At 37.6% G+C, this 143009-nt stretch overlaps 7 protein-coding genes across 7 annotated transcripts; 4 read left to right on the top strand and 3 right to left on the bottom strand.

Moving 5' to 3' along the window:
• Positions 1-11730: 11730 nt before the first annotated feature.
• Positions 11731-12650, top strand: LOC110699787. Its single transcript, XM_021877303.1, has 3 exons — positions 11731-11736; positions 11827-12175; positions 12262-12650. The coding sequence occupies exons 1-3, from the start codon at positions 11731-11733 to the stop codon at positions 12648-12650; spliced, it is 744 nt and encodes a 247-aa protein (XP_021732995.1).
• Positions 12651-25338: 12688 nt separating this feature from the next.
• Positions 25339-26999, top strand: LOC110699810. Its single transcript, XM_021877326.1, has 2 exons — positions 25339-25987; positions 26217-26999. Exons 1-2 carry the CDS (start codon positions 25415-25417, stop codon positions 26859-26861), a joined length of 1218 nt encoding a protein of 405 aa, XP_021733018.1. The 5' UTR covers positions 25339-25414; the 3' UTR covers positions 26862-26999.
• A 21353-nt stretch (positions 27000-48352) lies between these two features.
• Positions 48353-48811, top strand: LOC110699786. The gene has a single exon (XM_021877302.1). The coding sequence runs from the start codon at positions 48353-48355 to the stop codon at positions 48809-48811; it is 459 nt and encodes a 152-aa protein (XP_021732994.1).
• Positions 48812-51983: 3172 nt separating this feature from the next.
• On the bottom strand, positions 51984-58047 carry LOC110699785. Its single transcript, XM_021877301.1, has 2 exons — positions 57133-58047; positions 51984-52247 (listed from the first exon to the last, which is right to left on the bottom strand). Exons 1-2 carry the CDS (start codon positions 58045-58047, stop codon positions 51984-51986), a joined length of 1179 nt encoding a protein of 392 aa, XP_021732993.1.
• A 24375-nt stretch (positions 58048-82422) lies between these two features.
• Positions 82423-85462, bottom strand: LOC110699606 (arogenate dehydratase/prephenate dehydratase 6, chloroplastic-like). The gene is made up of 2 exons (XM_021877112.1): positions 84418-85462; positions 82423-83267 (listed from the first exon to the last, which is right to left on the bottom strand). Exons 1-2 carry the CDS (start codon positions 85300-85302, stop codon positions 82830-82832), a joined length of 1323 nt encoding a protein of 440 aa, XP_021732804.1. The 5' UTR covers positions 85303-85462; the 3' UTR covers positions 82423-82829.
• Positions 85463-89468: 4006 nt separating this feature from the next.
• On the top strand, positions 89469-90743 carry LOC110699784. The gene is made up of 4 exons (XM_021877300.1): positions 89469-89762; positions 89917-89991; positions 90080-90286; positions 90378-90743. The coding sequence occupies exons 1-4, from the start codon at positions 89469-89471 to the stop codon at positions 90741-90743; spliced, it is 942 nt and encodes a 313-aa protein (XP_021732992.1).
• A 36812-nt stretch (positions 90744-127555) lies between these two features.
• Positions 127556-139272, bottom strand: LOC110699605 (nucleobase-ascorbate transporter 12-like). Its single transcript, XM_021877111.1, has 10 exons — positions 138365-139272; positions 138013-138110; positions 137732-137902; positions 136053-136153; positions 132169-132304; positions 131997-132047; positions 131388-131675; positions 129939-130173; positions 129313-129599; positions 127556-128233 (listed from the first exon to the last, which is right to left on the bottom strand). Exons 1-10 carry the CDS (start codon positions 138909-138911, stop codon positions 128012-128014), a joined length of 2136 nt encoding a protein of 711 aa, XP_021732803.1. The 5' UTR covers positions 138912-139272; the 3' UTR covers positions 127556-128011.
• Positions 139273-143009: the final 3737 nt, after the last annotated feature.

Genomic DNA, 143009 nt, shown 5'->3' with positions numbered 1-143009 from the left:
ATCTTTCACAGTTATTCCAATCATCATCATACAAAGCATTTTGTGGAAATTTTTGGTTGTAAAATAATGTTAACGGGCCCTTGTACTCAATTGCCTTTGTTAACATGTCATAGGTGGAATTCCACCTAGTTGGGCAATCGGTTCTAATTTTTATTACCCTTATCTTTTGTTGTTTTAGAAAACTCTTCCATTCTTGGTATCTCATGTTAGAGCTATTAATAGACATAATAGCATCTCTGATTTTGCTGTAGTATGGGCCAATTGCCCGAACTCCATCCTGTACACATAAGTTAAGTACATGGCAAACACATCTAGTATGAAGAGCTTCACCGTCTAATAGTACATCGGTTAAGTTTTGTTTGATAAGATTAGCTGTGTATGTCATAGAGGTTGCATTATCAAAAGTCATAGACATCATTTTATCTCGAAGGTTGTATTCGTCTATTGCTTGCATTAAATGGTGAGCAATGTTAATGCCGGTGTGTGGGTATTCCAGCATTTTGAAATGTATTATTCTTTTTTGTAACATCCATTGATCATCTACTCAATGGCAAGTCACACATAAATAGTGATATTTATAACCACTATCCCAAGAATCGGCTGTTAAAGATACTCTACAGTTAAGGTTACTCAATTCGGCTTGTAACCGGACTTTGTACTCTAGGAAATTTTTCATTGCTGCGGAACGAACGGTTTTCCTAGAGATTCTTTTATGTTGGGGTTGTAGTGCTTTGTTAATGTAGGTGTTGAATGCGTCACTTTCCGAGAAAAGAAAAGGTTGTTCAGCGTGTACTATCATTTTTCCTAGTTCATCCCTATCCCTCTCATAGTTGTATGTAAAGCCGTATGGATGGAATTGGGAAATTTTGGGCTGGGTTGGATCACTAGCTGGTTTTGCACAAGCTTTCATGTGTCTAGATAAGTGTCCCGTCCCGTTTTTGGTAACTGCCGTGAATACACTATTACATGTTTTACATTTTGCCCATTGTTCACCATCTTTACTTAGGACAAAATAACGCCATACCTCACTCCTTCGGTTTTTCAAAAGTAGCATCTCAGTTTCGGTTAACCATTCATGATGTGTGTATTGGTTAGTAGGGGGACTAGTGGGAGTGGCAGTAGAAGGGGTAGTAGAACCGGAGGGAATTCGGGTACTTTCTTGGCTACCTTGGCTAGAACAATAGTTTTGTTGATTACCGATATAATTAGGTGGAAATTGGTATGGTGGTTGTGGAAATTGGTTTAGTGGTGGTGCTGGAAATCCCGACGTATTATATGGCTCATAGCCCGGGGGGAAGTAAATGGGGTCATTGGTTTGACTCGTAATTTGGGGGCTCGTTGTATTTGGTGGTTCCCTAGAACTACTACTACGGATAAGTCGGCCTTTCCCCCTAGACCTAGATGATGGGTTGTTCGATGCCATAATTAACAATTAATTTTTTAATAAAAAGTGGTTAACTATAATAATAATAATTAATAACAACAATTTTAACAATAAAAATATCAATAATAATAATTAATAACAACAACTATAACAATAACAATAACAACAAAAATAAATAATAACAACAATTGTAACAATAATAATAATTAATAACAACAATTATAACAACAACAATAACAATTAACAACAATAATAATTAAACAAGATTATTCTAATAATAACAATAAAACAATAATAAATTTAAGATTAGTTTAGATCTTACAACCGTGCTTCAACGCTCCACTAATTACGATTACGAACTTTTTAATTTTTTCCGATATTAGGAAAATAATTAGAGAATTTAAGAGAATAATTAGAGAATTTAAGAAAATAAGGATTATTAGAGATTTAGAGAATATAAGAGATAAGAAGAAGAGATTGTGATTTTGTGATTTGGGAATGAAATGGAGGTGAGTATTTATAGAATTTTTGGCAAAAAACTAGCCGTTAATTAGCCGTTGAACTAGCCGTTGGCCCGCGGGCCGTGCTTGCGGGCCGTGCCTTCGGGCCGTGCCTGCGGGCCAGCACGGCGGGCCTTGCTCGTGCTCGTGCCGGGCCGTGCCTGGGAATTCTCCACCGTGTCCGTGGCACGGCCCGTGGCACGGAAGTCGACGTTCGTGCCGTGCCGTGCTTGACTTCGGGCCGTGCCGGGCTGCTCCGAACGGCGGGCCGTGCCGGGCAGCACGCGGGCCAACCCGGCCCGTGCCCAGGTTTAGCATAGAGGATGTAGGTTCAATTCCTACATAGGTTATCTTTATAAATAACTAAAAAAAATTCAAATGTTTTTTTTTTTTAAAAAAAAAAAATCCAATAAAACAAATTAAATTAGCACTAAGTTATATGAGCAGAAAATAAGTGAACTAAATTTAAAACATAGGAAAAAAAACTTTAGAACATAAGTAGACTAAATTTAGAACGTAGGAAAAAAAATTTAGAACATATGTAAAAAAATATTTAGAACGTAGGAAAAAAAAAAAAACTTTAGAACATAGGTAGTTAAAATTTAGAACATAGGAAAAAAAAAATCTTTAGAAAATAAATAGACTGAATTTAGAACATAGGCAAAAGAATTTAGAACATAGGTAAAAGAATATTTAGAACATAGGAAAAAAAAAACTTTAGAACATAGGTAGAAAAAATTTAGAACATAGGAAAAAAAAACTTTAGAACATAAGTAGACTAAATTTAGAACATAGGAAAAAAAAAATTAGAACATAAGTAGATCAAATTTAGAACATAGGAGTGGGCAAAAAAAAATTTGAACATAAAAGAAGAATTACAAAAATGCCATTACTAAATGATCATTTTAGATTGTTGGATCAAAACTAATAAACGGCTGAGATTGGTTCTTATATAAGATTGGGTTCTTATGTAGAGGAGGGTTCTTACATGACCCTTCCTCTCTCTCTCTCTATATATATATGCTGTGTAAGACTGTATGTGAACTAGTGGTGCTACTCAAAGTGGAGGAGGTGGGTGAGTAGGGTGTAGCAGAGGTGTGAGCGCTTTAATAAGCTGGCAAGGTTGGCAAGGTTCCTCAGAAGCAGCAGGCATATGTTGTTTGATAATCATAGAAGTTAAAATTTGTGTGTTTGCTAGAAAAGCACATCTCTGTCGTAGGGGTGGAATGCCAACAAGTTGAGAGGATCCACACAATGGTGCTGCAAAAGGCAAGTCTAGAAGACAAACCTTATGCACCAAACTCCACCACCACACACCATCTCGTTCTCATTCTCAAGTTGCCACACTTGCTAGGAGGAAAGTGTAATAAGGACTAGGGGCAGTATCCTTGTGATGAGTATGGCCTTGTGCTGCGTGACCATACTCATCACAAGGAGGTGTGCCTTGTTCGGTCCGAATCCCAACAAGGTCTTTCTAGGGGTAGTAGTGTCAAAGTTGACGCCAACACGAAGCAAATCCTTGTCATCAGGCAATATGTTCTGTGGGGTCTAAGCTGGAGAGCTTAATCGATGGAGAACAATCTGTCTTTGCACTATAACTTTATTAAACATCTTGTGTGGAACATTGCACAAGGAGATGGACCTAAATTCCCTAGCAGTTTGGGGAGCATCAACTTTAGGAATAAGAACTAGAAAGGTGTCATTGAGAAATTCAGGCAGCACCTCTTCATTAAAAACATCGAGAACCATAGAGCAAAAGCTCACTCAACTCATACTCCCCACGGAAACCCTCGGTCTCATCAGCATCCTCACCGAACTCAACAGAGTGAGAATGAGCACCACGACCCAAGTCAGATTGAGCCACATATAATACAGCTCGGAGTCTCTCCGCCTCTCTCGCCCTCCTAACGGATGCAGTCAACCCTCTAGTTTGGGTGTGACGAGAACCCAATCCCAACACAGTGTCAACGTCATCGTCATTAGCATAGTCAATATTATAGCGACTCAACAACGGTGGCTATTGATAACAATATAAATATTGAAGGGTGGTAGGTAGTATATGCTGGTGCCTAATGTCGTAGCCAGCTACATTATTTGTCCCAATAGATGTTATTTTGTCTTTTGTTCCCCACGATGATTCTAGTGGACAATTGTCTTGATATGTAAGGTCTGAGGACCAGTACATATGTTTTGGTAGGCTACTATCTTGTGTTCAAGAAGAATGAATGAAGGTTTGCCCTAGAAAAATGGGAACATTCCTCTATTCCTGCCGCTTTCATATTTTTAGTACATCATGGTAAACTCAGTTTTGCCTAAAACTTCAATCTTTCATCACTTTTTCTTTATTTTGTCTAAAGTTCTGCCAAACTCTGATAATTTTCTCATCTAAGGTTTTAATCTTTATCCAAAAAGTTTCATATGGCTACAACTATAGAGGTTACAAGTCCCTCTGATGGGAATAACTTTCAATCCATAGAGAAACTTCAAGGCTCTTCTAACTTCAGGTCATGGAAGAGATCCATGAAGATTGCTCTTGCTTCCAGGAGAACACTGGAATTTGTTACAGGAACTCAGAAGAAAGACACCTCAAATAGAAGCATGAGATACTAGTATTAAAATGATAATCTCATGGATTTTGGGGTTGGAAGTCCATTCTGTATGTAAACAATGCTGAACAAATCTGAATTCAGCTGGAGAAGAGATTCTCTCTCATAAACGGGTATAGGAATACAAGCTCAATAAGGAGTTGTATGAGACCAAACAACAAAACAAATCTATCAGTCAGTATTACACTCACATGAAGGCAATATGGAAGGAGTTGGATTTCTCAATACTCTTCCTTCTATTGGAGAGATAAGTAAGCAGATTAATGAACAGAAGCTATTCCAATTTTTTCATGGATTAGAAGAAGCATATGGGGCATAAAGAAGCCAAATTCTCATGATGAAATCTCTTCCATCTGTTGAGACTGCAAGCAGTTTTTCTTAGAAGAGTCACGAAGAATCATCCTTATTAACTCTTGCTATGTTCAGTAAAAGGATAGGGGGAGCTTGCACTGTATGTGGGAAAAAAAGGGCACCCAAGTGTTAACTGCTGGGAAGTGATTGGATATCCCGCTGGACATCCAAAAGCCAAGAATCAACTTCAGAAAGATAAAGGGAGGAGTACCACTGGAAACCCTAAGTGGAGCAAAAACAAGCAAGGAGGGAGCACATCTACTCCAAATGCACAAAGTAGCAATTTGAGTGAATCTGGGATGAGCAACACTAGCTCAAATAACCAGTTAATATGCAGCAATGATGCCAGCATCATCAAAAGCATCATCAAAAGCAACTGATGATGAATTTGACACTGGGTATGGTCTCATGTTACTTTATAGTTGGATTATTGATTCTGGTCATTTGACCATATGACTGGGTATAAATGAGATGACTAATTTGGTAAAGGGTTTTAAAGAACCTAAAATCAACTTACCAACTGGTCAAACTGCTAGTACTAGTCATATTGGGAATGTGAAACTTGAGAATGATTTACTGCTTAAGAATGTGCTTCATGTTCCTTCTTTCAAGCATAATTTGTTATTTGTAAATAAGCCCCTGCAAGATTCTGATTGCAAAGTCCTATTCTATGCTAAGTACTGTGCTATTGAGGAATTGCAGTCTAGTGGTGTGAGGGAATTGGAGTGATGTAGGAGTGATGAGAATTGGTCTCTAGTATCTTAAGAATTCTCCAATGGAGAGTGTGCTACAAGATATCAAGAAAGAGATTGTGAGTAATGCTACTTGCAGGGGGGGGGGGGTGAGAAAACTGTTATGAACACAAGTACCAGCTGTGGTACAAAAAGCTCTTGTTCTGAATCCCAGAACCCTATGGCATCATCATAGGTTGGGATGCTCCTATGGCAAGAATTGAGAAAATACGTGGTTTAAAGGGTATGAACTCTGAATGCACAACATAGAATGTTTGGGGGAAGGGCTTGTTAGACATAGTCTATTATAGTAACTTGGGGAATAAGCTAGAGGTTTGTTAGGAGGGATTTTCTACAAATAGGACTCGTTAGGAGGAATTAGGACATGAATATTGAGTGGTTTGTTATTGGGAGAGAGTGAGCCTCTCGAAAGCTCAGGAGACAATCCACCTCTCGAAAGTGGAATTATCATTCAATTTACAGTAATTTTCATCTCATCAATATAAGCCACATTCTCTTCTATTTTTTTCTGCCATTGAGTTCCTACCACATGGGGACTTAGATTAATCTTCTTATTTCAAAGTCACATGCATTCAAGGTGATAGAGAATTTTGTTAATATGGCAAGAACTCGGCATAGTAAGAAAGTGAAGATTAAGAAGTGAAAATGCTCCTGAGTTTAATGATCAATATAGTGTAGGCCTTCCTTTGATAAACTTGATATTATTCACCAAACTTTTTAGGTTGAGAGAAAGCACAAGAACATTCTTAAGATGGTAAGAGCCCTTTGATTTCAAACACATGAACATTTTTGAGGTGACTGTGCTCATGCTTGTGTATACATAACAAACAGACTGTGTACTGTCTACTGTGATGCTGATGAACATAACACCTTATAAAGTTACTTCCTCTGTTCTTTTTTACTTGGCCTGTTTCTTTTATCACGCTTGTCAATGCAAAACTTTAACGATCAATAACTTTAATTCTCCATAAGTAAAAATTATAAAAGTTATATATTCTGATAGTACTTATGAGACGAATTCAAAAAAAATCACACATGAATATATTTTTCCTTACATATTATTCACAAAAGACGGTCAAAGAAAGGGTGGTGAATGGTGTAAAAGTCAAAGCGGGTCAAGTAAAAAAGAACGGAGGAAGTATATATGAAAGGAAGCCTCACTGTAATCAAATGAGTGTTTTTCGACGTCTTGCTATGGCATCAAATCCTGTGAAAAAAAATGATAAATTTGAGGCAAGATGAGTGCCATGTCTAATCCTGAGTTATCCTCATAATCAGAAAGGATACAAGCTTATGAAATTGATGAATGAGAAGACGTTTGTCTCCAGGGATGTGAGATTCCATGAGAATGTTTATCCCTACCATCTTCTATACACTACTATTCGTAAAGAAAAAACATCTGAAAGTGAAGAGTCTCACCAGACACCATGGATTGATGATTATGATGTTCACACTCACACTACTAGAGAGAACCTTGAACCAAACACTAGCACCACACAAAATGAGCCAGAACTGAGCATGAGCCAAGAAGCCAAACACAGAACCTATACCTAAAGAGCAACCATAGAGCTCCTGTATGGCATAAAGATTACAAGATGAAGAATATGACTTATACAGAAGCATTGAAACAAGTTACTCTTACACCTATTACTTTAAAGTTTTTCTGTAATGACCCTGTGAATTTAAAGATGCAATTAAATACTCACACCGAAGCAAGCAATGAGTAGTTTGGATGCTTTGGAGGAAAATAACACTTGGGAGATAACTACTCTACTTAAGGGTAAGCATGCTATTGGTTGCAAGTGGTTATATAAAACCAAGTATAACACAAAATCTGAGAAAATAGAAAGACACAAGTTAAGACTTGTCGTCTTAGGAAACAATCCAAAACATGGTGTTGATTACAAAGAAACATTTGCACCAATTGCAAAAATGACCACTGTAAGGTCATTATTGGCCATTGCTGCTATTCAAGGGTGGCATGTTCATCAAATGGATGTGAAAAATGCCTTTCTCTATGGAGATTTGGCAAAAACTGTATATATGAAGATGCCACCTTGGTATTTTGGCAACGGGTTCAGATTTGGAGCTGATTATAATTGAAATTAATCATAGAGCTTGTAGACTTAACAAATCTCTCTATGGTCTGAAACAGGCCTCTAGACAGTGGCATGTAAAGCTTAGTGCTATACTGATAAGCAATGATGTTATGACATATAGTCAAAGACAAATTACACTCTCTTCACTCAATACAAAAAGGAAGGGTTTGTAGCAATCTTAGTGTATGTTGATGATATGATAATTACTGGAAGTAGTCTGTAATTAATCACTCAGACAATAGAGTATTTAAATACTCAATTTCATATGAAGGATATGGGAGAGTTAAAATACTTTATTAGAATAGAGGTCGATAGAACTGATTAGAGAATATTTTTGTGTTAAAAGTAATTATATCAAAGATATACTAACAATGCCAACAACTACAAGCCTCTCAGACTTCCAATGGACAGCCATGTAAAGCTCACTCACTCAACAAGAACTCTCTTAGAGCATCCACATGTGTATCAAAGGCTCATAGGGAAGCTTATCTACCTCACTATTAGTAGACCAGATATTGCATTCACTGTTCATACTCTTACGTCAGTTTATGCACTCTCCTACTTAAGCACATTTTCAGTATCTTCCAAGCTCTAGTGATAGTGACTTGCTAGCTGCCAATTACAAGATTATCAACAACTGGCTACTGTATTTTGTTGGGTGATTCAAAAGTTAAAATAAAATCTAGAATCGCACCTTCGTCGCCGTCGACACCGGGTATGGACGTTTTGGTGAGACATGGGAGTCTTCTCTCGCCGGAAACTTGCGCCGCCTCGTAGCCGCCGCCGTGAAGGAGTTCCCGCCGGAATTAATCTGGACAGCCTTGGCTCTCTTGTGGCCAGATTCGTCTCAGTGGGTGGCTGCCGCCGTCCCTTCGTCGATGCTGCCGGTGAAAGATATAAAGTTGAGTTTGGAAAATCCAAATTCCACTCAAATGAGACACACAGTACGTCGTATTTGGTGGATATACTTGAATTAGATCCAATTTATATGGGCGAGTTATTCAAGTCTTTGGGGCACTTTTGTTGAGGTTATAAATTAGTATAAATAAATAATGAAAAATTTCTATAACTAGTGCGAAAATTTAATTTTATCTGAGATATAAATCCGTAGATATATCTCCTCTCACAATATATTATTTTTCGGCTATTTTATCAAATGCCACTAAGTAATTGCAAAATTTACCAAATGCCATAAACGTTTTCAAAATTCACCAAATGCCACTGACAAATAGCACATTGACACCCCGTGCCATTAATGAGGTCTGGACGTTAGTTGAACGTTACTGCGAAAATACCAATTTGCCCTTTAATGTGTTTAATGGCGCCATAAAGCTCACTGACTCTCTGATTCCTCAATTTTCAAGTATTAATGTTCTTCATCAACCTTGTTCTTCCTTAACCTCTCCCCTGTTCTTCGAGGTTTCACCATCATTCAAACCTTCAAATATATGAACAAGGAAGAAGCGTACTGTAACCACTGAACGTCCCTCGCAACAAGATTCAAGCTTTAGCTGTTGTTGATTCTGGGGGAACCAAAAAGCGGTCACAAGTAGTGGAAGAAGTAGAAGGAAATTGCGAATGCTGAAATTTTTTTGGAGGCCTTGGAGATAGCACGCAAGGTAATAATCTCTCTATCGATCTTCATTTCGCGTATTGGTTCTGGTTTGTTTTTGCGAAAATTGAGTTAAGGTTAGGGTTTTCTCAAATGATCAGTGTAATGTGTTTATTTGAAGTGACCTTTGTGAATTATTGTTAAAAATCATGTTCAAAACCTCATTTGTGGGTATGAATCTGGCAATGTGTGTATTGGTATGTTAGGTTTGTGTTTTTCACAGTATTTGAGTCTTAGAAATGAAATTTTGCGAGTTGATTAGGATATTTGGCTTGGTATGTGTTTGTTGATATGAATGATGTGTGTTGATGTTCAGTAAAGTAATATGTCATTTGTTGTTCATAGGATGAGTACAGTGTGGCTTGATGTCCATTACAAAGATCAAGGCTTTGATGTGATGATTGAGGATACTGACAGAACTAGTCTAATGGACTTGTATGAGTTCATGTTTGAGGATTCTGTCAAGCAAAATTTGATCCTCCCTAAATACTTTAGTTTGTCTGTACTGCCACCTAGAACTAATAGAAAGTTTGAGTTATGTGGGGATAGTCAAATGCTGAAAATGTGGGAGTGGTATGAGGGTAGGGAAACAATAGAAGTGTTCTTAGAGGAAAAGGATAGTCCTAGTTTGGTGTTTAAGGATGCTGCAGCAAGTTGGGAAAAAAAGGTTAAGGTAATGGTTGAGAAGGAGAGAATGGATCAAGAAAAGGCCCAGAGGATGGCTGAAGAAGAGGATGCTGAGAAGGAGCTTATGGAACAACGACGTTTTGAAGTTGCAATTGAGGTTCCTATTGTTAATGCTGATGACTCAAATGTTGAGTATGTAAGAGTGTTTGACACTCCAGTAGCTGATGAGGTTTTCCCTGGGGCATCTCAGCCTGAGCCTGAATAAAGTACTCAGCCCTCAACCCACCTAAACACTCTCAACCAACTTCTCCTATTAACCAGCCCAAAACCACATGTTCTAGGAAGAAAATGACTCCTAGGAAAAGGAAAAGAACACCAAAAAAAAGGCCAACTCAAAGATCCCAACCTTCTCCTTAACCACAAACATCCCAACCTTCCCCTCAACCACAAACATCCCATACTAATCCCTGTCCACAAACATCCCAACCTTCCCCTCAACCACAAAAATCCAAACCTTCTGCTGAACCAACAACAGTCTCACCACCAGTTTCTCCTGAACCACAGACAACACCAGTTTTATCTCAACCCCAACCTCCATCATCTGCAGCAGCAAAAAAGGGAGGTAGATCAAGACCTGAGTGATTTAGGTCAAAAAAGAGTGCTTCAAAAAGGGTAATGCTGAGGGGGAAAGTGTTACTTTAAGGAGATAAAAAAGGAACATAGCAAAAAATGTTCATGTAAGTGAGGAGAGGTCTGATGAGTCTAGTAGTGATGGTGATAGTGAAGATGATGATTACATACAATCTGGTAGTGAAGAAGAAGATGATGAGGCAGATATTGGTGACTTCATAGAGGATGAGACAGAAATAGATTGCCTTCATGATGACATTCCTAACAAGCAATTTCATGGTTACCTTGATGGCAGTTCAACCATGGATAAAACCTATAAGAATGGTAAAATTTGGAGCTATTAAGAGTTTGGATCCATCACATTAGAGCCATGGTTGATATTTGGAGACAAACAATCATTTCTTGATGTGTTCAAGGACTATTGTGTACAGGAAGTGTTTGGTGTTTATGTTGAAAAGAGTAACAAAACAAGATTGATAGCAAGGTGTGCTGTAGAGAATTGCAACTGAAGGATTCATGCCTCCACAATGGTGGACAAGGTTAGCTGTGCAATCAAGATTATGACAGGGGAGCATAGAAGTTGTGGGAGGTTGGAAAGAAACCCAATAGTAAGTTCTGAGTGGCTGTGTAGACATCTGCAGTCAGACATTGAAGCCAATCCTGACATTCCAATTAAGTCTTTACAGAGAATCTGTATGGAAAGGTTTAGGCTTCAAGTTAAGAAAAGGTTGTTGTACAAGGTCAGGGCAATGTCCAAGGAGATCATCCATGGGCATTTTAGAGAGGCATACTCACTGTTGCCTAGGTATGCTAAAATGATGAAAGAGACTAACCCAGGTAGTTATGCTCTTGTGACATGGGGTGAACCTACTGCAACTGAGCCTCCAAGATTCAAGGCTTGTTTTTTTTCTTTTGCTGCCCAAGTTAGGGGATTCTTGAGAGGCTGTAGACCTTTCACTGGCATTAATGGAGCCCACCTAAGTGGACATTTCAAGGGAATATTGTTAACTACAGTTGGGATTGATGGGAACAATGAGATTTTTCTCATTGCCTAAGGAGTGGTTGGTTCTAAGAGTATTGACAGCTGGGGATATTTTCTGAGGAAGTTGAAATGCCTTTTTGAGAAGGAAGGGTGCAAGAAATATGATTGGACCTTCATCTATGACAGAATGAAGGTAAGCCACCTGGAAACTAGTTTATTACATGTGATTTACTGTTTTTTTTCTTATGTTCAACTCTCAGCCATTAAACTATTCTCTTTGCAGGGTGTTGACACATCAATTTATGAAGCATTCCCCAGACCAACTAGAAGAGTGTGTTGCCAACACTTGTACATGAACTGCAAGGCCAATAGATTCAGTGGTTCAGCCTTTCATAAGCTTTTCTGGATAGCAGCTGATGCATATAATGAGTATGTATTCAATAAAGCAATGCAAAAGTTTCAAGAGTACAATCCTAAGGTTGTTGAATACTTAGAGAGCTGCAGTGAGATCTGGTCAAGGCATAAGTTTGATCTTGCACTCTGTTGTGATCATAACACAACAAATTTCGCGGAGTCTTTCAACTCATGCACCAAGCTCTACAGAGATCTACCTGTTGTGAAAATACTTGAAGGTATTCACTTCCACTCTATAACAACTTGCATTAAGACAAGTCCCCTGTTTCTTGTTTTCATAATGTCTTTGCATACTGTTTTGAAGCTATAAGGCAATGGGGCATGAAGAGGATTGTCTCAAGGTTTGACAAAGCCCTAAGCATGGGGGATATGGAGCTGACTGAATATGCAGCCAAGATTCTGCAAACAAGATCAGATGAGTCTAGGTTTTGCTATGCAACTACATGTGGTGGTGATGAGTTTGAGGTGAGAGACCAACATGTGCATTTTCCCATCAAGCTGAACACTGGCAGTTGTGGTTGTGGGAAGTGGCAACATTCAGGACTCCCATGCAAACATGTACTAAGGGTGATTTACCACCAGAGGCTGCAACCTGCAGACTTTGTAGCCCCTTGTTTCAAAGGGAAGGCATACAAGCTAACTTATGCAGAGCATATGCACCCAATGCCTACCCAACTCAATGGCCATCACTGAACCTGCCTAACATACTACCACCATTGGTGAAAAGAGTTGCAGGGCGACCAAAAAAGCAAAGAAGAAGAGGGCCAAATGAAGCAAGGAAAGGGAAGAGGCATTTTACAGTTAAGTGCAGCTTATGCAATGAGTTGGGGCACAACATGTTGACTTGTGCATCAAGGAAAAAAAGCGCTGCAACTTAAGCAAGCACATCAACCACCTCCTCTCAACCCAAGAAGAAAACAAAGAGAGCAACATGAATGCACATCCACTCATGTTTTTAATGCACATCCAGTTTATCCATGTAATTTTTGAACATTAACAGTGTAGTGTACTAGTGTGTGCTGTGTTGTCTAGTTTCTTTTGACATAGCCTTGTAATTTAAACAGGAAGCAATCTTTTGGGCACATGATTTGAACAAGAAGCAATATTTTAGGCACATGATTTAATTTCTCTCTTTATTAAATTTCATTGCAATTACGATAGTTCACTTCATCATTACTATCACCAATATTACACACATCACTACCCCTAATTTCATAATACAATCGAGCACTTTTTGCTGTTGCTTGATTTTCTTCTTCAATTGTTTCAATTCTTCATGCACATTGCTTTGTCCCGAGCCATCCCTTGCATAACAGCTTCCCCTGCTCTGACTTCCTCTGCTCTGACCTTCTTCATGCATCTGAACCTTGCACCATTTGAAGCTATCACATGAATCACACTTATAATACAACCTTTGTGGATTAGATGTTGACTCCGAGCTTCTAATTGCATATTTTCTACCACAATTGCAAAATTTATTGACATATGCATACTCATGTTTTGAGGAGGATGTGTTTGATATGAAGCTCATGGTTATGCAAAAAGATCTGCTATGTGCATTTTAGTGTACTGTTTATATAACAAATTGGGTGCAATAGCTAGATTTGCCCAAAAAAAATTTAAAAAAGGTCAAACAAACTAGCCGTTACGCTGAGTATGTTTACATGTAAATAAGATTTGCAAAAGTAATGGTATTTGGTGAAATATATAAACTCCTCAATGGCATTTCATGAAATAAGATTTGCGGTAACGGCCAACTAATGTCCAGACCTCATTAATGGCACGGGGTGTCAATGTGCACATTGTTAGTGGCATTTGGTGAATTTTGAAAACGTTCATGGCATTTGGTGAATTTTGCAATTGTTCAGTGGCATTTGGTGAAATAGCCAATTATTTTTCTTTTATTTTTTAAATAATAAAAGTGAAATAATAAAATGACACAAAAATTAACGTATAAAGTTGTGAGAGGAGATAAAGTGAAATATTAATCTCAGAGATTAACTTGGGCTCCCTCGTCCTTTTTTCTTTAAGTTTCTTATCCACAGCTAGTGATAAGAATTCAGAATTCCTAATGTTATTTTGTACTGTACTCCATATTCCATAGTTGCTATGGTTTTTTTTCCAATTAATAATGGTGATAAGAGTATGGGTACGTGTTGTTTTATCATATAATATTATATTATCTTTGCCTTTGTTGAAACATAGCTGGTTAAAATTTTCTGTGCACTAGTGGCTAACGATAATTTGTCATGTTTGGAGAGGTATTTCGATTTAACCTTAAATCACAACTTTAAAAGTTAAGTATAAAATTGGGGTCTAAGTTTTTAAGTTTTTCACCTTTTGGGATCTATCTTTTTTATTGGGATGTTAAACATCGCCCGCAAATTTCCATATAAAGCCCACAAATTAGACTTGGTATGACAATTTTGCCATTTTCTAAAACTGAACAAATCTTGATTTAAAAAATGTGGAGCCGTACTGGCTCGCCGGGGGAGACCGGAGGGCAGGCCGGAGATGCGGGGGACGCCGGAGGTACGTCGTCGTCGACGGAAAATGAGGTAAAGCACCGTTAAAATTCACGGTGTACGTAACGGCGTCTGAAAGAGGTGGTCGTGCAGTGGCGCCGGCGCCTAGGTTGGACGCCAGTACCGTAGCATGGACGTCCAAGACAGACACCACAACCACCGCACCGGCGTCCAGCCCAGACGCCATAACCAGCAGACAGGCGTCCTGGCCAGGCGCCAGTCCAGTGGATGTAGCGGCCCTGCCAGGCGCCAAGTCCGTGGTTGTGGCGTTTCTGCCAGACGCTGCCCCTGCTGTTTATTATTATTATTATTATTATTATTATAATTATTATTATTATTATTATTATTTAATTTTGTTGTTGTTTTATTTTTATTTTTTTTTAAATTTGATAAATCGAAATTGTAATAAAAAAAAATTCGAAATTGTTTTAAATTTAAAAATTTAAAATGGTTTTTTTTTTAAAATTAAGTTTGAAAATTCGAAATGGCTTTTTTTAAAATTAAGTTTGAAAATTCGAAATGGTTTTTTTTAAAATTAAGTTTGAAAATTCGAAATGGTTTTTTTTATTTAAAAGTTAAGTTTGAAAATTCAAAATGGTTTTTTTTTTTTTAAATTAAGTTTAAAAATTCGAAATTGTATTAAAAAAAAATTGGAAATGGTTTTTTTTTTTTATTTAAAATTGAAAATTCAAAACGGTTTTTTTTAAATTAAGTTTAATAATTTAATGTTTTTTTTATGATGTGATTAGATTTGTGTTAATGTATATTATTATGCTTTAATTGTTTATGTGTATGAATACTTTTATAAATGATTGTATTTTAAATTTGTATGTGTATGAATAATATTATACATAATTATGTTTTTAATTTTGTGTTAATTCTGTGTAAATATAGAAATTAAATGTTTTATCCGTTAAATGTAGAAATGAAATTTACAAATTAAAAATGTAGATATTAATTATGTGTTAATGTTGTGTTAAATGTATTAATTTAAGCTTGAATTAATATTTATTATAATATATAATTGATGCAGGATTATGGTGGAGACGGAAATGATTACAGTGGGATATTTGGACATGATGGTCCATTCGAAGATGCTCAACAAGCGATTGATTGGGCAAAACAGGTTGCAATTACAGCTGAATTTTTCTTGGTAGTAGTAACTCATAAATCTCAACGGGATGGTAGAATGGATCGTATTTTGAGATGCGACCATTATCGCAAAATAGAAGAAAGAGATTTCCGTACAGCCACTCGGTTTGATACAAAGCGGAAAGTTTGTGGGTGTGAGTTCAGAGTAAAGGTTCGACAACTACGGAGTCGTGACGGTTGGGAAGTGATTGGTTACTCTAAATGGGGGTATCATAACCGTGAGATGATAGTATATGAAGAGGATCATCGACAGCTGAACGACTTAAGTCCTGCTGCGAAACTAGTTGTGAAAGAAATGAGTGATGCTCAAGTCAAGCCTGCTAAAATATTAGCATCTGTGTTAGAGAAATTTCCAGAAGACCATCCAAACCGAAGACACATCTACAACGTCAGACAGCAACTCAGGTTTGAACGGTCAGAGGGAAGGAACCCTATACAGCAACTGCTACACCAGGCACAATCACGTGGTTACCTGTTCTGGTATGATTCTGATGAAGATATAACGGAGGTGACTCATCTTTTCCTTTTGCATCCTGATTGTGCTGATATGATCTAGTCTTGGCCATTTGTGATTTTGATCGACTCAACGTACAAGACAAACAAGTACAAGTTCCCACTGGTTGAGATCATGGGGATGACTCCAACAAACCAGAACTTTCTGATTGGTCATGCAATCATCAAGGATGAGACGACTCCAAGTTATTATTAGGTCTTGGAGAAGTTGAGAAACTACATCGGGCCTAATGTTTATCCAGCAGCCATCATCAGTGACTGTGAGGGAGGTCTCTTTGCCCCCATTAGGGAGTTGTTTCTAGAGTCGAAGCACTTGTTGTGCACATGGCACATCAACAACTGCGTGAAAGTGAAAGCCTACAACCTTTTCAACAAGAATTTGGAAATGGCAGAGAGATTGGTGAATGGTAAGTGGCGGAAGATCCTACAAGCTACCACAGTCGCAGTGTACGAGCGAGAATTGGCTAACTTCAGGGATTCGTACCAGTGGTGTCCGGCACTGGTGGACTATGTGATGCAGCAATGGGTCCCGCACAAGGAAAAGTTTGTCAAATATTGGACAAACCAAGTACTTCATTTCGGGAACACTACAACATGTAGAGTTGAGAGCGCTCATAGAGCTACCAAGGACTAGATTGATTCTTCCACCGCTGCTTTGGATACACTGTTCGATAAACTAAACAAGTCAATTGAAACTCAAAAGAACGGCATCAGGAACTCTCTAGAGGACTCCACACGACGACAAGGTACGATGTATAGCCATTTCATATTTAAGATTCTCCATGGTCGTGTGTCACACTACTGCTTGGGGTTGATTCTGACTGAGCTCAACAGGATGAGGGACTTGGCTGATGAAGTGTATGCTCGGTGCGGGTGTGCTATTTCAGTAACTCATGGATTACCTTGCGCATGCACCATTCATCGCGTTATTACAGAAGAAAGGGCGTCGTTACATGTTGATCAGGTTCATTCATTCTGGCGGACGCTCGTTATTGGTGAGCATGCAGATACTCAAACGGTCGACCATGAACAGGAGGAGTTGGAGCAGTTTCGTTCGATGTATGACCGAGTGTCCTCCAGTCATCCTTCTATTATTCGTGACGCTACTCATGTACTTCATGACATGTTCAACACGTCTAGCTTAGATTATGAGGAACCCGAAGGAGTTGACCGTCCTCGAGGTCGCCAACGGCGGAACAAGAGTGCGTTTGAGTACATTCGTGGTCTTGGTCGTGGTCGTGGTCGGACATCGTCATCTAGTCGTAGTCATTCTTCATCGTCTGTGAATATGCCCTTGAGAACTGGTACGGTTGCTTACTTTAATTTACATTGCACATTGTTTTTTAGGTTACTTCTGCCTTGTTAATTGTGTTTAATTATGGTGAATAGGAAGAAACGATATTGATCAGTTTCCGTACAAGGACAGGATACCTAACATCATCATGCCGTACTTGGGAGGGTGGAATGATGTAGTCGGAGATGGTAACTACGAATTCCAGGTCGTGGCTGATGTTTTTCAAATGGGCGAAGACAACTACGGTTTGGTGCGTCAGTTGATGTACAACGAAATTGCCTCTAACCGAAATGTTTATCGTCATGTGTACCAGGATGACTTGGATAGCGCTCTGCGGCGTATCCGGTGGGGAGGTGGACCTTGCGGTCAAAATCATTATTTTGACACGCCCCTAGATCTGTTTGCCGTTGCAAACATTTACAAGTGTACAGTCATGCATTTTGGGCTGGGATTCCATAGTCGAGCTTATTATCCTTGTACCACGGTTCTCCCTTGGTGTTCGCGTGAGACTGTCACTACACCGGTCAGAGAGGTAGCTATTGCGTTTCTTGGGTCGTCATACAGACATTTCATCCGACTAGACATGTCATCCGATTTTCCTGTGCCACCGATTATACCTCGGTGGTACACCATTCGCACAGCGAGCGTAGAGGGTTGGGATGCGCTATATCATGACCGGATCCACGAATGGAACACCCTAGTTGCCTTTTAGTTTTTCATGTTTACATTGTTTCTATGTAACCTTATTTTTACGTTGCTATTTTAATGAGAACATTAATTTTTTATATTGTATTGCTTACTACATTTATATGTTGCATGGGTAAGTTGCGCGGATCCACGAAAGGTAATGTCAAAATTTAATATGTCAAAGTTGAAAGCTAAAACAATAATCTAAAATGTTACAAAATTAAAACATAATGTCCAATTTAAAAAACTAAAATGATAATATTTAAAGTGCTCTACAAATAAAATGCCAAAACCATCAGTTTTCCCTCTTGGACGCCGACTCCCAATGCGCAAGGGTCTGTTCCAAACTATCAACAGCAGCTCTCACTGTTGCACTCATGTCGTGCTTCTCCATAGAGAGTTTCTGTACGTCTTGCATTATCTTTCCCATCCACTACATACAACAAAAAATAAAACATGAAATACAATAACAATATATAAAACTTAATTAAAAAAACAACGATAAATGTTTTATGAGACATACCGCTTCCACGGCAGTAGGCGGTGGCATATAATCAGCATCGCTGTGGTCGAGGTCTGCAATCAACCTCGGGTGCGAATACCGGTTGAACCATTCCATGTAGTAGTGGTCACACATGGGAGGAACCCCAGATGGCGGCCTCTGCAACTCCGCAGTCCATAAGCGGGCAACCATCGGAAACTGGTCCCACGTCCCAGTCATGATATCCGGCCAATGCACGACGTAGTCATTCGACGATGCAGATCGGACCGCCTTCATCGGGCATGTCGGGGGAGGAGGGACAACTTGGACAAATCCAAGCTGGCGAAGACAACGCTGGGGCATGTACGCCTCCACGATCTCACGATACTGAATGAGTCCCGTGTACAGGGTCCTAGGTACCCTAATACTAGGGTTCGGGCCGAAAGGCATCCAGTTCACCTGCACATAATTTTAAAATTTAGTAACATGAATATAATAAATGCATATAATAAATTGTAGAAATAATTTAAAAACTTTACCTCTAAGGGGGACATCTTGTCAAGCAATAACCGTATCGATTGGAGGCGGTCAACGGACTTCTTCTCCGAGTGCGGACTCCACGCACAAGCACGCGGCATCCCCTCATCAATAGGAACCGGGTCACGATGTGGTCGCAATGCAGGAAAGTACTCGTATATCCAGGTCTGCAATAAAGTCAGACACCCAGTGATACCTGCTGCGTCAGCCCGACTCGCAAATCCTAGTTGGCGATACAAATACGCCAACGTAGCCGATCCCCAAGAAAACTGGCCTACATTGTCGGGGTCACACGCCTCAACTATGTCGCGTGGCCTGAGCTTGTTTCCGCCGCTCTTATCCGGAAACAAGGTACATCCGAGGAGTAGATAAACATAAGCAGCCAGCTGTGCGTCGTGCGTCCTACATGCACTGGGGTACAAACACCGCTGCAACACGGATGCGATCTTCACACTGCCGTGTTCCCAAACACCAAGCGCCTCGGTGTACAGTGCATCCCTGTCCACCGCCAACAACTCCGCCAACAAATCTGCCTGATCCGCATCAGTCACAGCACAAAGTCGTTTACCCTCAACACGAATCCCCAGAATGGCCTCGACGTCATGTAACATGATCGTCATCTCACCGAACGAAAGGTGGAAAGAGTTTGTATCCGGCTGCCATCGCTCAACGAAAGCCGTGATCAGCGCAGTGTTAATCTTATCGTGCATGGTGGCAGGAACGTGATTCACCCCAGTGCCCTCCAATCGCTCGAACATCTCGCTCTCCACCGGCCAAGCCTCAGCCCATGTACGCAAAAAGCTACAAGTCTTTTCCCGGGTATGACATTTCAACAAGCCCGTAACTGAAGGCCTCTCTTGGTCCTCCCAAATACGGGTAGCTATGTGTCCTAGAAAGCTAGGAATCACACTCCCGTCTACAGGCCCACCGGGCACCTCACTCCTAACAACCCAAGAATCATTAACGGCCCTTGACCATTTCCTGCTTGCCCCAGACACAGTGGACGCAGATGATGTGCCAGATCTACTAACAAACCTACCACCCCTACCCTTACGCACCTCTACCATATGTGTCTCGTACATGTCATCAACCCTCTGACTGAATGGACCGTAATCATCATACGGTCCACTCCCATCGTCCACATCCTCATCCTCATATGCGTCCTCTTCCTGCTCCTCCTCCTGCTCCTCCTGGTCACCCTCCTCAACATCATCATCGTCATCGTCATCCTCATCCCGACGGTGGATCCGTTCTTTACGAGCCGAGGTCAAAATACCACGGGATCTAACATGTCTATGCCCCGACCTCTCCACTGAATAGCTTCTACTAAGAAGCTCTAGATTCTTCCCCGCACCATGACGACCCAGTGAATACTACAAAAAATTAAAAAATATATAAACATACAAAAGTTTTTTAGAAAAATAAATAACTACTTACACATACAAAATACCAACACTTACAACATATCGTCATGTTTATAAACATAAAATTAATAAAGATTATAAAAAATCAAACACATAATAAATAAATAGGACACAAAACAAAAATTTCAAATTATTTCAAATAATTAAACATAAAAAAAAAAAATTAAACGGCATACACAAATACACACATAATACCCTAATGTATTACAAAATTTCTGATTTCCAAAAAAAAAATTTATTTCAAATAATTAAACATAAAAAAAAAATATATTACACATACACAAATACACACATAATACCCTAATGTATTACACATTTTTTTTTAAAAAAAAACAATTACATATTAACACAAACAATTTCCACATACTACATAAATTAAGACATAAAAAATGTTTACACATCAAATATAAGAAAATTAAACATTAACAAAAAAATAAATCTGATTTTATAAAAAATATATATACTGGATTTATAAAAAATAACATATAAAATTCATAAATATTTAAAAAAAAATTAGACATAAAACAAAATTTCTGATTTTCCAAAAACAAAATAAATTTAAAAAAAAAAAAAAAAAATTTAAACGGCAGGTGGGGCGCCTGACCAGGACGCCCACCCACTGGCGGTGGCGCCAGATCCTGCAGCCATAGCCAGTGGGCAGGCGCCTGAACTGGACGCCCACCCATAAGAAGAGGCGCCACCTCTGGCAGCCAGAGCCTATGGCCTGGCGTCTGGTTTGGACGCCTCTTTGGTGGCTGGGCTTCCAAGCCAGACGCCACGCCACCGGCTTTGGCTGCCGGAGCTGGCGCCCCACCTTCGCCCCTTATTTTTTTTTAAATAAAAAATTGTTAAAATAATTACCTTGCCACCAGGTCGCCGCCTTACCTCCGCCGCCGCCGCCGCCACCTCTTTCCCTTGCCGCCTCGACATTGTCGTAATTTTTTTTTTTTAGAGAGGTAGATTTTCTGATTTTTTTTAGAGAGATGTGGAGATTGTTTTTTTTAAAAAAGAAAAGGACAATAAAGTCACTTCAATACAAATTTGTGGGCTTTATGTGGAGATGTGCGGGCGATGTTTAGCGATTCACTTTTTAATTTCACCATTTGGAACCTCATGTGCAAATTTCGGGCAATATTAAATGAGGTTGGGTTAAAAACATAGTCCTTGGTTAAAAAAAATAATCCCCTAAAAGGTTGGTAAAAAAAAAAAAAAATAGTCCCCTACTTTAAAAAGAGAGACCCCTAAAAGTATATTAAATGAAGTGAGGTTGGGTTAAAAACATAATCCCTCTCTCTTTTTTTTTTTTTTTTTTTTGAGATTTTTAAAAATAAATTTGTACTCTGATTTGATCTGAAAAATCGTGAATTTTTAAGTGTATTTTTCCCTTATTTTTTTGTTTTTGTGGGAATTTTGGGATTTTGTTTTTTTATCTGAATTCTGTGAATTAAGTTTAGGCTGATTTTTTCTTCTATCTAATCAAAAGCATTGTAATTCCTTGATTTTTTTTTTACCAAATTTTCATATTTTTTTTTTTTACAAAAAAATCTAAAAAATTCAGTAGATTAGCTTAATTAGGCTCCAATTGGTCTGAATTAGGGAAACGGAATTATCTGGGTGGTTGTTGAAGATTGATCACCATTGCAGTTCAACTGTTTCGGGTAAAGTGTTTATTTTTTCCTCTGGTTATTAAATTAGTTCAATTATTTTATTGTTGAGAACTAGTTTATTCATGAAAATGCAGAAATGATTCAGATTTTACTGTGATACAATTGATGTTAGCTAGGATTTAATTACTATATACAATACAACTATGGAATTTTGATCAGAAAGTAGCATATATACTATGTCCACTTAAGTATGATTTATGAAATTAAGAATGATGAAAACTAATCTGCTTCATGACATTGTTATGATGAGGTATCATGACATTGTAATTTTGATATGTGATGAATCTTCTAAATGGATTTCTGCTTGTTCTTGATATCCTTCTAGCAGCCCTTTCGTTGCATCTGCGAGCAAAACTTACTGTTGCCATTATTTTGCTACCACAGGTTCAGCTTTTGGAGAAGATAATGAAGGATTCAACTTTGCTTCTGATTGTATTTATACTGTTAATTTCTCCAACGGCTAGTTTTTTTTTGGATATATATCCGTTTAAAAAAATTGTACCCAATTTCCTTCAATTATTTTTGGTTAGGATAAGATTCAAGGACCTGTGTTTTTTGGTTTGACAGAATTATTTATGAAGGGACTGTTTTTTTTTTTTTTTTTTTTTTTTTTGGCCAAAAATTAATATTAAGGGACTAAGTTTTCTTTAGGTGAGTTAACTTGTCGGATTGTTAACTTTAGGTACCAAAAGGTAAAAACAAACATTCAGGTCCCAAAAAGTGAAAAACTAAAAAATTTAGACCCCAACATTGTACTTAACTCCAAACTTAATGGTTGACAATATTAATGAGGGAAAATATGTAAATAAATATTTTTATGGGAGTAAATATCACACAATACTTTTAAAAGTTCAAAAAATATGGCAATTAATAGTAATAAGGACAAATAAGTAAATAAACTAGAGAATATAATTATCCAAACAAAATATTCATAAGAGTTATCACATGTAATTTTTAAAAGGGAGGGATTCAAAATTATAATGGAAATTATTACACATTACGCGATTATGGTTTTTTAATTCTATATTTTTATTTTGGATTTGTTGATATTTTGGAAAGATGATTTTTATTTATTGGGAAAAATGATAATTGTTGTCTTTTTATTTCAGCAACTTTTTGATGCAGTAGGCCACACCGTGTGGCAGGGGTTACCCGAGTTATTTTGTTAGGGGTTACCCGAGTTATTCAGTCAGGGGTTACTCGGTCAGGGGTAACTTGAGGGGTTCAAACAGGGGTTACTCAAGGGGTTCACTCAGTCAAGGGTTACCTGAAGGGTTACTTGGTCAAGGGTTACTCGGCTAGGGGTTACTCGGTCATCGGTTACTCGAGTTACTCGGTCAGGGGTTATTTAAGGAGTTCGGTCAAGGGTTACTCGAGTAATTCGGTTAGGGGTTACTGAGTTCGGTCAGGGGTTACTTGAGGATTCAGTAAGGGGTTACTTGAGGGGTTACTCAGTCAGGGGTTACTTGAGGAGTTACTCGGTCAGGGGTAGTTACTCGAGGGGTTCAGTCATGGATTACTCGAGGGGTTACTTGGTCAGGAGTAACTCTAGTAACCCTTGACCGAGTAACTTGAATAACCCCGATAACTAAAGTAATCCCTGATCGAATAACTCAAGTAACCCTGACAACTCGAGTAAACCCTGGCCGAGAAACTCGAGTAACCCTTGACCGAGTAACTCGAATAACCCTTGCCGCACAGTATAGCAGGCCGCATACAAAAAATTGTGTTCTTTTTTACCTAATCTTATAAGGCTTAATGCACTGTTAAATTTTTCTTTTTGTTGCTGGTAATTTATCTAGGTTTGGTTGTTGTAATTTTTGTTGTTCTCAATCATATTAATACGAGAAATTATATCATACATATATATTTTCCCTGATAAACTTCTTACATCATACGATTTCTATTTATTTGTAATTGATGCTGCCTCAATTCTCATATTCGGAATAAATCATTGGAAAGTGACTTATGGCACTACTTCGTCGTAGTATTGATAATTGATTAATTGTAAAGTGTTCCAAAAACTAGCACAAGTATTCCTAATTGTCAACTTTTTGTGAAAAGGTTATTACTCATATATAGAAGTGACAATATTCGAAATTTAAACATACGTTTAGCTAAAAGGTCGTATACGTATGTACCAAAGACTAGAATATAGTTGATAGAATATAAAACATATTTTTTTAATGCCTTAACCATCAATTTAAGTTTTTGGTTGAAGCCCATAATTAGTTAATATACTCTATCACGTCCCCTTACAAGAGAGCCCGTTGGACTGTAAATGCTACATGGGCCTCCATAAATGATAAAGTCAATAAATGGCTTCCTCTTCTAGGCTCTAGCTGAAGACTTTGACTACACTTGATCCTCCATTCCGCTCAACTTTCATATAACATGCATTTTACTCGGAAAAAGTCAACAAAAAATTGGCTCAAGATGCCCATGGACCTAACACACATACAATTGTCATTGTTATCTACTTTAATTCTTAAGTTTAATTACTCAAAAAAAAAAAAAAGTTTTAAGTTTTATTACGACCTATGCTAACATCGTAATAAATTAATAATAATTGGTTGAAAACTGAAAATGATAAGTGAATGTTATTATTTAATACTACCTATACTAACATCATTCATATTACAAGGATCAAACCCCATTGAAGATAGTCGGGATAGATATTATATTAATAATAATTGGTTGAAAACTTGAAATGATAAGTGAATGTTATTATTTAATGGTACCTATACTAACATCATTCATATTACAAAGATCAAACCCCATTGAAAATAATCAGGATAGATATTTTCATTAAGCTTTCTACTAATGACTAACAGTCTTACCCTTAATATATAATATTAGTTTAATGATATGTTGACTTGTTGTGATTATGTGGCTACTAACTGAAATAATGTTAGTAGGGAAGCTTGTTTTTACATAAAGTGTAGGTTGCTTAAGATCTGGTATACTTGAGACTCTTATTTGGCCTTTTCACGATTTAATGCATCAAAATTCTTATTTGACTTCTTTTACGGAGCAATCTATCCATGACTTTATTAACATGTTACATAAATGTTGATATTTCATCACAACAATATCTATCATTTCTCGTAATTACGTCCGTTTCGATTCATTCATTCATTCATATGGTTGTTTAGTTTAACTTGGGAAGTAATAAAAATGGGAAATCATCAACAACAGCATCAAAAAACAACAGCAAGTTCTGTGTCTAAATTTGTCTTCTTTGTAGTTGGTTTGTCTGTTGGAATTACATCCTGTTTTTACATCCTCAGTTTTTATTACGTTACAAATCAGACTCAGTTGTTAGCAATAGCATGCACAACATCAACATCCTCACAGCATAAAGCTCAGGCGTTAGCATCTACACCATTGCCGCCTTCATCACCGCCTCCACCACCACCATCACCGCCTCCCCCTCCCCCTCCATCCCCGCCTCCACTACGCGAAGAGGAGGAGGAGTTTGGGGAGAAACTGCTGCATTATATAGAGGATGATGCAGAGTTGTTATGGCGGGGGTCATTGGTGCCTCAGATACCGGAGTACCCTTTTCGACGTGTTCCAAAGCTTGCCTTCATGTTCTTGACAAGAGGTCCCCTGCCTTTAGCTCCTCTATGGGAGATGTTCTTTGAAGGAAATGAAGCTAAATTTTCTATTTACATTCATACTCATCCTAATTACACTGATCCTATGCCGAAGGATTCTGTCTTCCATGGTAGAAGGATTTCTAGCAAGGTACGTTAGTTCTTTTACACCAATCGATACATACGTTACACTAATTTAATTTGATCATATATCTATCAAATTTGATGTATGCAATGCATCTATCATCAAATATATTCTAAAATGGTACTTTATATATACTTCGTATTAGTTTAGGAAATTATTATCTTTATGATTGGTTATTGATTAATATTACTACGTAGTTTTCCTATATAGATCCTAATATTTTAAGTGCACGCAGAGTGTGGAGTGGGCAAATATATCAATGATCGACGCTGAAAGACGATTACTAGCCTCAGCACTCCTAGACTACTCAAACGAAAAGTTCATCCTCCTCTCGGAAGCCTGCATCCCCTTGTACAACTTCACAACAATCTACGACTACCTATTGATCAAGAACACTAATCTCAGCTTCGTAGGAGTGGAACCTGACTTCAAAAAGTCGAGCCCTTACAGATGGCGGGGCAAGATGGACCCACCGCTCAAGAGATGGCAGTGGCAGAAGGGTGCTCAATGGGTTGTCATGGACCGAGTTTTATCCATAGACATCCTTTCGGACACCAAATATTACCCTGTGTTTCGAGATCACTGTAGTTGGCCTTGTCAGAATCAAGATGAACATTATGTTCAGATTTTGGTTATGCTTAATCATCCAGAGCGCAACTCGAATTGGAGCTTGACTTGGACTGAATGGAAGGGCAACCGCCATCCTACCATGTTCGGAGCAAGGTCTAATATTTCAGCAAATATGATTCAAGAAATGAGGTTCAGGGATAATTGTACTATTGGTGGCCAAATTACTAACATGTGTTATCTTTTTGCTCGCAAATTTGCTCCTAATAGTATTAAGCAGTTGTTGGAGATTAGTTCTACATTGTTTGGGTGAATAATATTAATTAAGGTAAAGAGCAAGTCATCTATCTTTAATACTATTGTTTCCTACTTTGCAAAGTTGTATGTGGTACATCTAGTTCATTTGTTTCGCAAAAATAAAAATAAACTACATCGATCAGGTTCATTTGTTGACCAATTTGATATATACCATTTTTTCCGAATACAGATGTTACATTTTAATTGAATTAATACTACTGAAAAGTTTGAAAATCATGATTGTCAATACATATAACTGGTTGAAGACCTGAAGTGTAAAATAAATTAATAATCAATGACAAGTTTCAAACAAAAAAAAAAAAGGCAATGTACAGTCAAAACATGCACAGAAATCTAACACTAGTAATATAAGGCATGCATCAACTTATGCGTGTTATAGACTTAGGCATGCCTGGAATTCCAGAAATTAGGAAGGGGGTAATATCTAATGGGGTATATTCTACTTGAGCATTGATTTAGAGACTAATAATTCATTTTCTAAGGTTTGGCAACAATCCTTGGGTAAAGACCACCAATTCATGGCAATCGGCGGCAACCACCATGTCGTTGATAAATTTGAGACCACCACGAGCATCGCCTCACTTGAAGGATCAAGAGCCCTAACCTTTTGTTCAACTATCTCTTCAACCACTGGGTTCGATTCAAGATACTTGTTCGTAATTCGCCGGAATTGATGAGCTATGGTGGCGACTAGCAGCTTCCATCAGGCGGCTATAATGGCGGCAATTGCTTCAATTGGGCGGAGGGATATGAAGGTGAAGGAGATAATACATAGCAGGGGAGAAGGAAGATGCAGTATAGCAAAGGAGAGTGCTTTTTTTTTACGGGTGGAAATTGTTATGCTAGGGGGGAGGTGGGTAATTATTAACCCCCTTTTTAGGGGAATAGATCACCCAATGATTATTTACCCTAGATCCAAACTTAAAAAAAAATCCAGAATTATTACTCATGTATTTTTTCCCCTCCCATTACACCCATTCCAGGCAGCCCCTTAAAGTAACATTTAATATTTACAAGAGATATCATTAATAACTATCCACTTTAATACATTTACAAGCTTCACCTTGTTATGAAATAGGCAGTAGGAAATGTAATACTAATAGCAAATTAAGTTGCACATGTAATTAATAAGCTATGGAATCAGAATATATATATTGCAGAGCAATTGAGTCCTATTCAAAAGTGTTAAATAGTGAGATCACAAGAAAATAATAAAGAGAGCATATATAGATAACTAATATTATAAATTTTAGCATAGAACTAAACCTCTGAATATATGCTAGCTGTGTGAGACCGTGAACTAGTGGTGCTATTGATTTGGAGACGTCGAAGACTCGAAGTGGAGGAGGTGAGGTGAGTAGGGAACCAAGGGTGTAGCAGAGGCGTGAGCGCTTCAATAAGCTGGCAAGCTAAGGTTCCTCATAAGCAGCAGGCTTAAGTTTCTTGTTTGATAATCATAGAAGTTAAAATTTGTGTGTGCAAGAAAAAAAAAAAGCACATACATCTCCGTTGTAGGGGTGGAATTATGCCAAGAAGTTGAGAGGATGCTGGCTATGGTGCTGCAAAAGGCAAGTCTAAAAGGCGTACGTTATGCACCAAACTCCACCACCACGAACCATCTCAAATTGAATAGTGTCCTCGTTCGTTCTCATTCTTAAGTTGCCACACTTACTAGGAGGAAAGTGTAATAAGGACTAGGGCAGGAAGTGGAATGTGTTACGTCTAAAATAAATTTCTTGTATTACGTCTGAAATGGATGTGCAGCATGCTGTAGATTATTGCAGGAAAATTCTTATTAATGTCCCAGTAACATTGAAATTACGGAAATTGACAGGTCTTATTTCTTCCTCTTCATTTTTTCCCCAAAATCCAAGAGTTGCGCTTGGTTGTATAACTTGTATCTAATTTTTCTTTAGTATAATATTAGGAATTGGATAGGAAGAGGCATGTTTGCCTTTATTTCTGAAGGCAGTAAACAAACTGAATAAAACTGAAGGACAGTCAGTTCTGGTCTTTCTGTGATAGTTGAGACTTGTTGCAAATTGATTACACAGACAGAAATCTCTTATATATATTATCTGTTCTGTTCTCACAGGCTTGCTTCTCCGAGAAATCAAGGACTTTTGGCCGGCTGCATTGCTTTATCTGAAGGCCAAATTCTGAACAGTTTGACATAGTGGTAGTGCTTACAAAGCAGCTTTTAGGATTCATGGTCTATGCTTTTAGAGCTGCACCTGGAATTAGTCATCAGTTAATCATCCCCGAAAGTCCAAAGATCATGGTCGGAGTGGGTACATGCCATATTATATAATACGACAATGAAGTGACATACAGTACAAACTGCGATTCTCACCTTATAAAAAAAGATACTTAGCAGCTAATATTGGAATTAGTCACGTGTTTTCCTTCCAAACCTTCCAACACAGAGTGAGTAATTTATTGATGCTTGCTGAGTATTTGGTCATTGTAAACCTGCGTTTTGGTATCTGAAACTAGGCCTTTTCACTTCTTTGTTTTGATTGCCATGGTTATTTGCTGACAGCACTGAAAACATCGTGTGCAGGTGCAGATACTAATTTGCAGCTTAATGACCAGATTTTGAACTGCTATACCGGACCCTGATGGTGCTTCCTATGAAAGTCTAGAAGGGGAAGCAGTGGCTATCCTAGAAGAGTCACTGATTATTGATGGTGTGATACTGATTTATCTGGATCTGAAATACCTCAACTGTTATATCGTTTTGTATTTTCATATTGATTTTTGATATCTTATCATTTGGTTAATCCTCTGCACAATTTTTATCTGTGTTAAAATATTGTAGGTGATGAGACTCTGCAAGGTAGTGATTCTCCTTTGAACATGGATTGTTCAGTTGTTCTCCAAGACAAGACTTTTTACATTAACTCTCCAATATTAGCTGCTAAGAGTCCTATTTTTTTTTATAAGGTGAGAATCGCAGTTTGTATGTCACTTCTATGCCTTCCATTGTTGGAATGATTATCTCATCCCATTCTCCTTTCGAATTCTGTCACAAGTCATTTCTCTTAAATTTAGTTTTTCTTTTCATTATCCTCTTCCAAGTGTTCTGTGTTGCTGATTCATTTTTCTTAATGATAAACTAATGGAGTGTTGAGAAAGGGTAATTTGGAGGGAAATTATGAGAAGAGAAAGCGGGGGAAGGGATGCATTACACGCACTCACCTTTTAGCAAACCAAATCCTTCCAGTGTTGGAAAGTTTGGAATGAAAACACAAGGTCGCTTAAACACCCCCCCGACACACACACACAAACACAAACATCCAATTTATAAAACTTCTTCTTGACTGTGCTTGGAAGTATTATTAACTTGTGACATTCCCTTTGTTTTTGTGGAACAGAGGAAGATCCATATAATAGGTTTAGATATACCTAATTATATGTGCACCTAGGTTCATAGTAATAGGTTCTAATGTCTTTTAATTATATTAGCACAAAAATTACTCCTTGATCTCCTTCCCTTTGCATTTAACGATTTCATTTTGTGTTATGTTTCGGGTAAAAATACCCAGGCCACGTGGCCCAATCAAAGGGTGACACGTGTCACCTTATGAGAGTTTCAAACTGAATCAATCCCTAGCTGACACGTGGCACTCCCAATAACCAGGGAAAAAGACGGCCTAAAGGGCCCAATTCCCGAGAAAGCCGCAAAACGACGCGGCTTACCAAATCTAGGTCAGAATGACCTAGGTAGGGGCACATTCACCAACGACCCTATAAATAGGGAGATTTCCCCCATTTTGGGAACACGTTCAATTATTACACACAATCAATTCTCTCGAAAACGAAGAAATCACCTGATCTCGAAATCCGAGAAGATTTACTTTTACTTTCTGTACTTTTGCATCACTCTAAACACTTTCTAATTTGATCGTCGGAGGCGGAACTCCGAATACTCGGAGCTTCCGTTGTTTTGCAGGTACAACCGGCGGAAAATCAGTCTTGGTGACATAACTCTCCCGAGGGACAAAAAACCCAGAAACATTTGGGGCCGTCTGTGGGGAGAGTACCTCTAAGATGGTTTCTCAAGAGACTGTACCGCCTCCCGAGGATAAGCAGCCTACGGCTGAGGTCTATTCAAACCATGATACGGATCCAGAGGTCGAAACATATACGACCGCAGATGGATCCCTCATTATCAGGCGCATCCGTTCCAAAGACAACAAGGAACGGAGTGATGCTCAGGCGGGTCCGAGTAAGAACTTCGGCCAGCCCAGGCGGCAGGACAGTCTGCTCACATCACCTGAGACGAGTTCATGAAATTCATGACAAGTTTCAAGGGAAAGATAAAGGACCTGATCTCCAAGAAGACAGCTGGTCCCAACAGGGGTCAGTCGGCCAAGAAGCCCTCTCGCTTTGAGAAGGCTAAGTCGGTTAAGGACAGGGAGCCCACTCCGCACCCAAAAACAAAGGAGGGGACCCGGGCTTTGATTGATTGGACCAAGTTCCACCTCCCCGAGCAGGGGAAGAGGAAGGCCATCCGGCATACACAGTCGGATGGCAGTAAGAAGACTATCTCTGATGCTCCACTTAAAATTGAGCAAAGGAGGAACGAGCAACTGTCTGACTCGGCTTCAACGTCGACTTTCCCGGACAGCTTCAAGAATATCTCGCTGAGGTATTCTTAACCTGTACATGAGAGCCTGTCAGGCGGCCCGTCAGTCCATACAGGTCCTCAGATGATCGGCTCGGCCCTATATGTGCCCCAACAGCCTGCTCTCTTCGAAGGTCAGGCGACATATAATGTCCAGCCACTAGACTGGCAGCTCCGTCTGCTAAAACTTGGAGAACAACCTTCTGCTTTCTCTAAGGAGATAACCAAGGCGGCACAGCCGGCCAAGGTTAAGGATGTCATGGTGGGTACTTATGATGGTACCACTAACCCAGAAAACCACCTGTGGCATACACCCGCCTCATGTACCTACTAGGGTTGGATGACGTCGCATGTGATAACTTGTTATTTGGTATGATTTTAGGGTACTTTTGAACCTTGTTTTCGTTATTACTCGGCATCAAAATTCATTATTTATCCTATTTTTATGCAAATTTTGTACCATCCATGCTTCACAGGTTGTTTGTGTTTTTGATGTAATGTAGCTATTTTAGCACTATGGATGTGATCAAGCATGAGTGAGCAAGGATAAGGGAAATCATGGTTGATAGAGCCATGGAGGAAGAAGGAGGAGTGCCTTAAAGAGAAATGAAAAGCTTTTGGAGAGCCTTGAAGGGTAGTTTGCTTAAGCGTCCAATTCAACTGACCATAACTTTTGATCTACTCAACCTTTTAAAGTGATTCAAATTGGAGGCTAAATTCATCTCAAGAGCTTTCCAAAGACTAGTCACAAGTCCATTTCTGGAAAGAAACAAAGAAGTTACAGCCTCCCAAAGTTAAGCTGTCAAGGCAGGGAATTCTGCATGGACGTGCAACAAAATGGCACGTCCGTGCCAAAATCTGCACATTCGTGCAGATCTGCTCGCTTCTTGGCAGTAGGCACTCCCCAACTTTTCACCCTTCTGCACGTCCGTGCAGAGCCTTGCACGTCCGTGCCAAATTTGGCACGTCCGTGCAAGCCTGTTTCCGGGCTCTTTCCTCGTTTTCTCCGTCCTTTTTGTTTTGAGAGGGGTATATATACCCCCTTGAGCTCATTTTGTACGATTATTGAAGTTTTTAGAGCTTTCTCTTAGTTTTGCAATTTTAGAACATCAAAACTCTCAATCATTAGTTAGATTTTAATTATTAGCTTGGAAATATTCAACTTCAATCATTGTAGAAGACAAGTTCCACCATTGTTGCTCACTTTGAAGCTTCATAGTAACTATTTTCTTACTCTTCTCTTCCATTTCTCTCTACTTAGTTGTTCATTACTTGCTTAATTCTTGTATGCTTAGATTGTTAATTATTTTAATTCTTAGTTTAAACTTGTTCATGAATTGCTTGAAATCTTTAATTGCTTTAATTTCCATGGATTGTGAATAGTCTAATTTCTAGGGTTTGGGTAAAACCTTCAATGTAGTCACTAATAACTAGTTGCATGTGTTAATTTGGTTATTGTGGGATGTTAATTAGTTAAGCTTAAGTGGTTTATTTGTTTAGTTCTTGTATATGGCCATTGTTAGAACTATTTATCCAAGCTTCCTCGACGAAGGATCGAGAGATGAACTTAAGTTAGCTCCCTTATGCTTAATTGACTTGAAATGCCATGAGAATAGGAATCTCCAGTCAAGGGAATGTTTATGTCATCGTGATTATGCTTTAACACTTGTTTTATGATTTGTAACCACGAGAGTAGGTTGTATTCATGATTCAAGTAATCCCTCTAGCTTGATAGAGTAGTTAGGTGCCTTAGATGACTTCCCTTATTTATCCCCTATTTTACCTTGATTGTTGCATGCTAATTGTGATTTGTGATGAAGTTGAGTGGTATAACCCAAGCCCTAGATTCCTCTTAATATTGTTAATCTCCCCTTAGCTTTTAGTTGTTTTGAACTAGTAAAAGTTACTTAAAACCAAACCAACTTCGACTTCATTTAGCTTATTTGAATGGTAGTATCTCGATGGTTGATTCAACGCCTCTCTTGGGTTCAACCCTTTCTTACCCTTGCTATTAGTTAGAGAGACCAGGATAGGATTTATTTTGGTAGGCTTGACAACGGCCTATCAAAATTTTGGCGCTGTTGGCGAGGAGACAAAGTCACATTGAATGTATTATTGTTGAATGAGACTAAATGTGTGTATATGTATAATAGTTTTCTTACCTTAATTTTTGTTTATGTGTGTTTAGCTTGTGACAGTCATTACTAACGTTTTTCTTAGCTTTGTTTGAATTTGCATGACACGAAAGAGTAAGCAATCACCGCTTATACCCGTTGATCCAGAGCTAAATAGGACTTTGAGAAATGCGAGGAGACTTTTGCAAGGCACACCCGAGTTCTCCATTGTATATTCGGATTCCGATCCGGAAGAGGTTTTTGGAACCAACGAAGAAGATAACATGGGAGAGAATCCTCCTCCACCTTTGCTACGAGACTATGACCACCCCAACGCATTCCAACTTCGGAGTGGCATACGTCTCCCTACTGCAAATGCAAACAACTTTGAGCTTTCACCTCAACTCATTCGTATGATTCAAAGCGATCAATTCGGAGGTAGTCCTCATGAGTGTCCTTTTGCTCATTTGGAAAACTTTCTTGAGTTGTGTACAACCATGAAGCAGAACAACATTTCGGAAGAGTTCATCCGTATGCACATGTTTCAATTCTCCCTCCGTGATAAAGCAAAGCATTGGTTGAGAACGGTTGAAGAGGGATCATTGAGTACATGGGACGAAGTCACTAGAGCCTTTCTTGGAAAGTATTGTCCTCCAAAAAAGACCGCCAAATCAAGAAGAAAGATCGCCAATTTCAATCAAGACATTGATGAAACATTGAGTGAAGCTTGGGAGCGTTTCAAAGATTTCACAAGGAAATGCCCCCACTATGGTTTTACATCATGGATCATTGTACAAAGCTTCTATGACGGTCTTACTCCTATTTCAAGGGCCAACCTTGATTCCGGGGCCAGTGGTAGCCTCAAAAAGCTATCGATGGATGATGCATATAAGATGATTGAGGAAGTGGCCAAGCATTATGCATATGGAGGTGATCGAAGGCAACCTCAAACAAAGAAGGGTGGAATCCATGATCTTAGTGCAATAGACATTATTGCATCAAAGTTCGATATGCTAGCTCACAAGCTATATCAAGACACCCTCACACCCTCAAGCTCTTCCTCACAAGTCATGTCTTGTGAGACTTGTGGAGGAAATAATCACTTGTCCTCCTATTGCAACTCAACAAATCAAGAGCAAGCGGCGGCAATTGGGCAAAGAAATGAGCTATACTCCCAATCCTACAACCAAAGTTGGAAGCCCCAACAAAACACGGGATGCAAGCAATACAACCAAGGCCCCCCACAAAACAACTACAACCATAATCAAAACCAACCTCAAAACCACTACAACCAACCCCATTCTCAAAACCAACAAGCTCCATATCGCCATCCTAACCAAAGGGATCAAAACCAACAAAGACCACAATATAACCAAACCACTCCTCCTCCTCCACCTCCTCAAAAGACTAGCCTTGAATCCGTTCTTGAAACTTTCATGACACAACAAGTAAGGAACAATGTGGATATGCATGAAAACATCCAACAACTTCAAGCGCACAATAAGATAATTGAGAGCCAATTGGCTCAAATTGCACAACAAGTTGGAAGTTCATCCTCCAATCCTAGTGGTCACTTTCCAAGCTCAAAGATAGTGAACCCAAAGGAGCAAGCTAAGGCTATAACTTTGAGATCGGGTAGAGGTTATGAGGGTCCGGTTATGAGTGAAGAGGAGCCACAAAAGAGAAATGAGGGAGGTGTGGTGAGAAGTGAGGATGATATTGAAAATGAAGTAGTTGAAGTTGAGAGAAAAGAGCAACAAAAGAGTGATGAGGGAGCCTCAAAGAAAGATGAGGGAGATGAAAGAAGAATAGAAAATCCCCCCATGAGAGTATATAAGCCCCCCATTCCATTTCCTCATAGAATTGTGGAGAAAAAGATGAATGAAAAGTTCTCAAAATTTCTTGAAGTCATGAGTAGACTTCAAGTGAACATTCCTTTTCTTCATTCTATGTCACAAATGCCTACCTATGCTAAATTCTTGAAGGATCTTCTATCCAACAAGAGTAGGCTTGAAGAGAGTGCAACCATCTCCCTTCCTAAGGAGGTGAGTGCAATCATTCAAAACAAGCTTCCCCAAAGCTTGGTGACCCCGGTAGCTATGCAATACCGGTGAAAATTGGAGATTTAGAGGCTATGGATGCTTTGTGTGATCTTGGGGCAAGTGTGAGCTTTATGCCCTATTCTATTGCAAAGAGCTTGAAAGTTGGAGACTTAAAACAAACAAGAATGTCCTTACAATTAGTTGACTGCACGGTTAGGCTACCTTTGGGGATTCTTGAAGATGTGTCGGTTCAAGTTGGAAGAGTATTTGTGCCATGTGATTTTGTGGTAATGGAGATGGAAGAAGATACAAGAGTACCCCTCATTTTGGGGAGACCATTTTTTAACACCGCGGGAGTGGTGATTGATATGAAGGAAGGAAGATTGACTTTGAATGTGGGAGATGAGAAAATTTCATTTTCATTCTCACAAACTTTGAAAAAGCCATTGATTGATGAGGTTCATAGAATTGATACATTGAAGAGGGACTTAGAAGAGTTCCGAGAAAGATTGTATGAAAGAGATCCTTTACAAGCTACCCTAACGGGAGGCTTAGTCAAGGAGGGTGAAGAAGCAAAGGGGTATGATATCTTACTCAACCAACCTTTGGTCCACGACGTGATGAAATTTGAAGTGCTTAACGTGGAAGCAAAAGAGGAGAGGACTACGCCTCCTCCTAAGGTTGAACTTAAACCCCTTCCCCCTATACTTAAATATACTTTTCTTGATGATAGCGAGAGTTATCCCGTTATTGTCAATGCTAAGCTCGATGACACCTCTGTTGAGAAACTTGTAGTTGTTTTAAGGGAGTATAGAGATGTCATTGGGTACAAAATTGATGACATTAAGGGGATAAGCCCCACCATATGCATGCATAAAATTCTACTTGATGATGATTGTTTGGGGTAAAAATACCCCAGCCACATGCCCCTATGGCTAAGCGACACATGGCACCCAGCCATTGGTCAGCAGGGCTCCAATCCCCTGCTGACACGTGTCCCATGAACCCTAAATGGGGAACCAAGTCTCCCCACTATAAATAGTGGGGGGATCCTCATTAATGGGTATTCATAAATTCATTCATAAATACTTACACAAAACCCGAGCAATATTAATTGCGGAATTCTCCCATTACGCGAGAAGTAATTTCACTTTTTTACGCACTATCTTCCTCCTGTACGTAACTTACTTGATCGTCGGAGGCGGAGTTCCAACCAACCGGAGTCTTCGTGGTTTTGCAGGTACAGGCGGCGAAGGGCACTCTCGGAATTGTAACTCTCCCGCAGGACACATCAAAAAAACCCCGAAACATTTGGCGCCGTCTGTGGGGAGAGTACTTCTGAGATGACTTCCAATCCTGTACCACCGGATCAGGACAAGCGGCCATCGGCCGAGCCTGAGGTCCAGACGGACCATGAAAGTAGTGATGACTATGGAGTCGACACCTATGTGGCCCCAGACGGGTCCTTCAGAACAAAGCACACCCGTTCCAGGGATAAGAAGGAACGGGATAACATCCAAGCTGCTCCAGGCAACCCAGCCGGCAACCCGGATGGAGTTGCTCAGGCGGCAGAAGGCTCTGCTCCCGTCACTAGGAACGAACTCATGACCTTCATGAATAGTTTCAAAGGCGAGATCCAAAACCTTATTCGGTCAGCTACTCCCAAGAAGAGTCAGCCGGCCAAGAAGCCTTCTTCAGGGAAGAAGACGATAAAAGACCGGGTCCCTACCCCTCACCCAAAGCCGAAGGAGGGGGAGGGCCTCAGGTTTGATCAAAACTGACTCCGCTTCCCGCAAGCGGAACTCAGAAAACCCATCCGACACTTACAGCCGGATGGCACCAAGAAGACTTTCTCTGTTGCCCGGACGTTTCTCCAGGAAAAGAGAAGTCTCGCATCTGCGTCGGCTTTAACGTCGACCTTCCCGGACAGTTTCCGTGACACCTCTAACAGGCGCACGGGAACAAGCTTAGGGAGTCAGACGGGCGAACCATCCGCCCGGTCTGGACCCCAAGTGATCCAACCTGGTCTATTTGGTTCGCCAAATGGGCTGGGTGGATCCCCTTTTACTCAAACGGGCCCGTTTGGCAGGAATGTGCAGCAGCCGTACCAACTCATGGACTGGCAGCAGCGCCTGCTAAAGGACCGAGGCAAGGTCAGGCGGCCTCATGACGACCCCGTAGTCATTGAGTGTAAGGTTGCCAATCAGAGGGTTGGCCGGATCCTAATAGATACCGGGAGCTCGTCTGACCTAATTAGTTATCAGTGCTTGACTAAGCTCAAGTAAAAATCCAGTAACATGCACCAGGCGCCTCACCCACTAGTTGGTTTTTGGGGAGGAGTAGTGCATCCGGTAGGAAGCATAGATGTTCCCATCCGGCTGGGTGAGAAGGGGGAAGGACGCCACATGGTGGTAAAATTTTTAGTTGTAGAAGAGCTTGCCGCCTACAACATGATTTTTGGCCGTCCGACCCTCAACGAATCCAAGGCCGTCATCGTCCCCTCACTCATGCTCGTTAAATTTGAAAAGGATGACGGTACAGTCGGTTCCCTGAAAGGGGACCAGAGGACGGCTAGGGAGTGCTATCTCTCTGACGTCAAACCAACTATGGGGGCAGCCGGAAACGGCAAGCCCATAGATCTTGATAACTGCGATACAGCAGTCCCGGCTCTAAGGGCAGCCGGTATGAAAAGAAAGGCGGACCAAACGGGACAGTTACCCGCTTCCAAAGATCGACAGTCTTGGATACAGAGCATGTCCCAAGGACAGTTACCCGCTTCCAAAGATCGACAGTCTGGTCGACTCCACAGCCGGTCATGCTCTGATGAGTTTCATGGATGCCTATTCAGGTTTCCATCAAATACCCCTATGGAAAAAAGATTAAGAAAAGACGACCTTCTTCACTGATCAGGGGTTATTTTGTTACAAGGTGATGCCGTTTGGGTTAAAGAATGCACCGGATACATTCCAGTGCATGATAAACACAGTTTTCATCAACCAGATTGGTAGGAATGTAGAGGCATACATCGATGACATGATAGTCAAATCCAAGCTACAGACGGATCACCTACTGGACCTCCAAGAAACATTCACCACACTCAGGCGGCACCGGGTCATGCTTAACCCAAAGAAGTGTGTATTTGGTGTTGAGTCTGGGAAGTTCCTCGGATTTTTGATCGACCAAAGAGGCATAGAGGCTAATCCGGAAAAAGTACAGGCGGTCATTGACATGCGGTCTCCCCACACTGTAAAAGAAGTCCAGAAGCTGACCGGTTGCCTGGCGGCGTTGGGAAGATTTCTCAGCCGGTCAGGCGACAAGTGCCTCTACTTCTTCCAGGCCATCCGGAAGAAGTCCAGATTTGAGTGGGGTGAAGAGGCGGAAATGGCATTCCAGAAGCTATAGCAACACTTGCATTCCTTGCCAAGGCTAGTGAGCCCCCTACCCCGGGAGGTTCTCTATATGTATCTAGCTGTCTCTGATCATGCCCTTAGTGCCGTTCTCCTCGCTGAGAGAGACGGTAATCAGCTCCCGGTGTATTTCATCAGCCACGTGCTTAAAAATGCTGAACTCCGGTACCCTATGATCGAAAAATTTGGGTTGGCCCTGTTCGTCGCAGTCAAGCGGTTGAAGCCCTACTTTTTGGCTCACCCGGTGATTGTATATACAGACTAGCCACTCAAGCGCCTAATGACCACCATCGAGTCATCCGGCAAAATGATCAAGTGGGCTGTTGAAATACAGAGCCTCGAGATAACTTTTGAACCCAGGCGGGCAGTGAAAGGTCAGGCGTTTGCCAACTTCATTGTCGAGATGACTAGACCGGTGCAACCGAAAAATCATGTTCAGGTTTGGAAGTTATTTGTAGACGGTAGCTCTACAGTGAACGGCTGTGGTGCAGGCGTTATATGCCATTCTCCGGAAGGGGATAAGTTTGAATATGCACTAAGGTTCCAGTTCCAAGCCTCAAATAATGAGGCAGAGTATGAAGCCCTGCTAGCCGGTATACGCATGTGTAAGGCAGCAGGGGCAATAAAAGTCAGCGCCTGCTCAGACTCTCAGTTGATTGTTAGCCAGTACAATGGTGACTACGAGGCCACCCATCCGGCTATGATCAAATATCTGCAGGCGGTCAGAGAAGAGGTCGTGTCACTTGACGAATTTCATCTAAGTCAGGTGCCCTTTCCAAATTGGCATCCTCCGCCTCCTGTGATGCTCCTAGGACGGTCTTTTGGGAAGTCATTGAGAAAAGAAGCGTTGATCATGAACCCATTGGAATCCTAGACCGAAGTGCCACCTGGATGGACCCCATCCGGGCTTACTTGACAGACGGTACGCTACCGGTTGACCCTTCTGAAGCAGTAGCACTCAAGAAGCGTGCTCTGAGCTTTGTTATGCATCATGGAGAACTCCTCCGAAAGGGATACCTACAGCCGTTTCTAAAGTGTGTAACCCCTGAAAGGGGAAGAGAAGTCCTAGAGGATCTGCACGCGGGTTTTTGTGCCTTACACATAGGCGGCAGGTCCTAGGTTAGAAGAACCAGACGGCAGGGGTACTTTTGGCCCACTCTTGAGGCAGACGCCATGGATTTGGTGAAACAGTGTGACAAATGCCAAAATTTCGCCCGGTTGATACATCGACTGGCAAATGACCTGACAGCCATCCATAGTCCGGTTTCGTTCGCAAAGTGGGGCATGGACATTCTGGGTCCTTATGCGCCTGCATCAGGCAGTCGCCGCTATATTTTGGTGGCAGTGGATTACTTCACCAAATTGGTTGAAGCAGAGGCGGTCAAGGGCATAAAAACAAAGGACGTGATCTCCTTCATTTGGAGGAACGTCATCGCCCGGTTTGGGGTTCTAATGTCTATGGTTTTTGACAACGGACCACAATTTGAAACGCCTGTCCTCAAGAGCTGGTTGGGGGACCAAGGAATCTCCCATTATTTTGCATCCGTTGGCCGTCCTCAGGCAAACGGGCAAGTTGAGGCTTTCAATAAACTGATCTCAGACGGTATAAAGAAGAAGTTGGAAAGAGCCGGCGGACTATGGGCAGAGGAATTACCTCATGTCCTTTGGGCCATCAGGACCACTGAAAAAGGGGCAGCCGGTGAAACCCCATTTCTTATGACATATGGCACTGAGGCGGTGCTCCCCATTGAACATTATGAGCCAACACTTCGCATCATGCTATATGATGAGGCGGCCAACTGGGAAGCCATGCGGCTTGCACTGGATGCTCTCCCAGAGCGAAGGGGCAACGCAGCCTTGCATCATGAGATTTACCGCTTGAGAATGACAAGAGCCTACAACAAGCGGGTTCACAAACGACCCTTGAAAGTAGGAGATTTTGTGCTTCACAAAATGGAAGCAACCGGTAGGGCCAATGAACAAGGCAAATTAACCCCAAATTGGGAGGGACCCTACCGGATCTTTGAAGAAGTGCGAGATGGCACATATCGCCTGGAAACCCCAAACAGTAGAAATTTTCCTAGAACCTGAAATGTAGACAATCTTAAGAAGTACTACTTCTAGAAATTGTATAGCTTTTGTAAACTTCTGTATAATTAATGAAGATTTACTACATATTATGCTTACATGCGCCATGTCTTGTGCTTATCACAAGCGGCCCTTTTTACTGAATTTCCATGTGCCATGTCTTGTGTTCAACACAAGCGGCCCTGAAAACTAACGAATCATCCGGTGACACCCATTCGGGCGAACTCATCGAAGAGAACATCTCCTATTTGGGTGGAAAATTGTTCTAGTGATCAAATGTCAGGCGGCCCTAACCGCCTGAATGATCCCTTGTACCAGAGAAACGTGGGTTAGCAATCCCAAACATGCAGCCGGCCCACTCTTTGGGTAAAGTACCAATCAAAGGCTGATCTCAAAACAGACAGCCGGTACTTAAAGTGCCGCCTAATCGACTAAGAAAAGGCAGGCCTCCAGCATTTGGTTTATGCCATAATCTATGAAGGGGTGTTCTTGCAAAAGCCCAACCGGAAAATGGACACCCTAAATCTCACGAAAAGGCCTTTCCCAAAAGCCTCAGCCGGCAAATCAGTAAAAACCGGCTGCTTTTCGTTCTAGCAATTAGCACTTAGCACTTAGCTAAGTTGTTAACATTTGCGCTATGGCATATGGATAGCCTCCTGGCACCATCTCACCCATGCCAGCCTCCTATCCATGGGAAATTACCCTAACCCCTACCAGTCATGCGCGTCATGCGAAAACACATTCATTCAAAAAAGTAAGCAGTAAAAAGAAAAATTCAAATAAATCCAAATTCATTCAAAACCGGCTCAGCCGGTGGAAATGTAGCAGAATAAAACGGCACAGCCGGTGAAAATATGAACTATTTACAGAATAAACCGGCACAGCCGGCGAAAATGTATCAATATTCAAAATAAAAAATAACAGCAGAGTAAGCCGACCCTTCCGGCGCTATTACAAAATAATGCACGGCACGCAGGCCGGGAGATCGTTGCTACTCTATCTGCACTGTCACCCGGTCGCCCTCAGCCTGGTTCCCCTCCGGATGAGTTGGGTCGGTGGTGGGAACGGAGCCGGGAGCAACCTCATCCTCGACTACCGTCTCATTGCCCGCCGCCTCCGCCTGCATTCGCTGAAACTCGGCGTCAACCCATTGCTCATAGGTTCCAGGCCCCGGCTTGCCCTCCTCCTCAGCCATAATGGCAAGATCTGCGTATTTGTAGGCGAGCTCCCAGACGTTGTAGTCTGCATCCGGGTGGATGATGGAGAACGCCTTCTTCATTCGGTTTTCGCAGTCCTGCTCATTCTCCTCAATGAGCCGGCTCTGATCAGCTTCAAGAGTGGCCTGGAAGTTGCGCTGTGCATCAGCAGCCTCCTTGACCAGGCGGTCATTCTCCAATTGCAGCTGTTTGTTGTTCTTCTCCGCCTAGTTAAGCCGCTTGAGGGGATCCTCATGATTCTGGAGCTCATCCTCCGCATTGTCCAGGGCCGCCTGGAGGTTATCTATTTTGGTCTTGGACTCCTTGAGGGCATGTTGGAGGGACTTGACCTGATCCGCCTGTTGCATGATTATAGATTTAGTTTCTAAGTCATGCACAATCATTGAATAGTGGGCAACGCTATGTGCGTCATCCGCAGAACGTTTGGCTCTTCTTACCTCCTCCTGCTTGCGGATGTAGGCCTTCTTGAGCCCCTCCATGCGGAGCAGTGCCTGCAACAACACAGTCGGTATTAGTAGAAAAATCGGATGCCCACACTACAAATTAAATGCCGGGTGGGTACTCTTTAACTTACATCAGCCAGGTCGACCATTACACGGTCGGCATTGAAGGTATTGATTCCAGGAATCGCCTCCTTCTCGTCCCAGGGGACGGCTTTCAGCATGGCCCGGGCGTACTGAGCAGCGTCCGGCCAGCGTGGAGAATTATCTGCACCAGAAACAGACGGTGAGAAAGCTGCATACGCTCCGCCTACAGACAGCCGGCTGATCGGAGAATCGCCCGGCTGAGACTGAGAATATGACTTAACCCGCATGGGTAGGTCTAGCAGCGTGAGGTTGAAGGGGTTTGTACCTTGTTGGGAAGCCCTTTGGCCCCCAGCAGCAGATGGACCGGTTGCGGTCCTTATTGGGGTGACCTCTTTCGAGGCCGTTTCAGCGTTAGACCCGCCTGGGGTCTTTATTGTTTTACCGCCGGTAGTAGCCCGGGCGGTGAAGCGGTTTTCTGCACCTTATGTGCAGGTTCTTCAACAGACGGCCGTTGCCGGATCTGTTTTTGCAGAGAGCGGGGGATAACACCCCCATCCTGAGACAAGGTCACAAACGGTCAGGCGGAAATGGCCAAAATGGCATCAAGGCAAACAAATAATGAAGGTCAGACGGGCTAACCTTTTAAGCCGCCTGAGCGGCAAGTTTCTTCTCCAGATTCTCCTTTCGGATATCTGAAGCTTTCTTGGCGGGTGTCTTGGCGGTGGGCAGCATGTTTTTAGCTTCTTCTGCAAGACGCAAATACATCCAGTCAGAATCATGATAATTTCACATTGCAATCAAAAGAAAAAGGTTAGCCGGCATAAAATTAACCGGCTAAGGTTCGTAGCTTACGTCTTTCAAACATGCTGCTAAGCCCGCAGGCGGACAAGAAGCACTCATCCTTAAAGAATTCGTGTTTGGGCACCCAGTTTTTGGGCACCCTTATTATCTCTCCGGTTGAGAGAGTGGAAGAGGTTAGTTCAAAAAATCCGGAGTCCAATATGGCCTCCCTGTCATGATCCGGCACTGGGGGCAGCCGGCACTTCTGCCCCAAAAGCTCTGGTTTCCGGTTGTAGGTCCGGAACTCCCTGTTTTCCTCCTCAGTCGGATCTTTGACCAGGTAGAACCGGTTCTTCCAGTCCGACCATTTAGACGGCTTATCCAGTGTCATCATATATTGAGGATAAGTCGTCAAGGTGTACCAGGCTCTCCAGCCGCCTGGGCTCCTGCTCAAATAATGCATTTGGGCAAACGCCTCCTAGCCGGGGTTGAGATCCTGCATCTCGCAGGCGGCGATGTACCCTAGAATGTTCACCCAAGAATTAGGGGTGAGTTGCCAAACGCCTAGGCCATATCCCCTAAGTATGGCCTTTATCGTGTTGTGAAGGGGGAAGCGGACACCGGCTAGGAAAGCCGCCTCATAGCACCCAAACCAACTGTTAGCGTTGGGTTGGTCATCTTCCCATATAACCGTCCCGAACTCCCCCGGTACGGACAGCTTGTACCCTCCTCCAAGCGGTCGCTTGGTAATGAAGTCTGTTAGAGAAGACCGCATGAGGGCCCGGTCCTTGAGAGAGACGGCGATCATGAGAGGGTTGTTTCTACTTTGCCACGAAGGCCTCTCCGCCTCCTCGCTATCTTCTGACATGGTCAAGTAGCTAGTGCTACTGCTTTCGATGCGACCGTCATCAGAGCCGGATGGGGAGTTGGGACCCTCATTGACGGATCCTGGCAGCTCAGTCTCCTGAGCAGGAGAAGTCTCCTCGTTGTGGGAGCCTAAAATACTATCGCTTGGGGTGGCGGGAGTGCCGCCGGATGGTTCTCTAGCCGCCTCGTCCGGGGCTCGTCTCTTAGGCGACAACTCATTTGAGTCTCCGCCTCTGTAATTGGGGTCCATAGTCGTTCCCCTAATTCTAGCCATCGTGTCCTGCACAGACACGGAGTCGGTCGATACAGGCGTTGAAAAGGGGAAATTCCAAAGATCAGAGGCGGCAGATCCAGTTCTAGACTCAGCCGTACTAATTGACCGGCTAGGTTCACAACTATGTTCCGGGTATGGGTATAAAGGGTCCATCTACCTCTTCCTCCTCCGAATGAAATTCGATAGGATCCATAGAGACCATACCTTCATCCATAGGATTTCAAGTACCAGAGGGACTGATAAAAAAAATGCAAGCAAAAGACGCAAACGGAAATACATGGAAAAGCGAGAAGGAATAGAGACGGTACCTAGAGTAACGAAGAATTTGCTGAAACCTCAAGAAATTTCTTGGGGATGCTTGCAAAGACACAGACGGTTTGAAGACCGCCTGGGTTCTCTTGGGTACCCTCACGAAAAAACCTTTGCTTGCTTGCTAACTTACAGGCGGTCTGGTAACTGGCTGCTTTAAATTATCAGATTTTCGTCTGCTCTCAATTCTCAAGTACCGGATGCTCTCAAAATTCAAGAAAATTCACGAAGTTTGTAAATGAGCTCTCGTGGGAGTCTCCTCCTATTTATATGGGATGCCTCAGAAGGCGAAGGGACGCGACCTTTCCCCTTCTGCTTTTCCCTCTTCTTTTAGTTAGAATCTGAAGAGGTTCCAATTCAAATTCAAAAAAAAAAAAAATAATATATATATTTTTTGCATACGTCAGCGTTCTTCTCAGGTGCACGTGGCACCCTGCCACATCAGCACCTGAGAGGGACAAATGTTTGGGGTAAAAATACCCCAGCCACGTGGCCCTATGGCTAAGCGACACGTGGCACCCAGCCATTGGTCAGCAGGGCTCCAATCCCCTGCTGACACGTGTCCCATGAACCCTAAATTGGGAACCAAGTCTCCCCACTATAAATAGTGGGGGGATCCTCATTAATGGGTATTCATAAATTCATTCATAAATACTTACACAAAACCCGATCAATATTAATTGCGGAATTCCCCCATTACGCGAGAAGTAATTTCACTATTTTACGCACTATCTTCCTCCTGTACGTAACTAACTTGATCGTCGGAGGCGGAGCTCCAACCAACCGGATTCTTCGTGGTTTTACAGGTACAGGCGGCGAAGGGCACTCTCGGAATTGTAACTCTCCCGCAGGACACATCAAAAAACCCCGAAACAATGATCATGCTTCCTCGATTGAGCACCAAAAAAGGCTCAATCCAAACATGAAGGAAGTGGTGAAAAAAGAAGTTTTGAAACTTCTTGAAGCGGGCGTAATCTACCTTATCTCCGACAGTAAGTGGGTTATCCCGGTTCAAGTTGTGCCTAAAAAGGGAGGCATGACCATCATAAAAAATGATAAGGGTGAGACCATTTCTACGAGGTCGGTCACCGGGTGGAGGATGTGCATTGATTATCAAAAATTGAATAAATCCACCCAGAAAGACCACTTCCCACTCCCCTTCATTGATCAAATATTGGAAAGACTAGCATCACAAAGTCATTATTGCTTCTTGGATGGATACTTGAGATTCTGCCAAATCCCAATCCAACCCGAGGATCAAGGAAAGACTTGGCACTTTTGCTTATCGAAGGATGCCATTTGGACTTTGTAATGCACCTTCCACGTTTCAAAGGTGTATGATGTTTATCTTTTCCGACATGCTTGAATCATCAATCGAGGTATTCATGGATGACTTTTCTGTTTTTGGTTCATCTTTTGACACTTGTCTTTCGAATTTGATTAAAGTGTTAAAAAGATGTCAAGAGGTGAACTTAGTTTTGAATTGGGAAAAATGTCATTCATGGTAGAGGAGGGCATTGTTCTTGGTCATGTGATTTCTAGTAGGGGCATTGAAGTAGATCGTGCCAAGATCGAGGTAATTGAGCGCCTCCCACCCCCTACAAATGTGAAGGGGATAAGGAGGTTTCTTGGACATGCGGGTTTTTACTGCCGGTTCATAAAGGATTTTTCAAAAATCGCAAAGCTGCTCACTCAACTGTTTGTGAAAGATGCCCCTTTTGTGTTTACTAATGATTGTTTGCTAGCATTTGATAGGTTAAAGGAGGCCTTGATTTTGGCCCCTATCATTCAACCCCCTAATTGGGAGCTTCCTTTCGAGCTCATGTGTGATGCTTCGGATTTTATCGTTGGGTCTGTTCTTGGACAAAGGAAGGACAAGAAGCTCCATGCTATCTATTATACTAGCAAAACATTGGATGAGGCACAAAGAAATTACACAACCACGGAAAAGGAGTTTCTAGCCATTGTTCATGCAATTGAGAAGTTTAGGTCCTACTTGTTGGGCTCTAAGGTCATAGTCTTCACCGACCATTCGGCTTTGAAGTACCTTTTTTCCAAGAAGGAACCAAATCCAAGATTGATACGGTAGGTCTTGCTTTTGCAAGATTATGACATTGAGATTAGAGACTAAAAGGTCCTAGTTGTTGGGCTCTAAGGTCATAGTCTTCACCGACCATTCGGCCTTGAAGTACCTTTTGTCCAAGAAGGAACCAAATCCAAGATTGATACGGTAGGTCTTGCTTTTGCAATATTATGACATTGAGATTAGAGACTAAAAGGGTGCCGAAAATGTAGTGCCCGATCGCCTATCTTTGTAGGTGATCTTGATAACTTGCCAATTGATGATTCATTTCTAGATGATCAACTATTTGCTATCCTTCAAGCACCGGCACCATGGTTTGCGGACATTGCAAACTATTTGTCTTGCTCTATTCTTCCTCTCGACCTCACCTATCAACAAAAAAGGAACTTTCTTCATGATGTTCGCCAATACATTTGGGACGACCCCTTGCTCTTTAAACAAGGTGTTGATGGCCTTTTTAGAAGTTGTGTCCCGGATGATGAGATTGAAGATGTTATCACAATGTGTCACTCCTCACCTTTTGGAGGGCATATGAGTGCTAACAAAACCTTGGCGAAAGTATTGCAATGTGGTTTCTATTGGCCTATAATGTTCAAAGATGTGTGGGGTGTAGTGAAAGCTTGTGACTGGTGTCAAAGAATCGACAATATTTCAAGAAGAAATGAAATGCCTTTGAACAACATTCTTGAGTTGGAGATATTCAATGTATGGGGCATAGATTTTATCGGGGCCTTTTCCGACTTCTTTTGGGAATAAATTCATTCTTGTGGCCGTCGATTACGTGTCAAAGTGGGTAGAAACGGTTGCATCTCCTACTAATGATGCTAAGGTGGTGGTCAAGCTATTCAAAAAGATAATTTTCCCAAGGTTCAGGGTGCCACGTGCCGTCATTAGTGATGCAGATTTGCATGCAAAGTGGTCCTTCCAAGCTCTTCTTGAGAAGTATGGTGTGAGGCACAAGGTGTCATTGGCTTACCACCCACAAACAAGTGGTCAAGCCGAGATTTCAAACCGGGAGATAAAGATGATCTTAGAAAAGACGGTGGATAGGTCTAGAAAGGATTGGTCTACGAAACTAGATGATGCTCTATGGGCCTACCGCACCGCATTCAAGACTCCCATTGGCACCACACTTTACAAGCTTGTATATGGGAACATGTCACTTGCCGGTAGAACTTGAGCGTTGTTCTCATTGGGCTATTAAAACCTTGAACTTTGACCTTCGAGGTGCCGGTGAAAAGAGGTTGCTTGACCTCCATGCCTTGGAAGAGTTAAGATTGGATGCATATGAGAGTGCACTGATCTACAAGGAAAAAACCAAGGCTTGGCATGACAAGCATATCAACAAAAGAGAGTTCAAGGAAGGTGACAAAGTCTTGTTATTTAATTCCCAGTTGAAGTTGTTTTCGGGTAAGCTAAAATCAAGATGGAGTGGGCCTTTTACCATCAAAAGGGTTTTTCCATATGGTGCAATCGAAATCTCCAATGAAAATGGTGAACCATTCAAAGTGAATGGCCAAAGACTAAAGCCATACTTTGATGGTTTTGTGCATAAAGAAGCCAAAATTGTTCACCTTGATGAATTTGATGTTCCTCATTTACGTTGATCCTGCAATGTCGTCAAGCTAGTGACGTTAAAGAAGCGCTTCCGGGAGGCAACCCGAGTTCCTTACCTTAGACTATTATTTCACTTCCCTTATTTTAATTTTTTACTAACATTTGTCTTTTATTATCCTTATAGGTATAATTGATAAAAGGAGAAGTGAGAAAAGATTTTTGGGAGGATTTCCAATAATAATGATAATAATATGGGAAATATATAATATGTATATATATACTCATAAAAAATAAAAAATAAAAAAAAAAAGAAGTTCTAGTGTTCTGCACGGACGTGCAAAACGCCCGAAATCAAGGCAGTAGCTACTAACCCTCTCTACACGTCCGTGCCAAATTTGGCACGTCCGTGCCACCTTCCACACGTACGTGCGGAGTTGGTTTCCGCACACGCTTCTCATTAAAAAAATATGATAATAATAGTAAACAGCCCCCCACCGATGCTCACTCCTCTTTCTCAATCTACATCTCCTTCTCCTTCCTCCTCCATACTCCATACTACTACTATTATTTTCCAAACCTTATTTCCACCTTTAAAACTCCATTTTTCACTCAAATCCCTACTCTTAACTACAATCTCACACTCTCTTTCAACATTCTTAACAAGTTACTACCCCTTTTCACCATTAAAACCCCAAAATCTCAAAATTTCCTCAAACCCTAACTTTCAAAATTGATTTAGGGGTTTCTTGAATTTTAAATTTTTAAGCAAATTGGGTGAACAAGGATCTTCAATCAACAACAAGGGGTACTAGAAAGGTTCATTTGTGGGTTTTACACCCACGCCATTCTCGGTATAATCTTTCAAAATTGGGTGAGCGTTGGAATATTTGTTGGTAATAGGTTCTTCATAGTATAAGTAGTAAGTTTGGATGAGTTATTTTTGACACTAAGGTGGTTGTTTGTTTGAATTGTTGATAATATTGGTGTTGGATTGTTTGAATTGTTAATACTATTATTGTTAGTAAATTTTCGGAATTGTTCTTGTTGTGTATTGGTTAGGTGGAAGAATTAGAGTCTTGTGTGTTTCGATTCTATGTTTATTGGGTATTGTGCTTGTTTGAAGTGTTTTTTTTTTTATTTAAAAAAAAACATTGATCATGTCTAGGAGGAACCAACCAAGAAACACCTCCTCTGCTAGACTTAGGAACTCTCCACCTCCACCCACCGTCGAACCACCGCAAGTGAATACCTTAGGTATTGTCTTTAATAATTCCGATTTCATGAACAACTACCTAAGAATTAGTAGGAGACGAATCCAGACAACAAAATTTTACAACCAAGAGGTAGCCAAAGCCTTAGGTGTAGAGAATGATGTTAGACAACTATTCTTTCAAACCGGTGTTCCAAATTGGTTAGAAATGCATGCTAACACCTACAAACGACTTACCTTAGAATTTCTCTTCTCACTATTTGTCCACCGAGATAACCGCAACAACCCTCGATATATGACCTTCCAATTGATGAACACCCATCACAAGTAAACCAAGCATTTGAGTGGCCAACGGATGGCAAATTCGGACCTAAGGATAAGCCTTCCCGAAAGCATAACCCGGGATCTTTTTGGAGAAAAATCACCGGCCTATGTACTAGAGATCCTAGGATCAACAAGGCCATGGCCATAGTACACCCCGCCTTTAGACTATCCCAACGCCTAATAGCTAGCACTATTTTTGCTAGGGGAGATAGTTTAGGTGTAGTTTCTAACCGCGAGTTGCTTTTTCTTTGGCACTTGAGTGAGGGTGACGAAAGGTTGAATCTAGGGGCTTGGATTGTAGACCACCTAGATGACGTAACCACAGGGAGTGGAGTGATAACAATTGGGGGGACGATCACTATTATTGTTGCTTTTCTTAATCTTAATTTTGCAGATTTGGAGATCATTCTTGGACCAACGAGACTAGACATCCGCTCCCTCAAGTCTATGCATTGGTTGGAGGAAGAAGAGGGGGATAAGACCTACACATGGTTGGTAAGTAGGCGCCCCTATGCAACCTTGCCTAACCCGGTAGCCACGAATATTTACAACCCCGAGAATTGAATCTTTGAGCCGGATTTTGAGTGGATTCCGGGTGAAGAAGATGACCAAGCCCAAGGAGGTGAGGAACAAGAGCAACAACAACAACAATTTCAACAACAACAACAACCACCATTCCAGCACCCTTTTCAACAACAATCTCAACAACAAGAACACTACAACAAAACAGCTTAATTCCAACGGAAATAATCCGTCGGAAACATTGAAAAATCCGTCGGAATCGGCCTTTCCGACGGAATTTCGTCGGAAGTTGTCTGTCGTAACGACCCTTGTTGGAAAATGGACGTTTTCCGATGAAAATTCCGTCGGAATCGGCCTTTCCGACGGAATTTCGTCGGAAGTTGTCTGTCGTAACGACCCTTGTCGGAAAATGGACGTTTTCCGATGAAAATTCCGTCGGAAGACACCTTTCCGACGGAATTACGTCTGTCGGAGCTGATTTTGACTTAAATTGAAAGTCCGTCGCAACATTCCGAGGGAATTATTTCCGTCGTAAATGGAAGTCTTCCGACGGAATTTTCCCTCGGAATATCTTAGCTTCCGACAGATTTTGTTCATCGAAAAAGTGGGTCTTCCGACAGATCTTTTTGTCGGAAATGAATTCCTTCCGACAGATTAATTCGTCGGAACATAAACAATTCCGACGGGTATTTCCGTCGGAACCTCTTATGTTCCGACGAATAAATCCGTCGGAAGGTATTCATTTCTGACAAAAAGTTCCGCCGGAAGGTTCCTGTTTAATAAGCAATAATTTAATTATTTAATTCGATTTTGCTCACCTATATCCTGCACCTAATTTGTGTTAATTTTGAATTGATGATTTAAATATGAAAATATTTTCATATATATATTAACAATAATATTAATGTATATATTTTAATTTGTGCAACTAGACAACATAATTTAAAACTAAATACATGTCCAATTATGTACACAAATTCTAAGCTACAGTTGGAGTACCTATCCCTGCACCGCCGCTACCTGGGTCTTCGTTCGTGGGGTCTCGACGCTGATGTGGAATGTTGGAACATGAGTCGTTGCTGGAGAATCGACGCATCATCTCTTCATACCTCTCTTGGTTTCTCCTTTCTATTTCGGCCAATCGAGTCTCCATCTCGACTTCCATTTCACTCCGCATAGCTTGCACCCTCTCCTCCAACCTCTGCTCCACCCTCTGGTCCATCTAATCTTGCATCTGGGAGAAAGGAAGGTGTGTACTGTTGGGAAGACTTGGAACTCTTCCGGTTGCCATAATACAGCTCCGCACCTTGGCCAAGTCCCTTCACACGAACCTTCTTGTTTCGACCACCTACAGTTTCCCAGTACAACTCATTTGGACTCTTCTGAATCCCTTGGGTGCTTGCTTCTTCAACTTTCTTCTGGTAGGCCTCCTACAAGATAGACATATGAAAAGTTGCACAAATAAAGATGTAAGTTAAAATCAAAATTCTTTGCCTATTTTCTACATTTCTTAACAAATGAATCATTTCTTTGTCATACCATGTTTATTATAGATAGTTTTAGATGTATATGCCGTGAAATCGCAAAAAAAAACCAAGTCTCTAAGGTTTGGGAGCGAATTGGACCAAAACTAGAACCAATAGACCCCTATATGACCTATACTTTGCCTATTTTCTACATTTCTAACCAAATGAACCATTTCTTTGTCATAACATGTCTATTATAGGTAGTTTTAGATGTATATGCCTTTAAATCACAAAAAAAGCCAAGTTTCTAAGGTTTGGGAGCGAATACGACCAAAATTCAACCTATTGAGGCCTATATGACCTATCCTTTGCCTATTTTCTACATTTCTAACTACATGATCCATTTTTTTGTCATAACATGTCTATTATAGGTATTTGGGGTTGTATATGCCTTGAAATTGCAAAAATAACCAAGTCTCTAAGGTTTGGGAGCGAATTGGACCAAAACTAGAACCAATAGACCCCTATATGACCTATACTTTGCCTATTTTCTACATTTCTAACCAAATGAACCATTTCTTTGTCATAACATGTCTATTATAGGTAGTTTTAGACGTATATGCCTGGAAATCACAAAAAAAAAGCCAAGTCTCTAAGGTTTGGGAGCGAATACGACCAAAATTCAATTTATTGAGGCCTATATGACCTATCCTTTTCCTTTTTTATACATTTCTTAACAAATTAATCATTTCTTTGTCATACCATGTTTATTATAGATAGTTTTAGATGTATATTCCTTGAAATCGCAAAAAAAAAAAAACCAAGTCTCTAAGGTTTGGGAGCGAATTGGACCAAAACTAGTTTCAATAGACCCCTATATGACCTATACTTTGCCTATTTTCTACATTTCAAACCAAATGAACCATTTCTTTGTCATAACATGTCTATTATATGTAGTTTTAGATTTATATGCCTTTAAATCACAAAAAAAAAAAAAGCCAAGTCTCTAAGGTTTGGGAGCGAATACGACCAAAATTCAACCTATTGAGGCCTATATGACCTATCCTTTGCCTATTTTCTACATTACTTAACAAATGAGTCATTTCTTTGTCATACCATGTTTATTATAGATATTTTTAGATGTATATTCCTTGAAATCGCAAAAAAAAACCAAGTCTCTAAGGTTTGGGAGCGAATTGGACCAAAACTAGAACCAATAGACCCCTATATGACCTATACTTTGCCTATTTTCTACATTTCTAATCAATTGAACCATTTCTTTGTCATAACATGTCTATTAAAGGCAGTTTTAGACGTATATGTCTTAAAATCATAAAAAAAATCCAAGTCTCTAAGGTTTGGGAGCGAATACGAACAAAATTCAACCTATTGAGGCCTATATGACCTATCCTTTGCCTATTTTCTACATTTCTTAACAAATGAATCATTTCTTTGTCATACCATGTTTGTTATAGATAGTTTTAGATGTATATTCCTTGAAATCGCAAAAAAAAACCAAGTCTCTAAGGTTTGGGAGCGAATTGGACCAAAACTAGTTTCAATAGACCCCTATATGACCTATACTTTGCCTATTTTCTACATTTCAAACCAAATGAACCATTTCTTTGTCATAACATGTCTATTATATGTAGTTTTAGACTTATATGCCTTTAAATCACAAAAAAAAGCCAAGTCTCTAAGGTTTGGGAGCGAATACGACCAAAATTCAACCTATTGAGGCCTATATGACCTATCCTTTGCCTATTTTCTACATTACTTAACAAATGAGTCATTTCTTTGTCATACCATGTTTATTATAGATATTTTTAGATGTATATTCCTTGAAATCGCAAAAAAAAAACCAAGTCTCTAAGGTATGGGAGCGAATTGGACCAAAACTAGAACCAATAGACCCCTATATGACCTATACTTTGCCTATTTTCTACATTTCTAATCAATTGAACCATTTCTTTGTCATAACATGTCTATTAAAGGCGGTTTTAGACGTATATGTCTTAAAATCATAAAAAAAATCCAAGTCTCTAAGGTTTGGGAGCGAATACGAACAAAATTCAACCTATTGAGGCCTATATGACCTATCCTTTGCCTATTTTCTACATTTCTTAACAAATGAATCATTTCTTTGTCATACCATGTTTGTTATAGATAGTTTTAGATGTATATTCCTTGAAATCGCAAAAAAAAAACCAAGTCTCTAAGGTTTGGGAGCGAATTGGACCAAAACTAGTTTCAATAGACCCCTATATGACCTATACTTTGCCTATTTTCTACATTTCAAACCAAATGAACCATTTCTTTGTCATAACATGTCTATTATATGTAGTTTTAGACTTATATGCCTTTAAATCACAAAAAAAAAGCCAAGTCTCTAAGGTTTGGGAGCGAATACGACCAAAATTCAACCTATTGAGGCCTATATGACCTATCCTTTGCCTATTTTCTACATTACTTAACAAATGAGTCATTTCTTTGTCATACCATGTTTATTATAGATATTTTTAGATGTATATTCCTTGAAATCGCAAAAAAAAACCAAGTCTCTAAGGTTTGGGAGCGAATTGGACCAAAACTAGAACCAATAGACCCCTATATGACCTATACTTTGCCTATTTTCTACATTTCTAATCAATTGAACCATTTCTTTGTCATAACATGTCTATTAAAGGCAGTTTTAGACGTATATGTCTTAAAATCATAAAAAAAAATCCAAGTCTCTAAGGTTTGGGAGCGAATACGAACAAAATTCAACCTATTGAGGCCTATTTGACCTATCCTTTGCCTATTTTCTACATTTCTAACTACATGATCCATTTTTTTGTCATAACATGTCTATTATAGGTAATTGGGGTTTTATATGCCTTTAAATCTCAAAAAAAACCAAGTCTCTAAAGTTTGGGAGCGAATTGGACCAAAACTAGAACCAATAGACCCCTATATGACCTATACTTTGCCTATTTTCTACATTTCTAACAAAATGAACCATTTCTTTGTCATAACATGTCTATTATAGGTATTTTTAGACGTATATGCCTTGAAATCACAAAAAAAAGCCAAGTCTCTAAGGTTTGGGAGCGAATACGACCAAAATTCAACCTATTGAGGCCTATATGATCCATGCTTTGCCTATTTTCTACATTTCCTAACAAATGAATCATTTGTTTGTCATACCATGTTTATTATAGATATTTTTAGATGTATATTCCTTGAAATCGCAAAATAAACCAAGTCTCTAAGGTTTGGGAGCGAATTGGACCAAAACTAGAACCAATAGACCCCTATATGACCTATACTTTGCCTATTTTCTACATTTCAAACCAAATGAACCATTTCTTTGTCATAACATGTCTATCATAGGTAGTTTTAGACTTATATGCCTTGAAATCACAAAAAAAAGCCAAGTCTCTAAGGTTTGGGAGCGAATACGACCAAAATTCAACCTATTGAGGCCTATATGACCTATCCTTTGCCTATTTTCTACATTTCTTAACAAATGAATCATTTCTTTGTCATACCATGTTTGTTATAGATATTTTTAGATGTATATTCCTTGAAATCGCAAAAAAAAAACCAAGTCTCTAAGGTTTGGGAGCGAATTGGACCAAAACTAGAATCAACAGACCCCTATATGACCTATACTTTGCCTATTTTCTACATTTCTAACCAACTGAACCATTTATTTGTCATAACATGTCTATAAAAGGTAGTTTTAGACGTATATGCCTTGAAATCACAAAAAAAAAGCCAAGTCTCTAAGGTTTGGGAGCGAATACGACCAAAATTCAACCTATTGAGGCCTATATGACCTATCCTTTGCCTATTTTCTTCATTTCTAACTACATGATCCATTTTTTTGTCATAACATGTCTATTATTGGTAGTTGGGGTTGTATATGCCTTTAAATCACAAAAAAAAACCAAGTCTCTAAGGTTAGGGAGCGAATTGGACCAAAACTAGAACCAATAGACCCCTATATGACCTATACTTCGCCTATTTTCTATATTTCTAACCAAATGAACCATTTCTTTGTCATAACATGTCTATTATAGGTAGTTATAGACGTATATGCCTTGAAATCACAAAAAAAAGCCAAGTCTCTATGGTTTGGGAGCGAATACGACCAAAATTCAACCTATTGTGGCCTATATGACCTATCCTTTGCCTATTTTCTACATTTCTAACTACATGTTCCATTTTTTTTTCATAACATGTCTATTATAGGTAGTTTTAGACGTATCTGCCTTGAAATCACAAATACAAACCAAGTCTCTAAGGTTTGGGAGCGAATACGACCAAAATTCAACCAATTCACCCCTAAATGACCATTCCCTTGCCTATTTTCTAAAGTTCTCACCTAATGAACCATTTCTTTCTCATAACATGCATATTATAGGTAATTGGGGTTGTATATGCCTTGACATTGCAAAAAAAAACCAAGTCTCTAAGGTTTGGGAGCGAATTAGACCAAAATCCAACCAATAGACCCCTAAATCACATATCACTCGCCTATTTTCTATATTTCTCACCAAATGAACCATTTCTTTGTCATAACATGCATATTATATGTAGTTTTAGTGCACATTCCTAGAAATCACAAATACAACCAAGTCTCTAAGTTTTGGGACCCTAAAAGACCAAAATTCAACCAATTCACCCCTAAATGACCATTCCCTTGCCTATTTTCTAAAGTTCTCACCTAATGAACCATTTCTTTCTCATAACATGCATATTATAGGTAATTTTAGGTGCACATGCGTTCAAATCACAAAAACAACATATTTTCTAAGTTTTTTCTTATAACATGCATATTTTCTAAGTTTTTTCTTATAACATGCATAAAGTAGTTGTCCAGGTGTTTCCAAGCTTCACTATCACTAGGGTGTGCCATAGTGCCTTGCACTCGAGGATTTTTCGAATGCCATGTCATTTCCTCCGAAATAGTCTTGGTTGTAAACAGCCTTTGCAGCCTGGGAGTGATTGGGAAATAAAACAAAACGTTCAAAAGCACTAGGCTACCCTTGGAAGTCTGCTTGTAGCGATCGCTGCCACACGCCCTACATGTAGACAGCTGGGCATCATCCTTCCAAAATAACATACATCCTTTAGGACAAGCGTGAATCCTTTCATGAGGCATTTCCAAGCCCTTCACAATCTTTTTCACCTCATAGAATGTGTCGACCATTTGATTGTTGTTAGGAATTGCTTCACTGAGAAGTGAAACAAACCCATCGACACATCTGTGCGGAAGATTATACTCGCACTTTAGACTTGTGATTCTAGCGGCCATCTCCAACACAGACAACGAACTACCTTCGTATAATGGCCTTTCAGAAGCCTTCAATAAATCCAGAAAATGCTTAGCTTGGGCATTAGGCTCCTCTTCTGATGAAACACTAGCCTCTTCGGAATGCACATGATCCTGACTTTGACCAAACGCATCGAAAACCATTTCACGATATTCGTTGGACCCTCTTGCAGGAATCGTCGGAAACCCTTCCCCGTGACACATCCACTCATAGTAATTAGGTACAAAACCCGCGCGAAACAAATGAAGTTTAACCGTATCTGGGTCCCAAAGCCGTTTGTTCTTACATTTAGCACATGGACACCTAACTTCATTCGGGTTACTACTTTCGGGATTATCTTTGACGTATTGCATGAATTCATCAACCCCTTTCTCAAACTCTGGATTAACATATGGCCCGACCTTCCTTTCATACATCCAGCTACGTTCTGTTCGTTTCATGATTACAACTTCTACACAACTCACGCATATTAGTCACAAAGCGTACTTCCTAACCATTATCCATCAATCATTCATGAAAATGCAAATGAGATATAAACTTCTTCCAAAGGGTCCTTATCACTCCAACCTAACCCATCCTTGTACGTTTAATCCCACTAGTGAATGTAAGCCAGGTTTTCAATTCTACGGAAAATCCGTCAGCATTTCTCTACAGTTCTCCAAGTACACGATGTAGGCAATTAAACACACCTACATATGTACCCAGAGAACACTGTAGAGAAATGAAAAGACACGATTTTCTGTAGAATCAAAAACAAGGCTTACATTCACCACCTAAGTGAGAATAAGCGTACAAGGACAGTCCCAACCGGGGACTATTCAAGACATACTCCTATTGTGTATGCCTTGAACGAGTATCTAGGCAAATGATTATGAAAATGATTCATTTATTATATATATATATAAAGTGAAGGTCACATGCATTATACTAAATAGAGATTTATTATAATTAAACTAAACTAATATAAGCAAAATAAGAAGCACAATTATTAAATATTATAACAAACATTATATCAAACAAAAATATTAAACTAAATTAACTAACATACACAAAATTAAACTAAATATTTTAAAATAAACTAAACTAAAATAAAATAAACTAAACTAGCATACAATATTATAATAAACTAAACCAAACTATGTTAACATGTTATTATACAATAATTAAAAACTAAACTTAAATAAACTAAACTAAACTAACATATCATAACACATACACATTCTTTTCTAAAATTTCAACTTATTATAATATAAATACAATAAATTGTATACACTACACTTACAAAAAACAATAAATCAACATATATCTAAATACAGTTACCGACTAACATGCCAAGTATAAACTAAACTTATAATATTAGGTTTTACATAGTCTCTAACCTGTAGATCTGCACTTGTTATTGCCAAAGAACAAAGTGAATCTACAAAACCTAAAAAAATATCAAATTATCCCAATTAGTAACATAGAATGTGATTCCTATGTATATTAAAAAAATGATTAAATGGTAACAAATTATAATGAAAAAAAAGAAAAAAAAAAAAAAAAAGAGGGAAACACCACCTGCTAGCGGGGGTGGCTGGGCGTCCCCTTGGTTGCAGACCAGCGCCCGGCTAGTGTAATGGCTGTGGGGTTCCTCACTAGCAATTCCAAAACCAAAAAAAAAAGGGTTAAGTACAAAAAAACCCCAAAAAACCTCAAAAAAACCCCAAAAACCCTAAAAAATACTTACCACTACCCGGCGGCGACAATGCTGTTTTTCAATGAAGATTTCGCGGTTGTGGTGGCTAATAGTGAATTCCGTCACAACATAGGTGGGGGTGGTGGTTAGGGTATTCAATAACTTTATAAAAAAAAATTAAACCAAAAAAACGGCGACTTACCGGCGGCGACAACCCGACAGCAGGTGGTGGCGACCTCCTTCTCCTTTCTCCTTCTCCCTTTCTCCTTCTCTCATTCCCTTTCTCCCTTTCTCTCTCTTCCTCTTTCTCCCTGCCTAGTTTCTGTTTCGTGAAAGAATTCAAATCGCCTTTTTTTTTTAATTGCTGAAAGGTTCCGACGGAAAATAATCCCTCGGAAATACACCCTTCCGACGGAATTTTCCGTCAGAAAAATATTTTCCGATGGAAAATTCCGTCGGAAGGGTGTATTTCCTTGGGCATATGAATCCGTTGGACGCATTCCGACGGATTTTTTCGTCGGATGAACAAGTTTTCGAGGGAATAAGGTCCGTCGGAATGGTTCCGGCGGATTTTTTCGTCGGAAATAATGCTTTCCGACGGATTTTTCCTACAATTTAAAATTCCGCTGGAATTTCCTATTTTTGCGAGGGAATTAGAGTCCGTCGGAATAATTCCGTCGAAATTTAGCCTATTTCTAGTAGTGGAAGGCTACCAATACCAAATGTCGGAAGGATTTCTTAGTCATGAGCAACAAATGGCCAACCTACAACTCGGATTTGGGCAACTACAAACCCAATTTGAGAGCGTTTGAAAGTCCAACGAAGACATGACAAAAGCCTTTGACACCATGAGGACGAGTTTTGAAGGACTTCGAACGAAGTTGGGTGAGTTCCGAGGTATGTATCAACATTAGCATCCGGGAGGATCAAGCTCCCAAGGTGGCCCAAACGATTGAATAAGCTTTCTTCTCGCCCTTTATGTGCTTCAAGAGTCTAACATTGGGGACAATGTTCATAATAGCTTGGGGGAGAGTCATTTACATGCCTTCTTGACATGTTAGTTTATTTTTGTGTGTGCATGTGGTTTTCCTTAACATCCAAAACCCTTGAATCCAAATTTGCTCCCTTGAAATCCAATACCCTTAATCCAAATCCTTTATCATGTGAATACTTCTCCATTCTCTTTAGTTAGTTGTGTAGTTTTTTTTTTCCTCTTATTCTTAACTTAGCTTAGTTGTGTACTTATTCTTGTCAAAAAAAAAATTGAAAAAAATGCCCAAGGATGAGACTCAAATGACGATGCTTATATGTTTTGCTTGCTTGACTCTTGAGCGATGAGTACTAGTTCTTTAAGAAGGGTGTATGCAAGAGTTGGGGTCATTTAGAGGCTTATTAATCTTGATTGCATTAGTATATATGAAATGAAAGCCAATGAATGCTCAATGGCACGCCTAGTATAGGATATTGTCTAATTTGCTCAAGTAGGATATGTTTGAATTAATTTGCGGTCCCTTGTACCCTTAATGTGCGTGCCTCCTTTCCTCCCCGAAATGAAACTCTATTAGGGAATTGATTCTATTTGTGTTTTGTGTAATAAGTGGCATAATAAGTCACATGTTCTTAATAAAAGAAAGAGCCGCTCACAGTTAAAAGAGGCGAGAGAATTGAATGTTGAAAAATTAAAAACAAAAGAAAAAAAAAACCAAAAAAGAAGAAAAGAAGAGCATAGAAAAATGACTAAAAAGGGAGAACAAAAACTCTCCCGAAAATTCTCAAAATTTTCTTCTTTAGAGGTCAACTCGTGGATGCCTCCCACACCTTGTTTACATCATTGTCTCTTGTGAAATTCCCGAGTTAGAGTGTAGTTAAGGGGCCTTGGGTGTGCATTTTGGGAGGTGGACTAGCATTTTGAGATTTTATAACCGAAAGAGGGCTTGTTACAACTTTGGAATATCTAGGTGTGCCCTAATGAACTAGTAAAAGGCCTAAGGACTTATCCTACTGCAACCTTGCTTAGTTCTCCTCTCTACCCCCAACTCATGTGCACATTTGTATGATTGGTAAGTCTTGGAAGTTGTTCACTTGCCTTGCTTGTGTCACATATCCCGATGAGTTGACTTGGGCGAAGAATTGAAATTGTGTGATTTTTGACGATGTGTTGCGGATTGTGTGAGTTGTGGGGTAAGCTCTTTGGAAACCCTCACGAGATAAAAACTCGTCCTCTAGGGCGACTTAGAGGTTTAAATTACTTCTCACCTGCGCTAAAAGTGATTGTGGTTGCTACCATGCGGATTAGTGTGTATGTGAATTCTCCTTGTTGCCCCTCCTTGTTTTGATTCTAGCAAGTTATTTCCCTTCTTTGGTTTGACATTATTGTTTTTCTCGAGGACGAGCAAAAACTTAGCTTGGGGGGATTTGATAACTTGTTATTTGGTATAATTTTAGGGTACTTTTGAACCTTGTTTTCGTTATTACTCGGCATCAAAGTTCATTATTTATCCTATTTTTATGAAAATTTTGTACCATCCATGCTTCACGGGTTGTTTGTGTTTTTTATGTAATGTAGCTATTTTTAGCACTTTGGATGTGATCAAGCATGAGTGAGCAAGGATAAGGGCAATCTTGGTTTATAGATCCATGGAGGAAGAAGGAGGAGTACCTTAAAGAGAAATGAAAAACTTTTGGAGAGTCTTAAAGGGTTGTTTGCGTTAGCGTCAACTTCAACTGACCATAACTTTTGATCTACTCAACCCTTTAAAGTGATTCAAATTGGAGATTAAAGTTCGTCTCAAGTGCTTTCCAACGACTAGTCACAAGTCCATTTTCGGAAAGAAAAGAAGAAGTTACAGCCTCCCAAATTTAAGCTATCAAGGCAGGGAATTCTGCATGGACGTGCAACATGGCACATCCGTGAAAGGCTGCACGTCCGTGCCAAAATCTACACGTCCATGCAGACCTGCTCAATTCTTGGCAGTAGCTATTACCCACTTTTTCACCCTTCTGCATGTCCGTGCCAAACTCGACACGTCCGTGCAGAGCCTTGCACGTCCGTGCCAAATTTGGCACGTTCGTGCAAGCCTGTTTCCGGGCTCTTTCCTCGTTTTCTCCGTCCTTTTTGTTTTGAGGGGGGTATATATACCCCTTTAAGCTCATTTCGTACCATTATTTAAGTTTTTAGAGCTTTCTTTTAGTTTTGCAATTATAGAACATCAAAACTCATTAGTTAGATTTTAATTATTAGGTTGAAAATATTCAACTTCAATCATTGTAGAGGATGAGTTCCACCATTGTTGCTCACTTTGAAGCTTCATATTAACTATTTCTACTCTTCTCTTCCATTTCTCTCAACTTAGTTGTTAATTACTTGCTTAATTCTTGTATGCTTAGATTGTTAATTATTTTAATTCTTAGTTTAAACTTGTTCATGAATTGCTTGAAATCTTTAATTGCTTTAATTTCCATGGATTGTGAGTAGTCTAATTTCTAGGGTTTGGGTAAAACCCTCAATGTAGTCACTAATAACTAGTTGCATGTGTTAATTTGGTTATTTTGGGATGTTAATTAGTTGAGCTTAAGTGGTTTGATTGTTTAGTTGTTGTATATGGCCATTGCTAGAACTATTTATCCAAGCTTCCTCAATGAAGGATCGAGAGATGAACTTGAGTTAGCTCCCTTATGCTTAATTGACTTGAAATGCCATGAGAATAGAAATCTCCGGTCAAGGGAATGTTTATGTCATCGTCATTATGCTTTAACACTTGTTTTATGCTTTGTAACCACTAGAGTAGGTTGTATTCATGATTCAAGTAATCCATCTAACTTGAGAGAATAGTTGGGTGCCTTAGATAACTTCCCCTATTTTACCTTGATTGTTGCATGCTAATTGTGATTTGTGATGAAGTTGAGTGGTATAACCCAAGCCCTAAATTCCTCTTAATATTTTTAATCTCTCCTTAGCTTTTAGTTTTTTTGAACTAGTAGAAGTTACTTAAAACAAGACCAACTTCGACTTCATTTAGCTTATTTGTACAGCAGTATCTCGATAGTTGATTCAACGCCTCTCTTGGGTTCGACCCTTTCTTACCATTGCTATTAGTTAGTGAGACCAAGATAGGATTTGTTTTGGTAGGCTCGACGACGGCCTATCAGCATGGTGCAGTTGTTTCCCAGCCACGCTGAAGGGCATTGCCCAATAGTGGTTCGGCAATTTGCCGGCTGGGCGCGGTACAACAGGGAGACAGAGAGGGGCTCTGCTCATATGTCAGGCAGTTCAATCTAGTGAGAATCCAGATCCAAGGACTGTCTGAGGATGTTTCTTATGCAGACTTCTTCAAGGGTCTGAAAGACATGTCGGCCTTCAAGTTCGACCTCGTCCGAATGAATATCTCCACTCTTCAAGAAGCGCTGATGGAGGTGGAAGCCTATATACAGGCGACCGAGCTCTACTCTACCAGCAAGCAGTCGGACTCAAAGAAGTCCCACAAACAAAAAGGTAGTCGGCAAGAACAGCCGGCTCCCAAAGCTGAAGAAAGCAAGAAGAGAAAAGAAATCTGGAAGTTTGAGGATTCTGATCAGCCGTCCCAAAGAAAAAGAAAGAGTTTAAACCGTACATCCCAAAGTACAAGCTTAACAAAGAATGCTACTCCATCCTCATGGAGATTAAAGACTAGGTGACTATTGAGAAGCCCGTAGCAACAAAAGGTCCGGCCAAAAATCGGAATAAGGACAAGTACTGCCACTTCCATGAGGATATTGGCCATGACACCAACGACTACTATAGCCTCAAGCGACTGTTGGATAGATTGGCTGATAAGGGGGTGTTAAAATCTTACATCCTCAAGTCTAAGGTGACCCTGAAGACGGACCCTAGACAGCCGTCAAAAAATCCAGCAAAACCTACTAGTAATTCGGGCACCGATAAGGAGCTGATCTACACCATAGTAGGCGGCTTTGCCGGAGGGGGGGCGACAATCAGGGGCACCAAGGACCATGTTAGACGGCTGGATGTCAGCTCCGTCGATGAGGGCCAGGCGTCTACCGACACATTCCCTGAGGTCATCATCACTGAAAAGGACCGAGGTAAAGTCCGCCGACCACATGATGACCCCATTGTCACTGAATGCAAGGTGGCCAACCAGAAGGTTGGTCGGATCCTCATTGATACCGGTAGCTTGTTTGATATCATCAGCTATAAATGCCTGTCCAAGCTAAAGTACAAGCTCGGCAGCATGCACAAGGTCACTCACCCCTTGGTTGGTTTTGGGGATGGGTTGTGCACCCAATCAGACGGATTGATTTACCCATCTGGCTCGGAGAGAAAGGAGAAGGCCGCCACATGGTCGTCTGGTTCTTGGTCGTATAAGAGATGACCGCCTATAATATGATTTTGGGCCGTCCGACTCTGAACGAATCTAAGGCCGTCAACATCCCATCCCTCATGCTGCTGAAGTTTGAATATGATGACGGTTCTGTTGGCTCCCTGAATGTGGACCAGAAGACGGCCCGAGAGTGCTATCTCTCAAACGTTAAGCCCACGGCGACAGCAGTCGGCCAGGGTGAGGAGCCAATAGACCTTGACGATGTCAAGGAGCAAGAGCCTTCCCCACCAGCAACCGGTAAGAAAAGAAAGGTCGACGAGCTAGTGGCTGTCAAAAAAGAGAAGCAATAGCAATCACTGACCGGGGAACGGTCAGATGACCTCCGTCCCCAACCGGCTATAGAACATATGGATATCGTTCTGGATGACACATGTTTGGAGCATACTATAAAGTTTGGGACTGTTGCTTTTGCAAAACTGGGTGCAGACTTGCACCATCTGCTGAAAGAATTCAAAGACATTTTTGCCTTTGAAGTGGAAGAGATGCCAGGCATCAGCCCGGGTCTCGCTGTCCAAAAACTCGCCGTGGATGCAAAAAAGAAGTCGGTTAGGCAAAAGAAAAGAAATCACTGCAAAGAAAGATCTCAAGCGGCAGTCGCTAAGGTCAAGAAGTTGTTAGACGCCGGGTTCATTCGGCAAGATCAAGAGAAGACGACATTCTTCACTGATCAGGGGTTATTTTGCTATACTGTGGTGCCGTTTGCTTGAAGAATGCGCCTTCTACTTTCCAACGTATGATTAACTCGGTCTTCATTAATCAAATTGGAAGGAATGTAGAGGCGTACATTGATGACATGATAGTCAAATCTAAGCTACAGACGAATCATCTTACTGACCACCGAGAAACCTTCACCACACTCAGGCGGCACAAGGTCATGCTCAATCCCAAGAAGTGTGTCTTCGAAGTTTTTCTCGGAGTTTTTATTGATCAAAGGGGGATAGAGGCCAACCCAGAGAAGATACAAGCGGTCATTAACAGGGAGTCTCCCCGCATTGTAAGGGAAGTTCAAAAATTAACCGGTTGTCTGGTGGCATTGGGGAGATTCCTCAGCCGGTCAGGTGACAAGTGTCTCTATTTTTTCCATGTAATCAGAAAGAAGACCATATTCGAATAGGGGAATGATGCTGAGGCGGCCTTTCAAAAACTGAAAGAGCATTTACACTCTTTGCAAAGGTTGTTAGCCCTCTGCCCAAGGAGACGCTTTACATGTACTTAGTCGTCTCAAATCATTCTCTGAGTGCTGTTCTCCTTGCTGAGAGAGACGACAATCAGCTCCCGATCTATTTCATTAGCCATATGCTTAGAAATGCAGAACTCTGGTACTCTATGATTGAAAAATTCGGTCTAGCCTTGTTTATGGCAGTCAAGAAGTTGAAACCTTACTTCTTGGCACATCCGGTGGTAGTCTATACACACCAACCCCTCAAGCAGCCAATGACAACTTTAGAGTCATCCGGTTGAATGCTCAAATGGGCTATTGAGATGCAAAGTCTTGAGATCTCTTTCGAACCGAGGAAGGCAGTGAAGGGTCAAGCGTTCGCCGATTTCATTGTCGAAATGACAAGGCCGGTTGAGCCGGAAAATCCTGACCAGGTTTGGAAAGTGTATGTAGACGGGAGCTCTACCATGAACGGTTGTGGTGCAGGGATAATATGTTAGTCTCCCGAGGGGGACAAATATGAATATGCACTGAGATTCAAGTTCCAGGCCTCAAATAATGAGGCAGAATATGAAGCCCTGTTAGCCGGCATCCGCATGTGCAAGACGGTAGGAGCAAGAAAAATTGACGCCTGCTCTGATTCTCAATTGGTAGTTAGCCAATACCATGGTGACTATGAGGCCACCCATCCGGCTATGATCAAATACTTGCAGGCGGTGAGAGCAGAGTCTAGGACACTTGATGAATTTCATCTAAGTTAAGTGCCCTGGTCATAGAACAATTAGGCGGATGCTCTTTCTAAGTTGGCATCATCCGCCTCCGGTGATACGCCTCGGTCAGTGTTCTGGGAGGTAATGGGAAAACGAAGTATTGAGGAAGATCCCATTGGAATTCTTGACCAAAGTTCAACCTGGATGGACAGCATCCGGGCATATCTGCGAGACGATACTCTACCGAATACATATCCAGAAATGGCTGCAATATAAAAGCGCGCAGCAAACTTTGAAATCCATAAAGGAGAACTTTTCAAGAAGGGCTTTCTGCATCCCCTCCTGAAATGTATCACCCTAGAGAAGGGGCAAGAAATTCTAGAAGATCTACATTCGGGCTTCTGTACCTCACACATAGGCGGCGGAGCTTTAGCAGAAAGGGCCAGGTGCGGCAAGGCTACTTCTGGCCTACTCTTGAGGCAGACGCCATGGAAATGGTGAAGAAGTGTGACAAGTGTCAAAGATTTGGCAGACTCATACACCATCCGACCACTGATTTGACGGCCATTCATAGCCCAGTACCATTCGCCAAATGGGACATGGACATTCTGGGTCCGTATACGCCTGCGCCAGGCGAACGACGGTATATTCTAGTTGTCGTTGACTACTTCACCAAGTGGGTAGAGGCAGAGGCGGTCAAAGGCATTAAGACGAAGGATGTCATCTCCTTCATCTAGAAGAACATCATCACCCAGTTTGGGGTACCTATGTCTATGGTTTTTTTACAATGTCCCTCAGTTTGAGACGCCTACCCTTAAGATTTGGATGGGAGACTAAGGGATCTCCCACTGTTTTGCATCAGTCGGCCGTCCCCAAGCAAACGGCCAAATTGAAGCCTCCAACAAGCTAATCTCAGACGGCATAAAAAAGAAAATTGAAAGGGCTGGCGGTCTATAGGCAGAAGAGTTAACTCATGTCCTATGGGCCATCAGAACAACAACAAAAGGGGCAACCGGCGAAACCCCATTTTTCATGGTGTACGGTGCTGAAGCCATCTTACCTATTGAGCATTATGAGCCGACTCTTCGAGTCATGTTGTACGATGAAGAGGCAAACTAGGAGGTCATGCGGCTGGCATTGGACTCACTTCCAGAATGTAGGGGCAATGCCGCCTTGCGTCATGAGATATACTATCTGAGAATGACAAGAGCCTACAACAAGAGAGTGCACAGATGGCTCTTCAAATTAGGGGACTTTGTGTTACGAAAAGTGGAGGCAACCGGTAGGGCCAATGAACAAGCCAAATTGACGCCCAAATGGGAAGGTCTCTACTAGATCTATGAAGAAGTAAGAGGCAGCACCTACCGCCTGGAAACTCCAGACGGAAAAAATCTAGCCAGAACTTGGAATGTAGACAATCTAAAGATGTACTACTTCTAAAACTTGTAAATTTTTTGTAAATGAAAAGCCTATCATAGAAAAATTGCTTTTTGTTTTCAATTTTGATTATTTATGCTTTATTAGATATGTCTCCCAATGTGAACACCGCCTGTGCAATGTGCAGACGGCCAAATCTAAACCAACCTTCTGCTCCAACATGAGTACGACATCCGACGACGCCCATCCAGGTGATTTCGTCGCAGAGAGCATCTCCCATTTGGGTGGCACATTGCTCCATAAACTCAAACACAAGCGGCAAGGACTGATTAACCCAATAGGGGCTAGTTCATAGTCGTTTGACCTGAATAATCTATAATGGAACCTAGACGGCATAATAAAACCGTGTGTCCTATTGACACCACCTGATATCCGGCCGTTATTCCAACTTAGATTAAAAACTTATAATAATTTTATAACTCGATAAATCCCCCTTGGGGCAAAAGGACGCTTGAATATATTCATGGATAATAAAGTCCAATTTCATAGATGACCCAAACGGTGAACGTCTGGTGATCAAGATAGTATCACCTGAATCTTGGACGGCTGTGTACTTAGCTTGGGGCAATCAATCGATTTTGAAACCAACCACACAGCCGCCTAGGGGCAAGAGGCCATCCAACTTGCTAGTTGCCGCATGTAATTAATAAGTTGGAAAAAATCAAAGCATATATATAGCAAAGGTCAAAATGGAAAGAATTGAAAAATTTAACAAAACCGACTCAATCGGTCATTTCATAAATAAAACCCGACCCTAAGGCCGGGGGAAATACTATCAAACCGGATCTACGTCCGGGGAATTGAAAAAGATTGTCAAAAGATACAATAGAAACACTCGGCATGCAGGCCGGAAATGCAGACGGCCAAAGGCTGAATAGAAATAAAGAAAGCTAATTCTGCTGAGGCGGGGCCTTCGTTGCATCCATTTCAGGCGGAGGAAGAACTAAGTTCACCTGCGCATCCTCTGCCTGTTGTTCTTGCTCCTCTCCCTCCTCTACAACCTGAGCTGGCTCCTCACTGTCTGAGGCCTCCTTGTTTGCCCATTCCTCAAACAGTTCAGGCTCCGGCTTCCCTTCAGCCCTTGCAGTAAGAACAAGATCTGCGTACTAGTAGGCCAAAGCCCAAACGCCATAATCAGCACCCTGATGCACAAGGTCCCATGCCATCCTCATCCGGTCCTCGCAGTCTTGTTCATTCTCCTCAATAAGGCGGCTTTGCTCAGCCTCTGGAGTTACCCTGAAGTTGGCCTGGGAAGCAACCATCTAATCCTTCAGAAGGTTGACGTCATTCGCCCGTTTATTAGCCCTCCTTACCTCTCCTTCTTGCGAGCATACGACTTCTTCAACCCATCACCTCTCAGCATCACCTGTATAATACGAACGGTATGTTAGAAACACAACCGGCATTATACTAAAAGAATATGAATTAAGTTACTATACCTCATACAGCAGGGTAAGGATGCGTTCGACATTGAACGACTGAATCCCAGGGATGGCCTCCTTATCCTCCTTGGAGATAGACCTCAGCATGGTCTTGGAGAATTGTTGCACATCCGGCCACAAGGGGGATTGATCTACAACAAAAGGTAGATTTGGTGAGTAAGCTACATAGGCGCCACCAAAGACTGTCGGCTGCCTGAAGAACCCTCCAACTGTAGCTAAGAGTGTGACTTGACCCGCATGGGCCAACCAAGCTCAAAGGGGGAGTTGAAGGGTCGTCCGTACCTTGGGGATGTTGCTGAAGGCTTAGATTGCCCACAGCCACTGCAGAACCACTGGCATCTTTGGGTGGCTCGCCACCCTTTGACACCTCAGAGGCACCCGACTTGTTTGAAAGATCTATCCCAAGACCAAAGCTCTTTATGCTTTTTCCACCGATGGTCAGATGGCCCTTTTCTAGCGGAAGATCAGGAGCCGTCTGAGCAGACGAAACCTTCCTGGACTTAGTAGAGCTTGTGACCTTGTCATCCGGCTTCCGCTTGATTAGTTTGGTAAAGGATCTAGCAAGCCCCTTGTCTCTATCCTCGACAGGAAAATGCAAGCACTAAGTATATAGTCAGTCATAGCCGTCTCTATACATAAAGAGAAAGGGAAGACAGATTAGGGCAGGCGGTTCATACCTGACCCTTGGCCGCCAACTGGGCCTTCTTTTTCTTTGCATTGTCTTTCCTTATTTGAGGTGCAGAGCGGGCAGGCATCTTGCTTCAGGAAGCATGCTTCTGTCGGTTTCTGCAAAAAGAACCGTCTATCAAATCATCAAACAAACAAGAGTTGCAAGTTAGAAATAATAAAGACGGCATAAAACTGTCGGATGTCTATTCTACGTACGTCTATCGAACATGGTGCTCAGACCGCAGGCGGACAAGAACGCCTCTTCCCTCGGCCACTCATGCTTGGGTAGCCAGTTTTTGGGTATGCTTATTAACTCGCCGGTTGCTAGGGGCATGGTAGTCACCCCAAAGAAATTCGGCTCTATTATTGCCTCCCAGTCGGCGTCTAGAACCTTGGGCTTGGCGCACTTCTGGCCCAACAGATCTGACTTCTTATTTTAGCAGTGATACTCGAAGTTTTCTCGTCGTTTGGGGGCAGAAACAAGACAAAACCTATTCCTCCAATCAGACCACTTAGACGGTTTGTCTAAGGTTATGAGGTATTCCGGATGGGTTGTCAATGTATACCAAGCCCTCCATCCGCCTAAGTTACGGCTCAGGTAATGCATATGAGCAAAAGCCTCCCAGTCGGGATGGAGGTTCTGCATCTCACAGGCGGCAATGTAGCCCAGAATGTTGACCCAGGAGTTTGGGGACAACTGCCACATGCCAAGGCCGTATCCTCGAAGGATTGCCTTTATTGCATCATGGAGGGGGAAGCGGAGACTGGCTAGGAACGCTGCCTCATAACAGCCAAAGTACTCATTGGCGTTTGGTTGGTTATCTTTCCAAGCAAATGTGCCAAGCTCAGGCAGCACCCGTATGGCATAGCCCAATCCAAGAGGACGTTTCTTCTTGAAGTTCTCCAAACCTTGTTCCATGTTAGCCCTATCCCTAGCAGAAACATGGATCCGAAAGGGGTCCGTCACTTTATTCCCCTTCTTTCGCTCTTTTTCCTCACTATCCTCAAGCGGGGATAATGAGCCACTACTCTCCTCAGAGCCATACCAGAGGCGGTCTCTCCACCATCTCTCTCTGAGCCGGATACAGAGCCGGTCTCTTCACCGTCTCTCAGTTCGGACTCAACTTCTTCATCGAATTCCTCCAAGATCCTATCACTAGGAGTGCTAGGTGCTCCCGGAGGAGACTCTCCTTCCTCGTCAACCGGTTACACCTCATCAGAAACACCGTCTGTACCTTCCTCTCTACAGTCTGGATCAGGTGTTGTCCACATTAACCTAGGCATTGTGTCCTGCACAGACACAGAGATGGTCGGATTTAGGGAGTTACAAGGGTGGTCCAAACACCCAGAGGCGGCACCTCTAGTCCTAGACTCAGCCGTACTAGGAGACCGGCTGACTACTGACCTAGGCTGTGCCGTGTGTGCTGATGGTGAATCCATTTTATTCAATGCTATATACACAAACGGTAAAGAGCAAGGGGAAGAGAGACGGTACCTTAAATGTGTTTTCTAGAAAGTCAAGCGTTGACCGGCTATAACAGATGGACTAGATATAAGGCAATTGTCTGAGAAATACACAGGCGGTTGTCGGATTCTCTCTCTCTCTCTCTCTCTCTAGAACGTTTGACTTTCTCTCTCTAGACTTTTTTTTAAAATGTCAAAAATGAAGGGGGGAGGTAAAATTCTATTTATAGAGGGGTAAATTCAAGGGCATCCCTGTAATTTCCCAGTAGGTGAACAATTAAAAACTGTTCACCAATGCCTAAGTGACAAGTGTCACAGGCACCACGTGGCACGCCACGTCACTCCTGTGAAGGGCAAATGTTTCGCGTAAAAATACCCAGGCCACGTGGCCTAATCAGAGGGTGACACGTGTCACCTTATGAGAGGTTTAAAGTGAACCAATCCCCCCAACTGACACGTGGCACTCCCAATCAACAGGGAAAAAGACGACCTAAAGGGCCCAATTCCTGAGAAAGCCGCAAAACAGTGCGGCCTACCAAATCTAGGTCAGAATGACCTTGGTAGGGGCACATTCACCAACAACCCTATAAATAGGGAGATTTCCCTCATTTTGGGGACACGTTTAATTATTACACACAATCAATTCTCTCAAAAACAAAGAAATCACCTGATCTCGGAATCCGAGAAAATCTACTTTTACTTTCCGTTTTTTTACATCACTCTGAACACTTTCTAATTTGATCGTCGGAGGCGGAACTCCGAACACTCGGAACTTCCATTGTTTTGCAGGTACAACCGGCGAGAAATCAGTTTTGGTGACGTAACTCTCCCGAGGGACAAAAAACTGCGAAACATGTTATATTTTTGTTTTTTTTTTTTAATGCTATTGTTAGCATCCTTTGCATGTTAACTTCAACAATAAATATTGTACGCTTGTTATGGAAAAGCAACGATAATTCTTTATATGTGAATCATTGTCATTAAGACAGAGAGAGCTTATAGAGAATTCACTTGCCAAGAAAAAAATTTAAAGATCAAAAGAAAACCAAGAGTGGGGCCAAATTAGAGGTTTTTGGGGGCACCCTAAAAAACGTAACTTAGTTTAATTAGAAGGAAGATGCATGATCCTCCCTCTATCAAATTGTATGAATTTGAGTTTATTCCCTGTTCAAATTTGAATTGAGCCATCAATGGGCTAACTCTAATGGTATATATTAATCATATTGGGAGAGAAAAGGTAAGTGAAACCCGCAAACAAATACCAATAATACTCTTATTTTCCGATATTTGTTCCGTATTTTCTATCTTTCAAATATCTACATCTTTTAATATCTCCTTACGCATTGAAGGCTCCACCTTGAAGACACAACCTACTCGATAGCTTTTCTAGTAACCTAAATCCAAAACCCAACCTAGATTCGTCTCTGTATCTCAATAATTGGAGGTTGTAATTAGAAAATCTTCAAGGTGCACTATGCACCACCTAAATAATGATCTACTTATCATGGCTTAAGCAATTGTAGGGAAACTATGCCACCTAATGTCGAAAGAGACGCAAACAAATTAATTAAGCAGAAAACAAAGATTGAGGTATACGTAGTCGAATTAATTACTAGATGCATCTAAGAGTTAGGTAAGACTGTAATATAATTCCAACACAATTATTCAAAATCCGAATTGTAGGCCATATACTCTTTTATTGCAATTAGATGCATAAATGCATTGCACCCTCATGTTGTAATACAAGTTGGATGTTAGCTAAAATGGGGGTATACTACTTATAATTTCTAATTTCTTTACTTACCAACCCTATTTTTATTAGTAAAATAATGATTCGTAGATTTATATAGTTTAATAGTTTTACCTACCCAACCATGATTTCAATTTAGTCTTGGTAAGAAAGTAGCACGTGTATGATAAAGGTTGATTAGAAAAAAAGTGTTTTTTTTAATAAAAAACACTATATTTAATCTCTACTTCTTATAAAGAGATAAGTGGTGAATTTGGTTGATAAACTTTGCTTTGCAAATTACCCCTTCTCCATTTATTAAACGAAAAATCCCCCTGTTTCATGATGATCTTCCCATTTATTAAAAGTTTAGTTGCCTTTTTATACTAAACCAACTTTTCATTAAAAAAAAATACTTATTTTGAAAAAATAATCCAAATTATATTTCCCAAAAGCCTTTATGACAACGCCATATCATATGAACGAAAATAGCAATTTTAATTTTTCTCCATGTTCTATATCTTAATAATTTAATACACCAAATTGTAATATTTTTTTTACAGCACGTCTTCTGTGTGGCTAGTCACATTGTGTGACCGGCTGACATACACCAAAACACTGATTGGGTAATCTGTGACCGAGTGACCCCTGATCGACCGAGTAACCCCTGACCAATCGAGTAGCCCCTGACCGACCAAGTAACCCCTAGCCACATATAAGACTTTGGGAAATTTTAGAAAATAACACAACAAAAAAACCCAAATTTTGATTATAACAAAAAAAAAAAAAAAAAAAAAAAAAAAAAAAAAAAAAAATTATTGTTACACCACAAAAAAACTCAAAATTTTGATTTCACCACCTCGTAACGGATTTTTGGATGAAATCCGTTAGTAGGGCCATAGATGACACGTGTCAAATGCTTATTGGTTTAAAAATAATAATTAAAAAAAATTAAAAAAAAAAGAGAAAAACCCTAAACCCAAAACCCAGCAAGCTCCACCACGGCACCACCTTCCCCAGCCGCGCCGAGAACCGAACCCAAGTCGTCGGCACTCCCTGCCCCCACCAATACCGCCGAAATCAGCCCTTACTCTCTTCCCCCTCCCCGAAAGCCACCCCAACTCCGCCTAGCTTCACAGATCCAATCACGAATTCACACCGAGCAACTCTGCAACCACCTCCGCGGGCCACTGCAGACAACCAATCCCACCTCTTCGAACCACCGTAAATACCGATTTGCACCGATTCGGTGGATTGTGGTTTGTATTTGGGGTGATTCGAAGGTCCTGGGGTTCGAATTCGTTGTGCTTGTGGTTGGTATTTGCGGTGGTTCGAATTGGTTGGGGTTTGGGGTTCGAATTGGTTGGGGTTTTGGCGGTTCGGCGACAGTGATGTTGCTATGGTAGGTGGTGATTTGCTGTGGTAAGGCAGGGTTGGGGTGGTTTTCGGGGAGGGGGGGGAAGGGAGGGTTTCGCAGGTTTTGGTGGGGCAGGAGTGCCGGCGGCTTGGATTAGGCTGTCGGCGGTGGGGGACAGGTGGTGCAGGTGGTGGGGTGGGCTGGGTTAGGTTGTTTAGGGTTTTTTTCTTTTTTTTTTAAATTTTTCTTTTTTTATTATTATTAATTTTTTTAAACCAATAGATTAGTGACACGTGTCTGTTGTGAGCCCCACTAATAGATTCCATCCAAGACTCTGTTAAGTGGTGGTGAAATCAATTTTTTGGTTATTTTGTGGTGTTATAATAATTTTTTTTTTTTTGTGGTATTATAATCAAAATTTGGGTTTTTTTGTAGTGTTATTTTCTAAAATTTCCTAAAACCTTTGTGTTATTTTTATTGTATTGCATTTCTCATTATTGTATTATACAAAGTACAAAGATTCCTTAGATGAATTTAATAAATAAATTTTTAAAAAAGCAATTCAATACAAGACCAATTTATATTGAACATGTATTAATTTAAAATTTTAACCATGACTCGGGCATTGTTGAAGAATAGACCTCCCAATTATCACCACATGTAAGTGTCCAACATTGGTTGGAGAAGAAAGAGTTAATCACTTTATAAGGCTAAAGGGCTACTCCTCCTATCGCCATATGGTTTTAGGATGGAAACTCCTTTGGACTTGTGAAGTGGACTCTTTCTCTTGGTTTGCAGGTGCGACCTTGACCCGTATTTAACATGGTATCAGAGCCAAACCCACAATATGGGACCCTAAATGGCTAAAGTTTACTAGGCCAAGAGTAGGTCCATGTGAGGGGGAGTAAAGAATGACTCTAGCCTGAAAAATCACATGAGACAAAGTTAAAAAGGGACCTTATATGTGAGGGGAATTGTTGAACAATAAACCTCCCAAGTATCACCACATGTAAGTATCCCACATTGGTTGAAGAAGAGAAAATTAATCACTTTATAAGACTAAGGGGCTATTCCTTCTATTGACATATGGTTTTGGGATGGAATTTCCTTTGAACTTGTGAAGTTGACTCTTTCTCTTAGTTTGCGGGTGCGGCCCAGACTCGTATTTAACAAACATCAACTAGTTAAATGATTATTAGTGCGTACATTAGTAATTTCATTGTTGTTGTGGTTATAAAATATTCCCACCCTTTTTCTAAACCCTTTTTTTTTCTACTCATTTAGTATAGATACCTACAATAAGAAAATTTGGGAAAAAATGAGAGAGAGTGTAAAAATAGATAGATACAGTAAAAGAGATGTGGTAAAAAAAAGGTTTTCCTTTCACTTTTGATTAAATGCAACAAATTTATTTTTCATCTGTTTTTTATTAATTACAATATCATAATTTAGAAATCAACTCTGTAACATTATATCATTTCTTTCTTTTACTAATCATATCCTATTTGCACTACTTTTTTGCATTTTCACTAATCCCTCCCGCACTTATAGTAATGAGTATTTTATCTATCACATGATTTCAGCCTTCAATATTGATTTTTCATTGGAGTATGTTTCAAGTCTAATACTACGTATTAAATGCAATTTTGCAATAGACTGTTTATTTGTAAAGGTATAGACGTTGTAAAAAAAGTTTTGCCTAAATGATCAGTTTCAGTTTGTTGAGATGGCCGAGTTGGTCTAAGGCGCCAGGTTAAGGTTCTGGTCGGAAAGGGCGTGGGTTCAATCCCACTCTCAACAAGTATCATCTATTTTTCTGATTTTATCTCAGCTTCTGTATTGTTTTTTTTCTTTGGGATTTTTGACAGGAGCTTCTGTTTAACTTTGTAAATAATAAAGTATTATATAGCTTCAAAACTCAATATCTTTCTTTGACAATTATTACATAACGGCCTTCGTATCAAATACGTAAATCATAATATCGGATCCCTCATGTAAAACCTTTATAATTTACTTACTTTAATAGCTAAAATAGAGGGTGATAACTTGCAAATAATATTCATTGTCGGTAAAAAAATGTAGTTGCTAATAATGGTAAAAAAATGTAGTTGCTAACTTATAGTCATGTGAACCAAGAATCTAAACACGCAACAGATTATTTATATTGCATTCATAAGTCATATACTCATATGAGTTGAGATATATATACTACAATCCAAAAGCCAAGTAGTTGGATGTTTAAAATGGTGCTTCTCCATACGGCTTGTTTGACATGTCATTCACATTGAAATTGAACATACCATTTTCATATATTAAAAACCTAAAACAATAACCAAAAAAAAAAAGTAATACTTCATAGAAACTTGTGGAAGAAAGGTTAACAAATTGGTGAATATTTTAATACATTCAAAAATGAGTTATGAATAAATCATAAACTATGTAACAAGGAGACTTGCTTAAGCTTCTTGCCTACCATACTAAGTTATATAATAAAAATATAAATAACCAGTCCAAAAGATTACATTGCTGTTGAAAATTTGAACATGTGTATTAATTTACAAAATTAGTTGGGAAAGCGGTAAGTATTGTTAGGTCATTTCGTCAAAGTGAAGAATTTAATTGGCAAATCAAGTTACATACGGTGTGGGAATTATTGACAATATAGTCATCACAAGATATTTTGTTGGAGTAGTCTTGGCTCGACTCATTTACACCCTTAATTCGGCTGGATGTTTATTTCTTTTCCCTTTATCATTAAAAGAATAAGTTGCTGATTAATTCATTCAAAAACCACAGCTAATAACATTTTCTACAGAAGGTTTTCTCTGTGTGTTGCTATCAGAGAAATTGTATATCCCTAACTTTGGGTGAGTGTGAAAGTGTTGAGAATGATGTATGTGACCAGGTCTTTTAAGTAAAAGGTTTTTGACAAATTTGTTTGATGTTGAAGTAATGATTTGTGCTGGCTCAAAGTTTACTCCATACGATCCTCCCAAAACAAATTACATCACTTTACGAACCCTTACTTTCATTTATAATATGGGACGGCAAACTTAGGTGACATTATAAAAATATATACTTGTATAGTTGTATATTAAGTTGAGTGAGGCAATGAACACATACAAGCTTCGTAAGCCAGGCTCCGATCTAAACTAATTTGTGATAATTGATGTAAGCTATCGATTTTATATGTTAGTTGATCTCCTGATTTTTCAATGTTAGACAACATCCCAACTCATATGTAGGTAATTTCTAACAATATAGCTAAACCATATTCATTTTATCCTTGTAAATTTATCCACACTCGAATATAGTACAAGTATCTCCCCTAAAAATTAGGAGTCTAATATAAATCAACGATCGAATTAACGTTGTTAAAATAATGGACATAAGCATTGTTCGTTAAAACACATAAGTTGATGGAGACTTGGAGTAGCATGCATTAAATTGTGTCTAGTTATTAGCTGTGAAGAATAAGAATTAAAGTCTGAGTAGTGTTTGATGAAGTCTTTGACTATTAACGATAATGTATGTAATTTATATATTTTATTTCTAAAATTATAGAAAACTTGTAACATCTAAATTTATATTTCAAAAAGCTAATAATTTTTGCTTTTGCTAAAAACTATCTTCATTACTACAATGTCAAACACTCAAACTTTTGTGAATTAGTGGTTTCACTTGGTCAAACCATTAAAAATTACTTCAAAGCTATTAAAAAACATATCGAACATGCCAATAGAAACCTTATTACTACTTCCTTCGTCCCCTTTTGTTTTTGACGTGTGGAACTAGCTATTGGCCCTCGGGCGATACCCCAAATCATTATAAATTTGTAAATTTGATCAAAATTAAATTTAGAAGGTGTGTTCAACAATATTTATAAGTGAATAGAAATAAAATAATAAATTAAGATTAATGAATGCTAGTTTTATTCATTTTACTTTACATAATAATATAATAACTTATGTAAATATTACTCTTACTTTTTACTTGATTGGTATTAAATCTAGAAAATTAGCATCTAAGCAATCAACAACCATTAGTGTGTGATTAATATCTTCCAAATTAAATTGTAGCTAGATGATTGTGCAATTAGTTAGAAGTTAAATTCTATGGGAAAACTAAATACAAAGGCTACACATTTAAACATATGAAGAGTTTTAGGAAGATAAGTGATGACACATAAGGTGACACAGCCAATGTGGCGCCAAAATCATATGGAAGAAACGATTACACATGGCGGTAGCATGTTGTCCTTTTGAGTTTTAATAATATTATAGATTATGTGCGATTATTAAGAAATTGTATAAAGTTGAGGTATATTGACATTAAATCAAGGCGACAACTCAGTTGGGGAGGGGGCTGCTGCCAGAGGAGGGGGAAAGGGAGAGGGGGGCTGGCTGGTGGTGGGGTGGTAGTTTATTATTTTTTAAAATTTATAAAATTAATTTAATTATAAATAGTTAAGTGAGAGTTTGAGAGTAATTAGAAGAAATTAGAGATTAATTAAGTGAATTAGTGAGACTAGGTTGTTTGAAACAAAAAAAAATTAATTTCAGGTTTTCTTACGATATAACTTTTAAAAAGTTTTTTTTTTCAGAAAATGATGCATTTAAAAGGTTTTTTTTAACAAATTTTCCAATATTGTCTGCAAAATGAACAAAGATGTTTCCTTTGAAGTACGAGTACTCTGGTGGTACTCAGAAAATATGGCAAAGCTAAAAAAAAATTAAGTACTAATATTTTATTGTCCTCATTTATTAACATGGAGTACTTGTATTAGTTGTATCAAGTAAATTCAACCATATAGTACCATAATAGTAGTAGTATCTTTTGCAGTTCTGTCAAAAGATTTGCACTCATCCAAAACTTCATTTCTCTCTCCTTTAGATTAATATTCTAATATCTGACATTAATAATCTAATATTTAACATTAATAATCTAATACTCTAATATCATATATTAGATCATTAATATTGTCAGATATTAGATTATTATTAATGTCAGATATATTAGACTCACCGTAAATCCGACACACCCAATTTTTTTGATGATTGAAAGTCTAATTCTAGTTTGAAAAAAAAACAAGAAAAAAAAAAAAAAAAAAAAAAAAAAGAGAGAGAGAGAGAGAGACAGAGAGAGAGAATATTGTACATGTGGAGTAAAGAAAGTAGAGAGAGATGAGGGAGAAAGTAATAATGAGTGTTGAAATCTAATTAAAAAAAAAAGAATTTTATAAATGTTACAATTGCACATGAAAAGTTGATGATAATTGAGGATTTAAATTATAAAGCAACGGTTCTTTTGTCCAAAATTTATAACTTTAAAAGGAAATATCCTAGATGTAAAGAATAAAAGAGAACAGTACATTCTAAATGAAAACGTAAAAAACTAAAGGGAACAAATGGAGTACATCAATTGTAGTCCAAAAGATAAATCATACATTGATTGTGCTTTAAATTCGTAAATAATTAATCATCTACTCACTACGTACGTCAAATAGTCAATGTCAATATGTTTTTTTCAAAAATATAAATAATTTCAGTATATAGGCCTCAATATACCATCTCTGACAATGTCATGACAAGTCTTTAGACTCAAAGCTAATCTTACTCTTAGATTTTAAACGCAAACAAAACATCTAAAACAAAGAATATATTTTCATCTAATCTTTAATTTTCATTGTTGATTATACTTATGAAGTTATGAAAGTGCCAAATAGTCTCATAAATTATGGTGGTTCACTCAAGTAGTCAAGTGAATCCCAAAAACCAAGATAATTTGTTAAATTTTTGACACGTTTCCAGTACGGCAATACGGCATATACTTGCGTATATCCGCAAGCATTTTGATATTTTCCTCTTGAAATTAATAATTAAATAAATAATCAATGCACATATTTTTTGATAGGCTTTAGGCGTCTAGCTTCAAAAATGTTAAAAGGTCATCTCAAGTAGTAAAAATTTAAGTGTATGGTTGAGATCTAAAAATATGTTATCCAACAAGAAATATTTCACTAGAAAGAGAGGTGAACAAGATTTACACCCGTAATCTTTGTGTCACGTTAGCTCTAATACCATATTAAAGGGTCATTTTAACCAAAAGGTTAAGCTGATGGTTGCACTCCGGAAATATATTTTTTACTTTATCAAGAAATAATAAGTTGTAATTTAGTGATTAGAAAAATATGAAAAAATTTCATAGTATAAAATTACCCATTAATACAAATATAATGAAAAGCTTATTTTGATAATTTTTTGATTAATGTACAAATAAGATTAAAGTTTAATAAAATCACAAAACTAAATGAGATTATTATTAAACTAGAACCGAAAAATTCATATTATATTAGAAAAATTCGTTTCAGATTAGATTAACTAAACATGATTTTAGATAGTTGGCTCTACACAGTTCACAATATCAAGTTATTATTAATATAGTCGTCTATCATTTCTTAGACAAACGTATTAAGGAATATGTCTTAACTTACATAGTTATTAGGGAAGATTTTCTTACACTAATTTGATAAAACATTTAAATTAAAGTTGGCAAAATAATGTGTGCATTTCGTGTGTGGTTCATTATTTATAATGGGATGACATTTTACTAATCGAGGGTCTACTTCTAATTGGTTAACCATAAGTTATGCTATGTTCACTCACCTTAAAAAAATAATATTCAGTAAAAATAATTTCAGTTTAGCAAAAATAAGTTCAGTTTAGTAAAAATAATTTCAGTTCAATAAAAATCAGTAACTGTAAAGAGGAAATATAACATGAAATCAATAAAAATAATTTCAGTTCAGAAAAAATAATTTCAGTTCAGTAAAATTAATTTGAGTTCAGTAAAAATAATTTAAGTTCAGCAAAAATAATTCCAGTTCAGTAAAAATAATTTCAGTTCAGTAAAAATGTTGGAGTTGGAGTGAGATGACCGCCAATCAAGATCCTATCTATACTATATACTAAAGTAATCACCATACTTATCCCTAAAGTACGCATGTCGCATTCATCACAAAAAAGTTCCCGCCAAATTTTTTTTATTTTTTATTCTTTTCCTTAAAAAATAACATGATAAAAAAGTTAATGAATAAATACTTACAATAATGAATAAAAAATGTTTGAGTTAGTAATGCAACCGGAAAGGTTTTATCTCAGGCTTAATCGGGTTAGTTTGTCCGACCGAGCATGTGAAAGTAACTCCTTGGTTGAAAACTCATTATTGTACAACTATCCGCTACATAGTCGTGTACCTTGTACTACATGACCGTGTGATATACATGGTGTGTACCTTACTCTACATGGTCATGTGGCTTTACAGACGAACCTATCTACACGGTTGTGTTCCCTCTTCTACATGGCATTTTATAAATACAAACACGAGTCTCTTCAATGTGACTACTTTTGAAAAACCATAAACACATTAAACACAAACCAACCCTTTGAGCTATTTAAAATGGCTTTTGAAATTGGTTGTTTAAGCTGGCTTTTTCGCTGAATGAAAAACCAATTACCAAACACTTTATTTGGTTGTTTGACCACATAAATAAAAAAGCCAAAACCAAAGCCAAAAGCTAATCAAAAAGCCAACTACCAAACATGACCACCGTCTCTCATGAAATATTTCAGATAAATAACATCTTTATTTTTCAACTTGGTTTATATGAGGATTGAGGAGGGACAATATTTGGTAGAAAAGGCAAATTTATAGATGCATTGAAATGAGAATATGAGATTTTGTCTTGCTTAAAAAAAAAAAAAAAAAAATGAATATGAGATTTTGTGGGTCATAAATCAAAAATATATTTACATATATAATTTCAAAAAAGAAAATTTAAGGGGAAAAAAACATATTTAAAAAAGAACGTGGTACATCGTGATCACAATCACCATCTTCTAAATGTACATTTCTCAGTCTCGCCAACCATTTCCACCATCATCAACTGGTCCACCACTACTCCATCCTTTTCATCAAGGAATTATAATAATTCCAAGAAATTTAAAATATAAACAATTCTAAATAATCTATTTATATCTAAATAAATAAAATAATCCTGTTTTTCAAGGACAAAATTAAACAAAATAAACAGTTTTCGTTTCCCTTCTTACATAATTCTTTCATCCTCTCCCATCTTGTGGCGGATGAAGAGGATTATGAACACAAAAGCACTAATTATTGTTTTTATTACCATTATCATTATTGATCTTCGGAACGCGACGGCAACCACGGTGACATATCCATAGGATAACTCCCCAAAACCCTTAAGAATGAAGTGAATTCCTGAACCTCAGCAAGGGCATTTTGAGCTCTTGGCTCGGCCATAGACGCCTCAAAGTCAACGTAGAACATGTACTCAAAATGCTTAGCCGTCCCCACATTGGCGTCATCCACGAGCCTAATAGGCCGGTGGCGGTGGGGCCTGCTCTCAATCTTCGTAAGGCTAATGTTCCTAAAGGCAAACGCCGAAAGAACCTTGAACAAGGATGAGGTTCCCTTACCCTCCCCGTTGTCATGGGTTGCAAACACAATACTCGTCTTAAAAGGCCGGTCGGTTCGGGGAATAATCGGCTCCCGTGCTAACATAACAAACCGGGTCACATTCCCAGAGTCATCTTGTATACCATCAGCCAATATCTGTAACATGTGACAAAAATTAAATTAATATCATGATTCATATTTAGTAGGTCAATTTAGATCAACCAAATTTAATTTGTATTTTTTGGAGCGTTCGGTAAGAAAGGTAACATGCGCAATCGGTATCTGTCTATCTGTCATGGCTAAAATGCATCCACTACTATTAATCGATCTATATTATTCATTGAGGAATTCTTTTAATTTTTATTTCTTTTTTGAATTTAATCAATTAGATGCCAAAATACGTGGGGGCAAGTCTACTTGTTAAATATAGAAAAATTAGTGTCGATTCTTCAACAACTAATTTTTTTTCTTTTAGGAAAATGATTGCCAATTTGCATAAATATGAATAAATAAAACTTGTACATAATAGACCAAGTAGTTGAGACATAGTCTAACAGTATGGTTGGTCAATTATGATACATAGTAGATGACGAAAGGTGTTTTCTAAAATGCTTTTCACCTTGTGTCAAAAATTTCTTTTTACCTCTAATCAAAATAAAGTCTATTTTAACTCGTAAACGTGCTCGAGTTGTGCATGAGCATTAACGAAATTAGACAACAAAATCACACGTCATTCTATGTTAAATCATTCTACGTTTATTAAACATAACATCTTAAATTGCTTATCGATTCTTATATACAAAGTAAGTTTTTGTTGATTCTTATTTCAACTAATCTAAACTTAATGTCATAACATAAAAACTTCAACGATTTTATAACTTTTCCTTTTTCGTACGGAGTAGGTGAAAAGAACAAGTTCATACGTTACAATTAAGGCAATAATAGAACAAAAGCAAAACACATGGTTCACGATCACCCACAAGCACAAAATTCTATGGTAGTTGGCTCCCTTACCATACAATCATACATGACTAAGTTTCATTTTAATTCCCTAATTAAATAAATCATAACAACATGCTATTTACCTTTGACAATTAATCAATAATTATCTTCTTTAAATCATCATACTCCCACCTAAATTCTTATTATTTGATAATGATAGTCCTTTCACTACGCTAACAAGCTAACATTTTCGATCTTCAATTATTGTAACTTACTAAAATAATCTAAAACTACCGCATAAGTAAATAAAGTTAAAACGTGTCAACTAGTATAAAATACAGAGCACAAGGTAACGCGATAATACCTGCAAGCCGTAAAGATCGGCGGCGCGTGCGGAGGCGATAGCGGCGGTATCCCTCAAACTCTGGGTAGCAACATACTCAGCAGCACCAGCAGTATCATCAACAGCTTCCCTAGTAACATTCAACCCTAACTTAGTCAACGTATGTTCACACTGAGCAAGCGCTTGAGGGTGTGAAATAACGCGCGTGAGATACTCTTTCCGAACCCCAGGCAACGCCAACAAGCAATGGTGCACCGGAAGTTGAACCTCACCAACAATATGCAACCGATGCCGAAGCAAAAGATCATAATTCCGATGAATCGAACCACCGAGCGAGTTCTCCACCGGAAGAACAGCACGATCGGCGATCCAAAGCTCGACCGCTTGAAAAGCGACTTCGAATTGATCGCAAGGGATAGCTTCGCAACCAGGGTAAGCTTTTCCGGCGGCGGCTTCGGAGTACGCGCCGGGAACACCTTGGTAAGCGACGCGAAGAGTGGAGCCGTGCATTGGAGCAGGGGAGAAGTCGGTAGAGAGAGAAAGTGGTTTCGGAAGGTTGTTGGTTGTTGTTGCGGTGGTTGTTGCGGCGGCGGTTGAGACAATTGGGAGGAGATTTAGGGTTTTGTGGCCGTTTACGGTAGTGATTTCATCGGGTTTTTTGCCGGCGCCGCCGTCTCCGGCGGCCGGAGTTTGTTGCGAGGAGATGACTTTAGAAGCGAGTATTGCACACGAGCTTTGCCAGTCGGCGCGTGTGCCGGAAACGGCGCCGTTTCGACCGAAGGCGGAGCATCGGATGGTGAGTTGACTCGGGTGGAAACTGAGCCGAGTGGTTGTTGTGGTGGGTTGACGAGTTCGGAGTGGGTTTGGTGTGGCGGTGGTGGTTGGTAACGGAGATAACGCCTGCATTTTCGCCGGTTATTCTTTGTTTGATTTTGATGTAATGAAAATGAGAACAATAACAGTGCTAAAATGTAAAGATAATGTAATGTGCTGTTTATATTTTGTATAATGAAAGAAAAAAAAAGCTTGGAGTTCTGTAAAAAAGGAACTGCAAGCTGAGGGTAAAGGAAGAAGGGAAGGGGTTTATATATAAAAGAGGAGAGAGAAAAAAAGAGGGTGGATTGGTGAATGTGTGCGTGTAATGTGGTGGTTCGGTCAATCTCACACCTACCACCCTCTATTTCTTTTTTTCTTTTTTTTTTTAAAAAAAATATATTATTTCTGCCTTGTAGGAAATTTTCCTAAACTAGGACCAACTTTTTTTTTCCCAAAGTAAAATAAACAAAAAGTATGGTAGATTCTGTGCATCTACCTAGATTATGAGCAAAAAATATCTGTGTGGCAATGTGGTAAATTTGGTAATTGAGCAAAAGTAAATACAAGTACTTGTACTAGGAAAAGAAAAATTAACAACTATACGGGTACTACGGAGTTTATATATTTGGGGTTTGTAAGACCAGAATCATACTTTATTGAAAAAATTGTCAAAAAAAACCTTTTAAATATCTTATTCTACAGAGAAATTCTTGGGATTAAGGGTAAAAAGTTAAATCTAAAAAAAGCAATTATAAAAAATATTAAGGTAAAAAAAAAAAAAAAAAAAAAGCAAAACAAATTCTGCACAAAAACAACATGCCCTTTTCAATTTTTTGTTCAGTTTAGAACAAAAATTAATTTCTCAAAAAAGAAATTCTAGCAAATTGAGTTCTTCGTTCTGCTATTTCCTCAAATGGAGTTCTCAACATGTGACAAATTTTGGTGCCAAAACATGGCGGGAACAAACTGTTGATGTTGTTCTTGTTCTATCTTTTGTTGTTGATGGTATTTTTTTATGATACCAACGAACTTCTTGATGGTATTCATTTAGATACCAACAGCCCTTGATGGTATTCTCCAACAATTCTTGATGGTATTCCTTTAGATACCAACAGCCCTTGATGGTATTATCCAACAATCCTTGATGATATTCCTTTTTTTTATTTGCCGTTGATGGTATTCTTTTAGATACCAAGTACAATAAGCTTTGATTTCAATTTGTTGGATAATATAAATTAGGGAACTTGTTCATCTGTCAATACTCAATAGCAATGTTGTAATTAATGTGGTATTTTGCTGTGTTCTTCAATTACCCACAAAATTCATTCTGACACTTGCTTGGCAGAATTATTGCGATTTGGGCACAATAGCGGCTAGGGTTCCAATGAGATGATGAGACAAAGGTGGAGGAAAATGAGGGCCAAAAAACACAACAACAACAACAACAACAACAACTAAGGTCTCTTACCGCCATTATTTGTTTTGAAGTATTTTCCCTTGTAGAGAAATGCATTTGAGGAGATGCCTTATTTGAAGCTGAAATTGCAGGGATTTCTTTTTTAAGCAACGGAATTTTGTTTTGAAGCTATAACATTAATTACAGCTGTCCTTTTTTTTTCTAGAATTTGTTTTGCTTTTGCTTTTTTACTTTCCCTTTATTTTTCTTAGAATTGCCTTTTAAGATTTACTATTTTGCCCTTATTAGAGTCTTTCGTGACTCTATTAGTTAGAGCACAAGAATTCCTCCATTTTGCAAGAAAAAACCTTTTAAAAAAAAAACCACCACGATCACTTTTTTTGTTTAATGAAACCTAGGCCCTCTTTTCCGGCATTGACTCTAACTTTCAGGCATTGACTCATTACTTTTCCTACTTACACCTAATTGTTTTTATATTTGCACTCCCCCTTACTTTTCCCTCTAAACTCTTGCCCCTGTATTCTTTCTCTCATTCTTCCATAAATGCTTTGCATTTCCATTACATCAATTTGGGGTTCTCTCTCTCTCTCTCTCCTGTGCTGCACACCATTAATACTTCAACCATAAAGTAAGGTAAGTTTATAATCATCAATTTATTACTGGAATTTTTATAAAAATTGGGGCTTTTTTAACATAAGTAGGAAACTCACGTATTCACTGTTGTCAATGGCTAAAGGAGGAAGAAAGGGGTCGTTTGGACGCAAATCAAGGTTTCCTAATCACAGAGTGAAGTACAAACCCAGGTAAGTTTTTCAATTTCGTTGTGAATTGCATAAAATGCGTGAAATTGGTTAAGGTTTAACAAATTTATTCGAAAAAAAAGCAACCTAATTAAATTGATTGTTGCATGTTGTTGGTGATTTTGTGGTGTGATGCTTAAATAAAACCCAGAAACTTTGATGGATTGTTGAATTTGTTGCTCTAGCTAATTTGTTGAATATGTTCGATTTTGTTTTGTTTAGTGTGTTTGTTAGGTTTAATGGTAGAGTAAATGTGTTTGAACCTTGGTTTAAATTCATGGAGTCGATTAACATTAGGATGTACTATGGTGGCCATTTTGTGACTAAGAAAAACAAGACAACTTATAAAAAAAGCCAAATGTAGACCCAACAAAGTATGGGGTAGCATTGCATGTGAATGTTGAGGAGGTGTGCTATTTTGAGTTTTCTTATTGGATAAAATTTGACTTAGGATTTGCTAAGGTGGGGGAAATTGGGTTTAGGAAGAAGGGATGTTCTTTACACTAGGAGGGCTAGAATAAAGGGTGATAAGGACATAGCCGAGTTTCTTGAAGCACCTGAGAAAGATGGTTTTTATCACCTTTATGTTGTGCATGAAGACTAGGTGGAGGATGTAAATATGAATCTTTATGGTCCAGGTATCACTTTTTCCACAGATAGTGAGAGCAAAAGAGTGAGATGGAAAGCAATGAGGTTGGTGAGTCATTAAATATTCAAAGGGGGGACCACAAACACACATGCTGCATGATTCCCAAGCTGAAAACCCTAGATCTGAGTCAACCAATCAAAGTACATTCCATAAACCTTCTTCTCAAAGTGTTCTCCCCTCCCATAGCTAAACACAGAAGAGAAAAGCTGCTCATCACTTCAGCTACTAAAAAACCACCCAACCAGTTCATTGATTTAAGAACCCTCCCACTTCTACCAGCACCATCTCAATACCTCCAACTGTCCTGTACCTGCCTAATTTTCAAGAAAATAACCCAGGAACCAACCTTCCAAAATCAAACCCACAACCCAATCCAGAATCAAACCCAAAACCAACCCGAAAACAAACTCAGAACCCAACCTAGAAGCTTCTAATTTGAACCAGCTTATTCCATTTGTTGATGATGATGAGGGAGGAGCTGATGTTGAGGGTGAGATGGTTCCAGGAAGTGATGAAGATTATGTGGATTTGAGTGACAATGATTTTGAAGACAAGGATGATGATGATTTGTTTAATGAGTATGTAGATCATGACATACAAGAGAGGGTAACAAGGAGTTTAGGGGGCCTGTTCAAGGATGCAACATTGGATGAGGATGAGATTGATGATGGTGTACATAGCATATTGGGGATGAGGTGGATATAGTTGATTCAGATGATGAAGTAGTTAGTGTTGTTGATTCATATGATGAGGGTCCAGTTTACCCAGAGTTTAACCCTGACACTGATTTCAAAGGCAAGGTAGTGTTGACAAAAGGGCTAAAGTTCCCTAGTAACAAGGTGTTTAGAAGGGCCTTACAGTACCATGCTATTGACAATGGGTATGATTTCTATTTTATGCACAATAACAATATAAGAGTTAGTGCATACTGTGCTCATAGGTGTTCTTGCCCATCGAAAGAACAAGGATCTTGGAATGCAAAAAAGGGTGTAGAAGAAAGTGTAGGTTTAGGATTCACTGCAGGAAGTTAAAGGGTGAAGCTACTTGGTAGGTTAAGAGTCTTAGGCTAAAGCATATATGTGGACACCAGGTTAAGAACTCAAAGATAACTTCTTAGTACCTAGCTGAGTATCTTGATGATTGGAGAGATGACCCTCATTGGAAGCTTTGTGCATTCATAAAAAGAGCAAGAAGGGAGTGTAAGGTAGAGATAGGGTACTATTTATCCTGGTATGCTAGAGAGAGAGCTTTCAAAATGATTTATGAGGATGCTAGCTTGGAGTATGAGAAGGTCTGGGATTATGCAGCAGCAATCTTGAAATACAACCCAGGTAGTACAGCTGTTGTAAAGGTAGATGGAGTGGAAAATCCTCAACCTATGTTTTAGAGAATGTATGTTTGTTTGCAAGCATGCAAAGAGGGGTTTATGGTAGGATGCAGACCAATTCTAGGATTTGATGGTGCTCATTTGAGGGGTCCTTATCCTGGAATACTGCTGACAACTGTAGGGAAAGATGGAAATAATAACATCTTTCTTGTAGCTTGGGAAGTTGTGGAGGTGGAAAATGCTGACAGTTGGACTTGGTTTTTGGAGTTACTAAGGGCTGGCATAGCATCAGTGGCTGACTCTATTACTTGGGTTCATGAAGCAGATGATCTCACATACGTGAGTGACAGGCAAAAGGTATGGTGCTACTTACTCTGTCAATTAACATTTGGCTTGTTTACACACATATGTGGGGATGCTTACTGTTTAAGTAACAAAACAGGGATTGCTAGATGCATTTGCTAGTGTTATGCCTGATGTAGACACAAGATATTTCTACAGGCATATTTAGAGCAATTTCAAGTTTAAGTTCCCTAGGACTGTGTACAAGGAACACTTCTGGAAAGCTGCAAGGTTAACCACAGAGGTAACATAAGCCATATGTTATGTTATTTGTTTATAAATGCTATATATTTGATCTCTAACTTACTAAGTGCAAATTCCACCTTCCACAGCACCACTTCAAGCAACATGTGAAAAACATCAAAGAGTTGAGTCATGATGCATTCAACTATTTACAAGGTATTTCAGCTGCACATTGGTATAGGCATAAGTTCAGCACATCATCAAAGTCAGTAATGCTCTTGAACAATTGTTGTGAAAGCTTCAACAATGTGTTAAGAGAAGCTAGAACAAAGCCTATTCTACAGTTGATGGAGTGGGTTAGGAGATATGTGATGGGCAGATTTTTTGCAAAAAAAAAAAAAAGGCCTCAAAGCTTTCAAAGGTGTGATTATGCATATCGTCCTTAAGATAGTGCACAGAGGTCTTCAGCAAGTGTTTAACATGAGAGTCAATCAAGCTAACCTGATGGAATTTGAGGTTGATGACTCAAAAGACACTTATGTAGTCAACCTGGAAAACAAGGCATGTAGTTGCAATAGATGGACATTGATGGGAATACCCTGTTGTCATGCTCTTGCCTGCATACAAATGAGAATACTAGACATTGAGCCCTTCATCCACCCTACTTATCATGTGGCAACATATACCAAGGCATATGCTCCATCTTTTAAAGCAATGCCTGATCATCAACAGTGGGAGGTCACACCATATCCTAAGCCTTTGCCACATGCACATAGAAAGTTACCAGGGAGGCCTTCTAGCAAGAAAAGATAGAAGGAAGCTGGAGAAGACCAAGAGAGGAAGAATGTGAAGAGGTCAAAGTAGCAAAACAAGTGCTCCAATTGTGGTGGGTTGGGGCATTACTAAAACAAGTGCCCAACTCCACCTATTGATAAGCTAAAGAGGAAGCCTGGAAGACCTAAGAAGAATGCAACAGCAGGGGAAGCAGAAACAAGGCCACCAGTAGCAGGGGAAGCAGCAGGAGCAACATCATCACAACAACTCAGTCAAGCTGCCCAAGCTTCACAACAATCCATCTCACTTTCTGCACTCCAGCATGGAACCCAACATGCTAATTAAACAATGACAAGCACTTTGTGATGTATTTTTTGAACAATAATTTCATCATACTATTCAAATGCTAATGTATTTAAGAGCAGCTAGATTAAGGATGCATGTTTGCTTGTAACAACTGATATTTTGGGACCTATTTCTGTACTGGTGTTTTAAGCATCATATGCTATGCTAATCATGTTTCCAACTTCATTGCTCTACTTTTTGTACAGTCTTTTTGCATAGTCTTTTTGCTTCAATGTATTTGCATAGTCTTTTTGCTTCAATTATCATTACAATATTATTCAAATTGCAAATTACAGTAATGAAACTTGGAACAATGACAAGTAATATGTACCAAATTAGATTGCATTTTTATTTCATCAAAAGGTCCAAAATACATCAACCAATAAGCAACATAAACTACCATACATCATCACCATAACGACTACTTAGCAATCTACCGTACATCATCTACCTAACACATAATTAACAACCTACCCAAACTAGCCAAACATTTTCACCAACAACACACTAACAATCATAGAAACAACAACACATATGCCAACTTGCTTAAACCCCCCCCCCCCCCGGTTGTATCTCTGGTATAAAGCCTCTTTGCATCCCCCATTGAAGATTGTTGTAATCTTCTAGGCAAGCATTCCTAGCCTTTACAATAGTAAACTCGGTTGCCCTCCTGTGCCTTTCAGCAAGTAGAACATTAATCACTTCACACTGCCACTCCGTTTGCTCCTCATCCAGCCATTTAAACGTGTTGCAACCTCGTTCTCTAGTTCGTGGTTGTACTTTTTGCAAGCCTCGAACCTTCTTCCTGGATTTTCATGAGTCCAAGAAGTTCTCTTCGTACAAGGAAAGCCACATCCGCAATTCATCATTTTACCTACAAAATTAGCAACAACAATAGAGGTATCAGTCAAGAGAAAAGAACGCACAACCACAGAAGAATTAGAGAATAGAGAAGAACGATGGAGCGCTACAACAGTGAATTCATCACTACAATTGTTGAAGAAATAGATGAAGAACCTTAATTTACCTTTTAATTGACCTGATTTTGGGTGAAGATTGAAGGATTTATGTCTTCGTCAAGTGCAATTACTAGATATATAATGGATCAAATTATGGAGATGATTAAGTTCGTACATTTGGGACTTCGTTATATCATAGCTAGAGATACTAAAGATCTTTGGGCTAGTAAAATAGGCCAAAGCAAAATTGGACGGATCCTATAAGGTCACACAAAGGGCCTAAATCAAGCATAAGAGGATGAGGCCCATGATGGGCCTCATCACTCTAGGTGGCCGGCCATGAGGCTTGGTTTGGAGGGTTTTTAGGCTTCCTAACCTAGTCTAATTATAATAGGATTAGACTTAGTGCCTAGGTTTTTACACAACATAGTTTTACTATTAAGTTAAAACCCTAATTAGCAAACACGAGACCCAACACCTCAAACTCCCCTCTCTCTCATGGCTCTCTCCTATTCCCTAGGCGTCGGTGGTGTGCTCTAGGTGATGGTGTTCGTGTGGTGTCCAATTGTCCAAGAAAGGTGGTGATCGCGATTTTCCCCTTCACTCGACCAATCTAGCATTGGTGGACACTTGTTCGAATCCCGTGAACTAAGTAGAGGAGTCACGCTTGGGGCTCTGTTCTCTCCCTAATTTGTCACTCGAATAGTTACGTGGAATTCACGCTTCAAAGGTATAATTATGTGATTCTTGTGTGTTATGCATGTGATCCTTTTTTAGGTGCGTATGAATGTGATTCATGAAATTCCGGTTATAGTACCTAAAGTCCTACAGTGGTATTAGTTAGCCTCTTGCATGAACATGCTTGATTATAATAATACAATTATTTGAAGTCCATGTTCATAATTTTATCATCAATTAAGAGTGAGAAATTAATTTAATTATGGTTCAATATAATTATTATATTAAATATGATTTAACTCTTGGAATTGATTAATGTGATTTAATTATGCTCAAAATAGCCTAGAGTGGACCAATTAGTTGCCCTAATTTTCTCGAAATTTTCGAACACCCCTAACCCTAATTTCGAATTTTTAGAAAATATTAGCCCTAAAGTTTGATTTTGTGCTTGATTTTGGTTAAATTCGATTTACTTTCATAATTTTAATTAGATTGATTTATGTATAAAAATGTTGTGTATGATCATCAATTTAATTTTAAAAGTTAGAATTAAATTGGGATTAATTTTATGAAGAACCTTAATTTTAAAATTGAATAGGGATTTAATTTTAATTATTGGACTGATTTGATTTATTTTTAACAAAAGTTGTTTTAATTAAATTAAAAAAAAAATTATTTAAGTGGTTGGCAGCCACGGCTGGGTGGCGCAGCTACGGTGTCTGCCGACCGGCGTCAGCCAAAGAGGGAGGGGGGAGGGCAGGTAGTCCAAAGGGTTGCTGCCGTGGCTGCCGTTGTTGTTGTTGTTGCTGCTGCTGCTTCTTGCGGCAGTGGCTGCTGAAAGGGAGCCAGCCACCGTGGCTGGCCACGCACGGTGGCCTGCAGCCAACAGCAACACTGCTACCATTATTGCCTTACAACAGTGGGTGTTGGGGAAGCGCCCGACCACCGTGGCTAGCTTCGGCTTGCCAACCAAGGTGGCTGGCGGTTTTTTTTTTTTTTTTTAAAAAAAAAAAAAATTGTTTTAAAATATTTTCAAAATAAAATCAAATTTTATTTTGGGATAAAATCAAATTTCAAAAGTTGTTAAATTTGGTGATTATCCATAATTAAAGTGGTTAATTTTGTATAGGATTTGTTAGGATATTTTGAGCATATTCTAAAAGGATAATAATTGATTTAAATAATGTGATTATCCCATAATTAGATTAGGAAATAATTGATTTTAAAATTATTTGATTGGCTAGTAATTAGGATAGAATCTCCTAAATTAGTTAGGATAATCATGGAAAATAAATATGATTTATCTCTCCATATTAAAATAAGATTTGATTCTATCTCATGCCAAATTTAAAATATATGATATTTTATGGATGACAATGAAGAATATATGATATTATCTAATTATAATTAAAAATATGAGATGTTTTAGGAATTGCGTTGCCTTAATTGTGAACATTCGATGTTATAGTTTAGACAAGCGTGTTGAGTGATTTATTATATGGCACTTTCATATAATATTTGATATTATGTTGCTATATATAGACTAGTATGGCCCATATATTCTAAATACGATCTGCGCATCGTGATGTATTTTGTAATCTAAATACGATATTCGTACTGTTAAGTATTTTTGTAACTTTTAATTTAAAGTAAATAGATTAGTTATTTAAATAGTTTAGTCCAGAGAATCCCATGAAATGAAGGCCCAAAGGAGCAAAGTGGATGGAGATCCATGAAGGTTCAAGTGGGAGCATTTCAAGTTTAGTTTCTTAGGACTAAGGGGCCATACTATGTCATGTTTTATATATGCATTAGTAGATCATGCATGTTAGATTTTATTGATGTTTGTGATGATGCGCTAGAGTTCACTAAATAATCACAACATAATAAATCTAGGTCCCGGTAATATTGTGATTGATTTTCCAATTAAATACCCAACAACCCTTCGATCGTGAGTGATGGGTCTGCCTTGCAGGGTGTCACTTGTTATCTTAAGTAATTTGGGGTAGATCACGTTCTACACATTTAATTGTTTGTGCTCAACAAGGTTACCTAAAGCGTTTAGACCCTTGAAGCAAAGGGTAATAATTAAACATGTGATGGTTAATTATTCAACCAAGAGTTACAAGAGTTGTAATCAGTAAAGAGTTTTCTCACCTTGAAAATGTAATGGTTGATGGTAGGGCCTCAGTCCGATCAACTATTACACAAATAAAGGATCTTGGAATCACTTAATTCAATTAGGATCATTATTTATTATTGAATAAAGTGCTTTAAAGTAACCTATTTAATTTGTTTATGGTTCTTTAAATTCATTAAACATAATTATTAAACTTTGTCTTATTTTGTAATAGATGGGTAGCCGTAACAATGACAACAACATTTACAACCTTCGACCATTCCTTGAGAAGGATACGTTGACAGGAGACAACTTTTCCAATGGGAAAGAATGCTTAGACTTTTTCTGAAATCTAAAGGTAGAGAGGATGTCATTGACACCCAATTGCCTGCACCTTTGCCAGAAAATGCAACTGAGGCTCAGAAGCGTAGGCATAAGGAGACTCTTGATAGAGCTGTGCCAATCACGTGCTTGCTGATTGCTACTATGGAGCCTGGCCTTCAAAAGCATTTTGAAGACCAGGATGCGTACACCATCATGCAAGAACTCAAAGACTTGTTTAAGAAACAGGCACGAGTTGAGAGGTACGAGCTCCATCGAGAGATTTTGGATTGTAAGATGGAGAAGGGTGCAATAGTTCATGATCATGTTTTCAAAATGATCAGCCTTATTCAAAATATGGAGAAACTGGGGCACCCATACAACAATAAGATGGCTACAGACATCATTCTCCACTCACTTCTAGAATCCTTTAATCAGTTTATCATGAACTTCAACATGTCTGATGCTGAGAAGACTATGAATGAGTTGCATGCTATGATGGTTAGTGCATAGAAACAAATCCCCAAGGACGTTAAGAAAGAGGTTCTTATGGTCCAGAAAGGGAAGGGGTTCAAGAAGAAGGGGCAAGGAGCAAGTGCCAAGAGCAAGGGCAAGAAAGTTGCCAAGGCTCCCGAAAAACCCAAGGCGACTCCAAAGCCCAAGCTTGCAAGTGAAAGTGAATGCTTTTACTGTAAGAAGAAAGGGCATTGGAAGCGCAACTGCCAGAAATATCTTGACTACCTCAAGAAGAATGAAGCATCAACCTCAGGTAATATATATGTTATAAACATTTTAACTTTCACTTACGTATGTGATACCATGTTGCATTGCTAACATTATTCATGTTGTGAAGAAACTGCAAAGAAGTGAGGCTAGCATTGGAAATGGAGCTTGAAGGTGCACGAGAAGTGTTCAAGTGGCCAGAGATTGCTTCATAGTTTTAATTTCAGAAATTTTATAATGGTTTTAGACTTATTTCCTGATTTTTGATGAGACAATATTTCAATTTTTGTTTAAAATACTGATTGGTTTACTTGGCATGGACAAGTGTTGATCCATGACAAAGTAATAAATTGTTTTCATTTTGCTAGCTATGAGTTAACTTTGTTTTATGACTTGATATAAGTAGATCATAAAAGCAAAATAGATGATCCAAAACTAACCTACTTATAACATAGTAGGGTTAGGTCACATAAACCAATTGCACATCCAAAGATTACAATTGGATGGACTCTTATCCTCATTTGATTATGAATCACTTGAGAATTGCGAGTCATGTTTGTTAGGTAAGATGACCAAGTCACCTTTTAGTTGAAAGGGTGAAGGAGCTAATGACCTTTTGGAACTCATACATATGGATGTGTGTGGACCAATAAGTTCATAAGCTAGCAAAGGATTTAAATACTCCATTGCTTTTACTGACGATTTAAGTAAATATGGCTATATCTACTTAATGAAGCAAAAGTTGGAATCATTGAAAAGTTCAAGGAATTCCATAATGAAGTACTAAATCAGTTTGAGATAAACAATTAAAACACTACGATATGATCGTTGTAATAAAATATTTAACACAAATTTTAATGATCATCTAAGAGATTGTTGAATTACTTCACAATCAAAGGAACACCACAAACAAATGTGTTAGAAAGGGGGAATCGAACTTTGCTCGACTTAGTTTGATCCATAAAGAGCTTCAATGATCTTCACATATCGTTCTAAGGATATGCATTAGAAAACAATTGCAAATATACTAAACAAGAAACCCGTCCAAAGCAGTTGAGAAGACGCCATATGAGTTATGGAGTGGAAATGTTCTAAAGTTGTCTTTTCTCAAGATTTTGGTTTTTGAACCTATGTAAAACGTTTACAAAGGTGATGAAATAGACCCTAAATCTAATAAATGTTTCTTCATGGGTTATCTCATAGAAACAAAAGGGTATTACTTCTACAATCGCGTAGATGACAAAGTGTTTGCTGCTCCCGATGGTGTCTTTTTAGAAAGGAATTTCTTTCTACAAAGTCAAGTGGGAGTAAAGTGGCTCTCGAAGAGATTCGAGACGAGCAAAAAATGGATGTGGTTAACACCATGTCAGAGGCGAGGGCGTATGAGTCAGCTAATTTGACGAATCATGTGTCGGAGCAAGCCTTATTGTCCTATAATACGTCCAACCTTGTTCTTCCCTCTAGCATCACTTCAAAGATTGATTTGAAGCATTGAATTTTTTTCCGTAGACAACACTAGGATAAAAAAGACTTCCCCTTTTTTTTTTTTTTTTTTTTTGTTGTTGTTTAGAGAGCCGCAAGGGCGGGGGTGAGAATCGATCCCAAGATCTCCTGAAATCGAGAGGGAAGCTCTAACCACTTGAGCTATCCCTCACTCTCGACTTCCCTATTATTGCTTGGCCCTAATTTTTACTCCAAAATATTGTAGGTCTTGATCTTGGACTTGCAAGAAACATGCCTATTAATTAGGCTTTTGATATTATAATATGTTGGAAAATTATGTCACAAACCAAAATATTTATGGGTGTACCTTGTTCGCAACAAAATACTTTACATTACCTCAAGATTAGGGGTGTCAATTCGGGTAAACAGTTCGGATTTGGGTTTGGTTTATCAGATTCGGGTTATAACGGGTCGGTTTATAATGGGTTGAAATGATTAGCGGGTCGGTTTTGAAAATCATCGGGTTAGTTCGATTTGTTTTTTTTTGTATTGCGGTTTCGATTCGAGTTTGGTCCTAATCGGGTCGGGTTATAGTTGGTTCGGGTAATAATCAGTTTAGGTTGAACCGGGTCGGTTTGAAAACGGGTTTAGCCGGTTTAAAGTGGGTTTCGGTTCAAAATAGTTCGGGTTCTAATCGGGTCGGGTTGTAATCAATTCGGGTCATAATCAGTTTGGGTTAAACCGGGTCGGTTTGAAAATGGGTTTCGGTTCAAAACAGTTCGGGTGAAATCGGGGTACGGTCATTATCGGTTCAGGTCATAATCGGTTTGGATTGAACTTGGTTGGTTGGAAAACGGGTTTACCCGATTTGAAGCGGGTTTCAGTCTAAATAATATTGCGTTAAAATCGAGTCGGATCATTATCGAGTCGAGTTAGTCAAATAATGGGTAGGAGCGGGTCATGTTATAATCAAGTTAAGTCATAAATAAGTTAGGTTTATCGAGTAGTGGGTTGAAACGTCAGATCATAAACATATTAGGTTACGGGTTGTAAACGACTAAGTCATAACGGGTTACCGGTCGTAAGCGGTTCGGTCTCAACGGGTTACGGGCAGTAAACAGTTTAGTCTCAACAGGTTACAGGTTGGAAACGGTTTGGTCACAACGGGTTACAGGTTGGACCAGTTCAGGTTTATCGGATTTTTGCCGAGTTTAAACGGTTTTCGGTTTAAAATGGGTCGGGTTACTATCGGGTTCAGACGTAATCGGTTTGGGTGGTTTTCAGTTTCGGGTTATAACGGTTTGGCTTGATAACGGGTCGGGTTAGTAACAGTTTGCACAAATTCGGTTCAATTTAGTTTCGGATTAGAAAAAATTGGGTCGGATCGGTTTTCGGTTTCCAAAAAACGGATTTTTAACAGTTCAGTTCCTTTTCGGATCAGTTCGAAATAGTCGATTTAACGGTTTGGGTCAGAAACTGAGAACTCTACTCAAGACTCCAATATTTGCAAGAAAATTAAGCACACGGAGAATACTTCGATTGCGACATGTATATGAAATATTGTAAATAGCAAGGATATACATTTTTCTATACAAGCACTTGGATCACTCAAAAGTGCACGCTAAAACTTCTTCGAATTAAGGATTTTCAAATAAATTTTATATTTTTGACTTTGTCATTCGGACATGCATAGGGACAAAGACACTCAAAAAAATTTCTTATGCGCCACATTGCTTCTTTGATGATTTTCATATATTGGTATACATAGGTGCAGGATGAATAAATGAGAAAAAAAATCCCCTTGGTGCATTTTGCATCATGTATCCAAGTGTATATAACAATTAGCAAATTCGTCCATATGACCATAATGGGTGATACATTAATCTGGGGTCTAACCCCATAAGATCATACAAACAAATATGCTACCCGACTAGCTCATGGCCTAGCATCACCTTTGTTGGAGCAATTGCTGGATCTAGAAAATTGATATCCCTCCAAAGCTACAAATTCTTCAAAAGCTACAAATTTTTCTCTGAAATATCCTTCATATAATAGCCTAGGAGTTTAATTTGTGATACCCTTTAAAAAAAAAAAATATCAATCCTCCTAACAAATACGTTTTTTTGTCAATAGCGTGCACCTAATAAAGACGACGGACCACTTATTCCTTAATTGCTAAACGACTAGAAAATTTTGGAACCAACCTCTAATAAAGCGCTAATTCGTTACAATTATAGCAGAGTAAACCAAATAGTAAATTGGGTTACTATTGTCAGATAGTTTTGTCTCTACTAGCTACATTACATTAATTGTATAATAGTTCTACTTTGTTATTTCAAAGACATAATAAGTACAATTATTATCCTCGATCTCCTAATGTCTTTCTTACAATTCTTACCATAGAAATGTTTCATACCTAATAACCAAACCATAAAAGTCCAATAATTTTAATATCAAATTATACAATTTGGAGTATTACATAACAAAGAATTAAGAATGCTAAGTTGTAGAGATTAGAGATCGCATTTTAGCAAAGTTTTAATACAAGGGATGTGGTTTGGAGTAGTTAATTGTTTTTTTATATTATTATTACTAGGTTAGAACATGTGCGATGCATGGTTTATATAAAATCTATTTTTATAATTTGTAATTTTTTAAAAATGGATAAATATAAATAAGAATTATGCACCTTGTACAAAAATGTCTGTACTTTTAAAAAATTTAGATTTTTGTCAAAATTATGATATAATGCCTATTCAACGTCGCCTAATACATATTTCAATGTAGGAGTCTATTTATTAGTGTGCTACTTAAAATTATTTCATTTTTTAAGGATAAATTAATAGGTTGTAGTTGTAATGTAGAAACTTCCAATATTCAAATTTCAAAATTATTAAATATGATAGCTCCGCCAAAAAAGAAAAAAATAAAAATGATGACATCATCCTTGCATTTAGGCGGAATTTTTTTTATTATGAGAGTGACATGTGGACAGTGATAACATCAGCAATGTTTTGTTTTAGTAATAGTTAAATTAAATAGATTACTCGTTTCTTTTAGAATTATTATTATTATATATATATACATATATATATATATAAACGTGTTGTGGACCTAGCATCTAGTGGAGTTAATGTTATGATGCATGAAAATAAAACTATAGTATTGAGATTCGAGTGGGTGAGTAGCGCCTGCGTAAACAAAATGGCCCTACAAAATTGAAAGTATATGGTTAGTTATTATATTTATTAATTTAATTGGTATATATAATAGTGTAAAGTATAAATATTAAGGGTCAAGACTCAAGACTCAAAAGAGCTACATTAATTTGACTCTTGAGAGTCATGACTTTAGGTCGCCCGCCAATATTATATATGTTGGCCGATTATGGCTTTAGTCAAGTACTACGAAGTTGCTTAGCTTTTTTCAATCGAACTTCTGCTCATTACTCAAGAATCCGTCAACAATAATTACTAGTAATTGTTGACCAATATCACCATATTAAACTCATGCCGAAATAGAATTATTTTTGCCGCATGAGTTTAATAAGGTGATATTAATATAAATAATCACTAGCTAGAATCTGTATTAGGCAATTGAAATACTCTAGGCCATTATTATTTAGAAACTTTTGTTTCTGACACAAGTTGTATTTGAAGATAGGGCTCAAAACGTATAAGTTCGAAGCATGAAGTTCTCTCTTTAAATATTTCGTATATGATTAAAATATGATTAGTTATATAAGTTTAATTGATAAGAATTTATTTTATTTGGCAAAAAAGTAACACTTTATACAAAATAGCACGATTAGACAAAAAACACGGTGAATTAGTTTTGACATAGGAAAAATTGGATTCAATTGGAATTGGTATTGAATATTGATTAGTGAATTATTTCAAGGTAGTACAAGCAAAAAATATGTGAAAAGAACTTGACCTGACTTTATTGCATGCCATGAAACCGACATTGAATTGTGCTGATTAAGAGCCATGGGTTTCCATATACATCGATCCTTATTTAATTTTTAAATTTCTTGCAAAAGAAAAATAAATTTGGTACAACCAATTCCTTCTCATTAATAACATGAACTTTTTGTCACATGTGAAAATATATTCTAATTTTGTGCTTATATATGGAGTAACATTTTTTTAAAATATTTCAAATCATCACTCCCTCCGTTTCATAATCCTATATACTATTTTGGGCGTTTTAAAAAGATCTATTCATGATTGAGGAAAATTATTTTCAGGGAACCTGATGCTATTGATAATGAGGCTAAGATTGAGGAGAGTATGCATCTTCAAATGGGTGAAGATCAAAGAGGCCAGGTCAATGAAAAGGTAATAGACTGTGGCTCTAGGCTTGATGGGTTCAAGGTGGAGAAGAATATGTTGGAGTCTGCTGTTCCTAAGCTAGAAGCTTCCAATGATTTGCTAAGTAGTAGGCAGGGGTCTTATAAAAAGGATGATGGAGTCCTCATGGATGTTGATAACTTGAAAGGCTTGAATTCTAGATGTTGTTCAAGCTATCTAGAGGCTAAGGTGGCATTTGTCAATCGAAAAAAGCCATCTTCTTGTTTGAAAATTGCCCATGCAGACTTACATAAATTGAGGCAAGGGAAAGAGTTGTGGCTCTACCAACCACATTCTATGTCTTTGATGAAGGTGCGTACCTTCACCCCGAAAAATCATATCATGATGGAGACCCCCACAAACTTAGTTTGAGGGAAGCAGTGGTCTCTCACTTGACGCCATCTTCGAGTGTTGTTGAGGATGATGACATAATACATAATACATTAATTTAAATTATATACCGTTTGGAAAGAAAAAATAAATCAATTTCTTCATCTTTATGGGAAAAAATAGTAGTAGTAAATTTAGAAAATATAATGTATACTCGTTAATTTAATTAAAAAAAAAAATCAATTTGTGCATTATGCAGGATAAAAATTAGTTGAAAGCAAATATTACTGTGTGTCTTACTCACGATACACTACACTAAACCTATAAATTTGCTTACTCTAACAAAAAATACATAGATAAATACGGAGTAAAAAAAAAGTTCAAAGGGAAAATTGATAATAACAATTTGAAGTTACAATAATATCGATTTTCCGGGAAACTCAATTAATAACCTGTACAATATCGTAAGAGTTGATTTAGAATGGTTTAAACAATATATATTTCTTTATCTTATCTAAAATGATTTATCTCTATCTATGTCTTTAAGCTTGCATAATCCTTTGCTCTAATTTTGAAAAGGTCGAAAGGGCATAATATTAAATTAACCATCTATATGTATTTACTATTTAGAGTTTGCTTGGTTTTTTCCTCATTTATATTCCAATTAAGGATCGTAAATGAAGAATTTTTTTCATATCTTGTGTTTTTTAAGAAAAACTCCACGATTTGCCTTTGAGTTGCATGTCATTGTCACATTGGGCATTGTTTAAATCTTTAAGATAAGATAGTTTTCAACTCAAAGCAAGATTAACAATAAAAAAAAGGGGCTAAACTATATATAGTTACCAATTTTATAATAGACAAAACTTATAGAAGAATATATATTCGAAGTATATAAGTTTCTTGTCAAATATATATATATATATATATATATATGGTTACTACTTTACTTGAATTTCACTTACTTTGTTTTATTAATATGCACTCTTACCTTACCTTAAGTATTTAAACTTAGTTATTAAATAAATCATATTAACCTATTAATCTTGAACTTGAATTATCTTATACTTTGTATTATATATTGAAAATTATTATTTTTGAATTTATTATTTGTCCTAAATCTTTGTGATTTTTTTTCACTTACTGCTTACCTTTCAAAAGACATAGAATGACATATAACCCTTTTCAAAAGAAATGTTTAGCAACCCTAGTTCTAATATAATTATCATAACTACCTCTTGCTAGATTCCACATAGGTAATCCGATCCCTACCCTCTACCTTCAAATGTCGTCATCCACCATTTTGGTGTAAATAGAGCCACAATGTCATTATTTTAATTGACTTTTGAGCATGGTCGTGTATGTGTACATACCAAACGCTTGCCAAGTTAGCTAAAATAATATAATAATATAGTAGCGTAGCAATTTCATGAAATTTCTCTAAAAAAACACTCCAAAACCCAACAAGAGCAATATTTGTGCGTAATCCTTCTAAAACTACACGATTTAATTAAGTGAAACTAAGATTTAAAAAAAAAAAAAAAAGAAAAAAAAAAAAAAACCTAAATAAAATAATTGGGCCTGAAATGGAGAAATTACATGTCATTGTCCTTTAGCTTGACATAACATTAATCATTATTTGATAAGTACGACTATACGAGTATATATAAGTTAAGTAACTAACTAACTAAATATACAAGGCACATGACATTTTGGAGCAAAGACGTAAGTGGGATAATGTTGGTTTATGTACACTCCACTTATAATATGATTCTTTTGTATAGAGGTAATTTATTTAATATTTGCATTGCATGTTAGAGAACCAATTCAACCAAAAGCTTAAACTGATGGTTGAGGCTCAGGAATATGTTTTATACTTTATCACGCTCCCTCACACGATAGTCCGTTGGGCTTGAAGTGTGGATGCTGCATGGGCCCTCCCTATACCCGGCACTTAATATTCCACTTAAAGGTGGGGGGTGGATGAGATTCGAACCTGTGACTTCTATGTCATGTTGGCTCTGATACCATGATAGAGTTATGAGAAAGAGATTGTTAGAAAACTTGATTATATTGAAGAGTATATAAGAGTATTTATAGTACATAAGTAAGCATTAGAGTATGACTAAATACATTAGAGTATATATCTAGGTACATTAAACAATAGTTAGGGAAATCTTTAACAATGAACCTAGCTAATTGTGTAAATCAAGGAGTAAATCAAGGGATAATGATATTGATGATATCATTATCCTTTACACGCCCCCGTAAGACGGACGTTTGAAACGAGAGTCCGATCTTGGATATAGCATCTCAAATTTTGATCAATGTATGAATTGAAGTGGTGGTGAGAAGAGTTACATTGCATTCCATTGTGATTCTCCGAGAGGGTTTGGAGAGAGTGGAGCATTAGAAGGGTTTGGTTATTTTTTTTTTTTAGAGATAAAAGGTGTGGGGTGAGGGAAGAGATTTTTTTTTTTTTTTTCTCAAATGTAACATGAAAAGATAGTGTATAATAGGTGTTTTTCACGATTGTTGTGACACGTGAACCATTGATTACAAAAATTGAAAAATGAAGAAATTGCTAGCGTGTGCTTGCAACATGAGGAAAAAAAAATAGGGGTTCCTTCACCACCATTGAAGGCGAGATAGAAAAAAAAAATATAATGGTGGTGATGGTGGCTTAGAACAGAATGTTATGTTTCTCCATAAAGGTTTTGGTGAGAAAATTTCATGTTTGACAACACTTGATAGGTAAACTACGAAATGTCGAAAATGGATTGTTTCTCCGCAAGGGGTTTGGAGAAAAAAAAAAAAATTATAAATGGCATCTCTTAGTATATAGAATACAGGGTGCCGAAAGAGGGATTGTCTCTCCATAAGGGGTTTGGAGAAGAAAAAAAACAATGATAATTGGCACCTCTTGGTATATAAAATACGCGGTGCCAAAAGAGTCGACCGAAAAGTGTGATTTTGGTTTGAAGCTTTCCAAGAAGGAAGTTTGATATGGTCACTATCATTTGTCGGCATCGACAAAGGATTTTGATAGTGTAGCCATAGAATAAAAGGTTGTAGTAGCGGAAGCGAGAAAAAAAATGGATCAATAGCTCATGATACCATGATAGAGTTATGAAAAAGAGATTGTTGGAAAGCTTGATTATATTGAAGAGTGTACAAGACTATTTATAGTACATGAGCAAACATTATACTATGACTACATACATTAGAGTATATGTCTAGGTAAATTAGACAATAGTTAGGGAAATCCTTAACATTGAACCTAATTGTATAAATCAAGGAGTAAATCAAGGGATAATGATATTGATGATATCATTATTCTTTACATTGCATGTCACGCATGAGGGTAATTTACATTCATATAGATCATAATTTATAGATAAATTAATTATTTGACCCTTGGCAATCATTATTTTACATAAGAAATTTGCGAGGTAATAAATTTATATATTATACGGAGTAATTGCATGATTATTTTGTCAAAAAAAAAAAAAAAAAGTGCAAGTAAAATCATTAATTATTTGTATGAACTTCACATAAACAATAACATAGGTAACATAATGGACCTTTTTTATTTGAACTTTTCCTTCCAAAGACCTCTATACAACAACTGAACTTTTTCTTATACATTTTTGTGAGTTAAAGTCTGTAAAACCTTTTGTATACACCCAGTTTACACTAATATTAGTGTACATCGAGCTGTATAAGGGTAACTTGTAGCCAATTTAGGGTAACTTTTTGACTTTTTTGGGTAACTTTGAACGTAATACTATTTTTTTTATAAATAGACAACAACAAAAGTTTTATAAGGGTGATATAATTACTTACAATCACTAATAATTGAATTTTAGTCATTTAAAATGTGATTATTTACCAATAAAGCATAGATAATTTTTATTTGTATTAGGTTACTTTTATACATATTAGGGTAACTTTTATTCATTTCAAAAGCAATTTTGGATAATTGAGGGGATCCTTATAATGGTACACCCGATTTTTAAAAAAATTTGTGTAAAGTTTATATCAGATGGTGAAAATGTTGGACTGAGTACTTATTACAAGTTTATATATGTTTAGTTATTTTTTAGAAAAAAAAAAAATACTCTAATAAAAAATTAAAGAACAAAAATGGTAACCATTATTGTGGTTTAGTGCCTTGATTAGGTAAGAGCCAATCATGAATGACCAAGCTGTGAGTTGACATTGGATGAAGTGAGTATTTGTGTCCTCAATTAATTAATGAATCATTTTCCATTATTATTTAGTGGGAATTATTTTTCTACTTGTATTTAATTTTTTTTTTATAGTTTAAATGTTGTTTTTAATTAATTTTAGATATTTATATATATAAACAAAGAGTCATATATGTGATATAGATACCGTTGTCTTAATGTAGTTGTTCAAAATTTCGACTTTTTATAATCTTTACGTTAATGGTTGAAATTATGCGAAAATATACCATTTTAAAATTGATTACATAACAACATAGAAGCAAAAGAAGCTGATACAATGTTTTATAATGAGTGATTTCCTTTAAGATGCTAATATTTATTCAAATGTGAATCATTCCTAAATTGCTACCAAATATTGTCATTAAAAAGTTGATAACAAAGTAGCTCTCTCATTTGCTGAATTGCTGTCCAGCTTTTTATTTAAGGGCCTACCATTAATATTACATCAAATTAACAGTTTTTCTTACCCTACCAAACACAACCTTCGTTAGGTTTGAACATAAAAAATATCCAAATTGTAGGGGTGGTGATAGCGTATGCATGATGATGTGATTTTGATGTTGGTAATTGATGGGTTAATTAGAATGATAAACAAGTGTTTTGGTAGTGATGATTATGAAAAAATGGTCTAACAATAACATACATATATGACGGCAGAACCCTTGCCTCTCCTAATATATATAGAAGAAAGGAAAAGAGAACGATAATATGACAAGAGTGATGTGGATGTCATCGAATATGATATCTAATCTCATTTAATATCTTATTGTATCCATATACATGCAAATTATAAAACCACAAACTTTTTACTTTACATATATCTAATTTGGTCAATATATAGGAAAAAAAATTACTCAAGAAGTTATAACAATGATATTGTATCAACTGGATAAATCAAATATCATGAAAATTCATTGATTATTCCGATGGTATTTCAAATTGACTAGTATTTTGTAATATTAGTTTTGTTGTGGCGTACTCTTTTTTATTTCATTGATTACTCTTACTTCGTATTATCTAAGGTGGATCTGGCAATCCTGACCCGACCCGTAACCCGGAAGTTAAACCGAAACCATTGACTTGAAAATGGCCCGAACCCGAACTAGTCTGAACCGAAATGGAGTTGACCCGAAAATGACCGATGCTCGAAATGACCCGACCCGAACTTGACTCGACTCAAAGTGACCTGTAACCCGATGTGACTCGATCCCATTTAAACCTGAATTGATTGACGTGAATCGACCCGACCCGAATTGACCAGATCCGAAATGACCCGATTCCTAATGTGAATAGGGTGAAATGGTGAATTACTTATTTTAGGGTTTCTTTCTTTCCTAAGTAATCGTTACTCACAATTTTTTTATTTTCTTAACAATTTTACTTTATTTTTCCAACTATTTTTTAAGTGAATTTATTTTGGTGACCCAACTCAAATTTGACCCAACCCGAATCAACTTGACCCGAAATTGACCTGAAAATTGGTCCTAATAAAAATTGATCCGACTCGAACTTAACCCGAAGTGCTGATCCGAATTTAATCCGACCCAACCCGAATATTTGATGACCCAAACCCGACCCGAACGACCTGTTGCCAGGTATTCTAAAGAGAGTTAGGTTCAATGAGGGGGATGGTGATATTAAAATCATAATAATGTATCTTGCAAGATTGAGAGAACAGAGAAGACTGTGATAAGCCATTTTGAGAGTGTTTTGTGCTCTTTTATGTAAAGTAAAGTTATTGTTTTAATACTATCTATATAACCCCAAAAATATTGAGCAGTATTTTTATGGTCCACATTTGAATAGCATGTGTCTAGCTAAACTAATTACACCACAATACCAAATATATATAATGTATGTGCTTGGGTTGAGTACCCTAATTAATTCTTTGTGATATCATTATTGGCCTATCTAATAATTAATTGCTACTTCTTCCGCGGCCGTTCCTGAAAGAGCGATATGTTTATCATTTTAGGCGTTTATTTGTAATGGTAATTACATTTTAATTTTTCCTAGATTAAAATAACTATTTTTTTTACACAATTCCCTTATACTACATACATAACTTCATGCAACTATTCCAATTTATCAAATTATTTACATACTCCCAATACAACTATTCTTATTCACAAAATTTTTTACCTACTCTTAATACAAATATTCTTATTTTAAAAGTTAATGCTTTAATATTTAATATATTAACATCTAATCATTACTTTTCACTATCTTAATTAATTTAATTTAATTTAATTAATTTAATTTGTTTATTAACCGTGTGAACCATCAAACACGACTTTTCTTTGAAAACGAAGGGAGTACAAAAAATGTTCCAATTAAGAGGTGAATGATTATTGTTAGAAACAGTCTGCTAGGGGTACAGTGTCTTTTGACACATGACTAGAAAGATAAGGTTACATATGGTAAGGCTATTGATGAACACATAAGATCAACTCGTTTTTTTGTTGTTGTTCAAACAAGGCCAGTTTAACACGTACAATTTTTGTTTTTGTGATTATTAAAGCAACTCTCTAACAACATTATGTATTTCTGTCTATTTAGTTGTATTTACAAATGAATGTGTCATTATTTATAGAGAATAACATTATGTATTTCTGTCTATTTAGTTGTATTTTACAAATGAACGTGTCATTATTTATAGAGAGAAGAGTTATTAAAGTGACGCGTTTCCAATATGCATGTCTTTCAGTTCAAAAGATACCAAGGTCACTATATTTCGTGCAAGTACTTTTATAAATATTTTCTGCTCGTAATATACTTTGTATTAAAGAGTAAATAAATCTAAGGTATACAACATTTAGCAACAATGCATTCCTTGCATGGACATTCAGAAGAATATGCCTTGTCAATTTGCAATAGCTTAAGCAGTTGAACGTGATCAGGTAGACCAGTGCATGTCTCGGCCTATTTGCCTTTTTTTTTTTCTTGATTTATTTGTACTCATTTAATTCACAATTAATGTATCGTTTAATTTATTAACAACTCCAAACATATAATTGTGAAACCCATAAATACATTTATCATATAAATGTTCCAACAGTGTTTGGGATGGGGACTCGCAACGAACTTTGTTTTGGACGATTAGATCTTTTTCATTTCATTTGAGGGGTTAGATAATCAAAGCATCCTGAATGAATAAAGGAAAGAATATTGAATATTAATGAAAAAAAAAAACAACAAATAAATAAATGACAAGGGTAAAATGAAATCTAAGTGGACTGAGAATGACGATCAGAAGCACAATATCAATCAAATTACATAATACTTCCTCCGTTTTCTTTTAATTGATATTTGAAATCGTACACAATTTATATTATCATATCTGACCACCTTTGTTAATCCATATAATGCATAAAATGTAGTTATGTGGGACCTTATTGAATTTGTTTCAATTTATATTTTTCACAATCATCATCAAAAATTAATTTTTATTTATTTATTTATTTTTTTACTTATGTATAATTTGAGTTACAAAAGTTAAAATTATGCATTAGCAAATAGCAACCGTAAAATCAGAACTTTACAACTAAAAGAAAATGTTGTTAAATAGTATATAGTGCTCATGTGATGCACGATTTACAAAAGATTACAGAGTAATACATACAATATGTAACAAATTAAATTCAATAATGAGCTGAGTATTAATTACAGAGTAATCGACTCCTTTACATTGACAAATTATCTATGTGGGTTCTAAATCAAATATAAAATTTTCAATTTTGGAATAGAAATAAACTTATGCAACAATAGTATTTAAAAATAACACTTTGTATAAGAGAAGTACTTGATTTGTATATTCACATAACCATAGTAGCGGTCCAGTGAGTACAAAATCTGAAGCAAAAAAAAAATTCATACAACCATCACTTGTTTAAGTAGGCATAAATTTCTAATAAATAATACCCGTTTTATCCATTGCACTTAGACCTGACTATCTTGACCCAACCCAAATGACCCGATTCGAAAGCATGACTCGACCCGCGACCCGGAAATTGACCCGAAAATGACCCGAGCCTAAACTAACCCGACCCGGCTCGAATGCGACCCGAAGTAGAGTTGACCCGAAGGTGACCCGATGCCCAAAATGACCCGACCCGAAGTGACTCGAAGTGGTCCGACTCGAAATGACCCGACCCAAAGTGACCTGATAGGTACTCAAGTTTTGTTTTTGTTGTTGTTTTTTAAAGAAATTTACTTTAGTTTCTAATTATTATATAAAAGTTACTACTATTATTGAAATAAGAGGCAATTTTGCCAGTTTTAGTAAGTGAATTTATTTTTGGCAACCCGGCCCGAACTTTACCCGACTCGATCTGACCCGAGCCAAACTAACCCGACCCGAACTTGACCCGTAAACTTGTCCTGAAAATTGACTCGATCCGAACCGACCCAACCCGAACTGACCCGACTCGAACTTGACCCGCCCCGTAATCAACCAGAACTGTTGACCCGAATTTGACCTGAAACCCGAATTGATCCGACCCGACCCGAATATTAGCTGACCCAAAAGCGACCCGACCTGAAATAACGCGACCCAAAATCGACCTGAACGACCCGTTTGCCAGGTCTAGTTGCACTCACCAATTCATCCACCCAAAAAAAAAAAAAAAAAAAAATCTAAGAATCAGTAGGTATATTTTTCCCTAAGCATTGTGCCACGAACTACAATAGTCATGCAACTAATGAACCACTGATAACATCTAACTAAATATATATAATCCATGAATATTTAGATTTTGGTATAGAAAAATTTCATATAGATCAAAGATACATGTTGAGATTTAGAAAGATGTTACATTGTTACTCATAGTTCATTAATTATAAGCATGTAATGTACACATATAATTATAAATTAAAGGAAAAATTGGCCGCAACTGTACCAATTATGACAAAGGTGCGTGCAACTGCACAACCTTTCGATGGTGCACTCCACATCACAAACTATGCACTTGAGTGCAAATAACAGCATAAATGTCACTAACTAAACTCAAATTTCATCGAAAAGTGGAATTTTCGTTCAATATTTTTGATGCTTTTTATACATAATTTAATATATTTTTATTTGATTCCATCCTACTTGATTTTCCATCTCACTTGACTATGTAGTCTTTTCTTCCATTATTGATTGTTTTCCTTTAAACATCACTTTTCAACCCCCATCATTAAAGGGATTATTTCAAAAAGTTTTCGCCATTATTTTCCTTCGTTTGCTTCAATTCTTCGGTTACTTTTTTTTTTAACATCTCACGTGATTCTCTTAATTTCCTCTTCCTGTATTTAATTTTATCTCTTTAAATTACTATCTCTCTCAACCTCCACCATTTAAGTGTTGTACATTGAAAACCAAAAAAAATCAATTTGGCCTACCCTAAAATCTAATTCTGAAATTGTTTTTTTTGAAGAATTAAGTATTTTGAAGCATTTTGTGGGCTTGCATGGTATTAGAAATAGACTTTTTATCCTAAAATTTAGAGGAATGAAATGGTTTTCGGATGATTTTCTTTTAGGAAAAATTCATGGGAATAATCCCACCTTTGAGTCGTTCGTTTTTAATAATCCCACATTTGGATTATTTTTTAATAATCCGACCTTTACCCCCCATTCTTTTTTATTGGTCCCAACCGGTCATGTAACCTGTTATAACAGGTTACATGACACGTGACGGCCTATGATTGGTCAAAAAAAAAAATTAAAAGAAAAAAAAAAAGAAGTTTTTTTTTTTTTTAATTCCCCTTCCCTTTTCCCTTCTTCCCTCCATAACCGCCAGAGCATAAACCACCACTCACGCAATTCAGCTCCCCTGCTCCTCTAATTCATCAACAACAACCTACAACAACAACAAGCTACAAGCCTACAACCCCACAACCACATCACCAGCCACCAGCTATCCCACATAACCCCAACCACAACCAGATCAGCCGCGCACCCCAAGCAGCACCGAATCAGCCAGCCACCGCAACTCAACAGCCACGCAACACCAAAAATTACAAACCGCAACCATCAATCACGCAGCCTGCTTCGAGTCAGCAACCCAATCTAACTCACACAAACCGCCCAACCCACCTCCAAACGCCGCACCGCTAACAACAATTAAACAGCGGTAGCCCCTCAATAGCCTATCAAACGCCATCACAACCAGCCACTAATTCAATGCGAAGACCCACTGGTGCGTGCGCGAAGACCGTACCCACTAGTGTGTGCTCACTTTGATGATGATGGTGGTGCGTTGTTTAGGGGGAGGGGTTGGCTGGGCTGGGATTTCGGGGGAGGGTTTAGCGTGTTGGTGGTTTAGGGGAGGGGGTTAAGCGGCGCCGGCGTTGGGTGGTCGGAATAGGGGCGGGGGAGGGGGGAGGCTGGTGGGGTGGTTTTGGAGTTCGGGTCTGGTGGGGATTGTGGCTGAATTGGGTTTGGGTTTGGGTGGTGGTGGGGATGGTGGTGGCTGAATTGGGTTTGGGTTTGGGTTTGGGTTTTTTAATTTTTTTTTACCAATTAAGTAATGCCATGTGTAAATTAATCAAAAAAAAAAATTACCTCCTCAACCGGTTTCAGGTAAAATGGGACCAATAAAAAAGAATGGGGGGTAAAGGTCGGATTATTAAAAAATAACACAAAGGTGGGATTATTAAAAACGAATGGCCTAAAGGTGGGATTATTCCCATGAATTTTTCCTTTCTTTTATTTATCAACTTAGTATTTGACTAATGGAGAGGTAACTAAATCAATCACATGAGATCGAGATATTAAAAAAAAAAAAAAGTAATTGATGAAGTGAACAAAGGAAAATAATAGTGAAAACTTTTTGAAAGAATTCGCTTTAATGGTAGAGGTTAAGAAGTGTTTAAATGAAAATATTTAATAGAAGTAAATGCTAACTTAGTCATGCGTAATGAGAAATCATGTAAGTTTAAAAAATATTTAAACAATAATAAAATAATGAAGATTCCACTTTTCCCATGGAATCTTAGTTCATTGGTGTCATTCATGTTGTTATGTGCACCCAACTACATAGTTTGTGTTGTAGACCGCATCCTTGAAAGGTTTTGCTGTTATACGCACCTTTGTAATAGTTGGTGTTGTTGCGGACATTTTTCCTAAATATTTTTAGTATTTACAATTTTTCCTAAATTAAATGGCATAAGAATCATAATATATACGTAGTGTACAAATTATAAAAATATGAGCATTATAAAAAGTTGTAGGAATTATGAATATTATAAAAATGATTTTTTATTTTTTTGGGTGTGTAAATCAGGTAAAAATTATCTTTTGAAATAATAAGATCTTTTGAAATATGACAAATTAAAGGTGATCTCTATATATAATTGATATCTTTAATTTGATACACTTTTTTAGGTCCTATTATAATATACGTATAAATGAAATTATTATTATTATTATTATTATTATTATTATTGTTATTATTATTATTATTATCCTCAATTAAATAGCATATATTTCAATATTTTTGATAGTTACTTCAATATATGTTTGTAAAGACAAGGATTTTCTAATTTGGTTAATATACTTGTCATTCATGGTGTCTGTTTTAATATTATATTATTGATTACCACATAGCAAACAAGCCGTGGTGATTATTGAGTATACTCGCCCTCATAAGTATCAAATCTGGAAATTGCATAGAAATACCATAATTTCAGGTAAACTTCAAACGCATTACCTACTAAGCAACCAAACAATTTCTCCTTTCATTTTTACATGATAGGAAAATGATGGCTAATATTTGGAAAAAGGGCTAATATTTTCATCCTCAATTATTGATGATATATATACTCCATTTATTCCTATTTTTTTTTTTTTACCCCATATCCATTTTGGGTCAATTTTTAATAATTTTGACCATGAATTATCATTAATCTATAAGAGATAATATAATCATGTGAAATCTTGTTAGATTCGTCTAATTGTATATTTTATTAACATCAAGTTTTAATAATTTTTACGTTTATAGAAATGAAAATATATACGTTTTAACACGCATCTCAAAGATCGTAAAAAGTCAAATAGGGTAAAAAAAAAAAAGTAATGATAGAGGGATTACTAACATTTCCAGGAACTTTCTGTGAAAAATCTTTGAAAAGACTAATACTAGAACATTTCGTGATCCATTAACAATCAACATCAATGAAATAACATGTACAATTACCCCATTCATCATTAAGGACGATCATTGGTAACCCATTCACATTCCAACTACTCTCCAACTATAGAAAAAAAGTACTCGTTTTCTACCTCTATTATATTAATTATTTTAACAATTAAATAGAATTATAGACATAAATCTTTGATTGTCCTTTTCATGAATAGAGAAGCCTAAGAGCATCTTTATTGGTGAACCCAAATAAATGGTTCATGGGTCACTATCACCATTTCTCTCTCATCCACATCAACCCAACAAACCATTTACAATATTCACTCTTAACAATGAACACTAAACAATGGTTCATCATCAATACTCCCTACCCCACCTTATTTTATTTTTGTAAATATAATCTTTTTTGTTTCATAATTATAATTTATTAACCCGATGTCAATGTAATTAATTGACGTATTTAATATTTTAATCGTGATTACTAATTAAGAAATTATCGCATTTTTTTATCAGCTTTTTAAAAAACTAATTCTTGTGATTAATATTTTTTAAACAACAACGCAGCTAATTTTAATTAACAAAAAAAAAAAGAGGTACAAATCGTGATTACAGTTCTACAACTATAATCTAGTACATTTTATTTAAAAAAAAAAAAAACAACTACACATCGTTTTGTAAGATGTCCTTAGGGATAACCATTTGTTGTAAACCTAGTTGCCTAAGTTTTCGTTGTTACCAAATTTATTCCATATATGTTCGACCAAGTCGTTTTTTAGCTGCAAATGAGTCTGTTGATCCTCAATCTCTGTTCTACGAGACAAGTATAAGCCGATATCCACAATACGATCAGTACGGTACTCGGTAGTGTCCTCATTAGCGTTGCCTCCAGCATTCATAAACTCATTGGTATTAACGTTATTTTGATACGTCTCTCGTTCATCTTCAACGATCATATTATGTATTATGATGCAGGCGAGCATGATATTGTGGAGTATGTCGGTATCCCACGCCAAAGACGGCTTTTTAATAATGGCAAAACGAGCTTGAAGGATCATATTTTGACCCAAATTTTTTTTTCTTCTTTCTATTTGTTTTGGGGTTGGTATTAGCATCCATAATTATAATTTATATTTGGAAAAAATAAAAATTTAATAATAATAATAATAACGACAATAATAATAAAAATAATAATAATAACGATAATAATAATAAAGGAAATAATAATAATAACGATAATAATAATAAAAATGATAATAATAACGATGATAATAATAATAATAATAATAATAATAATAATAATATTGGTAATTATAGAGGGGATTTTTGAAGAGAAAAATATAGTAGAAAGAAATGGATTTTCAAAGTTGAAGAAAGTATAGCAATATGGGTGTCTATTTATAGAGGGGAAAAAAATAGAGCCGTTGGTAATTTTTTTTTTTTTGATTTGTGTTTTGTAAAATATATCCGTTGCAAAATTACAACGGATTTATTTAAAACAGTGACACGTGTCAAGCAGCGGCTGGGCCAAGTGGCGCGCTCCCAGCCGCTGCTTTCTATTTTTTTTCCTGAAAAAAAAATAAAAATGGGTGGGGCCCACAATCCATAAATTCGTCCAAATGCTTGCAGCAGCAATCGATCCCACAACCATTCACTATGAACAATTATAGAGATCACCATTAAGCCACCCATTCACTTGTTCACTCATTGTGAACTATTTTTTTGTTCACCCTTAAGGCTGCCCTAACAACCTCTAGAATTCTTATCTACTTTCACTATTTTTTCTCAAACATTGCTAATCTTACCAACAATTAAACTTTAGATTTCAATTTTTTTCTTGTATTAATGCAATTTCCATGGAATTATGTGTTGGTATAGATAATCTCATTCACATTTACCAAACAAGACTTTGACTTTATAAGGGGTGCATTTCACTATTTATATTAGTAGTCATGCTTTTCTTTAATCATACTATTTATTTTGACATTTTTTTTGTGATATAATTACCATCTAAACGGAAAGAACTTTTAGAGACAAGATGTTTGATTCAAACCATTATTTTCTCTAACTATCAATGAACAAAAACAGTATAAATTTGATATTAAAGCATACACATTGAGACAAACAAGATCTCTTGTGATTATATATATATATATATATATATAATTTTTTTTTTTTTTTTTTTGTATATAAATTACAAATGATAATCAAAATATATTTTGTGGATAATGTCAAAAAAGAAATACAATAACAAATAAAAGAATAGAGTTTATATAATGATTTGTACTCCGTAATTGATATGGACTTTGATCTAGTTGTTCCACATTTTTTTTTATGTCAAAATTGTATTAACCATTTTTCTACAAATACACAATTTTTTTTTTTTTTTTTTTTTTGTGAGGAATACAAGTACACATTTAATCATTCACATGTGGGATCAATTAAATTTGTTTGGATGTGAATTTAAAAACAAACAAATAAAATAATTTTTAGAAATATATTTTCTCCGTTTTTTTTTCCCCTTCTTTACTTGACCTAGTCCGACTTTTATACTAATTTCATACACTTTGCTATAACTAAAATCGTATAAGTTAATGCCGAAGTTATGAAGTAAATTGTAGGAGTCCTCTTAAAGTATATTTCTCACAACCAAAATAGATTTTTGGAGTTCCAAATCCAATTGCGCATTTAGTATCTTGAGCATAGAGTTGGCTATGAGCTGAGCTAGCATGAGGGCCGATTAGAAATGACAAAGAAGTGAACAGAATATATAGCCCGGCCTGTGTTCAACTCTAATTGAGTTTTACACTCTCCTTACTAATAATGATGTCCCCTTCTAACAAATGTGTTCTATGGCTTTTACTTGTAGATGCTCGACGAAAATATAAATGGTTACTGTACTTAGGATCAAACATTTTTAACCCTAAAACAATTAATTAATATTTGATCATATGTGTGAATGGTGTGATGCATATATTTCGTATATGTGAATGATATAAATATTATACAGAATTTGGTGACAACTATGGCCTTAAATGAGAACAAACAACCAATATGTATCTTTTGATGATCATAATTGTACAATTAAGGCGCTTCCCGTGTCAGTAAGACATTTTCCTAGTGTTTTTCGAACACTCCTTTCATATTTTAGATATTAGCCAATTGCTAGGCAATTTCCGAGAAAATACAAACTTTTCACTTTGATAAACCAAATATGTTTATCAAATGGCAAAATTATAAATAAACAAACAAATATGTCCAATACATTTTTATAATTATATCACATCTAAGGCCATTTTTTTTTTGTTTTTTTTTCGATGTGATGAACTGAGGCTTCATCAAAATTGCCTAGTCTATTGGTAATCTTAGCCACTTAATTAGTTTTAACCCTTTGGCAGACTGATTTCGCCAAACAAGTCCCATCCTCATTAGTTAACTTGGCAAAATTTTCCTATTTCATTAAGCTGAGCAAACTAGGGTACTATCATTTCTTTACGATTTTTTCCATAAAACTATCAACTTTAAGAATAAAATGGTTGAAACGGGGGCACCCCAGTTTCTCTTCTTAAGAAACAAAGTTTGTATCTCTAATGGCATTTTTGAAATATTTTTGCATTGGAAATTGATAATTAATAATATTTTAATGTATAAAACTGTTGACTGTAATATTTACTGAAATAGCTGATGTGTACCGTAAGTCACGGCGTTAAGTGTCGAATTCAAAAACTGTGAAAGTCGTTTTTCCAGCATCTAAGTTCTCTGTTACAACCTAAGTTCTTGATAGTGTAGTTGTCTTCAGATCTGAATGACTCCTCCTTTTCTCAAATCAAGCTCAATTAATGGAGCTCGACCTTTCATCCTCACCCAACCCCCCACCAACACCGCCATTTTCGGCGGCTTTGTCGCTGGATTAAACGAAAACCCTAAGATAAAGGGGAGAAAAAAAAAGGGCAAGATCAACCCCTAAGGGTAAGGGTGTCATCTTCCTCCATTGAAGTAGCCTTTGAGCTTCTGAAACTCCATTGAAGATGCTCTTCAAATGGGCAGGAGTAAATGAGATTTTGGGAGTACTAAGTCCTAGAAGATTCGACACAACTGTAAAAGAGTGAAGGAGGGTAACGCACTCCATCAATGTGTCGTTATTTCAACTTAACGTCTGTGAATTTGAAATTAGACAGATATCTCAAAAAGACGCTTTTACCCTTAATTTTCTACGCGAAAGTACGAAATTAACCCCATGAGATACATACTTTGTTTCTCAAGAAGAGAAACAGGGAATTACCCTAAAATAACTGCTGGTGACTTAAGTGTGAAAGCATGAGAAGAAAATGTGACTGTTGTAGCAGTCAATCTGCACTATGCATAGCTCCAAATCCAGTTTTATTTTTATGAGAGAACTAAACACATTGATGCAAACTGTAATTTTGTTAGAGAGAGATGTCATAAACGAGAAAATATAAGTTTATATCCTCTATTAACAAAAATTGTTAATATCAGGGATAATTTTGTAATTCACAATCATATCCCCTTTCTCTCTCCTCTATCTACAGCACCGCACCACCGCAGACCATCACCGTCACCATAGAACGACCATAAGCTGATAAGCACCACCTGCGCGACCACTGTACAACCACTAGCACCACCGCACGACCATTAACACCACCGCACGACCTTTAAAATCACCCATCGCACCACACCACTACCGTTAGCACCACCGCCAACTATTAACCCCATCTCACAAGCAAATTTCTTTCCCTAAGGGGTTAATATGGGCCCAATTTACTTGCTTTGCAACTAGGGTGTCTTTTATAGTCGCCAAGATGGTCAATCGCCGGCGTAGCCATGGGAGGGCAGGAGAGAGAAGGAAATATTGGTGGTGGAGGAAGAAGACTGTAGTTTACTTGTATTTTGGAGGAAAAATCGGTGATATTAATGTAGGATATAAACTGGGTTTGGCTCGTCACAAACGGCCATGTTGTATCTTCTAGTTGCTGACATATTTACCAAGGCTTTATGGAAGCACAATTCGAGTTTTTGAAAAACAAGTTAATGAAGGAAATGTGTCCTCGACTCTCGTGCAATTACTGAATATAATATAGATCGTATTATGGAGATAATAAGTTCGTTTAGTTGGGTTGTCTTTACGTCTTGCTAGAGACCAATATTGATCATTGGGTTAAAACCAATGCCAACTAAATGAATCCTATCACATTACAGTATTAGGTCGAACAAGGAAACCGGGTCCAAAAGTTGGGCTTAGTGAATGATTGGCAATAAGGAGTAAGAGAGGAATAAGTCTTGCCCTAATTAGATAATATGATTATATAATAAAGGGATTGGGAAAAAATAAAACAGACGTCCATCTTTCACAAAAGAAACAACGTAATATTTTTCCATTCCCCTCTCTCTACAACCGGTTAGAAGTTCTCCATAGAAGAGGAGATTAATCTCTCCCGTCCACCTAGCATTGGAGGAGGTTCGATTTACTCACTTGGACCAATAATAGAGGAGTAACAATTGGGGCTCTAATCTCCGCAAGAAGGTTGAAGAAAGCTTGGGAATTCACGCATCAAAGGTTAATTCTAAACTATTATGTGATCCTTTATTTGTATATGCATGAGATCCTGTTTAGGTGCGTATGAATGAGATTCATGAAATTCCACTTAGAGTACCTAAAACCCTCCAGTGGAATCAGTTAGCCCCTTGTATATAATTTATTGATCACAATAATATGATTATTTTGATGTAAATTAGGCTAATTTTAATTCGATTAAGGGGAGGAATTGAATTATGGATCGAATAACCTTATTAAAATATGATTTTAATTGATTGAAATTGATTAAATTGTGAATTTAATTTCTCAATTAGCTTCTAACCCTAGCCCTTTTTTTTAAGAACCCTAAAAGCCCTAATTAATTTTCGAAAATTTTGATGGTTATGAACCCTATTTTTTCGAATTTTAAATGTTGAATTCATGTAATTTAAACTATTTTTCATATATTAAAATTGGTTTAGATATGATTAATTAATTCATGTAAAAATAGTTTTATATAAATTGAGAATTATTTTATATGAAAAGTCCTAAATTAATTAAAATAGAGATTTGAGATTAATTTTCTGATTTAGGCATAAAGAGTTTATGTTTAATTTATTTAGATCAATTAATTAATTTTACAAAAGCTGTAGAATTAATTTACTCAAAAAAAAAGGATTTAATCAATTAAGTGGGAGCAGCCACAGCTGGGTGGCAGAACCACCTATTGGTGGGCCACGGTGGCTGCTCCGGTGGTCAGGTAAGGCGTAGGGCAGCAGGGTAGTGTTTGGGGGGGGGGGCAGTGGCTGAAACGTGCAACTGTTGCACGGTTCCAGCCACTGCACCTACTGGTTGGTGTGCTGGGCTGCTGCCTGGTGCGCCAGCCAGCGTTGATGTGGCTGGGCGACTGCCTGGTTGCGGCGGTAAGCTGCTGCGGTGGTTGGGCTCCGGCCTGGCTGCTGCGGTGGCTGTGACGTGGTTGGGTAGTGTGCTCTGTCACGCAGTCCCCTGTTTTTCCAAAAAAAAAAAATGGTTTAATTAATTTGTTTTAATTAATTCTTGATTTTATTTTTTGTTTTAATTATGGATAATATTGAAAAACTGATATTTAGGAGGATTTTGAGCAATTTCAATTAAGGTTGTTTGACTTGATTATGAGATAATTATATAATTTGATTTTTTAATCTAATTAAAATTAGTTGGTTAGCTTAATTTTAGGATAGAATCTTTTTAGATGGTTAGGATTTCCTTAATTTAAATATGATTTATTCCCTAGGATTTCGGAATTAATTGATTTATCCACTTGAATAATTAAGAATATTTGGTATTTTGATTATTGGCAAGTATAATATATGATATTATTATGTGGCAATTTTCATATATATGATATATTATTGCTATAAATGACTAGTATGGCCCAAGATTTAAATTATAAATACGATTTGCGTATCGTTATGTATTTTTGTAATTTAAATACGATCTACGTATCGTTAAGTATTTTTGTAATTTATTTTAATTAGGAATTAGTTTAATTATTTAAATGCTTAATTAATCCAAAGAAGAGCCCAAGATGAGAAGGCCCATGACGAAGGTGGATGGAGATCAATGAAGAGTCCAGGGAGGTGCCCAATAAAACTCAGTACTTAGGATTAGGGGCCATACTAGCTCATATTTAATTTTGCATTTTATTATTATTCTTAAAATGTTTATAAGTTTATTGAATGTTGGTTATCAAATGTGCTAGAGGTTCACTAATTAATAACAACATAATAAACTTAAGTCCCACAAATATTGAGGCTCACTTTTCCAAATATAAAGTACTTATTAAACCCTTGATTAATAGTAATAGGTCATGCCTCCGCATGGTGTTATTATTAATCTTGGGAGGTAAGGTGAAATTGCAAATTTTGCACACTTAATTTGGTTATCCTGAGCAAAATCATCAAAAACGTTTTGGATTTTAAAGCAAGGGGATAGTTGAACATGTGATGTTATCTATCAAACCAAGAGTTACAAGAAGTTGTAATTAGTAAAGGAGTTTACTTACCTTGAAAATGTAACCTTAAGGAAGGGCCTCCGTCCACTTAATGCTACATAGGGATAGGATCTTGGAATCGCATTATTCATAAAGGGACACAAAATGAATATAGTGTAAAGTAGCTAAAATGATTTCAAAGGATGTTTGAATCATAAACTACTTCGATAAACATAGTTGAACTTTGTATTTATTTGTAAATATTATGTCTTTATTGATAAGCTTTCGTTTTATATATGTTATCTCCTCGATTGAAAGAAATATTGAGAAACGTTCTCAACACTAAAAGATATCCACAAACCATTATCCAAGTTTTGCTAAAAGGTTTTAAAGGCTAAAAGAGCATTAAAAGCCTATTTGAAATGTCATACGTCTAATGATAGCTTCTAAGAACTCAAAAAGTTTGAATAATTGGATGACTACACCATTGTTCTTTTTGAAAACATTTCAAGTGATTGAAAATGATGGTGAGGTATGAGACCTCTAAAGACATCTTGAGTGTGACTCAAATGAAGAATCCAATAAAATTTCCTATCTTCAATATGATTGAATTGAACATGGAGGAGGGACTTGGATTTTCATACCGTCAAATGTTGACTAAGTGGCGTCATTCTTCATTTAGTGCATGCGGCGTTAAATACAAGATTAAACTCCAACATGAATTGTGTTGAATGTATTTAGCAAAATTAAGTAGGATGCTTAAAGTAGTTGAGCATAGTATAACTTGAAAGAAATGTTCTAAATGGTTCAAATGGAAAAGGTTTAAGAAGGATGGGGACGACACTAAGAAGCTAAAGGCTAAAGAAAAGGAAAATAAGTTGTCAATTCGAAATCCTAAGGCTACTAAAATGTCAAATGCTATTATAAATAGCAAACGTTTCAAATTGAGGACTAGCTCCAAGAAAATTAGAAATCACCCCATAGAGTACAATTGGAAGTAAAGAATGGAAATGTTCCACATCAAGTATTATAGAAATTGATTTAGCAAAGTTCTACTTATTTAACATTTGATGTCAGGATTAGTTCTCTCATTGAAGAATGTAGTTGAGCTAATGAGTAGAAATTTGGATAAGAGAGAAGTAAATCTACAATATGAGAAGCAAATGTTGTTTTTACATGTATAACTTTACATCTCACTTAACCATATAATTTAGCATCGAATTATATAATCGTAATTACATTCTTTCTATAGTCAAAACATCATTTCATTGCGGTTATCACTAAATGTCAAAGATTCAAAAGCGTGAAATAAATGTTATCTTGTGCTCAGTTAAATCAAGGAATGTTTTGAACGCTAAATAGGTTAAAGAGTTCTATATATTAGATATTGATAATCCATTTCTATATAAATCATCTCTAGAAATGTCAATTTGATCAAAATAAAATAGAATCGCATACGGAAGCTCCAAAGGGATGGACTTCTAACATCATAAGATTATGAATCCACTGATGTATGTGAATCTTATTGTAGTTTGATAATTGACAAGTTCATCTTTTGGAGAAAAGGTGACGTGAACCTAAGGTTGAATACATAACGATGTAAGAAAACTTAAAATTCAAAGACTAGAAATGAACATGGACACTTCATTTGTGATATGATCACACATGCTTACATGAAGCATAAATCTGAAAATTTTGAAGGAGTTCAATAAGTTTCAGATTGAAGAGTGAAATAGACTTGACAATACAATGAAAGCATTGCGATATGATCGTGATGGTGAACATTTGAGTGAAAATATTAACTTGGCAAGAATTCAAAAGCATGTATGATATGATCATACTGATGAGCATTTGAGTCAGGAACTTGATGATCATCCCGAGGATAAGGAAATTAGTTTACAACCTACTCCACCAACTGAAAATGTTTTCCAAATGGAGGAATTAAACTATATAAGATATATCATGATTCAGGATGAATCATACCTATCTTCCAAACAATCGTTCTAAGGATACACTTTTAAAATGAGCTTTTATACTAAACAGGAGTGCGTCAAGTCAAACGGTAGAAAAGGCTTCATATAAGATATGGATAAGAAAAGTTCTTATTTTGTCTTTCTAAAAAATTAAGAATAAGAAACTTGTATTAAAATGTTTAGTGCAATGTTGAATTCTAAAGCAAAAGGATACTACAACCACAAGATGTTTGAGAACAAAGTGTTTGTTGAGGTGCCTTTTTGGAAAAGATTTCATTTTCAAAAAGGCAAGTGGGAGTAATTTATGTAAATCTCGAAAAGTTTGAGAAGAGCAACAAACAAAAATGGTTTCATCTCGAAAATTTCGAGAAGAGCAACAAATGAACATGGCTTACCCTATGCTAAAAGAGCATTTTCATAAGGCAAGTGGGAGTATATGAATCTCGAAGGTGTTCGAGAGAACCAACAAATGTGCATGATTCACACCATGTTAAAAACGACAACACGTGGTCTCATTCCATGTATACCCTTCTTATGTTGTTCCCCATTGAAAATAAGTTTTCACTTGTTGCGTATAAACCCACAAAGTCTACTAGATCTAAACCATTAGCCAAAGAAATAAGCTTGATGGTTAAGAAATTTTGAAATATTGATTTTAGAATGTAAGGAATATACTGGTCATAGGTAAGATTTGACGAGTCACAACTCCCAAATAGCTTAATACCATGAGAATCTGAAATGGTTTCCATGTCTGAAATTGAGTGTGAGACACTTGGTTGATTTGCATGAATTGGGTGAGATCCATTGAATGAAAATAAGTAGACAAGGAAGAAAAATGTTTTCTAAGCATAGATTAGTCGCTAAAGGATTTAATTATTGACTATGATGAAACCTTTCATTACTAATATTGCTTATACCTATTCAGATACTTCTAGTGATTTCTACCTTATGTGACGGTAGATGAAGTTCAAAACACTTTCTTGAAATTGTTCATGAAAGAGAATGCGTATATGATACACACAAGAACGTTTTGAAGGTCCAAAAATTCCTAGAGATGCATGTAAGCTTTAAAGTTTCATTAATGGATTGAAGTAAGCAAATCATGGAGTAAATTCTTCGATTTAGTGAGTTGATCAATTGGTTGATAGTTTCATAAATGAAGAAATTTGTGCACACAAGAAGTTTAGTGAGAGCTATGTAGTCTTTTTGGTTTTGTATGTAGATGACATACTTCTTACAAGATATGATGTTCCCATACTTGAATTGGTCAAGTAATGGCTAATGAATTGTTATTGTATCAAAGACCTTGAAGAGTTAAATGAGTACATCTTGGGAATCAAGATTTATAGAGATAGATCTTGAAGGGCGATTGAACTTGATTAAGAAACTTATATAGATGAGGTTCTCTCAAGGTTCAAACATGAAAACTCCAAAAGAGGTTTCGTTCCCATCTAATATGGCACATGGCTTAGCAAGACTTAGTGCAAAGCAACGACTGATGAGATTAAGCAAATGAATGACATTCCTTGTGCATTTGCAAAGGATTCGTCATGAATGTAAGTTATGCTTTATACTCGTTTAATGCACGCTTAAGGCATATGTGCAGTTTTCAATCGAATTCTGATATATGATATTGGAATTTATACAGTTCAAAGTTTCCTAAAGTACTTGGAGAAGGACAGAAGGCAACGTCTATGTATATGGAGATAAACTATCATAAAAGAAAAGTTCGCAAAGTTCATATGGATGAGAATGTCTCAAAATTTGTTAACTAAACTATTTAAAAAGCCTAAATATGAAAGTCATAATAGGTTTATTAGAAATTGAATATATTAGATGGCTTTGATTGTGTATTGGACACAGTTGCAAAACTATCAATTGTCTTCTCCCTATGTTTATCAATGTGAAACCAAGTTTCATACTTATTTAATCATGATTTAGTATTAAATAAAATGTCCAAAATATTTTATGGAATTCAATGGGTTTGTCAAATCCGTGATTTGATGAATGAAACCCCATAAGTGAACTGAATTCATGAAATATTTAAGTTCCTAATCCAAGTCATTAAATTGGACATAAATGACTCATTAAAAGGAATAGCATACAAGATTGATTGATAGCGTAGTTTCATGGGCTATGGGAACATGGAGATGTTCAGTCAATTATATGGATATGTATGGTTGATACATGATCGAACTGAACTACATAGAAATTCTGAAAACTTTGAAATTGTATTAGTGGATTCCTAAGACATCAGTGGAACACTACTTAGCTCGATGATTAGTGTTACTTTGATGCTGTCAAACGCCATGCCGTAAAAGGGGACTATAAAGGCAGTGCTCGGGTTGTGCTAAAAGTTAAGTGAGAGTTTTGGTTGCCGCAAGATTGAAAAGGTCCTCCTACGTTAGATAAGATGGGTGTCTTGGCCTCTTGAAGAGTAAGGATTGGAATTGCATGGCCGTGCTCAAATGGATAATAAGATAATCATTTGTTTAAGCATTAAACTCGGATTTCAAGAAACGGTTTGAGGACTAGTATGGATGCCTTGGAGATGTAATCATACTATCAAATTGGACACTAAGAGACTTAAGAAATTTGAAGATTGCACGCTTGTCTCAGACAAGTGGGAGATTGAAGGAAATATGTCCTCAATTCTCATGCAATTACTGAATATAATATGGATCGTATTATGGAGATAATAAGTTCGTTTAGTTGGGTTGTTTTTATATCTTGCTAGAGACCAATATTGATCATTAGGTTAAACCAATGTCAACTAAATGGATCCTATCACGTTACAGTGTTAGGTCGAACAAGAAAACTGAGTCCAAAAGTTGGGCTTAGTGAATGGTTGGCAATAAGGAGTAAGAGAGGAATAAGTCTTGCCCTAATTAGATAATATGAATATATAATAAAGGCTTGGGGAAAAATAACACAAACATTCATCTTTCACAAAAAAAAAACAACGTAATATTTTTCCATTCCCCTCTCTCTACAACCGGTTAGAAGTTCTCCATAGAAGAGGAGATTAATCTCTCCCGTCCAACTAGCATTGGAGGAGGTTCGATTTACGCTTGTGGACCAATAATAGAGGAGCAACAATTGGGGCTCTAATCTCCGTAAGAAGGTTGAAGAAGCTTGGGAATTCACGCATCAAAGGTTAATTCTAAAATATTATGTGATCCTTTATTTGTATATGCATGAGATCCTGTTTAGGTGCGTATGAATGAGATTCATGAAATTCCGTTTAGTGTACCTAAAACCCTCCAGTTAAAAGTTCTAAAGCTTCACGCTCCAACTTGAGAGAGTAATGAGTATAAAGTAACAAATTGTATTATTACATGAGTTAGCTAAAGTCACGCATAGTAAAATGTGGGATTTTCGAAAGGCAATAGAAACATAGTTAAGGAAAAAACACAGGGGTCAAGACCGTCATAGAAAATCCTTAAATAGCTTAACCTGAAAACAACTCGAAATTTAGTTATCATCAAACTCAAAACTTTTATCTAAACCAAAAACCAACCCTTGAATTGAATGAAATTTTTTATATACACCCGGGTGTACCGTGCATCCAATTAACCCAAATTTTTTATATACACCCGGGTGTACCGTGCATCCAAATAACAAATAATCAATAAAATGAGAACAAAATTCTCATGAGTGCACCGAGCACCCGGGTGTATATAACAATCTCTCTTAACTAAACCATTCATTGGCAAAAACAATAATAATACTCAGGATCTGATACATATTTACTTATATTTGAAAAATGAACAGAAAACAGAGTACAACACCATAATAGCAGATGCAAAACCCGGGTTACAACAAAAGAATAACCTAGAAAACCAATGGGAACACCCAACAATGAAGTGTGCATCATTTGAATAATAGCTCATAAGAAAGTAAAAAACTACATACATACAAAATCCTTGTACTTATAGTTTAATATTACATGGTAAGCAGATAGCCTCCTACGATGTACATAACTCACCTTTTTCGTGATGCTAAGCCAGAAAATTAAGTTTTCCAGGAATGCTGCTTCATTGTATTGACCAAAATGGGGCATGAATTTGAATCTCGAGCAGCTAGCTATCCCTTTTTCTGTCTTTTAACCAGTTATCTCCAATCGATTCTATTCAATGGCTTTTGACAAGTAAATTTGGAAATGATCCAAATACTACAACTTATAGACCAACCCATTTGACCCACTTGAAAAGCCGACCAACTCTAAATGGCAAACCATAGTCTTTGGTGACTGCAGGTTCCCTCCTGGCAGCCTCAGCTTCTGACCAGACGTATACACCACGTTCTTGCCGACTGCCGGGTACAGTGTTATCCAAGATTACAGCCACAAGGAATGCAATCACCATGTGAAATGATAGCAATGTATTCAGAATATAGTTAAGCTGCACAAAGATGCCACGTCAATAATTTACTAGAAGTCTATAATCCCAAATCTATTGATTTCCAAGCGCATAATAAGATTATCAATAAAATTAGTAAAGCAATAATCACTTCTGTAAGGACACAAAATATAAAACCACTCACAAGAGCCCTTTTGCTAATAATTGATCAACAGTAGTCATTTAAGTTTTTTTAAATTTTATTCTGTAAGAGGAAATGGTAATCTAGTTTGTGTACGTTAGGTAAGATGAATGACCTTCATGGACCTGACCCCTCACTGGTCTTCCAACCCAGCCATAGCGAGCTAAAATAATGGAAATTGGGGGAGGGGGAAAAGGAAAAGGGAAGCAGTGCATCCCCAAAACAAAGAGCCCTTACTGGTTTTTCGTCACTAGACCAGACACACTTTTGTATCTAGATAGTGTAATACATTGCCATTTCCTATAAGGAAGCTCAAGATAATGTTTTTGCATTAGCAAATACTTTTTTCCCTTGCATTTTTACTTTCCACCTGTTAACATCTACAGAAGTGGTGAGGAAAGGAAAGATACAAACAAATAAACAACAGCACAGATGCACCATCTTAGATATATACTATAACTTCAAAATGCTAAATTATAAAGAAAATTCCATTGCCCTAATTATGAAATCATGACCTAACTGCTCAAATCCATACAAAAATTAGAATTCAAACAACCACCACTCGAAGCTGATGCTACATTCAGAACAATAGAAAATGACTAGCCTTAATGACTAGCCTTGTGTAATTAACTAATTACCATTCTAAATAACCAACATTAAATCAAACGCCATTTTGCAGTCAAATACTAACCACTAAATTCAAATCAAAGAAATTGGTGAGCAGTTGTTATTTGGATGCAAATGAGACTTAGGAGTGGTTTTAATTAACTTTCACATTAAGTGATTTGTGATTGAAAACTCAGTTAAATAAAAGGGATTTTTGTTTGATGATCCTTATCAAACCTATTACCAGCAGCCTATACGTGACATTAGAATGCACAGAAGTCACCGGGAAGCAAAGGAGCATACAGAACAACTTGGATGAAAAGGAGATGCTTACCCCTCCAAATTTGGTATTGACAGGTCCATGAGAGGCAACAGTGTAAGGAAGAAAATAACTATGTACGGACACATTAGACTTTGGAGAGATGCCATATTGCTGGAAGTAAGCTGGTATGGAGAGTGAGAAAAAGAGGGAGAGTCCAACAATGATAATGTTTCTGGAACTTCCGGCCTCACTGTACCGCAGATTTGATAAACCTAGCGCAGTAAGCATCCCCCACATGAAGCAGAGGAGAGCAGCAACCATGACTTGAGGTATTGATGCTATAAACCCTCCAACTTTACCTGCGAGCAGGGAAAAAGAAATTCAATATAACAGTAGGTAATGCAGGACCTCCTAGTGATCCAGACTCAGTATGTTAATTAAGGGTTAAGAAATGTGACAGCATGATGAAATGCATGAACAGCAAAATTTGTCAAGTCAAGTCACGTCATTTTCAATTATTCTTGTCATTGAACATTATATTATGCCCCAGAGTGATCTCATGAGTCATGATGACTATAATGCATGTACAGCATCTATACAATGTCTTTAAACAAGGTCTTTAGACTCTTCCATACTCCATAGTTAATAATCATGCACAGTTTTCCAAACAGCTTGTAGCTAAGAACAGAAGAGCTCACCAATAAGAGATAAGACGATCAAAATACATGCACCTAACTCAACTGCTCTCCGGCTTCCCATTTTAGTCACAGCAATAGTGTGCACATTTTCAGTGAGTGTTGTGGATCCAGTCCCTGTACCCCAAAGGCCAGCTAAAACACTGCAAAATCCTTCGAGGCCAATCCCTCGACTAAGAACACCTCGTGTTGGAGGTCTGGAGGCCACCAACAAGGATGATGCATGGTATGAACCAACCTAAGAAATTAAAAAAAAAAAAAAAAAAAAAAAGAGAGAGAGAGAGAGAGAGAGAGAGAAAATAAAAATTAGAAATATACCAAATTTAATGTCCTTGCTTAGTTATGCAATGTAAAATTTCAAGGATAAGAGCAAATCTAGAACCTATAAAGAAAACCTGGGCACATGTAAAATGCTTTAGATTGTTTAAAACATAGCATTGCATAGATGCAATAAGCCACTATTGATGCTCTGATTTCAATAGGATATCCAACATATGCACCATAAAATGTCAATTATCAGAGTAATGTTGACTGCTTGACCAGCGAAAAAGCGGCATCATAAAGATAATGGATGCTGGTGCATGTTCATATAATATTTATACGAAGGGCATACTTATCCTGGAAGGTGTTTGCTAGGGAAATATGTACTTTCTCTGTCCAACTTGATAGTTGGTTGTCTTCCCATTTTTATTGTAGTTTCTTTGATTTTATGGAGTATGGCGTTGAATTTTGACACATTTATTTTTAAGAATTGGCTTTCAAACGCTTAACACTAGTTGTTAGGAATATGTGCTGCATTTGTTCCAAGCTCACACATTTGTATCTCATATAGTACTAATTATCAGTAATGGTATGATCAGTATGTTAGGAGTCTTCACAAGGAGTGACCATTACGATTACTCATCTAACACGTGTTAGCCAAGTTTTATCGGATTGTTTATTCAGACTTGAATCAATTATCAGCCCTCCACACTATCAATACCAGAGTAACAATTTCATTTGGCTATGTTACAAAACTAGGAATTTCAACACTCTAGCCTCCTTCCAAAAATTCAATTTTCTCATTCCCATAAGCCATCAATTTAGTATCTCAATGACGATATTTGCATGTGCAAGTGTGCAATTATCTTGCAAACATCTACTGCAGGTTCTTTAATAAAGCAATCCATAATAATGGATTTCAACCTGAGTACAAGATTGCACAGAACCTTCTGCAATTCCAGTGGTGTCAAATTTAACACCCGCAGACTATGTGGGTTAATTGACAGAGTGACAGCATACATACAATAGAAGCTGATGATTGACTGCAGAAGGGAGAACAAAAAAAGAACGAAAGGCTTCATAAACAGAAAAGTTTGTGATACTATGAAAACCAAGCTACAGAACATTGAAGTTATAATAGCAATTTATGAATCTTAAACCATCATTCAAATTAATTGACAGAGAACTTACAGAATCCACTGACGCAATTATGGAGACAAAGCACATAACAAGGGCCATTTTCCAGCTGAATACAGGAGTACCCCATTGCAAAGGATAGGGAAATCTAAACCACGGTGCCATTCTTAGTGCATGAGAAGTATCTACTCGGCATTGTTTCATTCTCATAACATGCTTTTTACAGTGCTCAGATATAATATTTGACGTAGGTACATTTGGATCACAGCCTTTGTAACTGTATGCCCCTGCTGCAGTTAGAAGAAATGCGGCAGCCCACGTGATTGCCAGAGCCAAGGGTACCTGGCAACAACTTGGTATGAGATCAAACTTGCAACCCCCAACCCCCCCCCCCCCCAAGAAAAAACACACACACAAATAGCTGTTTTTGGCTTTTGGCATGACAAGCCAATTTCATTCATTACATGATCGCATTATCTTAGAAATTTCTAAAACTTCCAACATAACATTTAGCACTTAGCAGAATGATCTTAACCATCCTTTACAGATATACAAGTCTACAACCAACATTTAACGGAGGAACCACACAATGCAGGTAAAAAAAAAAAATTACAAACAGAAAAGAAACTATAGTGCGTCGTATAGCAAAGAATCAAGACATACCGCATATATAAGAAATACACGATGACCAAGAATAGATATTTTTCTTAGGTACTGCAAGAAAAATTGGTGAATGATATTAGTGTTACAGTAAACCATAATGTATAAGAAACAGCTTTTAAAAAAAAACTAAGCATAAATATCACAAGCTGAGCAGCTAGTGAGCATTTCTTACAAGAGAGAAGATAATCACAAGCAGTATCTGCACAGCACCAATCTCTAGGCAGGTACCAACTTGTGGGAAACCATAACTATAAAAAGAAAGTCCTACAGCAGCAATAGTTGGAGCAACAACCACTGGATTGATAATCCTAGAAGTGGAAACAAAAATAGAATAGATTAACCATAGGATATGACATTGCAACAAACATATAGAAAAATGGCATTACAAAAACAAGTCAAACCAGATAGTGAATAGTGAGCGAATAAATCTGCAGTGGACATTAACGTGATACTTGATAAAGTATAAAACATATTCCTGGGCCTCAACAATCAGCTTAAGCTTTTGGTTGAGTTGGTCCCCTAACATGGTATCAGAGCCAGCGTGACACAAGGTCACGGGTTCGAATCTCATCCACCCCCCACTTTCAAGTGGAATATTTTGCGCAGGGTATGAGGAGGGCACATGCTGCATCCACATTTCAAGCCCAAAGGGCTCTTATGTGAGGGGGCGTGATAGAGTATAAAACATATTCTTGGGCCTCAACAATCAATTTAAGCTTTTGGTTGAGTTGGTCCTCTAATTATACTATCCTATGTAGCCTACAGCCCTAAATCCAACAAGACCATCAACTCATCAAGATAACTCTGTTTAGACATATAGGCACACAGAGAACCATATATAGTTCAGAAAATCGTACAAGAAGAAATTTACAGATCTTGACAACAAAAGGCTACATATAAAATTTTCAAGCAACCTCCTACTTGGCTTTGATGAACCCCCGAAGATGACAAAAGTTAGTCCCTATATGAAAAAACCAATGCACATATATACGTAAGCATGAAGGTATAGCACAAGCAGATTAAGTAAATGGAAAGACATCCAGACATATAGCACAAATTAAAGGGAGGTGACTCAGAGTAGCACACTTTGATTACATGCTTCCTTCCAGTATCTGGTACATTAAAGGGGTCACAAAAGAATATACTGTCCCAGACCTATGAATAAGCTAATGAAAGAGGATCAAGTTTGAACATGGACAGATGATAAAACTTAAGTGGATGTAGTACAAAAAAAAAAAAAAAAAAAAAAAGAAAAAAAAAACTTTGGAATGAGGTGGTCAGAGATAGTAGAGATTGACCCACAGATTTAGATGCGTAAGAGGAGGCTTAGATAGTAAGACAGTTATACACTGCAGCACAAAAAGGGGTGTTGCAAGAGATTGAGAAGAGGATCAAGGAGAAGTAGTAGAGTAAATTATGACCGCGTTGAATTGGTTACTTAGTTACGCATGAGCTGACTGATTTAAATCTTTCACAAGAGATACCCTTTAGGAGGAAAATCTCTAGTAGGGGAGCAACACAGATCAGTAATAGAGTTGAAAAAAAAGGGACGTCATTTACTGGACCTAGGTATAATAAGGGAAGGAAAAAAAAAATTATGCTTATTGCTCTACGAAAGACATATGCTTCATCAATACTCCAATATCTATTGGTTAGGAAAGAAACTAGGCGGAGTTCGTTAAAGATACCCTAACATGAATCATCCTTTCGAAAGAAATTGAATAGCTCAACAGCATTAGGGAGATCTAATAAATAAAAGACTCAAGGAACTTGAAGCAATCCTATTCCCATCATGGCCAAATCGTCTAACCCCAGGCTCAGGTAAAGTAAACTTCCCCAAAATTCTTCATAGGGGAGCAGACAACCATGCCACAATTAAGAAATCTCTCAAATCTTACAAATAATGGCAACCCCAAAGGCTAAGACCCCAAATTGATGCAAAAATACAATAAATCAAAAATAAAATCAGACTAGCTGAAAATAATAATTGCATTAAACCAAAAATAACTAAATGTCTTTCTTTAAATTATTTTAACTTAGATGAAAAATATACAACCTTCATCTAAAAAAAAAGCACCAATGTTTTCTGAAATCAAACTTTGACTATTAATTTCTGTACATAGAATCATACTACAGTATTTAAATCTTATTATAAATGTTAAGAACCTTCTATTGCAAGACAAAATAACAAGAAAAGGTTATAAAAATGTTAATAAGCTACAATCTGGAGAATATTTGCACACCTTGTAAAATTAGTTAAACCACTTTGCCATGGTGTTAGAATCCACCTCTCTTCTTTATGTATTTTCCTTCATTTTGCTTGTGTTTAGCTTATGTAATGTTTTAAGTATTCTAGGCTCTACATAGAATTTTTGTGTTACTATCAGCCCAATGTTCAATGTTCACTGAGGGAATATTGTAAATACAAATTAAAGCTCTTTAAGGAGCAAGTGATTAATGAAATTTAAGGCTCCTACCAATTACACTTAATCTTGTGTGTTGTTTTATACTTTTCATACTAGTACTTCACAAATATCAAAGCAGCACCACCCCTAACCCTCCAAACAAATACAACTTGTCGTCGGATCCGCTTGTGCCTACCTCGACTCCCTCAGCCATCACAAGCCTCAATTGACTTTTGTCGCTACTCTTGTTGCTAATAGACAAGAGTGTCCCTCATACGCCTATCTTACTTGTGTTACTCAGTGCCACAAACCATTCAAACCCTTGGCTTGCACCTTCGTCGCCCATAGACGAGAGCACGCCACATGGATCCAATATCAAGATACTTTGACCAGCCACAAAACACATCATAACACCCGCAATAGCGCAACTACTGCTATGATATTAGAATTTATGCTTTATGTCACCCAAGTCCCCTAAGCCAGTTAGAAAAGATCCCCCCCCCCAAAGTAGCAATAATTGTCTAGAGGAAAGGATTAAATAAGACCTAGACCTACATTAATGTAGACTATTAGCTCATCAAAGAGTGCCAATACCAAATTCTAATCCAAAATCCCTAATGCCTCTAAATGACTCCAGCCTTGAGTGAAGTAAAAGAAGGTATAATATAAACAGCCTTACCCTTGCAATAAAAGAGGGATTGTTTCTTCTTGTGCCTTACCGCTTACACAATAACCAGCTATTTCAAAATAACATGGAGCAAAAACAGTTTATTGAGCCATTTTACTAAAAAATGAAGTCGCAATTTCATCCTAAGAAAACAAAAAGGGGAAGAGAAAGAAACAAAAAAGGAAACCCTGAATTCATTGTTGCAAGGTGGCTTCTTAATTTCTTAGTCTCTGGTTAGTTTAGCATTAAGTCAATCCCAAACTTAGCTATACAATGCAATAATCCTCCTGATTTCAAATAGGCCTCTTGTAAATAAGCTACAATCTGGAGAATATTTGCACATCTTTTAGAATTAGTATAAGTACTATTGTTGAGGGTGCTAGTGTAGGCTATCCTTAAAATACGTTGTATCCTATTAAAATTGCGGTGGTGGTCATTGTACTCCCAAAATTATAGCTAGTGAAGTTGTTTTCGTCCTTGGAGATTGGGACCGTAGTTTTTCTCCTTGTCGAGGAGGGGTTTTCCACATAAAAATCTTATGTGTTATTTCATCATTCCATATTTTATAATTCTTCCCGATATTGTGTTTATATGTTGCTCCATCCCCAACACAATTTACTCATGATGATTGGACACAGGTCAAAAACCTAAGAAACTTGTGCTCTTGTAAGCTTGGTTCAGCAAATGGGGCAACATATGCAAAGCCAAAACTACAAATACACCACCAGTCCATTTTGAAACAAAGGGAGTATACAATTGGAGCCTAATATCCCAATACCTGATTCTAATTGTCTAAATAACTAGACCAAAAACTTATTGGTAAGAAATCCTAAACTCTAACATTAACTAAATAGGGAAGTGGCACACGGAAACAAAATCTATTATATCTTTCAATCAATCATTATCCACTAGTGCTCCAGAAAACTATCCCACACATCAAAGGAATCAACCTGCAAAAAATATGCATATTCACAGATATCATACCTGACTAACAATGACATCAATCCACTGTAGCCTAAGAATGTCTGAAATGCTGAGGCTATTATGATGGCCCCTTGGATCTCCTTCATTATATGCTTGAAGTTCTGCAGTGGTTACAAATATATGAACAAACTTGAAAGACACTTAAGATATAATGGAAATAAGCTAATGTTGCTTGTGTAGTATCACTGTATCAGTCTATATATGAAATTATTCATAGAAGACTATCAGTGACATATAACCCAGAAAAATAAATTTAAAAGCAAAGCAAAGCAAACCTCAAATCAACCATATAACAAATAACCTCCTGCTTATAAACTAGAGTCTACACTAGTAATGAAGAATAGGAATAAGACAGTCAGAGATATAAAGTAGTTAAAATGGATGACACACGTCCAGCAGAAAAGTTAGGGATTCAACTATCTTTAGGAAACAAGTTGGACAATTCGGGGCAATGCAAGACTTTAGCCCAACTCAATGATGTGTGAAGACACAGGTTTAAACTTTAAAGCTTTAAGCAATATCAAAATGGATGCATCAGAATTTTTCAAAGACCAAGATGGTAAGGAACCTGCCCAAGGTAGATGCTCAAGATGTCTCAAAGAAATATCATAAAAGACTTAAAGTATCAGTAGACAAGATTGTACAGTAATTCTGAAAGTGAACTTCAATTTTCTTGCCAATCTGTCCCTTCATTATGTGGATGAATGAGCCAACCCGATTGCCTCCCCATGTAAAGGTCATGGAAGAAAAAAACACAAAAAAAAAAAAAAAAAAAAAAAGAAAGAAAAAAAACAGTAGTTTGCAGGGAGAGACCGCATGCATCTAGATCCTCTCAGATCAAAGCCACATAGAGAATCAAGATTATACTGTTCTGGAAACTAGTGCATAACTTTGAATTTTGCAAGTAAAGAACTGTCTAGGAGTGTCTTTTGTTGCATGTATACTACCACTATAGTTGGATCACTTTGCTGAATATGCACTGAAGTAGATACCAATGTACTACAAGATTTTAATTAAGTTTTTTTTCCAGAAGATCCCACGGTCCCACCTCAAGACCTTAAAATTTTGCAAGGAAAGAATGTCTAGGAGTGTCTTTGGTTACATTATGCTACTACTACTGTTAGCTCACTTTGCTTAATATGGTCTGAAGTAGACAAAAAAAGTACTACCAAGTATAAGATTATTAATACTTTTTTTGCAGAGGATCCCCACCCCCCACCCCCCCCCCCACCCCGGGGTCAAGAGCTTTCCCCAAAGAAGTTGTTTGTTTGCAGGATACAAACCCTCAAAGGATTTGGGCTACTGCTGGAAGGACTGAGGGGTTAGCACATATTCCATGGAGATCACAAAGACGCCAATTTTTTAAAACCTTTTCATGGTTTTCTCTCCAATTGATGGAACTTAGAAGTTAGATAGATATACAAACTGTTGACAAGATTTTGATGGCCCAAATAATTCTGGGATAGGCATAAGGTTGCATGTAAAGCTAAACCAGTATTATAATTGCTCATACCAGGAAGCATCTAGATCATTCTCAAACCACATACGAAGTAATGTTTAGAATCTCCAAACATACTCGGACTAACTTCATAAAGCAATAGTGGGAAAATCTAAAGCAGCACAGGAAAAAGATGATTCACAAAGAAAACATTTAGAATATGCCAAGGTTACTAACATACATTTCCATGCAGCTTTTGGAACTCCGTGGAATTAATTATTGCCAATGTTGGAGCCAGATAAACAAATGAAGGCCCTTGAATTAAGGGCAACCTAGTTCCAAAGAACGAATGCAATAGCGTTGTTACCCCCGTCATGAAGAGAACCGTAGACACTACGTTGGCTGTATCCTCCTACATTCACTAAATCACATTAGAACAACACAGTAAATATCCAAACTTATGTTTGAATTTGTGCTTACACAACATAGGCAACAGGTTATTAGAGCTTCAGTTATGCTTACATAAGATCCACCCATTGCCGGTACTATCACGAGAGGTATCAGAATTATTGAGCCCAATATCGAAATATAATGTTGAAGACCATAAAAACCAATGGGTACTGCAAAATTCAACCAACGAAAAAGTAACTTCCTATCAACACATAAACAAAGATCAAAACTTTTCAATACATATCCACTAACAAATTCAACCTCATCATGATTACTGCATAAAGATCACAACTTTCCATAAACCAATTATATTGCCACATTGTATAATTAAATTTAAACATACCACATTGCTTACATAATATTTCAATCAAACAAAACATAAACAAATTTCAAAGACAAACATTATTGATATAATAAAACTCACCAAGGCCAGGAGCATCCCTAAGTTCATACTTCATATGAGACTGCCTCCCAACAAACCCATCATCCTCCACAATGTGAGCCACTGCCTCTAAACCCTCCTCACTCCTCCCCTGCCCTCTTCGGGAACTGCCTTCGACCGCCTGTCCCGGCCCCGGCCCGTTCCCGTTCCCATTCGGCACCGGTGTCGGTCCCTTTGCCGCACCCCCACCACTCCCGCCATCAGAATCCCTCCTCCTCTTCACGGTCACCTCCTTCTCCCCGCCTGCCGCCGGAACAACCGCCGGAGTAGCTGCTGCAGGAACAGCGGGCGGCCCATTTGCCGTCGGTAAGGGCCTGGCCCGGCCCAACTCAAGATCAACAGCAGAATCTGAGGCCCGTGATTTGGGGACGGACCCAATTGGGCCAGAATCACTAGCATTAGTCTCACCGGAAAACTTGGGCCGAAACCCAGTTTTCTTAGCCCATGAAGTCGGCGGCATTGGCTTAGATTCCGGCACCGGCGGCCATGGACCGGGTTTGGGCTTCTTATTCGGGTCTGAACTCGCCATTTTTGTATTTTTCCGGGTCAAATCGAAAGCTATGAATCCATTACAAAAAATCCAAGTTAAAAAATCAAAATTAAAATAAAAATATGGATAGATCTGAATTTTCTCTGAGATCCAAGAAATGCAAGAAGAGCAGTAGCAGCAGAAGTGACAAAAAAATGGAAAGAAACGCGGTTTTTAAATTTTCTCTCTCCTCTTTTCTCACTCTTCTAGTAGAAGAAAGTACTGTAAGCAAGTACTACACTAGTAGTATCATTCAAAATGTTATTTTTTTCTTTAATTTCAAAATTATAGAGTAAATAATTTTGATTTTTTATTGATACAATGAAGATGATGATGTCATAAGGAAGAAGATATGGATATGATGCATGCAGTGGTCTGCAATTAATCCATACTCTGTTTATTGTTTTTGTCTTGCTTTGTAAGATTTTTAGGGGGAATTAGAGAGGCCCAGGTTAATCATTGGATAAACAAAATTTGTTTTTCACATGTTATTTCGTTAAATAAATCAATAAATTTATTCAATTATTATTGTGGGATCCGTTTTTATGGATAAACTTATTGGTTTATTTACCAAAATATCATATGATAAACAATAATTGTGTATCTCAGAAATGAACTTGTATTTACCTGGGAAATTATCGGATTAAGTATAAATTTTTATTGAACAAATTGGTATAACAAATATTCTAAAAAATAAAAAAATGATTTGGGTTTAGTATAATTTATATACTTTCTCTGTTCTCTTTTAAATGCAACACTTTCCTGTCAAAAAAAAAATGTAACACTTTGACTTTTACAATATTGATATACTCTACTTTGACTAGACTTACTAATTTATAGTTGTAGGATATTGTAAGATTCGGCTCGATAATTTATAGTTGAGGGATATTGTTAGATTTGTCTCGTTTTATGGTTTATAAATACCAATTTTTTATGAAAAAAACATGTGCGGATCTGGTTCACGATAATATTATTGTGGATCAGACCTCAGGTACATACGTGCGCAAGTGACGTTATGTGCATTGACCCTAATTTTAACATCATGACCTTTATTAAAATTTGTGTGTCCTTTAATATTATTTTGAACCTAAAGAGTACACATGTCAACCGACGTTATGTTTAGCATATAGTGACTTTTATTATTCATATTAACAAGCATATTAAAATTTCCAATTAAACAAAAATTTTAACCTCTTGTGACCTTTATAATAATACGACTTTTATATTAGGAAAAATTGATAAAAAAATAAAAAATAAATAAAAAAAAAATTCCCAACTTTGGATTATTTTTAATAATTCGAACTTTGGGGGTCATTTGCTCAAATGGTTCCAAATGATCGGTATTCTATCAAGGAGGTAAATTTTTTTTTTTTGGGGTTTAAGTGACACATGTCATCACCTGATTGGTTGAAATATTTTTTTTTTTTTTTTAAAAAAAAAACTTAAAAAAAAATATAAGAAACAGCCTCACCCCCGCAACATCAACAACCACTCACGTTTCTAGCAGCCCTCCTACCCAACCAAGCCAGGTCCATCCCCCGCCCTTGTTCTACGCTACACCTAAATCCCCCTTCCCCACGCTACCGGTGACGCCTCTTCTCCCTACCCTCGATCGTCCCCAAACTACCACCGCAAAACCCCAATCTCAATATCTCATTAAAAAAAACCCCTTCTCTCACTGTATAAACCCCTAGCCGCTACTCCCCCACCCTCAAAAGCCCTTGTCGTTAGGGTTCCGAGGGTCGGGGAGGGACAGTTGGGGGTTATATGGTGAAACGTGTCACCTTAACCTGTTATAACAGGTTGGGCGACCGGTTGGGACCATTTTGAGCGAATGACCCCCAAAGTTCGAATTATTTAAAAATAATCCAAAGTTGAGATTAATTTTAGCGAATGGGCAAAAGTTGGGATTATTTTTACCAAATTTTCCTTTATTTTAACATAATAATCTTTATTTTAACATAATGACTTTTTTTATTAATAAAATGACCATAATGTCTCTAATATTAGTGGTCGACAATAAATTAATGTAAATCTGATTTATTTAAGAGTTAGCAAATTTTTATAATGTTTCCATATTATTAATAAAAGATACTAATAACTGAAATAACGCTATTTGACAAGCGTATTATGAGAAGTGTTGTAAAAGAAAACAGAAAAAGTGTATTCTTAAAATAAAATAAAAAAAATAGGTCATACCTTTTACTTCATAAATGGAACATCAATTTATACTATTTTTTTTCCTTTCTTTCTAGATTAATGGAGATATTTTGAGTATAAATTATTTGTAGAAAAATATTATTTTGCTCAGGCACAGTAAAGCTTTAAACTTACTGAGACTTTTTAGAGGTTTGACTAAATGAAAAGGCTAATTTGAGTTTTTGGTAAATATATTATTGATCTAGCTTTTTGGGCTCATAAAACTCTGATCTTCATGAACAAGCTAAAAAATTAGAGCTTTTTTTTAGGTTTATTAGCTTATTGAAATTTTTTTAATTATTACTCAACCAGTCAATCAAACTAGCTAATACAATCAGCTTGTCAAACTAGTTAATATACCAACTATACATATCAAACAACTACCACGTAATTATCAAACAAGGCCTATAACACCAAATTATTATCAAGTACTTCCTCCATTTTTAATATTTGCATCACTCTGACTTATTCACTATTTACATGCCCCGTTTTATTTAAATTTTTTAATATTATAATATGAATAAATATTCCTTTGTATTATGTAGTAATATATCATTAGATTAGTTACATTGTCGATTTTCATAATTTATTTTTTTATTTAAGACATTAATGGTCAAAGTTATCTCTTAATAAATTTGTCGGTCAAAGTGATGCAAATGTTACGGAGTAAAAAAAAAATGGAGCGAGTATTAGGTAAGTTTATCCCTCAGACCGAGACTCATACTTTAGGCTCTACCACATCTGTTGGATTAAAGAGAGTAAAATCCATGTTTTTTGGAAGTTGATCATTTTACTCCACAAGTAGGTTTTACCCTACAATATTTGCCCACAAGTGGGTTGTGGAATAAACTTTTTCATGTCTATTCTAGAAGGAAATCAGCTTACTCCACAAGTGGGTTGTGACCAACAACGATTCCCCACAAGCGAGTTATGGAGTAGACTTTTTGATGTCTAAAGTCATTCTCTTGGTATTCTTCTTATTTCTCTTGGATTCCCTTGTAACCCGGCCCCCCATTGAAGTGAATGATTATGGTAATTTAATCAAGCTCGTCATTCTGATTTAATCACCCCTTTGGTGTCTAGATTCATTCTTTGAAGCTCCTTGCATTGTTATATATTGCTTGGAACATTTGCTCAATGAGAATAGACATACTACAATGTACTTATCCACAAAGTGCTAAACACATTTCTTCTTCTTTTGGGCATAAGTTTATATGGCTCCACTTATCACCCAAAAGTGCCTTTGAGTGAGAGTGGTGTGTAACCTTAGGGAACGTACCGGCGATACAACGTGCATCCCCGATTGCGCCGGAATTCGTTTTCAAATTCAGTGACGAAATGTCACGCCACACCATTTTCCTGTTGATCGAACAAAAACATTATTCTTATATTTTTGTAGCCTTTAAAACACTTATTTTACAACAATTTTGAAAACCAATTATTAATTTTCAATGGCTACTCAATGGGTATTGATTAAAAGATTGTATGGTGTGAGAAAAATAAATTGTTTTTTTTTTGAAAAAGTTTATGTTCACATTTGTCTGGGAGCAAACCCGAAGATGACCCCCAATTGAAGGTCATTCGTGGTCGGTTTTGGCTGAAATTTTGAGAGGTTGTTCGGGACATACAAGGCTTCATTTTTAACAGTTGGATCGTTGAAAGCAGCTCACATTTGGGATTTATGATGACATCTTTGAGCTGCATTTTTGGAGTGGATGTTGGGCATATATATTACGAGACTGCTCATTCACATTTCTTGAATTAATTTAAGGGAGGTCCATTCTAAACCAATTTTTATATTAATTATGTTTAGCTTGTGGTTTAATATCTAATAATCCTCTAGACAAATATATGAGTTGTGATTTTTTGGCATTATAATGTTGGATGATTATTTTGTCC

Source organism: Chenopodium quinoa, unplaced genomic scaffold, assembly GCF_001683475.1.
Source record: "Chenopodium quinoa cultivar QQ74 unplaced genomic scaffold, ASM168347v1, whole genome shotgun sequence".
NCBI lineage: Eukaryota > Viridiplantae > Streptophyta > Magnoliopsida > Caryophyllales > Amaranthaceae > Chenopodium > Chenopodium quinoa.
Note: the sequence above shows the minus strand (reverse complement) of the source record. Positions and strands in the feature narration are given on the sequence as shown.

Excerpts from the sequence above, each read along its gene's own strand:
- LOC110699787 (XM_021877303.1), top strand. Across the intron at positions 12,176-12,261 it reads TGTTGTGAAAATACTTGAAG|CTATAAGGCAATGGGGCATG; the intron begins GTATTCACTTCC and ends ACTGTTTTGAAG.
- LOC110699810 (XM_021877326.1), top strand. The coding sequence starts at position 25,415 with ATGGGAAATCATCAACAACAGCATCAAAAAACAACAGCAAGTTCTGTG. Across the intron at positions 25,988-26,216 it reads GTAGAAGGATTTCTAGCAAG|AGTGTGGAGTGGGCAAATAT; the intron begins GTACGTTAGTTC and ends AAGTGCACGCAG.
- LOC110699786 (XM_021877302.1), top strand. The coding sequence starts at position 48,353 with ATGGGAACATGTCACTTGCCGGTAGAACTTGAGCGTTGTTCTCATTGG.
- LOC110699785 (XM_021877301.1), bottom strand. The coding sequence starts at position 58,047 with ATGAAACGAACAGAACGTAGCTGGATGTATGAAAGGAAGGTCGGGCCA. Across the intron at positions 52,248-57,132 it reads TGGACAACTACTTTATGCAT|GAGGCCTACCAGAAGAAAGT; the intron begins GTTATAAGAAAA and ends TCTATCTTGTAG.
- LOC110699606 (XM_021877112.1), bottom strand. The coding sequence starts at position 85,302 with ATGCAGGCGTTATCTCCGTTACCAACCACCACCGCCACACCAAACCCA. Across the intron at positions 83,268-84,417 it reads CCGATCTTTACGGCTTGCAG|ATATTGGCTGATGGTATACA; the intron begins GTATTATCGCGT and ends CACATGTTACAG.
- LOC110699784 (XM_021877300.1), top strand. The coding sequence starts at position 89,469 with ATGTATGTTTGTTTGCAAGCATGCAAAGAGGGGTTTATGGTAGGATGC. Across the intron at positions 89,763-89,916 it reads ACGTGAGTGACAGGCAAAAG|AGCAATTTCAAGTTTAAGTT; the intron begins GTATGGTGCTAC and ends AGGCATATTTAG. Across the intron at positions 90,287-90,377 it reads TTCTACAGTTGATGGAGTGG|ATAGTGCACAGAGGTCTTCA; the intron begins GTTAGGAGATAT and ends ATCGTCCTTAAG.
- LOC110699605 (XM_021877111.1), bottom strand. The coding sequence starts at position 138,911 with ATGGCGAGTTCAGACCCGAATAAGAAGCCCAAACCCGGTCCATGGCCG. Across the intron at positions 136,154-137,731 it reads TCCAAAAGCTGCATGGAAAT|AACTTCAAGCATATAATGAA; the intron begins GTATGTTAGTAA and ends TAACCACTGCAG. Across the intron at positions 131,676-131,996 it reads GTGTATTTCTTATATATGCG|GTACCCTTGGCTCTGGCAAT; the intron begins GTATGTCTTGAT and ends AGTTGTTGCCAG.